Source organism: Haliotis rubra, unplaced genomic scaffold (assembly GCF_003918875.1).
Source record: "Haliotis rubra isolate DU_JTF1 unplaced genomic scaffold, ASM391887v1 Scf1142, whole genome shotgun sequence".
NCBI lineage: Eukaryota > Metazoa > Mollusca > Gastropoda > Lepetellida > Haliotidae > Haliotis > Haliotis rubra.
Window position 1 is genome coordinate 1 of NW_025765051.1, and position 119,881 is coordinate 119,881.

At 41.2% G+C, this 119,881-nt stretch overlaps 4 protein-coding genes across 7 annotated transcripts; all 4 read left to right on the forward strand.

Annotated features, from left to right (window-relative positions):
• Positions 1-742: 742 nt before the first annotated feature.
• On the forward strand, positions 743-5,652 carry LOC124253523 (hyphal wall protein 2-like; the record flags this gene model as incomplete). The annotated part of the gene is made up of 5 exons (XM_046687321.1): positions 743-850; positions 1,060-1,880; positions 2,089-2,198; positions 3,076-3,143; positions 5,550-5,652. Coding segments are annotated over 5 exons (1,210 nt in total), but the record flags the coding sequence as incomplete, so codon positions are not given.
• A 13,712-nt stretch (positions 5,653-19,364) lies between these two features.
• LOC124253453 lies at positions 19,365-48,297 on the forward strand. Of its 4 annotated transcripts, none has more exons than XM_046687232.1 (24): positions 19,365-19,490; positions 19,734-19,906; positions 20,657-20,795; positions 21,950-22,089; positions 22,657-22,774; positions 24,362-24,519; positions 24,719-24,836; positions 25,200-25,345; positions 25,878-25,995; positions 32,836-32,993; positions 33,208-33,325; positions 34,039-34,184; positions 35,043-35,160; positions 35,516-35,673; positions 36,346-36,463; positions 37,176-37,321; positions 39,434-39,557; positions 40,165-40,322; positions 41,266-41,386; positions 42,184-42,341; positions 43,993-44,126; positions 44,731-44,870; positions 46,002-46,113; positions 48,190-48,297. In XM_046687232.1, exons 1-21 carry the CDS (start codon positions 19,369-19,371, stop codon positions 44,058-44,060), a joined length of 2,823 nt encoding a protein of 940 aa, XP_046543188.1. In that variant the 5' UTR covers positions 19,365-19,368; the 3' UTR covers positions 44,061-44,126; positions 44,731-44,870; positions 46,002-46,113; positions 48,190-48,297. The 4 variants fall into 4 exon arrangements, with proteins under 4 accessions (XP_046543188.1, XP_046543195.1, XP_046543211.1 ...); XM_046687239.1 differs by having other exon boundaries at positions 22,660-22,774; XM_046687255.1 differs by lacking the exons at positions 35,043-35,160; positions 35,516-35,673; positions 36,346-36,463; positions 37,176-37,321.
• Positions 48,298-60,382: 12,085 nt separating this feature from the next.
• LOC124253532 (scavenger receptor cysteine-rich type 1 protein M160-like) lies at positions 60,383-98,086 on the forward strand. Its single transcript, XM_046687334.1, has 26 exons — positions 60,383-60,495; positions 62,187-62,329; positions 63,103-63,241; positions 63,919-64,058; positions 64,968-65,088; positions 65,963-66,111; positions 66,592-66,676; positions 66,994-67,127; positions 67,925-68,206; positions 69,273-69,629; positions 70,479-70,793; positions 73,558-73,863; positions 74,900-75,250; positions 75,913-76,236; positions 77,176-77,475; positions 78,059-78,394; positions 81,160-81,474; positions 82,968-83,291; positions 83,914-84,261; positions 85,573-85,890; positions 86,446-86,751; positions 87,454-87,795; positions 93,303-93,614; positions 96,094-96,396; positions 96,955-97,293; positions 97,776-98,086. The coding sequence occupies exons 1-26, from the start codon at positions 60,383-60,385 to the stop codon at positions 98,018-98,020; spliced, it is 6,747 nt and encodes a 2,248-aa protein (XP_046543290.1). The 3' UTR covers positions 98,021-98,086.
• A 1,073-nt stretch (positions 98,087-99,159) lies between these two features.
• On the forward strand, positions 99,160-110,874 carry LOC124253539. Its single transcript, XM_046687345.1, has 9 exons — positions 99,160-99,269; positions 100,336-100,493; positions 100,989-101,106; positions 102,378-102,517; positions 103,019-103,145; positions 105,563-105,717; positions 106,039-106,153; positions 107,686-107,828; positions 109,600-110,874. The coding sequence occupies exons 1-8, from the start codon at positions 99,160-99,162 to the stop codon at positions 107,825-107,827; spliced, it is 1,065 nt and encodes a 354-aa protein (XP_046543301.1). The 3' UTR covers position 107,828; positions 109,600-110,874.
• The last annotated feature ends 9,007 nt before the right edge of the window (positions 110,875-119,881 follow it).

The window sequence follows — 119,881 nt, forward strand, 5'->3', positions numbered from 1 at the left end:
TCCGTCATGTCATGACTGTTGACTTAGGACTTCCCAGGAAAGGAAATTTAACTGTTGTATATTTTAAAAATGTTATACAACAATACATTCATTCTTTCTGTTTTCGAAAAGTTGAAATTTAACTACTTGTTTTTATTAAATTCAACTCTTTGTTTCATATCTGGAAAGGTCCATTATTATCCATGGTTACAAAATGCCATTGAGTGGTCAAATGTAACATATGTTATATTTAGGATTACACTTTCTTTGTAAAGTACAGATTCTAGTACTTTTGTTGAGTTAAGTCCGTCCGATTCGAACCCACACCCTAAAATATAACATATGTTATCCAGTAATATTTTAACCTGTGAAGATCTAGGTTAGAATTGATCTTCAGTAATCCATGCTTGTGATTGGAGGCGGCCGGGGATCGAGGTGGTCAGCTCGCTGACTTGGTTGACACATGTCATCCGGTTCCTAACTTCATTAGATCGATTTTCATGATGTTGATCACTGGACTGTCTGGTCTTGACTTGATTGTTTACAGCCTGCCGTCATACAGCTGGAATATTGCTGAGTCGCGGAGTGAAACTAAACTCACTCACTCACTAGTAAATATTTCAATAGCCTTAGTGGTGCTGATGACTCGTAACTATATATCCAGGTCTGCTACAGCGCTGTTGCCATCACACACAGTTTACTGAAAACTATTTGTTAATATTATCATCATTACTATTATTTTCTTTGTCCCTGTATGTTACAGACCTGGGAGTGTGATAGCTCTGGTCCAAGTGTTCTTCATGCTAGAGACTGCGGAGACAAGTCCTGCGCTGAAACAGCTGGTAGCCAGCTATAAGTCCAACCCACAGACGTTCCAGACAATGGTGGTTGAAGCCTTTGTAGAGAGGGCCAAAGAAAGAGCAAGAAACAACATCAACACTGGTCCAACTTTTGACAGCTCAAATATAGAAACAGTTGTTGTCACTACAACTACAACCACTACAACAACAACCACTACAACCACAACCACACCAACTACAACATCAACTACAACCACACCAACTACAACAACCACACAAGCAGCAGTGGCAACAACAACACAAGCCGCAGCAACCACCACACAAGCAGCAGCAACCACCACACAAGCCGCAGCAACCACCACACAAGCCGCAGCAACCACCACACAAGCAGCAGCAACCACCACACAAGCAGCAGCAACCACCACACAAGCAGCAGCAACAACAACACAAGCCGCAGCAACCACCACACAAGCCGCAGCAACCACCACACAAGCCGCAGCAACCACCACACAAGCAGCAGCAACCACCACACAAGCAGCAGCAACCACCACACAAGCCGCAGCAACAACACAAGCCGCAGCAACCACCACACAAGCAGCAGCAACAACACAAGCAGCAGCAACCACCACACAAGCAGCAACAACGACACAAGCCGCAGCTTAACCACAACACAAGCAGCAGCAGCCACCACACAAGGAGCAGTGGCAACAACACAAGCGGCAGCAACCACCACACAAGCAGCAGCAACCACCACACAAGCCGCAGCAACCACCACACAAGCCGCAGCAACCACCACACAAGCCGCAGCAACCACCACACAAGCAGCAGCAACCACAACACAAGCAGCAGTGGCAACAACACAGGCCGCAGCAACCACACACACAAGCAGCAGCAACAACAACACAAGCTGCAGCAACAACAACACAAGCAGCCATGCGGCAACAACAACACAAGCAGCAACAGCAACGACCACCCAAGCAGCAACAACAACACAAGCAGCTGCGGCAACATCACAAGCAGCAGCAACAACTACAACAGCAGCTCCAACCACAACTACAACAGCAGCTCCAACTACAACCCCACCTCCTGAGCAGGAAGTCAGTGAGTATCATATGTACAAACTGCAATGAAATAAGCAGAGGTTGTCGCTTTCAAACTCTGTCCTGCTTCATATGACTGGGTTAGAATTTGATCTTCAGTAACCCATGCTTGTCGTAAGAGGCAACTAACAGACATGGTTGACACATGTCATCGTGTCCCAATTGTGTAGATCAGTGATCATGCTGACAATGTTTGAAATTTGTTACAGTACCTGATTACAATGCGTCACTGACAGTGGCCAACCAGGTGTGGAACAACGCACTGAGCGACAACACCAGTGAGGAATACCAGAACATGTCGGCTAAAGTTGTCGCCCAGGTCAGTGTCTTTGGTGAATAGTGCTGTTGTCATTACACCCTGCTGTCATATGGGTGGAATATTGTTGTTAACATTACACCCTGCTGTCATATGGGTGGAATATTGTTGTTAACATTACACTCTGCTGTCATATGGGTGGAATATTGTTAACATTTCACCCTGCTGTCATATTGGTGGAATATTGTTAACATTTCACCCTGCTGTCATATGGGTGGAATATTGTTGTTAACATTTCACCCTGCAGTCATATGGGTGGAATATTGTTGTTAACATTTCACCCTGCAGTCATATGAGTGGAATATTGTTGTTAACATTTCACCCTGCAGTCATATGGGTGGAATATTGTTGTTAACATTACACCCTGCTGTCATATGGGTGGAATATTGTTGTTAACATTTCACCCTGCAGTCATATGGGGTGGAATATTGTTAACATTTCACCCTGCAGTCATATGGGTGGAATATTGTTGTTAACATTTCACCCTGCAGTCATATGAGTGGAATATTGTTGTTAACATTTCACCCTGCAGTCATATGGGTGGAATATTGTTGTTAACATTACACCCTGCTGTCATATGGGTGGAATATTGTTGTTAACATTTCACCCTGCAGTCATATGGGTGGAATATTGTTGTTAACATTTCACCCTGCAGTCATATGGGTGGAATATTGTTGTTAACATTTCACCCTGCAGTCATATGGGTGGAATATTGTTAACATTACACCCTGCAGTAGTATGGGTGGAATATTGCTGTTGTCTTTGCACCCTGCAGCCATATGGACGTGAATATTTTCTTTTGATGTCATGTGAAGGTAGCTAAAATAGGTATAAACCATGATCGTCCATTTCAACGCTTATAACAAGATCTACATTTCAGGTTGATCAAGTCATGAAAAGCAGTAACATGAGCGAATATTACAACCGGACTGAAGTTTCATCTATGAGGTAAGATGACTTTCCTGTACCTCAAAACATCAACTATACCAGATAAATGGGCTTTGTATCGTCTTCCCTGTTTATTTGTTTCGAATATTTTAGGTGAAAATTTGAAACAAGTTTGTCAATCAGTTCACCTCCAAATGTGTGCACCCGTGTAGATCCAGGTTAGAATCAATCTTCAGTATTCCATGCTTGTCATAAGAGGTGACTAACAGGATCGGGTAGTCAGGCTCACTGACCTGGTTGACACATGTCATTGTATCCTAACTGCGTAGAATGATGCTTATGCTGGTGATCACTGGATTGTCTGATCCAGACTTGATTATTTACAGCCCGCCTCCATATAGCTGGAATATTGTTGAGTGCGAGAGTAAAAGTAAAACTAAACTCACTCACTGCAAAAAGTGTGCAAATTTGAATAAGAAATATATTTAAATATAAGCAAAATTGTTTCATGGGCATTTTAGAAGATGCTTTTGATGAACATACAGAATTTTCTGGGTATCATCTTCTTGTTATTGTTTGGTCCAATGTTTTCAGGGCTTGTTCTTGCCCATCATCAGGTAGAACTAAAGAACAGAAAATTCTCTATGTTCATAAGCAAAGTTGTCGTAAGAAATCTTTATGGTATGTCTAGAAGAAGATCCTATCACCTGGAGTACCGTTATGAAAGTATTTGTGGTATATGCATTTATAGCAACATGGTAGCGTTTCACGTGAAATGTGTTTTGAACTGGGTTACTTGTCAGTTGTAATATCACAAGTGAGCAAACACCTTGGTAAGTATTAGCGTCATGATGGAAACAGGCTCTGTGGAAGTTTGAGTCTTAGTGTCTACATATAATAGACTTTGCTCCACTTTTGTTTGAATTACACATTAATATTCTTGAAGTAGATTACTCTAAACTTTGAATTTAAACTAGTTTAGTTGGATTCTTTTGTAATCCGAGATGTAAACGGAGAATGCTTTGTAAATCGTCTTATTCTTAGGTATAGTTTGTCACTAAAGCCATAAACCCATGAAGATCCAGGTTAGAATTTGTCTTCAGTAACCCATGCTTGTCGTAGCGACAACTAATGGGATTGACTGGTCAGTCTCACTGACTTGGTTGACACATGCCATGGTATCCCAACTACGTAGATTGATGCTCATGCTGTTGATCACTGGATTGTCTGGACCAGACTCGATTATTTACAGAATGCCTCCATAGAGCTGGAATATTGCTGAGTGCAGCGTAAAACTAAACTCACTCCCTCATTCATGAAAAACTATCCATGAAAGACTCCAGTAGTTGAGACTTTTCTCATTTTCATAGATCGATCATTGCACTATGACAAAGTTGGTGTAATAGATATGTTTTTTGTATTTCTAGTTGACTCCTAACATGGATAGCACTTTGCTCTTTAATAGTTCTACTGTTATGACTAGTCTAACATTTTGTCTGTCCTAAGAGAGCATGCTACTTTACGTAAGTCTTGTTCCTCAATCAATGCTCAGTGCTATCACTATCAGAATTTGGATGGAGTGGATTGATTTTAGCTCTGTCAATCCTACAAACTGTCTCCTAAGTTCAGGTGCTTATGAACCTGTGAAGATCTGGGTTTGAAGTGATCTTCAACCCATGCTTGTCAAAGAGGCGACTAACAGGATCGGGTGGTCAGGGTGCTTGACTTGGTTGACCCATGTCTGCCAGTATGGTAGATCGTTGTTCATGATGTTGATTATTTACAAACCGCTGTACTATTGCTTGATGTTGCTGGAGTGTGGTGCTAAATAACAGACAAACAATGCACTGAATTTTAGTTTTAGGTTTTAGTGTCAGAGCAGGGTCATATTGAATATCAGTGCTGACAACTTCTCAGCGTCTTCTATTTTTTCAAACCATTGACATTTTTCACCTAAATATCTAAGATGGGCTACAGTGCCATTGCTCTATCTTATTTACAGGGGACCGGTGGGGGTAGCCTAGTAGTAAAAGGAAGGTTGATTCCCCACATGGATACAATGTGTGAGGCCCCTTTCTAGTGTCCCCTGCCGTGATATTGCTGGAATATTGCTAAAAGCGGTGTAAAACTAAACTCACACACATTTCTCGTCTTGTATTGAACCACTATGGGCATTTTATCTGTGTGCGATGGTGTGTTCATGATTCTAAGCTTGAATGTTTCGTAAAATCAGTTCAGATATCTGATATCTAATATTGGTATTATTAGGAACTTTACATTTCCTTTAAAGTCTTTAGATTATGTCATGATTTGGTCACAGACTGCTTCAGCTAAATCAAACACAACATTTTTAATATTTTTGTTTTCGTTTTGAAATCTTAGTCTGAGACCTTTCAATTTAAGACATAAACACTGTTGTATTGAAACTATTTGTATAATTATATAAATAAACTTTTATGTCAACAGTCAGGGAAGTATCAGGGTGATTTCGTCATCATCTTCAACCCGTACCCAGGATAAATTGGAACCAGATATCCTGAGTGCGTCATTCAACAACCATCAAGACTGATAGAGGTTTTCAAAGAGGGGTTCTGCGCATGAAGGAAAGAGATTAAGAATAGCAGACAAAGGAACCTGCAAGTGATTTAGAAATTGATGAAGAAAAACTTGATTTTGAACCAGTTTACAAGCCTACACCATGTGAATCGGCAGTTATGGATGTAGCGTCTCACTGTAGTGCCATTATGACAAGTTTGTGGAAATGGCAACCAAGGAATCCGACTATTGCAAGTAAGTTCTAAAGACCTGGAAAACAGAATGCTGATGACAATATAAGTTGTATGCTTCCCTTGGCGGTAATAGTGTCACCAGTGTCACCCGTAGGCGAGGGATGACACTGCTGTTTCGGCGGAGAGTTTGGCAGTTACGTGGCAGCGGGTAATACCTTTTCCAGTTGTCACCCTTCTGGTAGGGTTGACAAGGAAATTGTCAATGAAATTTTACATGTAATTTTACACATACACACACGCATGCGATGTCGTCATATGGCGAAATATTCTCAAGTCACGACGTAAAACCCAATTTTACCTCACCTCACCTCTAACACCTGGCTTTCCCTCTGCACTCCTCCCCTCGTAACAAATAGTGAACTGTGTCAAAATTTTAATGATAGTTTCTTAAAGAACTATTTTGGTGGAGTCGGAAAATTTTCAAATATAAAGAAGCTGTTAGGTATTAGTAATGCGATAAACATGTGTACTATTTATATTTATGTGGCAATTTTGTACAATGATAAAATTTGCAATTCATCGGTCCGTTTCTGACTCAAAGCGGACTGTAGGTAAGATAAATGTCTAAGAATCAGTTGTTTCTTTATTCTCCTTTGTCCATGGATACTTGTTGTGTTATGATGTGACAGATTCTGGCGTGTGGTAATTTGACTATTTTCAGAAACAGCATAAGTAAAAGCAGCCTTTTATTGACATGCATGTCTTGTTTCAGCCCTATGAGTTCTATGTGAGCTGCCTGAAGTTCATGGTGGACTTCTTCAGGAAGAACTGCCACCCATACCATGTGTCTAAAGCTCGAAAGTACTACATCTCTGAGGCGTGAAGCCCAGCATGGCAGCTCTCACATCAAATGTGCGGAGTACATCCTTGGTGACAATTTTGCTTTTCGTCATTTTCTTTCAAAATGTGATGAAATTGGGTACTAGTGAAGTTAATAGGGCCTGTACTGTACGTTGGTCACTGCACTTTGCGAGACCTTAGTACTTCGGTGACAAACAGCGTTTCATACCTTTTCCGAATGGTCTCATGGTTGTCAGTTGACAGTAAGGGAATTGATGCAAATTTCTGACCTAGCTCTCCCAAATTAGGTAACCATTCACGATGGTCAACATCAGCGAGAACTACTGGATTTTGTACACTTGGTTCGGTCTAGTAAAGGGATATTTGGCGGACGTGCAATTTGGAACCAGAACTAGTTCTTGAATATACACATGTCACTGGAAATCTGGTACCAGAAATAAGCGGGGCACCGTCTCACATATTTCAAGTTGAAGCACCTGAAGGGAACCTGGAACCAGTTTAGTACTGGAAGTAAGCCTTGTGGGACTTACAAGCCCTATACTAGTGTGGTGTAAAACTAAACTTGCTCAACTCATTCACTGACTTAGGTGTAGAAACATAGGGTCAATGAAGTGGTGTGAGTCATGATGTTTGGTTGTGGTTGGTTGGCTGGCTGTTTGGCACGCACTCAACCAATATTCCAGCTATATGGAGGCGGTTTTGTAAATAATCGAGTCTGGACCCAGACAATCCAGTGATCAACAGCATGAGCATCAATCTACACAATTAGGATATGATGACATGTAATCAACCAAGTCAAGCAGCCTGACCACCCGATCCGTTAGTTGCCTCTTCACGACAAGTATGGGTTACTGAAGACCAATTCTAACCAGGATCTTCAGATTAAGCGTTTGGTTGTGAGGAAGAGGGTAGCTGTAGGGGAATCAAAACATTCTGTTATTTGTGGCCGAAGTGTTTTGACATTGTTTTGTTCTTGGGTTTTATTGCAGATGACAATGGTCAGGTGAAAAATATCAACTTTGCACCCACCAGAGCAGATAAGATGTGCTTGGACGGCAATGCTGTCAACTACATTGCTCATTTTGACTGTCAGAATATCTGAAAAAAGTACAGTCTAATGAGACCACAAGGAGACTGCAAAGTAAGTTATCTTGTGGGAGAATGATTCTCAAGTCTTAAGCTTGTTGTGAAATCAATCAAAAGTCCCAAACAAATGGTTTCTACAATATCATGAAGGTGTGTGTTCAGGACAACCAAGTTAGGAACAGTGGGGTAGCCCAGTGGTTAAAGCATTCACTCATCAAAGCCCACAAGATGCGGGTTCGATTCCTCACATCGGTGGAAATGTGTGAAGCTGTTTCTGGTGTCCCCCCATCATGATATTGCTGGAATTTGGCTAAAAGCGGGTAAAAGCAAACTCACTCACTCCTCCAGCCAAGTTCTTGGTTGGTCAGTAAATTACATAAGTAAACACACTGTGAAAGTCGATATTTGAAATTACCATATACTGAAGATACCATACACGGTAAAATCTTAACTTAGGGTATCTGACCTGAAAGAAATGATATTAGGAAATGCCTTAAAATTGTGTAATGTTCCTAATTGTTATAGGAAATCCTGGAACTGGCCAGCGGTGACAAGAGAATTATTGTCATGTTTTCAGCATGCTGGATGGCCTCAGTAACTGTGTGTATCAAGGTGTGAAATCTTTTGTCACATCAATGGTGGGGACTTTGAGTGTGTCATACGGGATGTCAAGGACAAAGTCGTTACAGTACAAGAACAAGATTCTCCACGAAGACCAAGCTTCCTGAAAGAAATGCTTCAAAACAGGTTGGAGTTAACACTAGTGGTGGTCAATTAATTGAGAATAATCGAGAAGATTGGTCGTAGTGACTAAGCGACCAAGCAATCAATCATAATTTCTCATAATCAAACACAAACAATTTGGGAACACTTGTTTTAACAATATTTTTCACATGGTTGGTTTTGTCTGTTACATTTAAAGTAAAGCACTACAAGCTCGTTTATCTTAAAGATTCCAATAAATGTATGTTCCTAACATACTGGTCATCCTTTAAAGATGTGAAATTTTGCCAACATTTGTTACCAATTTTTGCTCTTGTGGGATGATGTATGTAACTTAATATAGATAAGAGAAGGCACTGCATACTTTTAAATCAGTTTTACAATAAATATTATTATTTAAATTCCAAATTTTCCAAGTGCACTCAATTCATATGAAACTTCAAATAAATCCTAGCATTATAGCTAAAAAACTAGTTAACCAGTATGTTTGTTTTATTAATAAAAGCTACTAAAGGAATATCCCTTGCATATTAAAATCAATTTTACAATAAATATATTTTATTTAAATTCCCAATTTGCCAAGAGCACTTAATTCATATGAAACTCCAGATAAAACCTAGCATTATAGTAAAACTTGTTAACCAATATGTTTGTTTATTGATAAAGAGGCTATTAAAAGGAATATCCCTTGCATATTAAGGATTTTCACTTAAATTAGGATGTGCACGTCTACAACCTTTGCTTACCTTTCTGTCCTTGTTCCATTGTGGGCTGGTGCTTTCGGCATTAATGGGTACATCAAGGACTGGTCATTCGAGGAGTCAGTATAATGTGTCTGAGTCGGGTATTCATAGCTTCACTGCGGCATGGTTTCTCAGCGGGCTAGCACTATAAAACCAGCTTCAGTCTGGGCTAGTACAAGCAGCCGCTTTATACACATCATGCGTCGTCGTCATATAAGTGAAATATTCTCAAACCTACGACGTTAAACCCCAATTTCACCTCACCTCCATTGTGGGAAGGTGGACTAGCCTTATGGTTAAAGTGTTTGCTCATCCGCAGCGGAAGATCTGGGTTCAATTCTCGCGCATGAGTACAATGTGGCGAAACACATTTCTGGTATACCCACCTTGATATTGCTGGAATATTGCTAATGAGTGGTGTAAAACTGAACTCACTCACTCATTTGTTCGATAGATAAAGGGAAGCAGCCTTGTCCAGCATTCACAGAGGTGGTTAGCGTTATTTCAGAACAATGTGCTGATGTCATAGCAACAATCTACATGGAAACCAGATGCTGATGCAGCTGCAAGTGAGTACACATCATAAGGTCAATAACTATAGACACTGATGAAGTGGTTCACCGGGGAATTATATGCAACATGACCTGTGGTGTTTTTTTTCTATTCAGATAACATTTGGTGTATTGTATTTGTATATGTTGGATTTCTCTTCATTAGTAAAATTACAGATTCTAGTATTTTTATGGCTGGAGTAAGCATCCAGGATTGAACATACAGAATGTCAGAGTCAGGCAGCTAATCACCAGCACATCCAACTCCCTCTACCACTGTGGCTGAGGGGAAAGCGTACTCCCAATAAAGGTTCCATTTGACCTCTTTTGAAAAGACATTGTGTATTCATATCTTTTACCCATGGGAATAATGCCAATTTACTTGTCATAGGGTACACAGAGTATGTGATCCCTAGACTACCAATTGTTGTGGTGGTTTAGTGGGTTGGGTCACTGCTGTTGCATACTGGCCATTAGGTGGATGACTCTGCAAATCTGTACTAAACTGAGAAAGTGTAATTTTTAAATATCGTTTGACCACTTTCTAAATGTCATTGTGAATTCAAAGTGCTGCATTAATCCGTTTCTGGTTCTGATGCAAAACACAACTTGATGAACATGCATATACAACCCATCAACCCCAAGACTAACCAAAGAATGCCCTTGTGAACAAAACATGGTGCCAAGCAAAAACTTAACACTGACCTATTCAGATGATTATTATAAAAGTAATATTTTAAACTTGGTGCTATTGTTTTATGCAAGATCCATGAAGATCTGTTTTGGAATTGGTCAGCAGCAGCAAATGCTCAATATAAGAGGCAACTACTTGAGGGATCAGGTGTTCAGGTTAAGCTGTCTTGGTTGATGCATGTAAACTAATCCCAATTTAAGTAGATGGATTCTTATGTCAATAACTGGATTGTCTGTGTCCAGACCAGGGCCCCGGATTTCACAAAGCTGTCATAAGCGCTATGACTATAAATGAAGTCTATGTTAAATTATGGGAGTTCACGATCATTTGCCATACGATCGTTTTGAGGAGCGGGCGCTGATTATTACTGAAAGCCTTCATACAGCTTGAATATTGCTGAGTGAAGCCTTAAGCTATAAACAAAAACCAACTTGTTTTGCAAGCGTCAGTTATATTTCACTAATAAATATATTTAAGTTGTTGTGCTTTAACAACTCACTGATTCTCACCCTTAATGAATACTGTCTTCATATATTTTTAATTACCACATATTGTCACATATAAAATGACCGCTAGCTTTTAACAAAGGCGACTCCTATTTCAAACCATCAAAATCACAGCACTAATTTATATACCCTATCTTGGGGAGTGCAACCCTGAACAAGGCACATCATCCTTAACTTGGTAAGCAATACATGTTTGTCAATGGTTAAAGTGATCACTTGTCACACCAAAGACCAGGGTTCGATTCCCCAAATGGGTACAATGTGTGAAGCCCATTTCTGGTGTCCCCTGCCGTGATATTAGTGGAATATTGCTAAAAGTGGCGTAAAACCATACCCACTCACTCATAATATTTTCTTATATGATGCTTGGCCATGTAGAACTCCAGAACATAGTGATTTTCGTGTGTGTTGTTATTGCTAGCTTTAACAACATTTTGGGGAACACACACTGAGGAGATCCAGTGGGACCCAACTCACTGACTCACTCTAAATAAATACTGCTTTATTGTCCAATTAATTGCTTGATGTAATCTCCTTGCAGGCACTACAGTACATGCTGGGTTGTGGAGTCCTTGTTCTCAGTAGAATGAACTACAACTGTAAAAGAGGCTCAGCTCAACACTATGGCTGTAGAAAACAGTGCATTCTTAGATTAACTCCAATATGAATGGCTTTAATGTAACCCAGTGCACAAGTAAGTTCTAATCAAGCCAACATTGTCATATTAAGCCTTTTGTAATCATGCATACATTGTCAAATTTGCTTTGTTTTCAAAGCAACATTGTCAGATTCACTATTTGTTATTGAGAAAACATTGTCAAATTCACTATTTGTTGTCAAGCAAACATTCAGATTCACAATTTGTTGTCAAGCAAACATTGTCAGATTCACTATTTGTTGTTTAGCAAACATTGTCAGATTCACTATTTGTTGTCAAAGCAAACATTGATCCAGATTCACCTTTTGTTATCAAGCAATCATCAGATTCAAGTTCACCTTTTGTCATCAAGCAAACATTGTTAGATATGCTCTATGTTGAATTTTTGAGTACTGTGTTTCTGTAACCCTGTTTATATTATTTCAGAAGGTGGAGAAATAGAACTATCCACTGTGTGGCCTTTCACATATTACCCATCATGCCTGAATGTTAGCTTGAGTACAGCTACATCTGGAGATACAAGTGCAAGGTCAAGGTGGTCGACAGAAAGTGGAAGGAACCGCATGCAGGTAAATATAGTCATGTTGACTGCTGTACAATTGGTATTCTAGAAGTTCTTCAGTAAATCATTAAACATAAAAAACTGGATAACAACTTCATCTTTATTGCATTTAGAGATGTTCAGATGTTGTCAAGCAGAGTGCCATGGTGTCGTCGAGTGATCTTAGCACTAGGGTGATCGTAACTCCCATACTATAACATTGGGTTACGACAGTCTTAGCACTAAGGTGATCGTAACTCTCATACTATAACATTGGGTTACGACAGTCGTTGAGCTAAGGTGATCGTAACTCCCATACTATAACATTGGGTTACGACAGTCTTAGCACTAAGGTGATCTTAACTCCCATACTATAACATAGATTTATGACAGTCTTAGCGCTAAGGTGATCGTAACTCCCATACCTTAACATTGGCTTACGGCAGTCTTAGCACTAAGGTGATCATGACTCTCATACCTTACATAGACTTACGGCAGTCTTAGCGCTAAGGTGATCGTAACTCCCATACCTGAACATAGATTTACGACAGTCTTAAGCTAAAATTGATCATAACTCCCATACTATAACATAGATTTACAACAGTCTTAGCGCTAAGGTGATCAGTAACTCCCATACTTTAACATGGAGGCTTATGACTGTGGTAGCTATCAGTTTGGACAACAACTTACCAAGTGATTACAACAAAGTAATGGGGCGTATGTATATGTGATATGTGAAAACAACAACAGATTATGATGACAATAGGGGTGGAGAAGTAGCCTAGTGGTTAAAGCGTTTGCTCATCAAGCTGAAGACCTGGGTTTGATTCCGACATGGATACAACGTGTGAAGCCCATTTTAGTGTCCCCACTGTGATATTGCTGGAATATTGATAAAAGTGGTGTAAAACTAAACTTACTTAATAATGATAATAATAGCAAGTACCATACAGGTAAAGAAAGCATCTTCATAACAGTGTAAGAATCTTCATCAAAATGCTGCTAAAATAAATATACAGGGAACTTGTGATCCAAGAAGCTGTATTATAGCGAAGGGTCAACGTCGAGCAAAGATTACCAACACTCTGCTGGGGTGTGAGGTCGTTTTTTTGGAGGAGGATGAGAGATTGTACTTTGATCGTTAAACGACACCCTGTAACAACAAATATAATAATATACTATACATCTCACACAATTCATACAAGATACATATAATTCCATACATGGGTTAATACATATGGATAATTACCAATAATATTGTAGGTACTTTAAAACATGAATAACTTTACTTATTACATATGGAATATATGGGAATTATGAAATTACATCATTACATATAGCGTAATGATAATACATGTACATGCATACAATGTATTACACACAGATAGATAATAACACACCATTACACATTAGTGCGTAATGATAACATACATGTTTCATCACCATGCATTCACGTGATGGTACTATATACAAACGACACTGGTTGCCAGTGCCACAGGGGATCATATACAAGATGCTTGTCTTCAAGTGTCTGCATATTCAAGCCCTCCGTATCTCTCCAGCATGATAACCAGATATCAACCTGTCAGGGTCTCTTTGATCCTCTCACCAGTTTCTCCTTCAGCCACCTGCACTAAAAACCAGTCAGCATCACCAGCCCGTTGTTTCCAAATTGCCGGATCAAACTTGTGGAATCAACTCCCACAACACCTGAGATCTAACCACAATCTGGACTCATTCAAATCACATCTAAAGACTCATTACTTCTGTGAAGCATACAACTAACTTTCCATCAGAGTCTCAAGCACTGCAGAGCAGTTTATTTCTGGATGTGAAAAGCTATATAAGTTTTCCATAGATATACAAATACATGGATATAAAAATAGACATACACATACCCTGTGGGTGGTACAAGGGTGCCGCGACAATCGCACAGCAACAGTCATAATGCGCGGGGACTTATCTGTTATGAATAATAATAAATACTATGCAAGATAATGTGGAGTAGATTTAGGGGGCTACATTCATGAACATAAAATTACTTCCACACACATTGATAATTACTTATAGTTATCACCAGTTAAAACATGGCAACTTGTATTAAAGAAACACATTCTCTCTTCTCACACATTCAGTGAAAGGATAGTAAAGATAAAAAAAGGATATATTAGCGATATTTATGTTTATAGCTTAGGATTGGTCGATTGGAAAGCTAACACAATTATATAGCACTTACATGCTATACAATGTGAGTACTGTTAAAGGGATAATAAATAGATATCGTTTATTATATAAAAAGATACTGCAAGGCTTAAATTACAATATTACTTTAGTTAGATAAATATTAACTGTAATGCTACACTTGTGTGTCTATCCACTCTCTCTCTTATCGTAACCCAAGAGGCGGGGCAAGAATGTGTCAGAGGTGTGCGTGAAGTGGGACCAATCGGCTGAGAAGTATCATGGCTTGGGCGAATTGGTCTGTGTGTGAAGCTCACAAAACTAAGCGGCAAAGTGCCTCATAATAATATAGTTAAAAGAGAGACTAATAAGAAGAAGGTCGTGTTGCGAGTATTTTCGGGTTGTTTTGAACTTGAACTCTGGATTCGGTTGTGTTTTCTTTAACTGTTTTTGTCAGCTGTTTCTGGTTTGAATTCTGCATTAAATGTTTCTAGTTTAGTATAGTGCAGGTTTGGTAAACGGTATTATGGGCTACGTTAACCGGCAAATTGACCACTTTATGGATGTTTTATGGGTAGATGTTCATCCTCGCAGAATTGCTTGGCGGCAGACTGGTTTTAAGGTGGTGAAGGTTGAGTGCTCAGGTCAGATCCACGAGGTTAATGCTGATTATCTCAATATCAGTGATGGGAGAAAGTAAGGTGATAAAGACAATAGATTGTCCGGAGACAATAAATTGATAGGGAAGACAATAAATTGTCGGGAGATAAATTGTCGGAGACAATAAGGTGAATGTCGAGGTAATGTAATTGTCCGGAAGACTCGTGTCGAGGAGATATCGTGATAGATCATCGTGGTGTCGGGAATAAAGTGATGGTCGGTAATAAATTGTCGAGGCTCGTTGAATGTGTCGAAAGATAAATGTCGATAAAGTAATGTGATGAGGCCTAATAAGTGAATGATTGGAAGAACAATGTGTCGGAACAATAAATTGATGTCCGGCGTCGTGGAATGGTCGGCTCGTGTCGAATAAATATGTCGGGCTCGGTAAGATATGTCGAAAATAAATTAATGTCGGAAGATCGTGATGTCGGAAATCGTGGAATGTCGAATATCGTGTCGTCCGGGCTCGTGTCGAAGATAAATTAGATAATTGAGCGTGTCGGAAGTAATCCGGGCGTCGGTAAAATGTCGGAAGTAATGTCGGTTTTCGTCGTCCGGACAAATCGAATAAATAATCGATGATTGTCGGCTCGTCGTAATCGGAAATCGTGGTTAATGATTGTCGGAATAAATGATTGTCGGGCTCGTGTCGGAAATTAATGTCGGGCGTGATGTCGGGCGTGTCGTCGGAAATGTCGAAATCGTGTCGAAGTGGAATCATCCGGAAAGTAATGTCGGAAAGATCGTGATCAGATGGAAATCGGAATCGTGGAATCGGAAGATAAATCGGAACTCGTGGAATCGATATCGTGAATCGGAAGATGGAAATGTCGTTAAGGCTCGTGTCGGAAGATCGGTGGAATCATGATTCGTGTCGAAGATAAGTGAAGATATGATTCGTCGTGATGATAATGGGGCTCGATGGAATCGGAACTCGTGATGTCGGAACATAAATGATGTCCGGTTTCAAATTAAAATCTGGATGGAAGTGATGTCGATAAAGTGATCGTCGATATCGATGAATCGAAGTAATGTCGGACAATAAATTAATCCGGACAAAGTGATCGGAAGTCGGAAATCGTGTCGGAAGATGTCGTCGGTGGTGTCGGAAGTGGTCGAAGATAAATTGGTTAATGGAAGATAAAGTGATTGTCGGAAGGTCATCGATGATTGTCGAATAAATGTCGTCGATGATGTCGATCGTGTCGTCGGATAAATTAATCGGAAGTGTCGTCGGTTAATAAAATTAATCAATCGAATAAATTAATGTCGGAAGTGATGTCGAGGAAACGATGATGATATGATCGGTCGGAAGTGATGTCGGACAATAAATTAATCGTCGGAAGATCGATGAATCATGATTAAAATTGATGTCCGGAACAATGATAATGTCGAGATCGTCGTCGGAAGATATGGCGGAATGTCGGAAGATAAATTAATCGTCGAGATCGTGTCGAATAAAATAAATTGTCGAACAATAAATTGTCGGAATATCGATGAATCTGTCGTGATGTCGGAACAATAAAGTGGATGTAGATCGGAACTCGTCGATTAAAGATGTCCGGTCGGTGAATCGTCGGAAGATAAATTGAATATGGTCGGAAGACTCGTGTCGAATCGTGTCGAACAATGTGATGGAACAATAAATTGGTCGATAATAAGTGTCGGAAGATAAATTGAATCGGCAATGTGATGATAAAGATAAGTGATATGTCGGAAATCGATGGAATCTGTCGGAAGGACTCAATAAATTAATGGTCGAATCGATTAAAGTCGAAGGCTCGATCGTATGAATCGTCGAAGATCGGAATCGTCCGGAAAACAATGATCGGAAAGATCGGAATTAATGTCGGAAGATCGTGAAGTGATCGAACAGATACAATGTCGGAAACGAATATGGTCGGAAAGAAAAATATTGTCGTCGGTAAAATCTTAATCGTCATCGTAATGTCGGAGAGATAATAAATTGATGTAATCGGAGATACAATGAATTAATCCGGAAATCGGCAATAAATGATGTAATGGGAGAGTCGAATCGGTAGAATCGATTAGAGAGATCGATTAAAGATGATGAAGATAAAGAGAACAATGAGTTAATGGCTCGTGTCGTCGGAATAAATTAATCTCCGGTGATGTGATGTCGGAGATTAATCGTTATTGATGTGATGTCGAAATTAATCGTCCGAGAGTGATGTGATGGGAGAGCCGTAATGTGATGTGATGAGGAGAACCAATGTGTGTGATGTGATCGAGAAGTGGGAGAGACAATGGGTGAGATGTGATTGGAGAGACAATGAAGTGATGTGATGGGAAGACAAATGGGTGAGAGATGTGATGGGAGACACAATGAGAGTGATATGATGGAGACACAATGAGTGATGTGATGGAGAGAGACAATGAGTGATGTGATGGGAGAGTGTCATGTGATGGAGAGAACAATGTGTCATGGATAGAATGGGAGAGACAATGGTGATTTGATGGGAGAGACAACAAGTGATGTGATGGGAGAGACAATGAGTGATAGATGGGAGAGACAATGGGTGATGTGATAGGGAGACAATGGGTGATGTGATGCAGGGAGAGACAATGAGTTAGTATGATGGAGAAGACAATGAGTGATGTGATTGGAGAGTGGGAGACAATGAGTGATGTGATGGGAGAACAATGATTGATGTGATGGGAGACAATGAGGTGAGATGTGATGGGAGAGACAATGAGTGATGTGATGGGAGAGACAATGAGTGAAATGTGATGGGAGAGACAATGAGTGATGTGATGGGAGAGACAATGGGAGTGATGTGATGGGAGAGACAATGAGTGATGGGAGAGACAACAAATTGGTGTGGTGGGAGGAGCAATAAGAGGTGAGATGGGAATGATGGGAGAGACAATAGACAAGATGTGATGGGAGAGACAATGGGTGATGGGAAGACAATGAGTGATGGGATGGGGAGACAATGAGTGATGGATGGGAGAGCCAATGAGTGATGGAGACAATGAGTGATGGGGAGAGACAATGAGTGATGGGAGAGAACAATGGATGATAATGGGAGGACAATGAGTGATGGGAGAGACAATGAGTGATAATGGGAGAACAATGAGTGATGGTGGAAGTCAATGAGTGATGGGAGAAGACAATAGTGATGGATGGGAGAACAATAGTGATGGGAGAGACAATGAAGTGATATGATGGGAGAGACAATGATTGATGTGATGGGAGAGACAATGGTCGAGATGTGATGGGAGAGACAATGAGTGATGGGAGAGACAATGAGTGGATGGGAGAGACAATGAGTGGTGTGGTGGGAGAGACAATAGGTGAGATGTGATGGGAGAGACAATAGGTGAGATGTGATGGGAGAGACAATGGGTGATGGGAGAGTCAATGAGTGATGGGAAAGACAATGAGTGATAATGGGAGAGACAATGAGTGATGGGAGAGCCAATGAGTGATGGGAGAGCCAATGAGTGATGGGAGAGACAATGAGTGATAATGGGAGAGACAATGGGTGATGGGAGAGTCAATGAGTGATGGGAGAGCCAATGAGTGATGGGAGAGACAATGAGTGATAATGGGAGAGACAATGGGTGAGATGTGATGGGAGAGACAATGTGTGATTGGAGAGACAGTGATGGGAGAGGGAGTGATGGGAGAGGGAATGAATGGCAGATGGGAGAGAGAATGATGAAAGAGAATGAGTGATGGAAGATGGGAGAGAGAATGGGAGATACGAGAGAGAATGAGTGATGGGGAGAGAATGGGAGATGGGAGAGAGAATGATGAAAGATAGAATGAGTGATGGGAGATATGAGAGAGAATGAGAGAGGTTTGATGCGCGGCTGTGTCATACCAATAGACATTAAAACATGGTACTTGTTGGTCCCTGTCTGGCACTCGGCATTAATGGGTACAACGACAACTGATTGGCTGAGAGTCAGTATAATGCGTCCGAGTGGGTATTCACACTTAACTGTGGCATGGTATCTCAGTGAGCTGACACTATAAAACCAGCCTAAGTCTGGGCTAGTACAAGTAGCCACAGATACATATGTCATCATTTGAACGAAATATTCTAAAGTGAGACGTTCAACCCCCATTTCACCTCACCTTCACCCTGACAAATGTTCAACACACCTAGTTAGCAGAAATTCGAGAAAATACAACTCTGTTATTTTGATACATACTGGTCAACCTAATGATATATACTGAATTTCATATCCCTGCCATTAAGCTGAAACTTTTGAAAAATTATCAAAGTTTTTAGGGTAGTGAAAGGCACTGAAGATTTTTAACCAATCATGTTGCTGCAGACATTTTATAAATATTTGCTCTTTCTGTTGTAGAATTTATGAAGCAAATTGATGACCGAGCATGCCTCAACTCCACACAGCCCCAACTGGAGGGTCTCACCAGGTGTTTGACCGCCCTTGTGGCTCTGTCCGACGACATGTCAGATGACCTCTCCTGCAGGTAGGCACTGAAAGAACAAATGAATGAAGAGTAGTACCATCAACAAATAAAAACAACTCTTTGATAGTTCACAGCATCCTTTTGAAGAGATGATGACAACTGGGTAGGGGGTTTGGTGACATTGGCTCTATTGATGTTAATAATCACTGGTTTGTCTGGCCTAGTCTTAATTATTACCAGGCAACCAATATATAGCATGAATATTGATGACTGAGACGTAAACACTTCGCTGTCTCATTCAAGGACATACTACCAGTCTGCACGCTGTATGGAGAATCTTCATGCTGATCCAAATTGTGACATTGAAGCCTTTGATAACGTTATTCCGGACTATGTCACAACTGCTTTGATGCGAACTCCAGATCTTCTAGCATCACTAAGCGTAACATCATTACCACCTGCACCGAAATGCTCAGGTGAGTTCCAGTTGATTATCCGTTGGCTCACCATACCTTGGATAATCACTACAATACTGTACTCAAGCCAACAGCCAACTTATTTTAATGAATACACAGGCCAGTTGTCCACCAATTACTCCTACTGGTTCCTTAACACCATTTTTGACCACTAGAGCTGATGGGGTAGCCTAGTGGTTAAAGTGTTAGCGCGTCATGCCGAAGACCCAGGTTTGACTCTCCACAATATGAGAAGCCCATTTCTGGTGTTCCCTGCTGACATATTGCTAAAAGCAGCATAAAACACTAAAACTCACTTGACCAACCTGATGTTGGTCAGACATGGAGGCATGCTTGTCGTAAGAGATGACTAACGGGATCGGGTGGTAAGACTTGCTGACTTGGTTGACACATGTCATTGGTTCCCAATTGCGTATATTGATGCTCATGCTGTTGATCACTGGATTATCTGGTCGAGACTCGATTATTTTCAGACTGCTGCCATATAGCTGGAATATTGCTGAGTGCAACGTAAAACTACACTCAACTACAGATGTGGAGGATATGGTGGAGTCATCAAGTTGCAAGAAATTCTGCCTAAATCGGTCATGTAAATTTATGAGGAATGTTGTCCCTGAAAAATTAGATTTGGTGATAAAAGATGTTTTTCATCAAAAGTTTCACAGTCAAGCTGATAGCGATTGACATATCTACTAATAATTTACTTGCACCATCTCATCCTGTATTCTGAGTGATGATGTGTTGGATCAGATTACATCAAGAAGGCTGTTGACATCAAGGCTCCATGCCTGGACAAGGAGTTTTTTGGGAAGTATGTTATTGGAAGAGTCTGCAGGAAGTATGTGGGCCACGTTCTGATTGAGGAGGTTCCCAAGTTCACTCGATGCCAGTAAGTCAATTTATTATCTATCATTTCATGCACATTTCTTCTGTGTGGACCTATTGATTACTCTAGAAGTGAAGTGATGATTGGGTGGTCACTTAGCTGTAGTCCTGTGTTTATTGTAGCCATTGATTGATCTACGAGCCAAGTGGTGATTGGGTATTGGCTGTTCTACAAGCCAAGTGGTGTTTGGGTATTGGCTGCTCTACGAGCCAAGTGGTGATTGGGTATTGGCTGCTCTACAAGCCAAGTGGTGTTTGGGTATTGGCTGCTCTACAAGCCAAGTGGTGTTTGGGTATTGGCTGTTCTACAAGCCAAGTGGTGTGGCTGTTCTCAGGTATTGTCTGCTCTACAAGCCAAGTGGTGATTGGGTATTGGCTACTCTACAAGCCAAGTGGTGTTTGGGTATTGGCTGCTCTACGAGCCAAGTGGTGATTGGGTATTGGCTGCTCTACAAGCCAAGTGGTATTTGGGTATTGGCTGCTCTACAAGCCAAGTGGTGTTTGGGTATTGGCTGTTCTACAAGCCAAGTGGTGTTCGGGTATTGTCTGCTCTACAAGCCAAGTGGTGATTGGGTATTGGCTGCTCTACAAGCCAAGTGGTGTTCGGGTATTGTCTACTCTACAAGCCAAGTGGTGATTGGGCATTGGCTGCTCTACAAGCCAAGTGGTGTTTGGGTATTGGCTACTCTACAGACCAAGTAGTGTTTGGGTATTGGCTACTCTACAGACCAAGTAGTGTTTGGGTATTGCCTGCTCTACAAGCCAAGTGGTGTTATGGTATTGGCTACTCTACAGACCAAGTAGTGTTTGGGTATTGGCTGCTCTACAAGCCAAGTAGTGTTTGGGTATTGGCTGTTCTACAAGCCAAGTAGTGTTTGGGTATTGGCTACTCTACAGACCAAGTAGTGTTTGGGTATTGGCTGCTCTACAAGCCAAGTGGTGTTATGGTATTGGCAACTATACAAGCCAACATGGGATTGGATGGTGGCTATGAATACGATGGTGGCTATGTTACGTTAACCCTTGATAATAGAGACTATGGCTGAAAATTCTGCTGAGCACCATTTCTCTGCTGAAGATGATCTCACCATTCTCAACAGCACCAATCCAATTGCATATTTTCAATTAAAACCATGTCAAAACTTCCCTTCATTTCAGATATATAGTTGAGTGTGGTCAGACCGCCATGTATGAAGTCTTCCATGCCAACTGCACTGTCGAGCAGGTCCAAGATGCCATTAATTCAACTTCATCTGAGCTTCAGACACTCTTGCCACTAGCTGCAGACAGTTGTGAAGGTATGGTTGGCCTCGCTTCTCATACTGTGTAATTGCCAGGATTTATGTCTGGTTTTTGAGTTAATTACATGGCCACTAAATCTTCAGTGTCAGGACATATCTCTTGGAACCGACAAAGGAAATATTTATAACATTGTAAAACGCTATAGCAGTCGGGTGCCCTAATGGTTACAGTGTTTTCTCGTCATGCTGAAGACCCAGGTTCGAATCTCATCAATGGGCACAATGTATGAAACATATTTCTGGTGACCCTGCCATGATATTGCTGGAATATAAAACTAAACTCACATACTCACTTACTCACCATTGAATGGTATAACTGCCATACTGGAAACATGATATATAAGAATCTATACCAAAATGTTTCATCATAACGGAATTCAGAAGTTATTATCCATAAAAGTATCTTGCAATTGTCTTTATTGAGAATCAAGCAGATTGCGGCACAGAAACTTTAAGAATCTATATAATTCTTGTCATATCTTTTGTATGCACACCAAATGTGGTTTTCTACCCAAAAGGTATATTTGGTGTCATGATTTCAATTTCGTTTTCAATCAGTTTCAGAAGAGGACTCATGTTCCCAGATACTGTCCAAGCCAGAGGGTCTTGCAGCCTCAACTAAGTGTTTCACCTACATGTATTTACAGAACACCAGCCTGCTGACTCTGGAGGAAAACTGCAAGTGAGTGGACCCCTGTGCTCACCTCCAAAGTGATTTCTGTTCTGGCACTCAATTCATTGAGGATAAGATGCCATTGTTTGATGGCTTTAGTTTTACCTGTGCTCACCTCCAAAGTGATTTCTGTTCTGGCACTCAATTCATTGAGGACCGCCTCCGTGGTGTAGTGGTTAGAGCGTCCGCCCGGAGAGCGGAAGATCGTGGGTTCGATCCCCGACCGCGTCATACCAAAAGACGTTAAAATATGGTACTTGTTGGTCCCTGCCTGGCGCTGGGCATTAATGGGTACAACAAGGACTGGTCGGCTCGGAGTCGGTATAATGTGTCTGAGTGGGGTATTCATGCTTCACTGCGGCATGGTATCTCAGTGAGCTAGCACTACAAAACCAGCTTAAGTATGGGTTAGTACAAGAAGCCGCACATTCACACGCATGCACGTCGTCATATGAGTGAAATATTCTCAAGCACAACGTTAAACCCAATTTCACCTCACCTCACCTCACCTCACTTCATTGAGGATAAGATGCCATCGTTTAATGGCTTCAGTTTTTCCTGTGTTCACCTCAAAGGTGATTTATGGGGGGGGTCATCTTTCCTTGAAAATAATTGAAATGAGAATGTTTGCTGAAACAAATATGTTTCGTGTCAAGAGTGGCAGCATTAGACTTGTGTAGTTGAAGAGTTTGTACATATCTCTTTTGGGTGGTGCCCAGACAAGAAGTGCACCCAAGTCACAATGAAGGTTATTCAATGTTGTTACAGTACCTGTATCTGACAAATTATGATTGGTTGCAGTGACCTGCTTCCATTGTACACTTGTTATTGACACTTTGAATTCCCCAAAGGGCGTAACATTTGGTTGTATACTGAATGGTCCCTTAAAGTCATGGACAAAATACTTGTAACTGATCTGGGCCTGGTTATGGATAAAGATCACAGAGATCGATAATCGTTAACTAAATAACAGTTGATCAATAATTGTTAACTAAATAAACATGTTGATTATCGATAAAAATCAGAGGTGTAACTTTGAGCAAAAATGCTAAAAATGTCTAAAAGGTCAATGAATATATGGTATATCACTGGTTAGAGGTGACATGTTTTGGAATGGATTATTAAAACAGCATCCTGAACATAATTTCGAAGCAGACCATGTATAAAGTCCTAACTTTGTATGTTGAGAAAATTAAAACTGTTATTTTAAGTTATTGTATGATATTATTGATAACACAATTTTCATATCGATAATCATTAATATTGTTTCTAATTAGCAATCATTTTAACCAGTCCTAAACTGATCAGATCCATGAAGATCCGGGTTAGAATTGGTCTTCTGTAACCCATGCTTGTCGTAAGAGGCAACTGATGGGATTGGGTGCTCAGGCTTGCTGACTTGATTGACGCATTTTTTTGTATCCCATTTGTGTAGATTGATGCTAATGCTGTTGATCACTGGATTGTCTGGTCCAGACTTCTTTACAGACCATCGCCATACAGATGGAATATTGCTGAGTGCGGCGTAATACTGAAAACAAACAAAAAAGCCTAAATTGATCAGGTGTGAATTGATTTGCCTTTTTCTCTTCACAGCTTCGTCCTGAGTGGTTTTGCTTGTCTGCGAGGAGAGTTGTGGAAATACAATGTTTCCTGTCCAATACGAGGACTAGCCCAGCATTACTTCAGCTATGTCCGCTACCTTGCTTCCCAGAACACAACCATATTCCCGTTTGATATTACACAGTGTGCAGGTAATTGTTGAGAACACAACTCTTGTCGTGCTAGATTCCTATTTGAATATGCGAAAATGTTACCTGCTGTAAAGCTAATTATTAAAAGGTTACTTTTGAACTCGTGATAAATGTCTTGTGTCAAGATGGTCTTGTGTTACTGCTTAATATTCACTATGAGAGTGGTCTGTCTTCTATGTTTTGTGTTGGATGTTTGCAGCTATAGTGGAAAAAGAAGGTGATGAGAAAATTGAAGATCTCTGCTCCAATGAAGACCTCATCCCACTCTTTGTCTCCACCAGTTACTGTGCACTTCATTCCTCTTCAAATGATTGCAGGTAATTTGTATGTCTTAACCTTTTCTAAGTCCTACAGTCAGATTATTGGTTTTTTTTAATTTTTTATATTTTTATTGTTTTTTATTATTATAAAGACAGAATAAAAGAAGTTGTCATCCATACATACTTGTTCTATCTGACTTCCAACTTCTAAAAGGCCACTCAAAGAAGTCACCCCTTATTGTGCTTTGGTACTATAATAATGGTAGAAAACCCAATATTCTCAAGTAAAATGTATTTGTTCAAAACAAATGTTCAGAGTATTCCTGATTGTGATGTATTCTGGAATGTGTTTTAAGTTTGAGAAAATGTTCAAATTGTTTCATGAACTGGCTCACCATGAATTTCCACCTTTCAATCCAGTGTGCTTAATGGGTTAGTCAGTTGTGTAAAGAGCAGCCTAAACTGTAGTGATGTAAGACCCATCTCCAACGCCCTCATCACAAGGAGTGATGTCCTTGTGAGTCGTCTGGGAAGGAACTACAGTGGATGTCCTGCAGATGGAGGAGGTGAGAAGGCATTAAACTAAAAACTACACCATATTTTAGAACAACTGGAACCCGCAAAGGTCAGGGTTAGAATGTGCTTTCAGTAACCAATGCTTGTCATAAGAGGCGACTAACGGGATCAGGTGGCCAGACTCGCTGACTTGGTTCACATATGTCATCAGTTCCCAATTGCGCAGATCGATGCTTATGCTGTTGATCACTGGATTGTCTGGTCCAGACTCGATTATTTACAGACCGCCGCCATATGGCTGGAATAATGCTGAGTGCGGCGTAAACCTAAACTCACTCACTCACTAAATAGAACTGGATGGAGGTCACACATTCATGCATGTTTCCATTTGAAATATTAACTGCATCAAATTTCAGAATAAATACGACAAATGTCAAATGTAATAATGATCACTGGATGAAAATCTTAAGTATTTTTGTCAAATGGAAATGTACGTTGTAACCTGGAATGGTTTCAAATGTTTATTCCCCCAAATGTTGGATAACTCTGATCTCACACAGGGCTGTGTTCCATCTGTTTCAGCTGAGGGCTCGTGTTCCACAATGCTCGCCAAGCCAGAGGGTACAGCAGCTGGGGCGAAGTGTTTTACCTACATGTTTGTACAGAACACAAGCCTGCTGACTCTGGAGGAAAACTGCAAGTGAGTGGACCCCTGTTCTGGCACTCACTTTGTTGAGGACAGGGTGCCGTTGTTTGATGGCTTCAGTTTTACCTGTGTTCACCTCAAAAGTGATCGAACCATTTACACAGAGATGCCAACAACTCCGACTTTCAAATACAAAATCCATTCTCCGATTTGTCTATTAAAAAAATACAAATATGTTGATAAATTCAGAATATTTGAAAGAATTTTAGTAAATAGCCATTTTAATATGTTCATTTGTGTTAAGTATTTTCTGGATAAGTATGTCCAGAATTTGCATATTTCCAGGCTTAATGTAAAGATTTTTATAGGGGAGGACCCCCACCGTCAAAAGGGGCCCGAGCCCCTTCTCACGCTCACCCCCAACTTGCACCTTCACCCCCAACTTGCACCTTCAGGACTCAGGAATTGCTTTTAGCAAGGGATTGACTCCGCTTTCATTTGATTCAGGGTTGGCATCTCTGTTTATATGTAATGTTCTGGTTGTCTTTCCCTGAAAATGTTATTTTTCCTTATCCTGACTCATGCTCTTTTTGCTTGTCTTCTTCTTCTTGCGAACATAGTGGAACACTTGTATCTCCTAATTGAAGCTCCTTCAATTTAAAATCACTAATTAGTATTCACCACGAGTTACCTCCTTTTCACAAGCGGCGGGAGCGAGAGCCACCCTCTACCCATGTGCCTCACTCTCTCCTTCTTAAGCCCAGTGAGCTGGGCGTGAGAGCGCCTGTGTCTCCGACACACTATATCCTTTGAAATATATTTAGTTAGTTACCTCGTATAGACATCTATAGAGGTTTAGCTAGTATCCTTCAGCGATTATATATTGATATTTAGTCGTTTTTCTACAGTTTATTCACGGGGCCGTGTTTGTTTCAGTGGATTACGTTGATGAAAATTCTGTACTATTGCAGATTCGTTTTTATGCTGCTGCTGATCCGCCTTTAATATGATGTGCGTAGCCATGTTTATTATATTCACATTGCAGTTCGCGGTACTAATTTATCAATTCTACCTTTTATTAATATTTACTTTGCGTTTGGCACGCACAGCAGATAGGTCGCGTATGCAGAGTCTAGTATGACTGATACACGGAACCCCTCGCCAGTCTACTGCTGTTGGCCGACTCCCCTCCCGTGTGGTGTTCCGCTAGAGTGGTGGAGAGGTGTGGGGCGTAGTCCGCCATCTCAAGAAGCATCCTGCTTCCCCAGACATCCCATCGTCGCAGCAGAAGACTAGAGGGTTTTCTACCAGTACATCAAAGATTGACCCGATGTCGGCTCAGATCAGCATGCAGCCTGATGTACCAGCGCAGATATCGCGATGATCGTCCTGAGGGTCCCATCATTACCAACACTCAACGCAGACGTCGCACACCCAGGGCAGCGTCGACCTCTGAGGGAAAATCAACGAAGTCTACTAGGACTTTCTCAACCGAGATTGTTCCAGCCGATGACCTGGACTCTCACGATGATCAGCTGATCATCATCCCGGCGTCGCATACAAGAAGCGACCGGTGACAGCTACAGCGACATCAGCAGAGATCACCATGCAGCCTGATGCCTCTACACTGATGTCGGACGATTTTCGGTGGACCCCTCCATTAACACCGCAGATAAAGCACCGGCGACCTGCGAAATTAGCAGACCATCCCAGAAGACATGATGCGACAAATTATGAACATCATGGAGGACCACTATATCTCGCGGTAGCAGGAGGTCGAACCAGCGAAGGCTCCAGCGTGAACAGCACCCAGAGGCACCCCGTCAGCGTAGCAGCCAGGGCGATGTCACCTTAGCGAAGGAAGTCGCGGACCACCTTGGCGAAGGACCTAGATGTACAGCCAGCGAAGGCCCGAAGGCGGCGGAAAGGACCTAGATGTACAGCCTTGGCGAAGGCGGAAAGAACCTAGATGTACAGCCCCGGCGAAGGACTTAGCGAAGGCAGGATAGATCATCACCTTATGCGGTTTCATCCCTAGATGTGGACTCGGACCATCAGACATCACGGAAGCCTTGGCGAAGGTCATATCGTCGTTCCCCGGACGGGGACGCAGAGGAAGCCAGCGAAGGCATCGCGAAGGACACCTGAATCAGATCATCATCATCTAGAAGGACATCGAGGGACTATACAAGAGCTTAGCGCGAAACTATCAGCGTTCCCCTCACAAGTCTCGAGAAGATCAACCCATAGACAAGTTGATCATCGATATCAAGTATAAGAACTACAATCGTATATTGGTTCTGTTGAATCCATGGCCGAGGCGTATGTTAAGCTGGCCTAAATAGATCTAGAGCGATCAATTAGACACTTATCACCAGACTTAAGTAACCACGACTTCTGAATATGATAAGATGATCCATGCGGCCCTACTTAGGCAAGCCGCCGATCCACATCCTGTTAAACACAGAGGCTGTTCCGCGAAGCAAGCTCATATATATATTTATATATATATATATATACTAATCGGGCTTTGACTTCGACACCTTAGCGATGGTCGCGAAGGCTAAGTAACTCAAGTCTACTTCACCCAGAAGATCTAGAAGGGATGCCGAGAACTTAGCGAAGTCTCGGCGTTCACGAGGAAGTCTCCTCCAAGGTTTCCATATACTAGCCACTTTCGTCATATATAGCTACTTTCGTCAGTCCGTTCAAGGCGTCGCATAAGTTGATTATCAACTGTATGCCAGATGCCGATCTATAAGCCTCTGGCGAAGATAATTGCTCAGGCTATTTACAACACAGAGCGTGGCTGTATTAATAGTCAGCGACATTTCATAGATCTTCACAGAAATCAACTATTCATTATAAATTGCTAATATACAATCCCGGACGGCGATACGATTATCTACATGCGTGACCATTGCGCATATCTGCGAACAATTCAATATCGAAATTGAACAGCAGCCTTGTTACAGCGAGTATAACTCTTAATCGTCAAAGTTTCTGAGAAGAAATATGTACAACAAGTTCAGCGTTAATTCTACAATTATGGCCGATACATTCATGTATACAGTCTACAAGCTCACAACTTGCAAGTTGTTTATACCCATATATATAAGGAAGTCGAATTATATTCAAAACTGAAATTACTTTCCACGACAACCAGGAAAATAACCTACCCAGCATAAAATTACAGAAGCGAGATATTTGGCGGAGGTTTTCAGCGATTACCATTAACCCTCGAAACCGTGGTCACTTTCGGATAACCGGGGAAGCTACGGTGAAGACCGGCGTTTATGCTAATATCAGCGGCGACAAGAATTTATTCAAGGTGGGTTTTCCGCTACACGGTGACATCTGGCGGGTATTATACAGAATCAAAATGCCTTGTTCTGATTGGACCCGCGAGGGACAACGACCTACACAGAGGTCGATCTCAATTCACAGTTCAAGACTTACGTCACAAGTGACAACTATATATCAGTGAGCGAGCAAGCCTCATTACAGTCCAGTTAACCTGAACATTCATGATTAGACTGCCTTTCTTCAAGTTAGAGACCTCCCTGTCAAGTTAAGGCGAGGGATCGGCAGTCAGGCGATTTTACATAAAGTTCAGCGAGGACAGACACACCTGGTTGTGCACCTACATCGTCAAGGACTTATGGCGAATTACCTAAGCGAAGATACAAGTGGATCTAAATCCACAGCGTTTCAGACTACAGCTGAATTTCATCAAGCGACTAACACAACTAGATGGTTAGTAAACCTACTAAACTTCTGTTTGGAGAATAAAGCGGAAATTTTCGCCCAACCTGGGGATATGAATATAGTGCTCCAACACCTCACAAGTGAGGTTTATGAACACGCCTGGATGACATACTTGGACCCCATGATACGATGATTCTATCAAGTTGGCCAGCAAGAGCACTGTAAATTTATCTCCACCAAACCAAACAGGAGGAAAAATGCAACAGATTATTTCCTCTATCATCAACTACGCAGAGTGAAGTCTCATGTACTATATCTCCATTTGGATCAGAACTGTCATACTACGTGCATATGCGGATGGACCTATTCCGACCCTCCATGAGCTTAATACTCATGATATTATAGCGCTAACTTCTACAATTGTTCTACACAAATGTGATTGAAATAATGGAGGGTTATTTCTGGAAATCCGATATGGTGGTTGCAAACCATTATCTGAGAGATATCACCACCGAGGACGTCTCAGGTATACACCAATTCGATCCCATGGTCCTCGCACAACAGCTGACAGTTCCTCGGAGAAGATAAGTCAATCTAACAGATTTTTACTTATCTTATAACAATACTAAATAGCTTCATGCTATGTATAATTTACTTAAGTTCCTTTTATCATCACAGTACTATGATTATTACATCATACAATATATAAGTTAACAACTCTACAGAGTTTGTTATTATATATATTTACCTTAAGTTATTCATATCTTAAGAGTAATACTATGGTTACATGATAAATGCATTAGCTAACAAACTCTACAGAGTTTTTGGCTATTTTATACATAGCTTAAGTTAATTAAGCTAACAAACTCTGACGGAGTTTTACTATTATATAGGTAACTTAAGCTAATTATACCTTAAGCATAGTACTATACTCATATTATTAAAATATATTGGCTAACAAACTCTAAGGAGTTTTGCTATTATATAGGTAGCTTAAGCTTATTCATATCTTAAGCTTAGTACTATGTTTATATCATATAAGTAGATTAGCTAACAAACTCTAAAGAGTTTTTTTTTTGCTATAAGTATCATCATATTTCTAAGCAATATGGTTATATTATAACATGTATTAGCTAACAAACTCTACAGAGTTTTAGCTATTATATATGTAACTTAAGCTTATTCATATCTTAAAGCAGTACTATGTTTATATCATATAGGTATATTAGCTATCAAAACTCTAAAAGAGGGTTTTGCTATTATATATTTAAGCTTAAGTTTCATCATATTTTAAGCTTTATGGTTACATTATAACATGTATTAGCTAACAAACTCACGGAGTTCTTGCTATTATATATGTAGCTTAAGTTTTCCTTCATAAGCTCAATACTAGGTTTATATCATAGCTAACAAACTCTAAAGGGTTGTTTTAAGCTATTATACAATTAGCTTAAGTTTCATCATATCTTAAGCAGTATGTTTACATTATAAAGGTATTAGCTAACAAAGGCTTCGCGGAGTTTTGTTATTATATATATATAGCTTAAGTTTCATCATAACTTAAGCTCAGTACTATGTTTTTAACATAAAAGTATATTAGTTAATAAACTCTAAGGAGTTTATTTTGCTATATACTTTTAGCTTAAATCTAATCTTATCTTAAGCTTAGTACTATGGTTACACTATAAACATATTAGCTAATAAACTCTACAGAGTTTTTGGCTATTATATATGTAGCTTAAGTTAATAATATCTTAAGCACAATACTATACTCATATTGTAAAATATATTAGCTAACAAACTCTCACGGGTTTTGCTATTATATATGTAGCTTAAGTTCATTATATCTTAAGCACACTACTATACTCATATTGTAAAATATATTAGCTAACAAACTCTCACGGGTTTTGCTATTATATATGTAGCTTAAGTTAATTATATCTTAAGCACACTACTATACTCATATTGTAAAAATATATTAGCTAACAAAACCCTACAGAGTTTTGCTATATATATGTAGCTTAAGTTAATTATATCTTAAGCTCAGTACTATACTAATATTATAAATATATATTAGCTAACAAACTCTACAGAGTTTGGCTATTATATATGTAGCTTAAGTTAATTATAGCTTAAGCACAGTACTATACTCATATTATAAAAATATATTAGCTAACAAACTCTACAGAGTTTGGCTATTATATATGTAGCTTAAGTTAATTATAGCTTAAGCACAGTACTATACTCATATTATAAAAATATATTAGCTAACAAACTCTACAGGTTTTGCTATTATATATGTAGCTAAAGCTTATTCATATCTTAAGCTCAGCATTATATCTATATCATATAAGTATATTAACTAACAAACTCTAAAGAGTTTGCTATTATATAATTAGCTTAAGTTTAATCATATCTTAAGCTTAGTACTATGTTATATCTTAAAGTATTTTAGCTAACAAACTCTAAGGAGTTTATACTAGCATATTAACAAGCTTAAGTCTATTAGTCTTAAGCATTGTATTAATGTTATATATACTTTATCATAATAAGTACATGATAATAACCTTTTATATGGCAGCTGATAAGTTAGCAGCAGGAATTCATCAGTTCAGTGCCTTTATGAAGTTCCCATGGGGTTATTACAATCATCACAGTTCAAATCACTAATTATTAAAATCCAAAGTATTAGATATTCCCACCTCCGTTCCGTAGGATGCTACAAACAAAAGAGCATGAGTCAGGATAAGGAAAAATATGTAATTTTTGGAGTAAAATTGATATTTTATACTTATCCTGACTCATGAGGTCAGCCCTCCCATCCTCCCAAATAACACTTTGGATTTCCCTGTAAATTCAAATGTTGGGCTCAGTATATGAGGAGAGAGTGAGGCACATGGGTAGAGGTGAAGCCCTCGTTCAGCTTGTGAAAGGAGGTAACTTCGTGGTGAATACTAATTAGTGATTTTAAATTGAAGGGAGCTTCAATTAGGGAGATACAAGTGTTCCACTATGTTAGCAAGAAGAAGAAGACAAGCAAAAGAGCATGAGTCAGGATAAGTATAAAATATCAATTTTACTCCAAAATTACATTCAAGCATGACATAGTCATAACAGGTTGATATATCATAAAGATCATTTTACCATTGCGGGGGATATTGATGACTTGTCTTCTTGTTTTAACAGCTTTGTCCTCAGTGGTCTTGCTTGTCTGAGAGAGGAGATGTACAAGTTAGGTCTTTCCTGTACCATACGAGGACTAGCCCAGGATTACTTCAACTATATACGACTGATGGCCTCACTGAACATAACCATATTTCCCTTTGATGTTACAAAGTGTGCAGGTAATTGTTGTGAACACAACTCTTGTAGAGGTGCTAAATTCCCATTTAAATTGGAGAAACTGTTATCTGCTGTAAAAACTAATTATTGAATGGTTACTTTTAACACGATAAGTGTGTGGGTAATTTGTTCATTGGGCAAGATGGTCTTGTGTTATTGCTGATTGTTCACCATGAGAGTCTTCTGTCTTCTATGTTTTGTGTTGGATGTTTGCAGCGATAGTGGCAAAAGAAGGTGATGGGAAAATTGAAGATCTCTGCTCCAATGAAGAACTCATCCCCCTCTTTGTCTCCACCAGTTACTGTGCTTTCCTGGCGTACTCCAATGATTGCGGGTATTTTATATTTCTTTACTTTTTTGAGAACTGTAGCTTAATGTTTTCTGATGAACAAGCAGATATGAAACTTGTTTGATAAAGTCATGGAACTTGAGATAAAACATCACAGGTCATGATGATGTTCTGTTTAAATGTTATGGCTCACTCTGCCCATGGAGAATAAGATTCCTGTGTCATTTTATTGTAAACTATAGCAGTGAACTACTGGGGCGGTGGGGTAGCCTAGTGGTTAAAGCGTTGGCTTGTCACACTGTAGACCCGGGTTCGAATCCCCACATGGGTACGATGTGTGAAGCCCATTTCTGGTGTCCCCCGCCGTGATGTTGCTGGAATATTGCTAAAAGCGGCGTAAAACCAAGCGCGCAGTCAGTCAGTGAACTACTGACTCATTTTCCACTCAACTATGATTCAGTTGAAGAAAATACCCATTTATACAATTTGTAAGAATTCTGATACTATATATGATGAGAAGAAGTTACAGCTGAAACTATTTTCTGCTTGGAGTAATATATTCCATTATGATGATATTTTAGTTGCAGCTTTTTTCCATTTATGTTACAGATAATAACAGCTGTAAGCACAATAACTGTAGCTGTGATAAGGACCCCCTGATCATTGGTGTGCCCGACATCACTCATACCTACGCCATCCATGCTTATGTTGTATTTTACCTTCATGGGATAAATCTTCACGTCCCGTTTGTGTTTCAGTGTCCTAAAAGGGGTCACAGAATGTGTTCAGAGCAGCATGAATTGTAGCGATGGAAGCCCCATCACCAACGCCCTCATTTCCAGAAGCGATGTTCTTGTTAAACGGCTTGGAAAGGACTACAGCAAATGCCCAAAAGAAGATAAAGGTAAGTGTATTGAGTGTTTGCAAATTGTTCACATCTTCGACTAAAGTTTATGTTGATATTAGTATCTGATTTGTTTACTTGCAAAGAGATTGAATAATTGAATTTAGTTTGAAGCCGCTTTTACAGAAAGCAGAAATGGGCATGGCACATTGTACCCATGTTGGGAATCGAGCCCAGATCTTCGGCGTGATGAGAGAATGCTTTTACCATAAGGCTATCCTACCACCCCCTTTTGATTGTGACCGCCTCCGTTGTGTAGTGGTTAGAGCGTCCGCCCGGAGAGCGGAAGGTCGCGGGTTCGATCCCCGGCCGCATCATACCAAAAGACGTTAAAATATGGTACTTGTTGGTCCCTGCCTGGCGCTGGGCATTAATGGGTACAACAAGGACTGGTCGGCTTCGGAGTCAGTATAATGTGTCTGAGTGGGGTATTCATGCTTCACTGCGGCATGGTATCTCAGTGGGCTAGCACTATAAAACCAGCTTCAGTCTGGGTAAGTACAAGCAGCCACACATACACATACACACACATGCACGTCGTCATATGAGCGAAATATTCTCAAATACGACGTTAAACCCAATTTCACCTCACCTCAGCCTTTTGATTGTGAAGACTACCATTATTTAGTATCATGATATCACTATCTGTAGGGCTTCTAGCTGTTCATGCTGGTGACACATTGGCGATTGAAAAGGTAGTCAATTGATCAAAATGAATGAGAAGTATTGGAATGGGTGTCACAGAATTGGGCAGACCTGTCTTCGGATTAGTCTTGATATTATTGCTTCAAATGTACAATTCCCCCATATGTTGCATAAATCTTATTCCTTAAAATGGGTGTGTTCAATCTGTTTCAGAAGAAGGCTCGTGTTCCACGATGCTTTCCAAGCCAGAGGGTCTTGCAGCCTCAACTAAGTGTTTCACCTACATGTTTGTACAGAACACCAGCCTGCTGACTCTGGAGGAAAACTGCAAGTGAGTGGACCCCTGTTCTGGCATTCACTTCATTGAGGACATGATGCCATTGTTTGATGGCTTCAGTTTTACATGTGTTCAAAAGTGTTCTCACAGTTTATTATGAAATGTTGCGGTCATATTATCCTGAAAATGTTCGTCGACTTTCTGAACAAATTCCTCTGCTGTTATTGATAGTCCTAATTGTCTGTTCCTCATGTGACTTTAGTGCAGTAATAATAATAATAATAGGTTGGTGTTATCCCTTCAAATCAAAATAAATTGATTAACAATATGTCGAGAAGTTGATTGAATGTATTTGTCTGTAGATTTTGTCATGGACTGTGTGAAATGACTTGTCTTCTTGTTTTAACAGCTTTGTCGTCAGTGGTTTTGCTTGTCTGAGAGAGGAGATGTACAAGTTAGGTCTCTCCTGTACCATACGAGGACTAGCCCAGGATTACTTCAACTATATACGACTGATGGCCTCACTGAACATAACCATATTTCCCTTTGATATTACACAGTGTGAAGGTAATTATTATGTACCTGACTGTTATAGAGTTGTTAAATTCCTATGAAAATGTGTGGTGGCGTGTGGTCCTGTGCACAAAGCGCAGGTCACGAATCAGTTGAAGTTATGAATTGTCGAGCTCGGACAGTCCTTGGATGGGTGACCGTGTTTGACAGCTTGACTCCTGAGAGTTTCTACGACTTCCGTCCTGCCCCACAATAAAGCACATGTGGTCTCACCTTAGGCAAGTGAGTTTGTTCAAAATTGCCTCTGTTCACCCAGCAGAAAATGGGTACCTGGTTGGATAAAGTCATGTGACTATAACCTTCTAGCGCCTAACAGGCAGCTTGGGTTATCCGGGGTAATAATAATCAGGGTGTTAGCGCTTGGAGCATGCTTTGTTGCGTGGAGATTAGCGCATTATAAGACTTATCATTATTATTATTAAAATATTATATGCTATTAAAGCTAATTATTGAATGGTTCCTTTTAAACACATGATAAGTATGTAGGCAATTTGTTCATTGGGCAAGATGGTCTTGTGTCATTGGACAAGATGGTCTTGTGTCATTGGACAAGATGGTCTTGTGTCATTGGACAAGATGGTCTTGTGTCATTGGACAAGATGGTCTTGTGTTATTGCTGATTGTTCACCATGAGAGTCTTCTATGTTTTGTGTTGGATGTTTGCAGCTATAGTGGCAAAAGAAGGTGATGGGAAAATTGAAGATCTCTGCTCCAATGAAGAACTCATCCCCCTCTTTGTCTCCACCAGTTACTGTGCTTTCCTGGCGTACTCCAATGATTGCGGGTATTTTATATTTCTTTACTTTTTTGAGAACTGTAGCTTAATGTTTTCTGATGAACAAGCAGATATGAAACTTGTTTGATAAAGTCATGGAACTTGAGATAAAACATCACAGGTCATGATGATGTTCTGTTTAAATGTTATGGCTCACTCTGCCCATGGAGAATAAGATTCCTGTGTCATTTTATTGTAAACTATAGCAGTGAACTACTGGGGCGGTGGGGTAGCCTAGTGGTTAAAGCGTTGGCTTGTCACACTGTAGACCCGGGTTCGAATCCCCACATGGGTACGATGTGTGAAGCCCATTTCTGGTGTTCCCCGCCGTGATGTTGCTGGAATATTGCTAAAAGCGGCGTAAAACCAAAACGCAGTCAGTCAGTGAACTACTGACTCATTTTCCACTCAACTATGATTCAGTTGAAGAAAATACCCATTTATACAATTTGTAAGAATTCTGATACTATATATGATGAGAAGAAGTTACAGCTGAAACTATTTTCTGCTTGGAGTAATATATTCCATTATGATGATATTTTAGTTGCAGCTTTTTTCCATTTATGTTACAGATAATAACAGCTGTAAGCACAATAACTGTAGCTGTGATAAGGACCCCCTGATCATTGGTGTGCCCGACATCACTCATACCTACGCCATCCATGCTTATGTTGTATTTTACCTTCATGGGATAAATCTTCACGTCCCGTTTGTGTTTCAGTGTCCTAAAAGGGGTCACAGAATGTGTTCAGAGCAGCATGAATTGTAGCGATGGAAGCCCCATCACCAACGCCCTCATTTCCAGAAGCGATGTTCTTGTTAAACGGCTTGGAAAGGACTACAGCAAATGTCCAAAAGAAGATGAGGGTAAGTGAATTGAGTGTTTGTTCACATCTTGGATGAAGTTTATGTTGATATTAGTATCTGATTTGTTTACTTGCAAAGAGAGTGAGTAAGTGAGTTTAGTTTAAAGCCGCTTTTAGCAATATTCCAGCACTATCATTGTGGGAGACATCAGAAATGGGCATGACACATTGTACCCTTGTGGGGAATCAAACCCGGTTCTTTGGCATGATGAGCGAATGCTTTAACCACTAGGCTATCCTACCACCCCCTTTTAATTGCAAAGACTATCATTACATATCATGATGTGACTGTCCTTAGGGCGTCCAGCTGTTCATGCTGGTGACACATTGGTGATTGAAAAGGTAGTCAACTGATCAAAATGAATGGCAATTATTGGAATGGGTGACACAGCATTAGGAATGCTAACACTTGATTGCCTTTTTCCCTTTAAAACATCTATTGAGTCGTGCTGTCCTTCATCCTAGCATTCTTCCGAAGGAGTTAGGGACCGTTCATAATTTATGGCTAGGCGGTTTGATGATGATTTTAAGGGGGTGTCACCTATTTTGTGTGTGGGGGGGTGTCCATCCCTTATGTACACATGTCGTAGGAGCGGTCAGCAATTGTGTGCATAGTAATATTTAAAAAATTGATTTTGTACATGACATGCAGGGCGGTGTCACTTACTTTGTGCATAAATTGGGGGTCATTAAGCATTGTACATTCTTCTCCATGAAAATCATCATATCACACACTCACTGCGCCTTGTGCGCGCACACACACACACACACACACACACACACACACACACACACACACACACACACACACACACACACACACACACACACTATAGCCATAAATTATGAATGGTCTCTTATCTCCTTCAGCAAAAATGTATTCAATCATCCTGTGAACTAGAAACAAGTTTCAGTGAAAAGGGAAATCGAGTGTTATGGGTAGTATTCTAAGAGTTATTATCTTTGTTGGTAATACTTCAAGTTTGTTGGAAAAAGCCAAACACAGAATATTTCCTGCTGTAAATTACCGAGTGTTAACTAGATAATCCAGTGATCAACGTCATGAGCATCAAGCTATGTAATTGGATTATGATGGCGTGTCAACCAAATCAGTGAGTCTCACCACCTGATCCCATTAGGCACCTTTTACCACAAGCATGGGTTGCCAAAGACTAATTCTAACCTCACCTGTCTTCAGAATTGTCTTGTTTTAAAGACTAGGGCTTCATTACAATGTCAATGAGATTTCTTTACATTTAGATCTATTTCACTTAACTTTCTCAGTCACAGATTTTACATCATAATTGACTGGTCATGGTTATGGGTCTTTTGTCTGAGCTGCCATTACTTGCAGTGCGACCCGTTAAGATCAGGGGTAGAATATGTCTTCAGCAACACATGCTTGCCACAAAAGGCGACTATGCTTGTCGTAAGAGGCGACTAATGGGATCGGGTGGTTAGGCTCGGTGACTTGGTTGCCACATGTCATCGGTTCCCAATTGCGAAGATCGATGCTCATGCTGTTGATCACGGGATTGTCTGGTCCAGATTCGATTATTTACAGACCGCTGCCATATAGCTTGAATATTGCTGAAAATTCTCTGATCATCCCCAATTTGCAGTTACTATGATTCTTGTGTTATGAGCACCTGTACTTGTAGGTTTCACCAAGGTAGTCAACTTCTGACTCCTTCGATTTTGGGGTTGTGGGGTAGCCTAGTGGTTAAAGCGTTTGCTCCTCACACTGAAGATCTGGGTTCGATTCCCAACATGGGTAAAATGTGTCATATTGCTAAAAGTGAGATAAAACCTGACTCACTCACTCTAAATCCTTCAATTTTGGTTTTCTTCCCTCATTGTTTTATCACACTTTGATATGTTTGAAACCATGGTATTTAACCCAACCTCACTCTGACGCCCCCATTTTTTTTAAGGGTGGTGAGATAGCCCAGTGTTTAAAGCGTTTGTTGTCAGACGAAAACCTGGGTTCAATTACCGACATGGGTAGAGTGTCTGAATGTCCCTTGATGTGATTTTGCTTGATTATTGCTGAAAGCTGAGACTATACTGGATTCAAACAACATTCACTTACTGTTTCACTGTTATATTTCAGGTGGCAAGAAATGCCCAGAGCAAAGCGATGTGGACTACAGCATAGCAATGGATGTTGTTGCAGAATGTGGAGCTATTCTTGGAAAGTTTAATGCTTCTATCATCCCAGAAGAGCATGCATGCAGGTTTGTAGACTGACAAGGGTGCCTAGTCTGTCATACAGACCCTGAACAAATATACTACGTACAGCTCAGGCAGGTCAAGAACATGTTTCAAGTCTAGATAGCCAAGGTTTCTGACAATGAAGACAGACAAGGGGCTATTTATATTATCTTTTATGAACATAATTAAAAAATATTTTCATTAGTATTGACGTCCATGATAATGAAAGAACTTGCCTTTTTTCTATTGTCTTTAATGTTCTTCACTAATTGTTATTCTGAGTTGGGAATACAGGTCTCAAAATGAGTGACTTCAGTTTTACGCTGCACTCAGTGATACTTCAGCTAATGGCTGCAGTCTGTAAATAATCGAATCTGGACCAGACAATCCAGTGATCAACAGCATGAGCATCAATCTACATAATTGGGTTATGATGACATGTGTCAACCAAGTCAGCGAGCCTGACCAACCAATCCAGTTTGTTGCCTTTTACGACAAGCATGGGTTACTGAAGATCAATTCTAACCTGGATCTTCACGGGTCCAGGGTCTTAAAGAGTGCCCAGATGTACCTCTGTAGACTTGATGAGTGAGTAGCACAACTTTGACAAACTGTGTCCATTCTGTACAGGATATTTTGGGGCGTGGTCAACTGTACTCTAGAGGAACTGTCCAAGAAGGGCTATGACAAGTGTGAGAAGGAGATTGTTGAGTATGTAGGCAACTACCTGGACACCAAGAACAAGACACTGAAGGATGTGGTTCCCTACAACTACAAGAACTGTCACTGTACGTAATCTCTAACATTAGTCAGTACACAAAGAATATCCAATGAACTCTTTCGTGTTCATGGAAGCTGATTCTCCAACCATTCCATCAAAATGTTGAAGACAATCCATTCCTCTGTCTGCTATTGTTAATCTTCAAGGTATATGGCATGTGTGCAATAACAGTACTAACATAGAGATAATTCAGGGTTATTTCTTTGGAAAAAAATGCCTCTCGGTATCTTAACATTGGTGCAAAATTTTGATTGTGTTAGTTCTTTGCAAAAACTATTTTGTCTGTTTAAAAGTAATAAAATATATTGTGAAATTTAAGCTTTTATTGAAACACACTCAACATTTCATGTGATTAATGGACATGTCGATATAATGCAGGTGTATAAGCTGTTCATATTTGTACAATAGAAATCAGAAGAGTAAAACATTTCTCTAAGTCAATAAGTTTCACCTGAATTTTTGAGTCGCCTCACTACTGGATATGTTAAAAGTTATCTTAGGATGTTGCGTACACTTTAAAGGGGCCATAAGAGGCTTCCATATATACGAGACATGCTGGTAACCTCGACTCATTGACACACTGAGCTGATGATGATGCATGAGTGTATTTTTACGCTGCTTTTAGGGATATTTTAGCAATATTCTGTATAATGACTGCCCACATCATTTGGTTACCTTCCCACAATACACTAACACTCTGTCATGTAACAGACATACTTCAACATTACAACTCACTTCAATCACTCCTACATCAACAGCAAACCCAGCAGAAAATGGGTACCTGGTGGGATAAGTCATATGACCATTAACATTCTAGCTTCTCACAGGGATTCTTGGCTTGTCTGGGGTAATAAAGTCTATTATGTTATATGTGGTATGAATTTTGGCGTTATGTAAGTGGCCTTATTATTATTTGTCGCGCTACTCACACTCTGTATTTGTGGTTTCAGTCAACAAACCAACTGGTGATGTGTGTTCCAACAGTGGCACTTTGTCTTACTTCGCTGCCTCCTCTCTGGAATGTGCCCCCAACACAGCGGTCCTCATCAGAAAGAACAACTACACTTGTGGGTGAGTACCTTCTGTGACCCGTGAAGATCCGGGTCAGAATTAATAATCAGTAACCCATACTTGTCGTAAGTGGCGACAAACGGGATCGGTTGATGGCTGATTTGGTTGACACATGTCATCGTATCCCATTTGCGTAGATTGATGGTCATGCTGTTGATGACTGGATTGTCTGGTCGAGACTCGATTATTTACAGACCGCCACCATATAGCTGGAATATTGCTGAGTGCGATGTAAAACTAAACTCACTCACTCAGTACCTTCTTTATTTCCTGTATTCTATTTTGTTTTTTGTTTAACGCCACGCTCTGCAATATCCCAGCTCTTTGGCAGCGGTCTGTAAATAATCATCACTGGACCAATCCAGTGATCAGCAACATGAGCATCTATCTATGCAGTTGGGATATGGTGACATGTGAGCCTGTATACAGAAGCCTAATATAGAAAGCTGATCATCCCCATGGCCAGGTCTTCACAAGGGAAGGTTAAAGTTTTCTGAACTTTCCCCTTATGTACAGTTTAGGTGAAATCCACAGTTTGAAGTATCTGGTCTAGGTTTGGGGGTGAAGACAGACCATGCTGACTTTGACCTCGTAAAATTTACATCAGGGCGTGGCTACTAATCACTTCTACCATCAGTAACCATGGTAACTTGGTATGATGCTTCCCTGTGGTACAGGGTTTAAAGTCCATTCTTGGATTTTAGAGTCCCTGTGATGTGGCTGAATTATTACTTACAGACTAAGCTTGGAACAAAATGTATTCATTTACTTAAATATGTTTTTCTGTCCTTCTGCAGGTCATTGACATTCTTGGTGGAGTGTGTGAAAGAGGTGCTTGGAAAGTCTGAGATGAAGTGTCGTGCATCAACACTCCACAACAACTTCTACTACAACTCCTACATCCTGCAGAAATACAATAAAACACTCAACTTTGATAACTGTGAAAGCTATGCAGGTATGTCATTGTAAGCCAAGCAAACATTTAGATCATAGGAAGATTCTGGGGATGTCACTAACGTTCAACTGTTGGTCATTCAGGAAAACTTATAGTCATTTTAGAATTTTAGTGATGCCAGACACTCAGTCATTCAGCTCTTGGGTGAAATCTTGGGACACTCATGGATGATTGGGGATACTCAGTCATTCAGCTCTTGGTTGATCAGGGACACTCAGTCATTCAGCTCATGGATGATTAGGGACACTCAGTCATGCAGCCCTTGGATTTTGTGTCACCCAGCACTGATTGCAACAATTGTGTGTCACCCAGCACTGATGGCAGCAATTGTGTGTCACCCAGCACTGATGGCAACAATTGTGTGTCACCCAGCACTGATGGCAACAATTGTGTGTCACCCAGCACTGATGGCAACAATTGTGTGTCACCCAGCACTGATGGCAACAATTGTGTGTCACCCAGCTCTGACTGAGTATTATCTGAAGTGATATGACTGGAATGTATCTCCATGGAACCATTACTTCTACTAGTCATAGCCATACTCTTTGTCATGGAGCTAGAGGCCATGCTCATCATTTATGTGTAGTAGCTGTGCTTGTGGTTTCACTTCAAACTTTTCTTCCCAATCATGCTGACAATGATGATGAATGTTACTGTAATACAGTCGAGCCCCGTTTACACGGACTACATATTTCCGGAAATGCCGCCTTCCTTCCGCACAAGTTTCTAGTGGAACAAAACTTTTCTTCTTTAATTGTACTCACATACTCGGACTCCGCGCTTCCGGACCCGTACAATGATTTTTCAATCCATTCCCTATTACTTCCTTTGAGAGTTGACCCGATTACCCAGACAACTGATTATTATGTTCACTGCTATTTCTCAGCAGTCGTTTGATGTGTGTCTTTGTTCATTACTTGTCAGCACATAACCCACTCGGTACGATTTGGCATTGAGGAAATGCAATTAAGAGTCTTGTTAGTAATGAATACATCTGACAGATATAATATGCGTTATCATGATTCCGTGGTCAGGACTTCAGCATGGCTAGCAACCTGCAAAACACAAACGTCTCTGTGTGACTGCAGCCAAGAAGCATGAGATTACATGTTTATGTGTACCAATCCCATTACAGAATATGTTGTTGTTTATCACCTGTTTTTTATGACCCGTGAAGATCCGGGGTAGAATAGGTCTTCAGCAACCCATGCTTGCCACAATAGGCAACTATGATTGTCGTAAGAGGCGACTAACGGGATCGGGTGGTCAGGCTCGCTGACTTGGTTGCCACATGTCATCGGTTCCAAATTGCGCAGATCGATGCTCATGCTGTTGATTACTGGATTGTCTGGTCCAGACTCGATTATTTACAGACCGCCGCCATATAGCTGGAAGATTGGTGAGTGCGGCGTAAAACTAAACTCACTCACTCACCTGTTTTTTTATTATGTGTGTGCTAAATGTGTAAATCTGAAAGAATAAATTTTCATTGTGCAACACCAGAACGTGTTTCTTGGTAAATTCAGATAGCTGGACAACTCGCTCTTTGGACGATTTTCAGACGTAACCAAAACGTCCGTGTAAACGGCGCTTGACTGTTCATTAAACTGAAAACACTCTGTAGCTGTGTTTGCCACTGTTTGCTTTACAGGGAATATAACCTCCCCTGACTACTACCGACCCTGCCCGGGACTACACATCTCTTCGATACAGTGCTGAAATATACTGCCTGCCACTGGTGCTGAAACTGAACAACACCAGGGGAAACAACTCTGAAAGATGCAGGTAAGATTTGGACTTTGTATTCTGAAAAGGGAAGATCAGATCTCCCTTCAGTTCTTATAGTTTACATAAGCCAATAGCTTGTATATATTTTGAATGTTTTGATAATTCATTTCACTATGTGGTGTTGTAGTAGTGCAGATGTTAAAGTAAATGTTCTGGTGTAAGAGTTACCTGGGTAGATGTTTAGGCTCACTGCATGTAATCATACCGAGAAAATGTGTTGATCTGGTCCAGTGGGGCAGATGGGTAGCCCTGTGGTTAAAGTGCTCGCCGCAGACCTGGGTTTGATTCCCCATATGGGTACAATGTGTGAAGCCCATTTCTGGTGTCCCCTGCCATGATATTGCTGGAATTTTGCTAAAAGTGACATAAAACTAAACTTACTCTCTGACCTATGTGCCTTTGTACAAAGCAACCCCAAGCGCTTTGCCAGTCATAAGACTATGTGAAGGTATTGGAGTTACGATCACCTTGCTTGTACAACAGCACCCTAGTCCAGAACAGGCTGCAATGATATGGTTGCAATGTAGAGTTAACGACACTCATTTCCTTCTGTTTTATTTAACTTGACAATGTGGTGCATATTCATCCCTCTATGTTTCAGTGCGTACTTTGACCTTGTGCAGTGCCTCACCTATGCCCTGCACTCATACCGCTGCAATGCCACAGAGATACACGACATTGCGATCCAGAATTCCAAGATTATGAGGGATGAACTGTCAGAATTCAATCCTTCCACTTGTGGTGAGTTCATGTTTGATGGATAACAGTCGGCCTTGGTTGAACATGCTGCAGTTTGAATGAGCCTCCCGCAACTTGACTCTCAATCACGTTGTCAGGTTCAGTTTCTTGATTCACAGCACATCATTCACTAAAAGGGACATGGACATTAACATACAATACCTGCTTGAAAAGTGGTCCCACGTGACAATTCTTATATTTGGGATTTCACTTTATCATCCAAAACTGTGTTCCACAGGAGATATTGCTGTGTAATATCTTGATGACGTCACAATGCTATGACATTGCTGCACTGCAAGTTTAATGGTAGTACAGTGTTCAGTACAACTCATGTTCATATAATTGATATCAGTGGAAACTTGGGTGAGATTCTCTATTTGTCAATTAAGTACAGATTCTAGTACTTTTGTTGGGTTGTCCTCACACCATTGACAACTCGTTTGTCAAGACCAGGCTAAATCATATAATTCCCATTTAGGCAGATTCCTCCAGTATTTTGTATTACTCACCCGTAGATGATACTGCAGTGTAATATTTTTACGGCAATATTACACCAGTGTAGTATCACTAGACGTATGATGTTTGTTACAAGGGCGCATTGGCAACTAAAGGAACAGCGCGAAAAGCGAGATGCACGTGCATTAGTGACGTCAGAGACATGTGATTACTGCTGATTGACAAAGTGAGAGAAAATGAAAGTCTATAATTTACAAAGTCTATGATTTCTTCAAGGATGAATATTAGAGGGTTTGACCCAAGTATGCAATTACTATGTACATTCAGCGCACTGCCTGTGCAGCTGGGGTACGTGTCATGTCGCCAGCTCAAAAGTTTGTTGAGAACCTGTTAACGCACGTGCATCTCGCTTTTCGCGCTGTTCCTTTAGTTGCCAATGCGCCCTTGTAACAAACTGGGAAAACGCACAAATAAATGATGACAGTTTCTTAAACAACTTTATTATTTTTGTGGCACAAAGTATGCAATTTGTTGTTTTTATTGCAGTCCGTGTTGGTTTGATTCTGTTATGTTGATTTGTTTTTGTGTTAGATTGCAATTAGTCGGTATCATTTTGTCTCAAACGGACTGTACACGGAAGGTCTTTTAGCATCCTCAATATATTTGATTCATTTGCAGTTGCACCTACCTTTACCACAAAGTCGCCATGTTTGGAGGACACGTACTATGGGTTTGTGCTCCGCACGATGTGTCAGGCCGACAAACTGAAGCAGTCTGAGGACAATTGCAGGTAAGTTTTTAAGACATTACCCACAACTGAAAGGTGTGTCCAGTGGAGCATACCTGTGCCTGCTGTCACAAACAGTAGCTTCACATTTGGAAGATTGAGTAAACTGATGTGACTGATTGTTTTACTGACTTTCTTGGTTGCTTGACTAACTTCCTTTCACAAAGTGCTAAGCTGACCTTAATGCAATGTTAAATAATTGGTTAAGGTTAAACTTAATAAAGGTTGCATCGTGAGAGGAGCCTGTAAATGTTTGACTCTTCTGTCCTGGTTGTTTGACTGGCTGTCTTGGTTGTTTGACTGGCTGTCTTGGTTGTTTGACTGGCTGTCTTGGTTGTTTGACTGGCTGTCCTGGTTGTTTGACTGGCTGTCCTGGTTGTTTGACTGGCTGTCTTGGTTGTTTGACTGGCTGTCCTGGTTGTTTGACTGGCTGTCCTGGTTGTTTGACTTGCTGTCCTGGTTGTTTGACTGGCTGTCTTGGTTGTTTGACTGGCTGTCTTGGTTGTTTGACTGGCTGTCCTGGTTGTTTGACTGGCTGTCCTGGTTTTTTGACTGGCTGTCCTGGTTGTTTGACTGGCTGCCTGTTTGTTTTGCTGGCTGTCCTGGATGTTGACTATCTGGTGTGGTTAAAAAAATGAAACATACAACTTTATGGATGACTTTCTTGGTTGCTTGACTAACTTCCTTTGGCTAAGCTGTAATGCAATGACTGGCTGTCTTGGTGTCCTGGGTTGTTTGACTGGCTGTCCTGGTTGTTTGACTGGCTGTCTGGTTGTTTTGACTGACTTGCTGTCCTGGTTGTGTTTGACTGGCTGTCCTGGTTGTTTGACTGGCTGTCCTGGTTGTTTGACTGGCTGTCCTGGTTGTTTGACTGGCTGTCTTGGTTGTTTGACTGGCTGTCCTGGTTGTTTGACTGGCTGTCCTGGTTGTTTGACTGGCTGTCCTGGTTGTTTGACTGGCTGCTTGGTTGTTTGACTGTTTGACTGGCTGGCTCCTGGTTGTTTGACTGGCTGTCCTGGTTGTTTGACTGGCTGGCTTGGTTGTTTGACTGGCTGTCTTGGTTGTTTGACTGGCTGTCCTGGTTGTTTGACTGGCTGTCTTGGTTGTTTGACTGGCTGTGGTTGTTTGACTGGCTGTCCTGGTTGTTTGACTGGCTGTCCTGGTTGTTTGACTGGCTGTCTTGGTTGTTTGACTGGCTGTCTTGGTTGTTTGACTGGCTGTCCTGGTTGTTTGACTGGCTGTCCTGGTTTTTTGACTGGCTGTCCTGGTTGTTTGACTGGCTGTCCTGTTTGTTTTGCTGGCTGTCCTGGATGTTGACTATCTGGTGTGGTTAAAAAAATGAAACATACAACTTTATGGATGACAACTTCTTATTTATTGCATAGAGCAACGTTTTGATGTAGATTCTTACATCGTTATCAAGCTGCTTTTTGGAGGGTAGGTCGCGGCCATTGGCTTGGAGGATGGTCCTGAGGGTTGCAGAGCCAGTGAAGATGCATCCCTCAGGACTATCCTCCAAGCCACTGGCTTGGCCAATGACTATATGTTGTTGTTGTTTGACTGACTGTCCTCGTTGTTTCGCTGGCTGTCCTGGTTGTTGTTGTTTGACTGTCTGACCCTCGTTGTTTTGCCCTGGTTGTCCTGGATGTTGACTATCTATTGTGGTTGTTTGACTGTCTGCCCTGGTTGTTTCGCTGGCTGTCCTGGATGTTGACTATCTGTTGTGGTTGTTTGACTGTCTGCCCTGGTTGTTTCGCTGGCTGTCCTGGATGTTGACTATCTGTTGTGGTTGTTTGACTGTCTGCCCTGGTTGTTTCGCTGGCTGTCCTGGATGTTGACTATCTGTTGTGGTTGTTTGACTGTCTGCCCTGGTTGTTTCGCTGGCTGTCCTGGATGTTGACTATCTGTTGTGGTTGTTTGACTGTCTGCCCAGGCCCACATGACACATTGCAGACCACCGAATTTGTATACAGCACCATAAAAAATGTTGAACAAAACTGATGCATTTCTGTGAACTGACAGCGGGACATTACGAAAAACATCATGAATCCTGACTTATGACTCATGTCTACGTTGCAGCATTCCGTATCAGATGACCATGTGTGCAATGAACGTCTCTGGAAGCCTAAACACAGCATGTACCATGTCAAACTTTTCTGCCTACCTCCAGAGAAACAAGGACGGCTTCCCTCCCCAGTTCAGACCCTGTCTAGGTGAGCATAGAAATGGATAGTTGGACTTGAACAACATCCTGTACATCTAATTGCCTTATACTTACATTTCAGCAAATGCTTGTCCGAGGTAATCTGGTTTGGGTTTGGTTGTTGTTTAACGCCTCACTCAGTATAGTTCCAGCTATATGGCGGTGGTCCGTAATTAATCGAATCTGGACCAGGCATTCCAGTGATCAACAGCCTGAGCATCGATCTACACAATTGGGATACAATGGCATCTGTCAACCAAGTCAGCTAGCCTGACCATCCAATCCCGTTAGTAGGGGTGACTATTGAGGTGGAAACAACTATTGTGATAGCGATAGTCTATTGCAACATACTATGGCGATAGCAATAGTCTACTGCGACCAACTATTGCAATACTATGACAATAGTTCTTTTCTCCTTGAATTGTCTCATTTGAAGTCATTTCCCAAATGAATGTATACTTTATATGAAATAAAAACAAGTTGAAGTAGTTTCAGATTCTTTTAATAACTGATGAGAAACTTGAAACCTACATCAAGGAAACAGTTAAAACATATACTTATTGTTATTCACAATTTCAAACTCCGAGTCGCATGCCGTGTCTGCCCCCATGTTTGTTTAAGCAGTCACAGGGGCGGTTAACTCTAAATCAAAGTGAACAAATCTGGTACTTACTGTATTTTGCTCTGCGCATTTATCAACAGAAGTCTGTTACTAAACTATCGATAGTCACACATACTATCGATGCATCAGTAGTTTTTCATTCCTACCATCGATTAATTGCTATCAGAGCCTCAACAATTGCAATCCATCGATAGTTCAATGCATCGTTATAGCACTACAAATTAGTCACCTCATGGGACAAGCATGGGTTACTGAAGACCAATTCTACTCAGATTCTTCATGGGTTCGAAGCTAAACTGACAATATAAGCCACATGAACTAGAAAGCAACCAGTGACAACTTAGGTTGAAGTCCCTTTTTGGATCACAGGAAATATGAAGGGTGCGGATAGCACTAACTCAGTAGCATGCAATTATCAGATGCTCAGAAGGCTGACCTCAAGCCACAATTATTTCATGAACTTGTTGTAGACTTTTAACTTGATGTAATTACATTTGGCTAAAATAACACTGATTGACTGATGCTTGAAACTTAAAGAGAAAACCTTAGTTTGAACAAGTTCTTGACCAAAGGTAATTTGTGTACCCTACGTCTTTTGGTTTTTGTCTACATCTACTGGAAAAGCAAACCTGAAGAAGTGTATGGTCTCAGCTTATCGGTCACAAATAAAACAGCAAATTCATTTTTTCCCATTTAAACAAGTTGTCAAAGCTAGCAAAATATAATTGCTGGCCAATACCTTAAAGTTTTGTTGATTTCTTAAAGTATGCAGATCCTGTGGGTTGACAAGGGGTTGAAAAACATGTCTGTTGATGTACTTGCAGATAACATACAGTCTATGATTGCCAACGAATGTCTGCCGCTCGTCACTCCTGCTGCTGTAAATGTGTCGACTTGTCTTGCATTTGCTGCATATGGGATCTTTGGCACTAGTACTTGCGAGTGAGCAGAGTTTACTGATTTTATTATGTTTGCTTTGGTAATGTAAATCTCACTTTTTTACTGATTTTGATATGCATTAAATTGTTATGTATTTACTTTGGTAATGTAAATCTCAAATATTTCAACACTCACACATTTTTAGCAATTTTGATATGATATAGAAACTTGTTTTGTTTTTAAATACAGGTTTTATTTCATATTGATTTGGCCAAACTTTTGCATTTGCCTGTACAAGATCCACGTAAATTTGGGAGCTACATGCCATCTAACTAGCTTTACTATTCAGGCATGTATAATATACTACATGGAAGCTATGTTTTAGCCATATTTCCTTGGAACTCCTTTGCCTGATGAAGCCTATTCATGGTCTCCCCTGCCTTGATATTGCTGGAATATTGCTTAATGCAGCATAAAACTTAACAGAATCACCCTATATTTCACAACCAGGCTAGCTATTCTCCAAATGTTTGTAGCCCTACAAACTTCTTAAGCCCATTCTTAAAACATTGGCTACGATCAAAGTTGAGAATTCTTAAGGCTACAATCGTTTCAAGAATAAGGGCCCAGATGATTTCCTGTTTAGATGTTCACCGAATATTAATGACATGTATTTTTTTTTCTGTTCATTGTAAAAAAACACAAATTACCAACTGCTTTTGTAATGTGATGTATGATATTTTGATTACATTTTTCTGTGATAATTCTTCCAACAGTGACAGCAACATGCTGCTGTATGCCACGAGTTTGAGGTGCATCAAGAGGCAGCTTCAGAACAACTGCACAATCCTGGACATCAACAGATCGATGAAGAGCTACTTTAACTTGATCTCAGTGGGTGCCCCCCAACACCTTGGCGGCTCAAACACTACCTGTGATAACCTGTGCTGGTAAGTTGTCAGATTTACAGGGCAGTGGGGTAGCCTAGTGGTTAAAGGGTTCGCTCATCACACCTAAGATCTCGGTTTGATTCCCCACATGGGTACAATATATGAAGCCCATTTTTGGTGTCCTCTGTTGTGAATTGAATATTGCTAAAAGCTGCGCGTAAAACTAAACTCACTCACTCACTCTCAGATTTACTCACATGATAGAATAATCCATGAGGAATAATGGAAATATCTGTTCCTGACTAATTTAGTAGTTGTATTTCCTGTTCTCTCCATCAGAAAATGAAGAAAATGATGGAGACATCGATTCTGTCCATATATCATTTGATGTCTCATATAAATGACTGATGTCATGAATGATGTATGACATCTTTTAGTAGTTGCATTGTGCATTTTTATGACATCAAGTGTGGGTTCTAAATCCGGATGGGCCTCAACGCCCCAATATTACTAGAATCTGTACTTTTCCTAAGAAGGTGTAATCCCAAATGTAACATATGTAAAATCACCATCCTGTTGACAAATCCTCTTGATGTTGGCCCAAACCCACAGGCACCCTTCATTGTAGACTAATGATGTTTGTTGTGTTGACTCCTGACACATTTGCCACAGTCAGCTTTAGGGCTGAGGGGTACAGAGTGTGAAGCCCATTTCTGGTCGTGATACTGCTGGAATATTGCTAACAGCGGCGTAAAACTAAACTCAGTCAGTCAGTTCTAGGGCTGTGTATTGGCAAGTTTAATTGTATTGCAATAAAATATGATTCTGGTAACTGGACCTATAGTTGTATTGCACTAATTTGGAGCTTCAGTGTTTGACAGTCAGTGACATTGATTGTGCATGCAGAGCTTACTTTCTAATACTAAAGCCCTAAAAATAAATATGATGGTTGTGATAACAGAAATCTAGAATTTATGTTTGATTTTGAGGGAATTTGTTTTCTATTTTTTTATCAAATTTATTATGTGTAAAGTATGTTACACTCCAGTATTCATGTTCCTTCTCTGTTTTTGTTCTGTATACAATGTACCTGTGAAGATCCAGGTTAGAATCATCAGTAGCCCATTCTTGTCATAAGAGGCTTCTAACGGAATCGGGTGGTCAGGCTTGCTGACTTGGTTGACACGTCATTGTATCCCAATTGCATAGATCAATGCTCATGTTGTTGATCACTGGATTGTCTGGTCCAGAATCGATTAGATACAGACCGCCGCCATATAGCTTGAATATTGCTGAGTGCGGCTTAAAACCACTCACTCACTCACTCTGTGTAAAAATGGTAATGTTTTACTCTGGTTAACTGTGGATGGTGGAAAGAGGAGGGCTTTACCAGTGCTACTTTATACAAGAACGTTTTGTTGTCTATGACCTTAACACATTAACTTGTTGTTTCAGACCCAATTGTGACAACAAATCTAAGTGCATTGCCTGACTTCTGTGACAATGTTGGAGCTATCATGAGGATCCTCACGACTTTTGGCGGCAACAATGTTTCTGGAATATTCAATGGAAATAGTGGAGTCTATTCAAGTTGCTAGTAAGTCAGACAATTTAGGCAATATAATTGTTCATTATTTAGACTTTTAAATCTGTTAATATGTGTAGGAAAAGACAGTTAACCTACAGTATCCGTGCAGTACCCGGCAGTAGCCGTACCATTGCCTGAAGTAGCCCATCAGTTGCCGTACCATTGCCTGAAGTAGCCCATCAGTAACCCTACCATTGCCTGAAGTAACCCATCAGTTGCCCTACCATTGCCTGAAGTAGCCCATCAGTAGCCCTACCATTGCCTGAAGTAGCCCATCAGTAGCCCTACTATTGTCTGAAGTAGCCCATCAGTTGCCCTACCATTGCCTGAAGTAGCCCATCAGTTGCCCTACCATTGCCTGAAGTAGCCCATCAGTAGCCCTACTATTGTCTGAAGTAGCCCATCAGTTGCCCTACCATTGCCTGAAGTAGCCCATCAGTAGCCATACCATTGCCTGAAGTAGCCCATCAGTAGCCATACCATTGCCTGAAGTAGCCCATCAGTTGCCCTACCATTGCCTGAAGTAGCCCATCAGTTGCCCTACCATTGCCTGAAGTAGCCCATCAGTTGCCCTACCATTGCCTGAAGTAGCCCATCAGTTGCCCTGCCATTGCCTGCAGTAGCCCTACCATTGCCTGAAGTAGCCATACCATTGCCTGAAGTAGCCTGCAGTAGCCCTACCATTGCCAACTGTAATCCTATCCCAGGTTTTATCCCCAAGTTGAGGTATTTAAATCTCAATAACAACTTTAAGGGAAGTGTCTTATAGGTATAACATTACCCTTGTTTGAATAGGCCCCAAGAAACAATTCTGGTGGTCACATTTGGTTACATGCTTCATTTTCATCGCATTCTTAAACCATGAGACATAACTGATATCAATCACTCGATTGTCTAGTTTAGCCTTCATCATCTACCTCTTGTTGGAATATTCCTGACTGTGGGTAAAAGAACAAACCAAACAATTGTTGTTACCTCCTCTCCTCAAATCGCCAAACAAGGAGCTCTCTTATTCAAACTCCTCAGTCCCCTCTCACAGAGGAATGTTGTTTGAGTATGAACAACCTACTCTATTACTTGTATTTAGGTGAAAAACACAAATATCAATTTTAGAGAAATTAGTTGTCAAAAGTAAAGACTAAATGCCAGTGTGACCTGTATTTGTCATGCTGTTGTTCACTAGATTGTGTGCGGTCCAAACTCTGTTATATACAGACTGCTTTCATGTAGCTGGAATATTGCTGAGTGTGGGGTTCCACAACAAACAGGTCTTTGAATGGCATTTAGAAGTGATACATATAACGAAGGGAGTTTTTTATGGATGTCAACTTGTTTATTATAAGGAACACAATGTTTCAGAGTATATCCTTACTCCTTCATCAGGTGAATGAATGGTACGAGGCAGAGAGCATGTATATGTACATGTAAGAACAACAAAAGTATTAAGACGACAACGATGCAGGCTAAACAATGGAGGTTAAGTGGCGTTGATGTGTGATTGGCAAAGGACAAATGGAAGTCAGCATGTAACAGTTAATTAGCATTGAATGGACGCCAAAACTTAACAGTTAACAAACAAACCAACCTGTATTTGAGTAAACTGTACATGGAATGGCCTGTGATGATGTTTCAGTGTTGTGCTGCCTGCCATACAGTCAACGCTGGAGACGATGATGTCCTATGTGGGTTTGGACTGTGATATGGGCAGGATGATGCAGTTGGTGGTCAATAACAGTGATATCATAAAGAAGAAGTTCCCGAACATAGACTTGTCAGGCTGTAGTGGTATGTCTGAGGGTTAATATTCTGTTGCTTCTATATGCATGACATATTCCGTCGTGTAGTGGTTAGAGCGTCCGCCTGGAGAGCGGAAGGTCGCGGCTTCGATCCCTGACCGCGTCATGCCAAAAGATGTTAAAATATGGTACTTGTTGGTGCCTGGCGCTCGGCATTACTGGGTACAAGAAGGACTGGTCGGCTCGGTGTCAGTATAATGTGTCTGAGTGGGGTGTTCATGCTTCACTGCGGCATGGTATCTCAGTGGGCTAGCACTATAAAACCAGCTTAAGTCTGGGCTAGTACAAGCAGCTGCACATACACATACACACACATGCACGTCGTCATATGAGCGAAATATTCTTAAGTACGACGTTAAACCCAATTTCACCTCACCTCATCTTATATGCATGTTAAGATATGGTAAGGTGCTCAGTGATAATCTTAGCAAGTTTGTGCTTACTTTTCTTTTATCTGCCTAAATATCATTTTGAATGAGACTATATGTAGCTACATATTTTTTCTAGTTTTGTCCTTTTTGCATGTTAATTTTTCAGTCTCAGCAAAGGGCTTTTCATACAGTGGAAATAGTTTAATGACATGAAAATTATTATAGACATTGAATATCTCAATCACTCAGTCACCTATCTTTAATATCTTTCCAGGTAAATACTGCCCAACGCTCCTCGGCAGAGGCACGGACCCTGATGCACCGTATCCTGCTTACAGCTCCTCCAATTCAACATTCGTGACCTCTACCTCCACCAATAGCGCTTACTATCCTTTTATAAACCAAGGCAAGACATCGTACATCCCCAGCGTCTTCAGCTGCACCTCCTTCCTCTACACTGTTGTCCGGACCTCTGTTCCCCAGGAGACTCTATGCAGGTAAGTACACCGTCACCATGACAACTATTGTGGAGACCCTTGAGATCATGTGTTAGTACAGCATTGCCCTGACAGATGTTCCTTGAGATACTGTGTACTGGTGGTAGTACACCATTGCCTTGCCATACTATGTAGTACACCATCTAATATCTGTTTGTGTACTCAGTTTTGAACAATTCCCACCTTCACCCAGATGGCCCACTTGCCAAACGTGTTGCAATAGGATGTGCAATTAGACTTCTGCTAAGTCCAGTCCTTTGGTAACTTGAGCAAACTCCCTGACAGTAACCCATGTCCCAAGTAACACATTTGCCAGGAAGGCAAAGACAAGGTGATCACATCCGTTGTTAGCGGCTGATTATGTGTCTGCATAGATTGTGGTTCACGATATCAACCTCTGGCCCTGAGTCAGTTTGAATAATCTGGAATAATACTGTTAACTGCAGTGTAAGATAACATGCAGTCACTAAAAGGCTACTTCCTTTTGCATTTTGTTGCACTTTTCATTACATTTGCCGTACCATAATTTTCATCTGCATATGGAACCCCAGGTTAACCCTGTATGCTTTGGACGCATGAAAATCTGAATAGAATTGATCTTCAGCAACCCAGGCTTGTCGTAAGAGGTGACTTAATGGAAGGGTCGTTAACATGTCATTGTTTCCCATTTGGATAGATCAATGCTCATGCTCTCGATCTCTGGATTGTCTTGTCCAGACTTGATATCTTACAGACCGCTCCCATATATATATGGAATATTGCTGAGTACAGCGTTAAACAATAACAAACAAAATGAAACTGTATGCTTGGTGTAAAGTTAAATGTGCATTTTTACACTGGTACATGGGGCGTGGGTAGCCTAATGGTTAAAGCGTTGGCTCGTCTCGCCGAAGACCCGGGTTCGAATCCCCACATGGGTACAATGTGTGAACCCTATTTCTGGTGTCCCCCCGCCGTGATGTTGCTGGAATATTGCTAAAAGCGGCGTAAAACCAAACTCGGTCAGTCAGTACACTGGTACATCCTTGCTTTTCTTTACTTCAGACTGTACGTTGAAGGCTTGCGATGTATGGAAGTGAAAGGGAGTATATACGGAGACAAGTGCTTGATTGAAGATTTCCATGTTGCCCTTGAGAGCTACCTAAAGTTGGCAAATGCCACCTCCATGTTTAAAACAGATCAGTGCTCAGGTATTTATTTGTGATATGGCTTTCATGTATTCTGTAGAATTTAAGATTAATCTTTTGGTTTGTTGCTAGTGGGGTAGCCTAGTGGTTAAAGTGTTCACTTGTCGTGCTGAGACCTGGGTTTGATTCCCCACATGGGTACAATGTGTGAAGCCCATTTCTAGGGTTTCCCATTGTGATAAAGCTGAAATATTGCTGCACATACTCTACTCACTCCTGTCTAGCTTAGTTGAAGATCAACATCACATGATTCATTTTCGGTGTTTGTGGAGCCACTTACAAAAATTAATAATGATAGTTTGAATTTAGTTTAGCTATGTAAATGCTCTATGTTTGATAGCTTGGGAAACATGAAATATACATCTGAAACAAAATCTTGTTGCTTCTGGCCACTGCCAACATCTAATGAAGATGACAAAGTTCTAGTCTGTCTCACAGTCCCTGAACCACATTAATTTCCCTACTGCCAAGCCCTCTCTGCAGTGCTAAAGCCCTAAATAAAGCAAGTCTAGATTTCCTCAGGTCTCCCTAGGGCTCCTTTTCAATATAAATGGGCTTGTTTGTTACCATCAAAATTATATATATTCAGAGACTAAGCCTTAGTCTAACAAAGTTCCTGTTACTGTCAAACACTGTACACAGATATAGAATTGTAGTGCTTGACACTGGTTTCATTATGTTCACAGACAGCATAAAGAACTACACATCACAACCCCGACTGTGTGAGAACCCTGAGCTACTGGCCACCCTGGCTAATGTATCCTGCATGCACTACTACACCAGTTTCGGGGGAGGCTGCAGGTGGGTGTGTCAGCAAACAGGAGTCGGCAGATTTATTGTTGCAGTATTGTGGATGTGTGTAGCTGTTATATTGTTGCAGTATTGTGGATGTGTGTAGCTGTTATATTGTTGCAGTATTGTGGATGTGTGTAGCTGTTATATTGTTGCAGTATTGTGGATGTGTGTAGGTGTAGCTGTTATATTGTTGCAGTATTGTGGATGTGTGTAGCTGTTATATTGTTGCAGTATTGTGGATGTGTGTAGGTGTAGCTGTTATATTGTTGCAGTATTGTGGATGTGTGTAGCTGTTATATTGTTGCAGTATTGTGGATGTGTGTAGCTGTTATATTGTTGCAGTATTGTGGATGTGTGTAGCTGTTATATTGTTGCAGTATTGTGGATGTGTGTTGATGTTATATTGTTGCAGTATTGTGGATGTGTGTAGGTGTTATATTGTTGCAGTATTGTGGATGTGTGTAGCTGTTATATTGTTGCAGTATTGTGGATGTGTGTAGCTGTTATATTGTTGCAGTATTGTGGATGTGTGTAGCTGTTATATTGTTGCAGTATTGTGGATGTGTGTTGATGTTATATTGTTGCAGTATTGTGGATGTGTGTAGGTGTAGCTGTTATATTGTTGCAGTATTGTGGATGTGTGTTGATGTTATATTGTTGCAGTATTGTGGATGTGTGTAGCTGTTATATTGTTGCAGTATTGTGGATGTGTGTAGCTGTTATATTGTTGCAGTATTGTGGATGTGTGTAGCTGTTATATTGTTGCAGTATTGTGGATGTGTGTTGATGTTATATTGTTGCAGTATTGTGGATGTGTGTTGATGTTATATTGTTGCAGTATTGTGGATGTGTGTAGGTGTAGCTGTTATATTGTTGCAGTATTGTGGATGTGTGTAGCTGTTATATTGTTGCAGTATTGTGGATGTGTGTTGATGTTATATTGTTGCAGTATTGTGGATGTGTGTAGCTGTTATATTGTTGCAGTATTGTGGATGTGTGTAGGTGTTATATTGTTGCAGTATTGTGGATGTGTGTAGCTGTTATATTGTTGCAGTATTGTGGATGTTTGTAGCTGTTATATTGTTGCAGTATTGTGGATGTGTGTAGCTGTTATATTGTTGCAGTATTGTGGATGTGTGTTGATGTTATATTGTTGCAGTATTGTGGATGTGTGTAGCTGTTATATTGTTGCAGTATTGTGGATGTGTGTAGGTGTTATATTGTTGCAGTATTGTGGATGTTTGTAGCTGTTATATTGTTGCAGTATTGTGGATGTGTGTAGCTGTTATATTGTTGCAGTATTGTGGATGTGTGTTGATGTTATATTGTTGCAGTATTGTGGATGTGTGTAGCTGTTATATTGTTGCAGTATTTGTGGATGTGTAGCTGTTATATTGTTGCAGCATTGTGGATGTTTGTAGCTGTTATATTGTTGCAGTATTGTGGATGTGTGTAGCTGTTATATTGTTGCAGTATTGTGGATGTGTGTAGTTGTTATATTGTTGCAGTATTGTGGATGTGTGTAGCTGTTATATTGTTGCAGTATTGTGGATGTGTGTAGCTGTTATATTGTTGCAGTATTGTGGATGTGTGTAGCTGTTATATTTTGGAGTATTGTGGATGTGTGTAGCTGTTATATTGTTGCAGTATCCTGGATGTGTGTAGCTGTTATATTGTTGCAGTATTGTGGATGTGTGTAGCTGTTATATTGTTGCAGTATTGTGGATGTGTGTAGCTGTTATATTGTTGCAGTATTGTGGATGTTTGTAGCTGTTATATTGTTGCAGTATTGTGGATGTGTGTAGCTGTTATATTGTTGCAGTATTGTGGATGTGTGTTGATGTTATATTGTTGCAGTATTGTGGATGTGTGTAGCTGTTATATTGTTGCAGTATTGTGGATGTGTGTAGCTGTTATATTGTTGCAGCATTGTGGATGTTTGTAGCTGTTATATTGTTGCAGTATTGTGGATGTGTGTAGCTGTTATATTGTTGCAGTATTGTGGATGTGTGTAGTTGTTATATTGTTGCAGTATTGTGGATGTGTGTAGGTGTTATATTGTTGCAGTATTGTGGATGTGTGTAGCTGTTATATTGTTGCAGTATTGTGGATGTGTGTAGCTGTTATATTTTTTGAGTATTGTGGATGTGTGTAGGTGTTATATTGTTGCAGTATCCTGGATGTGTGTAGCTGTTATATTGTTGCAGTATTGTGGATGTGTGTAGCTGTTATATTGTTGCAGTATTGTGGATGTGTGTAGCTGTTATATTGTTGCAGTATTGTGGATGTGTGTAGATGTTATATTGTTGCAGTATTGTGGATGTGTGTAGCTGTTATATTGTTGCAGTATTGTGGATGTGTGTAGCTGTTATATTGTTGCAGTATTGTGGATGTGTGTAGCTGTTATATTGTTGCAGTTTTTTTGACAGTGCACTGTATTGATTGTTTTATTGTTGCAGTATTTTGGACAATGTGGCAGATTGTGTATTGAGTCTTCTGAACACCTCCAGCATCCATTGTTGCCGTGATGTAATCAAGAAGGCTCTCATCACCAGAGCTGACATCACTGCCCATGCTAACACCAATTTCTCCAACTGTCCTTACAGTCCTGAAGGTGATAGTCAGTGACCATTCTCAATGAACTCAAACTGTATAGGAAATCTCATTACACATATCACTTTGTTGTTGCTGTTAGTGTACCACATACATTTGTGTCGGCAAATTTAAATGAAATATAGTTTTGGAGATGTGAAATTACTTGTTTGATTTATTCTTTCAAGTTTATTTGAATATTTATTTTTCTGATGACAATAAAAGTGGTGCAGTGAGAGTCAAAGAAACATAAAAGCCATTTAAAATAAATTGTTAATTAAATTAAAACACTAAGTGGATAAACATGGAACACATGGCAATATATCCAGAGAAAAGTTTGAAGAAGATATAGCTGTAACACACCTGATGATTGGTTAATTACTTTCTGTTTGATGACTTATAACTTTCTTTCCACAGTCACTACTGGAATGCCATCTGGATATCCACATGGCGGTTCAACAACAATGTATCCTCCACACAGTGGGTCTACCTCCTCCACACAGTGGGTCAACCTCAATGTATCCTCCACACAGTGGGTCAACCTCAATGTATCCTCCACACAGTGGGTCAACCTCAATGTATCCTCCACACAGTGGGTCAACCTCAATGTATCCTCCACACAGTGGGTCAACCTCAATGTATCCTCCACACAGTGGGTCAACCTCAATGTATCCTCCACACAGTGGGTCAACCTCAATGAATCCTCCACAGAGTGGGTCAACCTCAATGTATCCTCCACACAGTGGGTCAACCTCAATGTATCCTCCACACAGTGGGTCAACCTCAATGTATCCAAAGGGTGGTTCAACAACGGATTATCCCTGGATGACCACACCCTCGTACCCACAGCCCATGCAGCCATGCCCCACCGCGGACCCGGTATCCACCCTGTACAGATGGGCTCCCTACTGCTATCACAGCGGCTTCCAGCTGGCCAAACACCAGGCTGACAACATGACGTGCAGGTAATTTGGTAGTCTGTCATACAGGCCCACTTGTTTAGAACTGATCTTCAGCAACCCATGCTTGTCGTAAGAGGCGACTAACTTGATCGGGTGGTCAGGCTCACTGACTTGGTTGACACATGTCATCATATCCTAGTTGCATAGATCTATGCTAATGCTGTTGTTCACTAGATTGTTTGGTCCAAACTTGATTATTTACAGACTGCCGCCATATAGCTGGAATATTGCTGATTGTGGTGTTAAGCAACAAACGAAAGTAAAATATCACATGTATTAGAATCATGACCTAACTGTTGTGTATCGGATTGTGTCACAACCTTTAATACAACCGACATGTTTAACCCATGGTGGCAAAGAATATGTGAAAGGCCCTGATGAATATTTTGTGAGTGCCATTTTTGAAGTTGTAACATACAATATTGTACAAACTTTATGGATAACAACTTCTTTTATATCATGAGTACGACATTTCAATTAGATTCTTGTAGCATTGTCAAGCAGAAATGTAACATGAAGTGGACGGATGTATATATACTGAATGTAACTAAGAAAACATCATAATTAAAATAATTGGATAGGCAATAAGCTGATAAAGTGTACTGAAGATTATGGGGAGGTGGTGAGTGAGCTGGCTAAGGCACCAGGCTAGTGATCCAGCGAGCATGAGGTGCCGGGATAGAGCCCACCTGTGACCGGGTGTAAAAACCTTGGAGTCCAGAATCTTTCAGTGTTGTCACAACCCCTAGTGTATAGTACACATATTCCTGTGCACTTAAAAGAACCAGATGGTTGCCACATGAATACGTGCAAACGCCTAGTTGTGGGTACAGCAACGTACAGTAAACTTGGACAAAGTACTGTGACTATATGTCCCAGTCCACCCAGCTGCGAATGGGTACCTCGTAAGGATGGGAAAGCAGCAATAACTCTGTGCACCTTGTGGCAGCAAGAGTTGTATGCTCTCCAGAGAAGGAGGTTGATAATAAGAAGTGCAGTTGAGATTGACATCCAATGACCGAGGGAAAAAATACCAGCGCCTTGAGCATGCACTAGTGTGTGAATATGTGCGCTATATAAATATCCAATAATAATAATGATAATAATAATAAAGCCAGTGAGTTGACAAATGTCTTCTAGGCCTTTCCCTTTGTCAACCTCACTCTCTGTTTTTGTAGGCAGTGGGGTAGGATAGTGATTCAAGTGTTTGCTCACCATGGGTTTAAGACGCTATATGAATACAGTGTGTGGAACCCATTTCTGGTTTAGTGTTGGGAATCTGAAACCAAATCCACTATCGATTATCGGAGGACTTGTGAACGATTATCGATTATAATTGAAATATATACATTTTTAATGTAATCACCAATTTTAAGGGTTTTCCCCCAGTTTTTTTTCTAATTAATGTTTTTTTATAACTAATACTGTCATGCAATGAAATGCACGCATGCAAGTAAGACACTGGAATTGTAATTAAACAATAAAAGTGGTTAAAATGTTACAATATTCGTGAATATTCATCAAATTAAATGGTTAGTATGCTTAATATTGTTGCAGTATTCAAATTAATCAAAAATAATTTTTTTACAATCGATAATCCTTTTTTATCCTTCTTTCAATCGATTTTCGATTTTTCCGATCCTCAGAACACCACTAATTGCTAAGATGTTATTTAGTGTCTGTTTCCTCCCCAGCTTCTACACTGATCTTGTCAACTGCATCACTCTGGTGACCAACTACAACGGCTTCAACTGCAGTGTCGATGACATCATCATGATGTATCAGCAGAATACTAGCATGTTTGACCTCACCGACTTGAACCATACAGCTTGTACAGGTAAATTATATACCTGCTGTCTAGATGGAGCTTTCATAGGGGTTTCAATATAAGTCAGTCTTGTTGGGTACTGGGTAAGGGTGTAACTGCTGTCCAGAGTGTTGGTTTGGGTGTTGTTACTGTGTTGTTACTGTGTTGTTGCGTAGTGGGTACACTTTCTCAGCAAAGTACAGATTCTGGTACATTTTGGGGGTTGGGTCCCATTCAGAATTCAAACCTGGTTGGTTAATTCACTGACTTTGTGTGCTGGAGACCGCCTCCGTGGTGTAGTGGTTCGAGCATCCTCCTGTAGAGGGAAGGTCGTGGGTTTGATCCCCGGCTGTTTCATACCAAAAGACATTAAATATGGTACTTAATGGCGCTCGGAATTAATGGGAACAACAAGAACTGGTCGGCTCGGAGTCAGTATAATGTGTCCGAGTGTGGTATTCATGCTGAACTGCGGCATGGTATCTCGGTGAGCTAGCACTATAAAACCAGTTTAAGCCTGGGCTAGTACAAACAGCCACACATACACACGCATGCACGTCATCATATGAGCGAAATAGTCATAAGTGCGACGTTAAACCCCGTTTACCTCACCTCACCTTGTGTGCTGGCGATTGGCATGGGTACCTGACACTGAAGTCTGGGTTCGAATCTCTGTTGGCACTAAGTCCACAAAAGTACTAGAAAGTGAAATCTCAAACGTAACTATTGATAATCATGTCTGTGCTCTAAATTTACTGACTGGAGTCTGAAATCCAGTGGCTTACTGACTCTATTGTTTTTAGTGCCTCCTCTGGAGCTCCGCGATACCATGAAGCATTCAGTGTGTGCTGATGAAGTGGTGAGAGACTACGTCTTCAAGTATGGCTGCAGGAACTTCAGCAAGGAAAACATCAAATACGTCACAACGACCAACTTCTGCAGGTCAGTTGCAGCCAGCTCACAGTCTCCAACAACTCTATATAGAAGGGCAATCCCACTCATATCCCACAACAAGTTCTTAAAAATATTCATGATTAACATAATTATTTACATGTTTTTAATAAACTGTGTTATATATATATATATATATATATATTAGGTTAATGTCAAAACAGACATTTACTTTTCTTTCAAAATGCATCTTCTAAAGAACAGAACCATACCAAGTTAAACTTTATTTTTTTAATCATTAAGTTCTTATGGGGGTCCATCTCATGACAATTCCCATGTAAGTGCTCAGTCATAGAGGTTCTTGTATTAGTCTATTCTTCATTATGACAGCTTCATATGCTGTAAGGGGCAATAGCGTAGCCTAGTGTTTAAAGCATTTGCTCATCAGGCCCAAAACTCGGATTAGATTCCACACATGGGTACAATGCGTGAAGCCCATTTCTGATGTCACCGTGATATTGCTGGAATATTGCTAAGAGCAATGTAAAACATAAACTCACTCATTCATATGATCTAAAGCAACGATGAAAGCTCTATGGCTACAAATAAATGATCCATAGCTACAATAAATGACCTTTAGCTGTGATAAGTGATCTATAACTATGATAAATGTCTATAGCTGTGATATATGCTCTATAGCTACATGTCCTACCTCTCCTTGTGTACAGGAAGGTGGCTTCAACCACAGACTGCATACAGACCATGATGGCCTCGTTCGGGGCTACCTGTTCCAGAGAGGAGGCTGGACGTATGCTGAAAAGGATCCCACGTCTCGAGTACCTCGGATGTGTGGACGAGTGCCACAAAAGTAGGATAACTTTCCTAAAAATTCATCTTTCTTTCTATATATGTAAAACAAACCACTGAATCTCATTATCAGTGTGACAGGCACTGGTGGACTTGTCATATAGATATCACACTTTACTAAACAGGGTAGCAAGAAACCTATTTTCATAGTTTCAGTTTCTGTGTGTGTTCTGTGTGTGTGTGTGTGTGTGTGTCTACTACCACCTGTGTGTGTGTGTTTCCTAACCTAGCTGTGTGTGTGTGTTCTAGCTGTGTGTGTGTTCTAGCTGTGTGTGTGTTCTACCTGTGTGTGTGTGTGTGTGTGTCTACCTGTGTGTGTGTGTGTTCTACCTGTGTGTGTGTGTGTGTTCTACCTGTGTGTGTGTGTGTGTGTTCTACCTGTGTACCTGTGTGTGTGTTCTACCTGTGTGTGTGTGTGTCTGTGTGTGTTCTCTGTACCTGTGTGTGTGTGTTCTGGCTGTGTGTGTGTGTTCCCACCTGTGTGTTCTGTGTGTGTGTGTGTGGTTCTAGCCTGTGTGTGTCTCTACCTGTGTGTGTGTGTTCTACCTGTGTGTGTGTGTGTGTGTTCTGGCTGTGTCAGCTCCCTAACCAAGGGTGTCAGCACAGTGGCATCATGTTGAACTTCCACACTGGAATGCTGTGTTGTATTCACAACAAACTCACTGCTAATCAATGTGTGACCCATGAAGATCCGGCTTAGAATTTGTCTTCTTTAATCCATGCTTGTCGTAAGAGGCGACTAACGGGATTGGGTGGTCAAACTTGCTGGCTTGGTTGACACATGTCATCGGTTCCCAATTGCGTAGATGGATGATCATGCTGTTGATCGCTGGATTGTCTGGTCCAGACTCGATTATTTACAGATCACCGCCATATAGCTGGAATATACTTATGCTGATCTTGTTTGCAGACTATAAGCCAGACTACAAGAGCTCCTGCTCTGCCTATTCTCCCTTGACCCAGGAGCTGTCCTTGTGTTCAGACAAGGCCGACATGATCCGTGGGTCCTCCTCCCAATATGACCAGTGCAGGTGAGTGGTGAAGGGTGACAGTAGGGTAGTATAGTGGTTAAAGCATTTGCTTGTCATGCTGAAGATCGGGGTTCGATCCCACGACCTTCCGCTCTCAGGGCGGACGCTCTAACCACTACACCACGGAGGCGGTTAGGTGAGTGGTGAAGGGTGACGGTAGGATAGTATTGTGGTTAAAGCATTTGCTTGTCATGCTGACAATCTGGGTTCGATCTCCACATGGGTTCAAAGTGGGAAGCCTATTTCTGGTGTCCCCTGCCATGATATTGCTGAAATATTTTAAAAGCGGCATTGTACATATTTCGAACTTCTTTAAATTGTCATTACCCTGTGTATAAAGAAAACATTTTCACAATGGTTTATATTCATCAACCTGGAAAGGTAACAAAGGAAAATAGTTTCATACATTTAAGAAAGGCTAGGTATGTTATTTAGAATTACTGCCCTATTTACTTTTCTAAACAACAGGGCCCCGTTTCACAAAGCTCTCGTAAGCCTAATAACTTTTATTGTAACATTCATACTTCCTATGTTACAGTATAGGAGGTACAAATGTTACGAGAACATTTACGAGATCTTAGGCTTACGAGAGCTTTGTGAAACAGGGCCCAGGGGCGGTAGGGTAGCCTAGTGGTTAAAGCAATCGCTTGTCACGCCAAAAAACCCGAGTTCTATTCCCCATATGGGTACATAGTGTGAAGCCCATTTCTGGTGTCCCCTGCCGTGATATTGCTGGAATATTGCTTAAAGTGGCATAAAACTCATTCACTCTCTAGTTGACAAATTACCATATTTAATTTAAAGATGTTGTATTGTAGTAATGACAGGATGCCTAGCCAACCAGATGTTGTCATGTTGTGTGTATGTTGTTCAGCACCTACTGGCCGATGCTGGTCCGTTGTATACAGAAGAGGCTGTATGAGGGTGGGGCTGTCTGCGACGGTTACGGCATTGTGGGAAGACTCCGCAACGACTCGAAACTTCTGACAGAAAAGAGACTTGAGAGCCTGTACAATTGTCATGGTAAGCTGCTCGCTTGAGTATACGATGGACCATTGTCATTATTCTGTTTGCTTTTCAGGACTTTGGGGTAGCCTAGTGGTTAAAGTGTTCGCTCGTCATGCCGAAGACCTGGGTTCCATTCCCCACATGGGTACAATGTGTGAAGTCCATTTCTGGTGTCAGCCACCGTGATATTGCTGGAATATTGCTAAAAGCTGTGTAAAAGCAAATGCACTCACTGTCGCCTTTTCGAGATCAGTACACATGGCACTGAATCAAGCAGGCACCATCATAAAACTGGAACAGCTCAAAGTGGACCATTTATTCCCCTCACTTCTGGAGTGGAGGGTAGCCTTGTGGTTAAAGTGTTCATTCGTCATACCAAAGCCCCGAGCTGATGCGTGAAGCTCATTTCTGATGTTCCCTGCTGTGATTTGGCTGGAGTATGGCTAAAAGTGACAAAAAACTAAACTCACTCACTCTCTTCTGAATCTTTTGCAGAGTTGAAGTTCCCCTCAGTGTGTGAAGAAAAGGATGTAATCACCATGGCAGTAGATGCTTGCAATGTTGACATGAAGAAGTGTGGGTAGGTCCAGTCATATAGTAATACAAACCGAATCCTGACAACAGATTCATCCAGTCACATCACATCCTTTATCACTTGATCACTTAGTGGGTCGGTCAATAACTATAGAAAAAGGTTTTAAACGTAAAAATTGTTAGTGAATCCCTTACATTTTAGTTAGTTATTTAAGGGTGATTAGAGAGTAAGTTTATCAGGCGTGATCAGATTAATACAGCAACCCCTTCTATTCTATGCTCGCTCGCTTGCTTGCCCACCCACTCTCACTCACTCACTCACTCACTCACTCACTCACTCTGTACAATGTTTGACTGTTTCAGACAAGAAGAGATGGTGACTCAGTGCGTACAGTCCCAGCTCGGCAACAAGACTTACCCTGTCTACTGTTCATGGTCACAACTCCGCAGCAATGTGCTCTTTGTGCTGGGCGAGAGGGGACACAGACAGTGCTCAGGTCTGGCTTTAGATGTTGCTTCAACCCAGACAGGGTTTGCATAGGAGAATTGTCCTGATCGGTGCCAAAACAGTTCCATGAAATATATTGATGCTTCATCTTCATGAAAATGTTAGGTGTTTGATTTATCCTGTCATTTAACCATTTGTCTTTCGCTTGATCGTGTTCATCATACCAGCTTCACTTAAAGAGGTTATGGACCGCCTCCGTGGTGTAGTGGATAGAGCGTCTGCCCGGAGAGCCGAAGGTCGTGGGTTCAATCCCCGACCGCGTCATACCAAAAGACGTTAAAATATGGTACTTGTTGGTCCCTGCTTGGCGCTCGGCATTAGTGGGTACAACAAGGACTGGTCGGCTCGGAGTCAGTATAATGTGTCTGAGTGGGGTATTCATGCTTCACTGCGGCATGGTATCTCAGTGAGCTAGCACTATAAAACCAGCTTCAGTCTGGGCTAGTACAAGCAGCCGCACATACACAAACACACGCATGCACGTCGTCATATGAGCGAAATATTCTCAAGCACGACGTTAAACCCAATTTCACCTCACCTAAAGAAGTTATACTTAATTTGTGTGCATGAATATCATCATCATCATCATCATCATCATCATCATCATCATCATCATCATTTGTTCCATATAGATGTCCATGAGGTCAACAGTACAACATTTGTAAAATATGAGTGAACATACATATTGTGCCACAAGCAAAATTCATTTGAATTTAATATATTGCATTTACATTATTTCTTAGTTTAAGCATCTTATTAATGTTCATTAATATTTGACCATTGTAGAAGGTGACCTGAGACTGAATGGCAGTCGATTCGAAATACTGAAGGATGGTAGATGGGAAGGCTTCTGCTATGGACAGAATTGGACGGACTCTGCTGCAGGAGTTGTGTGTCGACAGCTGGGCTACAAGTATGGTCTTGCTGATAGAGGCTACAGGAGTGACAGTGTACCAATCAGTATGAGTGTCACCTGCAAGGGTGATGAGGAGAGGTTTTCTGAGTGTCATGTTGAGAAGATCAAGGCATACTGTGAAGGAGAAGCTCATGTCAGATGCCTCGAGGAAAGTAAGGACACTCATGACAACTAACATGTCTCTTCTTCATATTGCAGACCGCCTCCGTGGTGTAGTGGTTAGAGCGTCCATCGAGAGCGGAAGGTCGCAGGTTCGATCCCCGACCGCGTCATACCAAAAGACGTTAAAATATGGTACTTGTTGGTCCCTGCCTGGCGCTCGGCATTAATGGATACAATAAGGACTGGTCGGCTCGGAGTCAGTATAATGTGTCTGAGTGGGGTATTCATGCTTCACTGCGGCATGGTATCTCAGTGGGCTAGCACTATAAAACCAGCTTAAGTCTGGGCTAGTACAAGCAGCCGCACTTACACATACACACGCATGCACGTCGCCATATGAGCGAAATATTCTCAAGCACGACGTTAAACCCAATTTCACCTCACCTCTTCATATTGCATAAACAGTTTGAAATGCAAGGTTGTTTCTACCTGCACTTCATTTTTAATTATGTATTCATGTAAATACTTATGTCTGTGATGTATTCTTGAGTGCCCTGCCGTGAGAGTGTTGGAATATTGCTAAAAGCAGCGTAAAACTGTACTCACTCTGTGACGTAAAACTGTGAATTGTAACTGATTGCTTTTTAAACCAGGGAAGTTGACTGTTTATTAAACATCTGATTTTCCCACCTCTGTCCTCCATGAACTGACTTGCTTCTATTCTGATTATTCCTTCAGCATGATGGAAGGATATTTAGTATGTGGATGAGTTTTTTTCATCCATATTTTGTCATCCTTTCTTACTACTCAAACTTCTAAATGCTTCTCCGGCAGTGGGGTAGCCTAGTGGTTAAAACATTCGCTCGTCGCACCAAAACCCCGGTTCAATTCCCAATATGGGTACAATGTGTGAAGCCCATTTGTGGTGTTCCCTGCCGTGATATTGCTGAAATATTGCTAAAAGTGGTGTGAAACTGAACTCACTCACACTCTAAATGCCTCTCAAAGAAGTTATATCAGCATGGTGTTGAAACATCTTGATAGTTTAATACTTTTCACCATACCTTGCCTCACCTTACGTGACCTCATCCCTCCATAACTCACTGTTTTTTCCAGGAACCCATTTAGAGATTACAGGCAATAGGTCTGGCTGGGTCGTGGCTGTGCGTGGAGGAAAGGTTGGCTTGATCTGTGACCAGTACGGTTGGGGGGACTCCGAAGCCTCTGTGGCATGCAGAAGTCTGGGTTTTGCCAGCGGGGAGATATTCCAGGATGGGGCACCCCGGCCTCTGCCTCATGCATCTGCCTTCCAGGCCAGCTTAAATTGCAAAGGCAATGAGAACAGCCTGGACTCCTGCTTACAAAGTGCTACGTGGCAAGGGGACCTGGTGGACGTTTCTGGACTCAACCAGAACTACTATTACGGACCATGTTACATGTACAATATGGCCACTGCGTACTGTCATGATAAACGTAAGTGCTGCTAGCTCTTGCTGAGAAGTTGATGATGGTGTAACATTGCATGGATGTATCTGATGATGTCCTTACATTGTCAGTTAACTAATGGGTAACAACCTATTTGGTCATCAGACTTAGAAATTCCATGGTTCAAGCACAATGACAATATCTGACCCTTCTATGTAAGAGATGGTGTGACATTGTTTCCCCAGTTAAATGTAATGTTAGGGCGGTGGGGTAGGCTAGTGGTTATTAAAGCGTTAGATCGTCACGCTGAAGGCTCAGGTTCGATTCCCCACATGGGTACAGTGTATGAAGCCCATTTCTGGTGTCCCCCGCTGTAATATTGTTGGAATATTGCTAAAAGTGGCGTAAAACCCAACTCACTCACTCGCTAAATGTAATATTTATAATGGCTGCAAAAAAGGACTTTGAGTTTGCATACTTTTTAGGTCAGTACTGACATTGGCTGAAAACTGTAATATTTTTACTGGTTTGTATGATATGTAGGGCATTGTGGGGTAGCCTATAGGGCATTTGCCCGCCAAGTCGAAGACCCAGGTTTGATTCCCTACATGAGTACAATGTGTGAAGCCCATTTCTTGTGTCCCCTCCTTCATATTGCAGGAATATTGTTATGGCAACATAAAACTAAATGCACTCACTCTTTCTTGTGTGAAACATTTGGGAACATTGTAAGCCATGAATTTATTGAAGGAGAATTTAGGGGAAACTTTCTTTTTTTTTAGCATTGTGTTGTTTCTTTATGTAATACTGGAGTGATTATTCCTTGAATGCAACCCACAATGATTGTAATTTCATTTTCATAACTGACATTTACTCTGTCTTTGTTCACTGTTTCAGTGAGACTTCACAGGAAATATGGCAACTCTACTGGAATTGTGTTGATGAAAAATGCAACTTCAACATACGCCATCTCCAATGATGGATTTGATGACAAGGCTGCCAGTGTTGTGTGCAGACAGTTAGGGTTCGAGAAAGGTGGTATCTCCCTTGGCTTCAATCCTTTTTCAAGTTACTACACCATTCACAGTTTAGCTAACTTGACATGCAACGGAGATGAGGCTGATCTGATGGAGTGTGAGCACAACGGGACATACTACAGTTATTCATCAACACCGCCTGCGGTAGTCAAGTGTACAACAGACCAGGAGGAAGGTGAGATGAAAATGCTGCTTGACCTTGTAGGTCAGGGTGACGGGAACATGTTCCTTGACCTTGTGAATCACGGTGAGGGAAACTTGTTGCTTGACCTTGAAGGTCAAGGTGAGGGGAACATGTTGCTTGATTTTGTAGGTCGAGATGAGGGGAACGTGCTGCTTGACCTTGTAGGTCGAGGCGAGGGGAACATGTTGCTTGACCTTGTAGGTCGAGGTGAGGGAAACATGTTGCTTGACCTTGAACGTCAAGGTGAGGGAAACATGCTGCTTGACCTTGTAGGTCGAGGTGAGGGGACCATGTTGCTTGACCTTGTAGGTCGAGGTGAGGGGACCATGTAGCTTGACCTTGTAGGTCAAGGTCATGGACTGGAATAAGTGTCATCTGTATTTTAGAGTGTCAGATGGTGATGTTTATATTTCCAGACCATGTTCCTTGACCTTGTGAATCACGGTGAGGGAAACTTGTTGCTTGACCTTGAAGGTCAAGGTGAGGGAAACATGTTGCATGGACTGGAATAAGTGTCATCTGTATTTTAGAGTGTAGGATGGTGATGTTTATATTTCCAACAAATCAATAGTAATGTCAGCATATATGTAAATCCTGTTATTACAGATTCCCTAAGTGTCTCATTCTCTTCCCACAGAAGTTAGTTGTCATATCTTCCTACGAACCTCTGATCTAATACGGCCCTTTCATGGTGTTCATGAGTGTTCAGGATTCGTGATTAGTTGCAATCAGATTTAGTTGTGCAATCAGCGATGTTGTTTCAAAAGTGATCATTCGCAAGGCCTCAGTAATTTCCGTATGCTTTGGGAAAACCAGAACCTCTTCCCCTGCACGATGCGCAAACGATTCTTCTTGACAGAACTCAGTCATGTAATGGCGGATCAGTGGCGTCTTCATTGCCCTCGTTCACAACGGACAAGCTAGCCATTAGATGTCTTGTGTGTCACATCAACACAAGTCCCCAGCAGAGGTGGGATATTTGTGGCCCCACATTTGCTTGTGTTAGTCGAGGTGGATCTAAGTCGATGTAACACGTGTTCTGATTAGATGGAAAGAAGGGAGATAATTTGTGTTGTGATTTTTTTTGCCGCTAGAGGATTTTATGAGAACTGGGAAATTTGGCTGTATTAGAACAGATGTTCGTAGGAAGATAAGACAAGTTACCTCTGTGGGAAGAGAATGTAAGTGACTTAGAGTCGAAATTAAAGTTGATAATTCTTGAATAAGAAATATTCCTCACAGTAATACAACCAAACAAGAAATATTCTCATCTGATGTAGAAATTATGCAAATAATGGGTATTGAATAGTCATTTTTAGTCCACTACAATTGTCACTTACTCTTGGACCCATTTGGACCCTCAAAAACACCAAACCCTGTATCAGCTAAGTTCTGTAATATTTTTAAAATGGTTTCATCCCTGTTGCAATTGCATCTTGAACAAATCAAGGGTAATCCTCTAAGGTCATCTACACATTTACCACCCTAAAATATAACCGGTATTCTAATTCAACTTAGTATGTAACACGAGTTCTGATTGGTCAATGCTATAAATTTCCGACCGTATATGCTGATTATACGGTCGGAATTTGAAAACCTATTTACCAAAACCTTTGAATGTATCTATACACTATTGGGGTAAAGCTGTTTTTCAGGGCATTGTCATTTGCAGAAGCCCTAGGTCAGTTTAACTCCCATATCCTGCTAAAATGGATGGAATTTGTGTTTAAAAAAACAAAACAGTATCATAAATTTTATTGTAAGTTCAAACAACTTGCCGGTACTCGCAACAGGCTGTTGACCCAACACTGTTAGATCATGAAACAAGATTTATGACGTCATTATGGAACGTGACATCACCTGTTGTGACGCCATTTGACAACAGAACAGAGAGTGGCCCGTAGTTGAGGAATCACCGGGCCATTATCATTTTCAGCGGCCCGCTTATTTCTGATAACTAGAGGGCGGTTTCATGACAATTCCGTCCAATTTAGGTATAACACAATAATTTATTCATCATTGTCAGATTTAGTCGGTGTGCACATAATAAACGTGTTGAAGTTTGAAAGGGAACTACTTTTTCTGGCGATGGTGTAAGTTCAAGGAGTGATATGATTTACCTTTGACCTAGAAACACTTTGGCTTAAATAATGAATTTCCTTCACGAAAAAAACAGTGTAAAAACGAGTTGAATTAGAATGGGGATTCGTCAATTCGTCAAACACAGTACAGTTATCCCCTTACTGACATACAGTGCTCCACACTGCTCATGGCAGCAAATTGCATGACATCTTTTAAGGCTAAAATCTGTTTTGCTACATTATTGATAAATTACTGATTGTTTGGATTTTCTAAATAATTTTAAAATGAAAACTAATGAGATTCATTACTTGTAAGTAAATGTTGGTGCTATGCTCTGTGTACTGTAGTCTAAACATTGTGATACCATGATTATAGAGAGGCACTTCAATCTCCAGATCAAACAAGGCAGTCCGGATTGCCATGCTCGTATCGCATGACTAACAAATAAATGCCACATTATGGCAGAAACATCAGTCAACTGAAAAGATATATACAGTGTCGCTAAGAAAGTTTGGATATCATATTTCTTACGAAACCGTGTTTTACAATTTGATGAAGAATAATGTTTTGTTTGGATCATAGCAACCACCAAGGCAGTCAAATAACTTGATGCTATCTTTGATGGTCATAAAAAGACTTTCAGTATGACATATTTCTTTGCCTTGCCCTGCAGTGCCAGACATGGAGATGAAGGTCAGCAATGACGGTCGTGTCATGGTTTCACGTTACGGAATATTTGGAACAATCTGCAATGATGGATGGACCAACAAGGAAGCTGAGACAGTCTGCTCCACCATGGGCTATGATGCTGGTTATGCTAAGAGACTGTATGGCCAAGGGTCCGAGGTTCCGAAATGGCTGTACAATGTGACATGTGCTGATGGAGATAAGTCTCTCCTTGAATGTAACTCTTCCAAGATGACAGGTAGCTACAGCTGCTACTACGATGCTGGAGTCTATTGCTTTAACAGATCAGAAGGTGAGTTGTGACCATCAATAATACCAAAATAAAGTGATCATGCTGTTTAGTGTTCAGGTGTTTATAGCCTACTGGTTGAAGCGTCCTTTTGCCATGCCAAAGATTCGGCTTGATTTTCCCACATGGGTACAATGTGTGAAACTCATTCCTGGTGCCCACCGTCTTGATACTGCTGGAATATTACTAAAAGCGGTATAAAACCATACTCACTCACTCAAGCAAAAATATTAATGTCAGCATGTAGCATCAATGTAAAGCATGCCAGGAGAGTGATCTCCCCTTTGAAACCAAAGTCATCGTTTCATTACAAGTCCTAAGACTATCTACATAATGTGCCTGGGCCGGCAGTCCTGCAGACACAGTATTTCTAGAATGTTTATAAGCAGTGATGAAGGGAAATGAGGGATAAAGTATGGACAACAGTCTGTCTGTCAATATGCAGGTAGGCGGAGACAGGGGCATAGTGGTCTGTGGCATTGCTTTCATAATGTTGACTTTTGTCTCTTAACCAGAATTTGATTTTGATTGGTTTGAACCCTGGACATATGATCCTTTATCTTCCAGTGCCATACGTGAGTGAATGAGTTTAGTTTAATATCATCTGAACATCTGAACTGGGCTTCACACACGGTACCCATGTGAGGAATCGAAACCTGAGTCTTCGGCTTGACGAGCGAACGTTTTAACCACTAGCCACTAACCTGTGCCATACCCAATTGGATATGTTAGTGTTGGTTAGCAGTGTTTCATTAAGCTTTTCTCATAAATTATTTACCAGTAATTGAGGTAACCGAAATACTGTGTAAGCTGTTTCTGATGTTATCGATCAGTAAGGTAGCCTGCTGGTTAAGGTGTTCACTCATCACGCTGAAGACCCGTGTTTGATTCCCCACATGGACAAAATGTGTGACGCCCATACCTGGTGTCCCCCATTACTGGAATATTTCTAAAAGCGACGTAAAACTAAACTCACTCATTCTAAACCCATCCATTCTACAAACAGACTATGACATCTACTGGGTTGTTTTTCCTTCAGTTCCAACCTACTCTCTGACAAATGGACACTATGGCTATGTGATGGCAACTCTCAAGAATGAGAAGGGCATTGCCTGCAGCAACTACTTGAGCAGCTCCAAAGCTCTTGTCATATGCCGCAGCCTCGGCTACTACACCGGAGAGCCCTACACTGACCCCTTAGCTATTCCTGAGACCACCACTGCTTGGTATGCCAGTTCGATGTACTGTTCAGGAGACGAGGCTTCTCTGGATGTCTGTATGCAGGCTAACTGGACAAAGCAGGACATCAGTGGGAAACAGAACTCGTCGGACATGTATTATACGTCAAATTGCCGGAATAATCTGTTCAGAGTATTCTGTTATGGAAGGGGTAAGTAATAGTAATTGAATAAATGATTTCTTTATCAATATTTCACAGTGAATGGGTAGTGTCCTGGTAAAGAACCTTGGCTAAGGTCAAGCTCTTGTAATCAGTGTCTGAAACAGTGTCATAATGTCAAAGAATCTGAAACAGTGTTATAGTGTCATTGTATCGGAAACAGTGTCAGTATTCCTCTGAAACAGTGTCATAATGTCAAAGTATCTGAAACAGTGTCATTGTTTTTGAAACAGTGTCATAGTATCATTGTATCTCAAACAGTGTCATAGTATCATTGTATCTCAAACAGTGTCATAGTATCATTGTATTTGAAACAGTGTCGTAGTATCTTTGTATCTGAAACTGTCATTGTATCTGAAACAGTGTCATAGTGTCGTATCTGAAACAGTGTCATGATATTATTGTATCTGAAACAGTGTCGTAGTGTCCAAAACAGTGTCATAATGTCAAAGTATCTCAAACAGTGTCATAATGTCAGAAACAGTGTCATAGTGTCCAAGTAGCATTCAAGTTTAGAAGTTTTGTGCATTTAAATTTAGTTTCCTTGAACCTTGTCCACCTTTCAAACTAAGCCCGCTTATGGCACTCAAGAATTAGACATTAATCATTCAACAAATGATTGCAAATTGTTACCCAACTTATACAACTTTCAGTGAGGCTTCACACAAAGTTCTTCAACAAGACAGGGGTCCTGCAAGTTGCGTCCAGTGAAGTTAAAGAATCCTACAGAACTTTCTGTGCCGACAACTTCACAGATGCTGCTGCTCAAGTTGCATGCCAGGAACTGGGTCTGGCCAAGAGCGGCATTGTACTTCCTGCAGGGACTTATGGGAACATGTATGCAAGCATCGGGTGGGACAATGTCACCTGTGATGGAACTGAATCCTCCATTCTTAACTGCAGCAAACCTTCTTCATCGTATTCTTGTTATACGAGCTATGCATCAATCCTGTGTGATGACAAGCCAGATACAGAGGGTGAGAGATACCATAGATGCAATTTTTGGCAGAAATATCCTTACACAAATTCTGACAGTACTATTAATATGAATTTTGTAAATGTGCATTAGACTCGATATTGATCTTGCCACCACATTTCCAACAATTCAATAATCACCAGAATTTTACGTGATGCAGAAATGTGCACCCAGTTCGCGATAATGTATAGTACTGATGCAGGGTGAGCCCTCAATGATATTCACACAACCAAATTCTGGACATTCTTGAAATACTCAGGTCCTGTATTTGAAGTGTTTATTAGATGTTACAGTACACGACACCATTTCATTACTTCACAGGACCTAAATATTACCAGTAAGGACCCTTGAAATTAGTATTTGGGGTTCCTCTTGACCCTTAGCACCTGTGAATATCCGTGTTAGAATTGATCTCCGGTAACCCATGTCGTAAGAGGCGACTAACAGGATGGGGTGGTCAGGCTCGCTGACTTGGTTGACACATATCATTGGTTCCCAATTGCATAGATGGATACTGATGCTGTTGATCACTGGATTGTCTGGTTCAGACTTGTTTACAGACCGCCACCATATAGCTGTAATATTGCTGAGTGCAGCGTAAACTAAACTCGCTCACTCTTGACCCTTAGTAGGGTGTCCCCCTTTTCCCATTGTGATATTGCTGAAATATTGCTAAAGGAGACATTTTGAAACCTTCGTAGCATCAGGTAGCTGGTTTCTACCTCATACTTTGTGAAATGTGTACATTTAGGTTTTAGCTGCAGGAATATTGCTTGATAAAAAGTCATCCCTCTTATATTGCATAGATCAATGCTCATGCTGTTGATCACTGGATTGTCCGGTCCAGACTCGATTATTTACAAACCACTGCCATATACCTGGAAACAACAAATGAACAAACATCCCTCTTCCAATACAATACTGGTTGATTATATTTCAGCACCTATCACAGAAATCAAGGTTTCGGAAGATGGTCGAGTCCTTGTGAAGAGACACGGCTACTGGGGAACAGTGTGCGGCAGTGGATGGACTGAAACAGATGCCAATGTTGTCTGCCAGGCTCTGGGTTATGATGCAGGCTTTAACCAGACAAAATACAGGTCGCAGTCAGACCCTCAGTGGCTTGGCCAAGTCAACTGTACAGGGTCGGAGAAGTCGCTGACGGACTGTAAGGCTGGTGATGGGAAATGCTGGAGTAGCAGCAAAGTTGCGGCTGTGAAGTGTTACAACACCAGCGACTGTAAGTAGTGTATATTCCTTGTTTTTGTATGTGCTTAAGTGTCATTAATATGATGATTAAACTGCCCTTGTAGCAGACTTGTGCCACCACAGTTTATTGAAGAAAACCCTTTTTACCAAATGTTACCAATCTGGCATAATCAAAATGATTTGCATTTTTGTTGCAAGACTTTTTAGTTTACAGTTTAGCAATAATTCAAAGATTATTTTGTAAAATAACCTCAAATGAAGGGGACAACAACAGGGGTGGAAATAACCCATTGCCCGACGTCCGAGTCCAGTGTGTTTTTCTGTCGGGCAAGCAATTTTGTATATCACGCTGTACCGGTGTCCAGTTGACTTTCCAATATTAATAATGTTGTTTATTTAAAAACAACAACAAGAAAACGTCCGGTATAGTGGAAAAATGATTGGACAAGTGATTTTGCATGTGCCACTGTACCGGAGTACACTAGCAATTTTAAAGTTATTTCCATGCACCATTCTTGGGAGACATCCTTCATTTCTGTATAATCCTTTGTTACTTATGTCATACTCCACACAAGTGAAGATTAATAGTATTTTATTTCAAATATTTATTTCAGTGGCTAAGTATACTTTCCACCCCCAAGCCGGCTCCCCGAACACTGGTTTTGTGATGGTGAACTTCATGGGTCTGTCGTACCCGTTGTGTGACTGGCAGTACGTGTCCGAACAGGATGTCAACACTTTGTGTCGATATTTCGGTTTCCCTGCTGGAAAGAAAGTGGATGCCCAGCATCACAACCAGTCCAGCTATGACTATGCATGGGCGACAGACTTTGACTGCAGCAGTGAAGATCAGGACCCTAATGCATGCTCCGGGAACTGGACAGTCTCAAGTACAGACTATTACAGACGTTGTTACAGCAACCTTGTCAAATTGTCCTGTGCAAAAGAAGGTAAGAATGTAGTACCAAGGATGACAATTATAACAATATTGGTTAATGATTATGATACTTAGAGCTAGTGAGTGAGCTGGTTTTACATTGCTTTTAGCTAATTCTAGTAATATCACGACAGAGGACATCAGAAATGGGCTTTATACACTGTACCTATATGGGAAATAAACTGGGTCTTCAGCGTGACGAGCAGACAGTTTAACCACTAGAGTACCCCCACTGCACCTGCACCTATAATACTTAGAAAGAAATAATTCCACTTAAAATGAAAGTGAAATACCTTAAAAAAATAGTCACTTACAGGATATTGGACTGACTACTGTCATAGTCACATGGTTTACTGGATGTCTCCCCGATCACCCATCACTAGTTTACTGGGATGTCTTCTCAATCACCCATCACTAGTTTACTGGATGTCTTCTCAATCACTCATCACTAGCTTGATGCATGTCTCCCCGTTCACTCATCACTAGTTTACTGGATGTCTTTCCGATCACCCATAGTTAGTTTACTGGTATGTCTCCCCGATCACTCATCACTAGTTTACTGGTATGTCTCCCCGATCACCCATCACTAGTTTACTGGTATGTCTCTCGATCACCCATCACTAGTTTACTGGTATGTCTCCCGATCACTCATCACTAGTTTACTGGTATGTCTCCCGATCACCATCAGTTAGTTTACTGGTATGTCTCCCGATCACCCATCACTAGTTTACTGGTATGTCTTATCGTATGTTCACCCATCACTAGTTTACTGGTATGTCTCCCGATCACCCATCACTAGTTTACTGGTATGTCTCCCGATCTCATCACTCATCACTAGTTTACTGTATGTATGTCTCCCGATCACCCATCACTAGTTTACTGGATGTCTCCCGATCACTCATCACTAGTTTACTGGTATGTTTTCCCGATCACCCATCACTAGTTTACTGGTATGTCTCCCCGATCACCCATCACTAGTTTACTGGTATGTCTCCCCGATCACCCATCACTAGTTTACTGGTATGTCTCCCCGATCACCCATCACTAGTTTACTGGTATGTCTCCCGATCACCCATCACTAGTTTACTGGTATGTCTCCCGATCACCCATCACTAGTTTACTGGTATGTCCCGATCCCCGATCACCCATCACTAGTTTACTGGTATGTCTCCCCGATCACCCATCACTAGTTTACTGGTATGTCTCCCGATCACCCATCACTAGTTTACTGGTATGTCTCCCCGATCACCCATCACTAGTTTACTGGTATGTCTCCCCGATCACCCATCACTAGTTTACTGGTATGTCTCCCTGATCACCCATCACTAGTTTACTGGTATGTCTCCGATCACCCATCACCCATCACTAGTTTACTGTATATGTCACCCATTGTCCCCGATCACCCATCACTAGTTTACTGGTATGTCTCCCGATCACCCATCACTAGTTTACTGGTATGTCTCCCCATCACCCATCACTAGTTTACTGGTATGTCTCCCCGATCACCCATCACTAGTTTACTGGTATGTCTCCCCGATCACCCATCACTAGTTTACTGGTATGTCTCCCGATCACCCATCACTAGTTTACTGGTATGTCTCTCCCGATCACCCATCACTAGTTTACTGGTATGTCTCCCTGGATCACCCATCACATAGTTTACTGGTATGTCTCCCCATCACTAGTTTACGATCACCCATCACTAGTTTACTGGTATGTCTCCCCGATCACCCATCACTAGTTTACTGGTATGTCTCCCTGATCATTACTGGTTTACTGGTATGTTTCCTGGATCACCCATCACTAGTTTACTGGTATGTCTCTCCACCGATCACTAGTTTACATCACTAGTTTACTGGTATGTCTCCCCGATCACCCATCACTAGTTTACTGGTATGTCTCCCCGATCACCCATCACTAGTTTACTGGTATGTCTCCCCGATCACCCATCACTAGTTTACTGGTATGTCTCCCCGATCACCCATCACTAGTTTACTGGTATGTCTGCATCACCATTGCTAGTTTACTGGATCCGATCACCCATCACTAGTTTACTGGTATGTCTCCCCATCACCCATCACTAATTTACTGGTATGTCTCCCGATCACCCATCACTAGTTTACTGGTATGTTTTCCGATCACCCGCCAGTTTACAACTGATGTTGCTGAAATTTTGATCACCCATAGTTAATTTACTGGTAAACCCATCACTAACTGGATTGACATGGTCAGGCTCACTGACTTTCGCGGTATTTTGAAATATTGTTTTAAAAAACGTTGTACTCATTCACTACTTATTTAAAAGGGTGGTGGGGCAGCCTAATGGTTAAAGCATTTGTTCATCACACTGAAGATCTGGGTTCGATTCCACACATGAGTACAATGTGTGAAGCCCATTTCTGGTGTCCACCGCCATTATGTTGTTGTAATATCTCCCGCTCATCACCTGCATAAAACCAGGGCGGATACCTCACTCAATCACTCACTCAATTGTCCATCTCCCACCATCTCTTCTTCTCCCCAAACCCTAAATATCCCCTATATGTCAACCCTTCCCCCATCTCCCATCTCCCATCTCCCCAAAATCTCACTCCGGTCTCACTCCCCTCTCACATCTCCTGGCCAGTATAAGATGACTAGTTCCCACATTTGCAATTTCGATGCTCACTCACTCACTCTTGTTTGTGTCACGATATGGCTGAAATATTGCCGATGTAACGTTAAATAATAACTCACTCACTCACTCACTCACTCCTGTTTGCCTCCTCGCCTCCTCAGTCTCCCTCTACCCAGACTCTAGCAGTAGCGGGCCACTGGTTGTGTATTTCGGCAAGAGCAGCTACAAGGTGTGTGCCGAGAACTTCACCAACATCGCTGCTGATGTTGCTTGTCGGGAAATGGGCTTCAAGGGTGGTTCCATGATATCGTCAGTGGCGTACAAACATCCAAGCTACTCCTATGGCATGACAGACGTGAACTGTACAGGCACTGAGAGGTCCATCAAGGAGTGTAGCAGTCGGACGCATCCCGAGTATATCTACTGCAGCAGTCAGCAATTTGTTTCTTTGAAGTGTTACCATGGTGATGGCCCAGGTAATAGTCTCTTTTTTTTCTAGTCTATTACATTGTGTGATTTATTCTGTCATGGTTCAATGTAAGGCTTCTGTGAAGATCCGGGTTAGAATTGGTCTTCAGTAACTCATGCTTGTCGTAAGAGGCGACTAGCGAGATCGAGTGGACAGATTTGTCATCGTATCCCAATTGCGTAGATCAATGCTGTTGATCACTGGATTGTCAGGTCCAGACTGGATTATTTACAGACTGCTGCCATCTAGCTGGAATATTGCTAAGTGCAGCATTAAACAACAAACAAATGAAGGTGCCCCACTGCTCTTTTCAGTGTGGGTCAGGTTAAGGCCAAGGTCGTCAATGGTGAACGGGCACAACATAATTTTGTTTGCTAGCGATGAATAAATATACGTAAACTCATTATGACAGTGAGATGTAAGTGTCTCCGAAAGAATGGCGACTTGTGTGCTGACAGGTGCCATCAGTTCAACATGTTTTGGTGAATGTTGTGTGTATTTTCTTTGAAATAAACAAGAAAATGGGTGAGTTACCGCTACAAATTCTGAGCAGGGATTTTGGCTTGGAATCGAGAAATCACGATTTTTCGAGCTTCCGAAGACCCTAGCTTCCAAAGTACTGCTTCGATTTTTATGCTGTATGTCTCATTTTGTAGGTAAATCTATTGGTTTGAAATGTGTGCATACTTTAAATGGGATAAATACAGTGAGCATTGTTGAATTTGCCCTGAAACGAACTTAGTGTGTTGACCTCGTTACATCGCTTTCCTTTTATATAGTACTAAGACCCCGTCAGTGACAGTATATACCTTGATGGCAGTTTTTAGCGTTACAAACCCCTGTGACCCAGGCTAGCTATTCTCGAAACGTAAATAGCCCTACGAACTTCTTAAGCCCATTCTTAACACATTGGCTACGATCAAAGTTAAGAATTATTATGGCTACGAACGTTTTGAGAATAAGGGCCAAGAGCCTTAAGCTTCTTTGAATGTGGTAATAAGAAGGGGTGGTTGGAGTAGCCTAGTGGTTAAAGTTTTGGCCTAACACGACGAAGCGTGGGGTTTCATTCTGCACAAGGGTAAATTGTCACTAACCAGAATGTGTCATAGTGCTGGTAATATTGTACCCTCATAATTTTGGCTCATTCAGTGATGCAGACTCGGATTACTACAGACCATTCTGAAATTGCTGGAATATTGCTCTTGCAAAAATCTCATTAACTCACTCCCAAAAGCATTTGACATAGCCTAGTGGTCAAACATTCATGTATGCTGAAAATCAGGGTTAGATTCCACACTTGAGTACAATGTATGAAGCCCATTCCATTCATTTTCCGACACAATATTGTTGGAATATTTCTAAAAACTACATTGTTCAAGTGGATTGTTGAAGCCCATTCATTTGGTTGTCTAACAGAATGATGCTGGAGTATTCTAAAAGCAGCGTAAAAGCCACACTCACTCACTTACAAAAGCAAAGACACTGTGTTATCCCTTGCAGATGGAAGCAACGGCACAACAGGAGGTGATATGGCTGTGAAACTGAGGGGCATAAACAACGTGGTTGTCATCCAGAAAGACAACATCTGGTTCAGCCTCTGCGGTAACAACTGGAGCGACAAGGAGGCATCGGTCGTGTGCCGAAACATGGGCTACAAAGAGGGCCTGGCAAGCCAGTCCCACGCCAGCTCCGACATGCCCATCTCGAAGTACAGGTTCAACTGCACAGGATCAGAGTCGAGTCTTTCCGGCTGTTCCTACTGGACCAGTCCTCCGGATCAAAGGATTTGCTACCAATCTGCTGTAGCTACATGTCTCAATAAACGTAAGCAGTGAACCTTCATGAGAAATCAGACTGATTTTGAGACATATACAGAACCTCCTAATCCCAGTGAACACCCTGCCTGTGTTAGTTGAGACTGTTTGTCACTGGATTGTCTGGTCCAGACTGGATTATTTACAGACCTCTGCCGTATAGCTGGAATATTGCTGAGTGGGGCGTTATACAACAAGCAAAACAATTCAAACTGTCAGATAAATGCCCTAATCCTGTTTCTTAAATGTCATCTCTTTATAAAAGATTCTTCACCGTCAGACATTTAGAAAAGTCTTTTTTTTCTGACCAGTAATTCTGCATCTGTACACTGTGATATACCACACTACTATAGTCTTAATGCTTAGTCACCTTTCTGTGTAGCTCTGATATGACATCACTGCTATGTGTGTGGTTTTGATATGACATCACTGCTATGTGTGTGACATCACTGCTATGTATGTGACATCACTGCTATGTGTGTGACATCACTGCTATGTGTGTGGTTTTGATATGACATCACTGCTATGTGTGTGGTTTTGATATGACATCACTGTTATTCTGTGTACTACTGATGTGATGTCACTGATATTATTGCTGCTACAATTTGATGTATTTTTCTCTTCTTGTCCAGGAATTGGATTTTCAATCCAAGGAGGCATCGATGCCAAATCTGGCTGGGTATTGGCTGTTGATGGGGACCAATCTGGCCTCATCTGTGACTATGATGGATGGAGCGATGAAGACGCAGCTAAAGTGTGTCAGTCTCAGGGATACACATCGGGAGAGAAACTACCAGCACCACCGGAGAAGAAACCTACAGACAGCATTCTGATGGCCACGTTTCAGTGCAGTGGCTCCGAGACCGATATCAACGCCTGCAGCAGAAAGCAACCAAATCAGACCTATTTCTTCTTCAGATCGGAAAATTACACTGCTTGCAATTCTTGGACTGTTGCAACAGCCAGTTGTTACGGACGAGGTACAGTAGTACTGGAGTTTATGTGTTCATGGAATGAATTTTCAGGACATGCAATAAATGGATGAAGAACATTGAACAGAATCTGAAATTCTGAAAATGTTCCAGAAGTGGTCATTATTCACTAGGCTGTATGGCTGTGTAATGGCAAAAAAGTTCTGTGTTGTTTTATGACTGTAACAAATTGGGAACTAATGGGTTTAGAGTTAGTACCATTCGGGATTCGAACCCACACTTTCAGAGTCAGGCACACAAAGTCAGCTTGACATGGAAATTTGACAACTGGTAATCTCGACCACGTGTTTGTGTACCCCTCTGACAAATATAAAAGAATACAACACACTTGATGTGGATGTGCAACTTCTTTATTATTTACACACGACGTTTCTGGGCTAATGACTTGCCCTTCATCATTCACCTGATGAAGGGCAAGTATTAGCCCAGAAACGACGTATGTAAATAATAAAGAAGTTGCACATCCATATCAAGTGTGTTGTATTACCCTACCAACTTCTAAATGCCTATCAAAAATACTAATGAATCTTGTTATACTTGTATTATGAAATAAACCCAAACACCAAAAATTGTAATATGTATCGTTTGAACACTTTGTTGCTGTGTACTGATCTACCTGTACTGCTGTCCAGTCCTATGTTATCAAATTCAGGCACTCAGTATGCAAGAACAATATTATCAGTACGAAAGATTTATGTTAAATAAAAACAGCCTCCTGAAATCTTCACATAATTGTTTGATATTGTTTGTCAGACGTTTCAAGTGCACTTTGACATAAATATAAAGGAGATATTTGGCTTTTCTTGTGAAGTACATGTTTGTTTATACTAACAACTTGACTGATATGTCATTTTTACAAGTAGCATAAGACCCCATTGAAATTCAAATCCCTATTCAACCCCCCGGCATATAATTCAGGGGTATAAAGTCGACGCCTCGTCCGTCTGTCTATAATAATTTTGTTTCCAGAGCATAACTAAAAAAAATGTTCAATTTCCTTCAACAAAACTTGGTATATATATCAAACAAATCTTGAAGTGGTGTCTTTTGCTATTTGCAGATTTTTGTCATTTACATTTTTCATGATTTCCATAGAAACGATTTGGACTTAGTCTAAATAAATAGAATTGGACTTTAAGTAACTGTCAAGTTCTTTTAAGTATGTGGGGGTCGGGGGATTTGTCATCTTCTGATGACTCTGTCACAAGTAGTATAAGACCTCACTTAGGTTCAAATCCCTTTCTGGATATATGTGTCCCACGATTTTCTGCAAGACTGATAAAAGACTTTTGTTTTCAGTTCGACTGCAACCATTCTTCAACTCGTCCCTCGGCGTGGTCCTCATTAGTGACAACAAGGAGAGCTACAGCATATGCACCGAAGGCTTCGATGACAAAGCTGCTAATGTTGTGTGTCAGGAAGTTGGGTTTCCAAACGGTGGCAGCACCCTGGGCTACAACCCCTTCATCCACAGCTCCTACAGCATGGGCTTTGGCAGTGTCACGTGTTCAGGAAGTGAGAAAGCTCTAGAATCTTGTGTCATGTCAGAGAAGTACAATTACAAATGTCCATCGGGTGTACCTGCTGTTGTGAAGTGCGACACTGGCAAAGATGAAGGTGAGATGCTTGTTCGGTAATTCAGACTCATTTGGAGATGTTCTGTTGCACCATTCTTGCTCTGTTTTCAAATTGCATTTAAAAACTTACCAAGATTTATAGTAACTTAATTCATAGAAATCTGCCTTCACTAATCCATTGCTTGTCCCATGAGATGACTAATGATATCGGGTAGTCAGGCTTGCTAACTTGGTTGACACATGGCATCATATACCAATTGCATAGATTGATGCTCATGCTTTTGATCACTGGATTGTCAGGTCCAGGCTTAATTATTTACAGACCGCCATCATATAGCTGGAATATTGATGAGTGTGTCATTAAACAACAAACTCACGAAAAACAGGATGTAATAACATCAGTGATTTATTCTTTATGAATGCTACAATTGAACCTGACAATGGTCATATCGTATAGTTGATTCAAGTTTTCTGCAACCAGTGAAGCATGCCCCTATGTCCTATTTTACTGATGTGGAAAAATGTTTTCATCATATTGACTTGAGTCTGTTGTTTTCTTCAAAAGGATGATTTTTTTTATATTTCTACCTTCTAGTAACAGACTGGAAAATACGTACTGAGGAAAACAAGGTGCTGGTGTCAAGGTTTGGAGTGTTTGGTGAAGTCTGCTCTGATGGATTCAATGATGTCGCTGCAGTATTAGTGTGCAAATCACTTGGCTTCGACTCTGGTGCACCAAGGAAGGTTTACAGCAGTGCAGCTCATTTACCCGTGTGGATGTTTAATGTGTCTTGTTCCGAAACCGACACAGACTTGAAGTCCTGCAGCCATGATGACAGGGTGCATTCTGGGAGCTACTGTAACAATGTTGCTGGCGTCTTCTGCCACAACAAAGGAGACCGTAAGTCTTTTATCACTACCTCCAAGATTTTGGGTAGCCCTGTAATTAAAGCGTTTGCTCATAACCCATACATTCTTGGTTCAAACCCCCACCCTGGTGTCATCCCAAATAACAGTTTTGGACTTTTTAGGTGAGCGAGTGAGTTATAGTGTTACATTGCTTTTAAAAGCATTCTTGTAATATCATGGTTTGGGACACCAGAAATGGGCTGCATACATTGTACCCATGTGGAGAATCAAACCCAGGTCTTCGGCATTACGAGCAAATGCTTCAACTGCTCGGCTACCCTTCCACTTTGAGGAGCCAAATCTGTTGCCAGTATGGGACAAAATACAGATGTCATTAGTCAGTTTAGTGAAGAACGCCATAAATGGTTTAGGTTTGAAATGATTAACTGCTTTGTCATGTGAACACGAAGTGTTTGGCTAACATAACAGGCAGTGTCCACATCAACAAAAATATTTCTTGAATAATTAGTTCAGCTTGTAAATGAAGCTTTCAGGTTCGCCACCTTTTTACCTGGAAGTTTATGCAAGCATGCATCAAACTCTCAAATCAAGTGTTTTAAGCTTCATACTCGCTCGCTCACTTTTATTTTCATACATATTTAGTACCAGATTTTTCATTATGTCTGTCACATAAAACTCAACAGCAATTATTGATGCTTCAACCAAATCATCAGTTACAATGTGTTTCTTTCAGTGACAACGTACTCCATTGAAGGCGGAAAAACAAAGAATTATGGCTACCTGATCGGAGAATACAAAGGTTTGAAAGCCACAGTGTGCTCCCCTATATGGTCATCTACCAGTGCCAACGTTGTATGTAAGGAGCTGGGGTTTGCCGCTGGGCAGGCCTACTATGGAGAGACCGACAAACCAGGGATCCAGGATGTTATCGCTGGCCACATCGACTGTGACAGACGAGCAACACTTCTGGACATGTGTCGTACTAAAGACTGGGAGATTTTCAAGGTTGGTGACAACTCATCGGCAAACTACTCCTGCTCACAAGGACCAGTCAAGGTCTTCTGTTACCCTGAATGTGAGTATTTATTGATAGAGGCCTTAATATACTGAGAAAAACAAATTAAGGAACACAGGAAAATTCAAGCGTTCCTTTAATATTTTCCAGTTTTCTTCACCTGCTTTGAATAGCGATGTGGGAGGAAATCTGAGAATAAATAAAGAAACACTGCCACGAAGTGGTGTTCCCTTATTTGTTTCCCTCAGTATATTTGCCATGTTGGGCTTGTAACTTAACGTTTTCAGTTGTGAAATGTGCCCATCATAGTTTGAGCAGAATGTGGGTTAATGTTATGCTTGTACCTATGAAATGTTGAGTATCTGAGGACCCATGACAGTCCAGGTTAGAATTGATCTACAGCAATCCTTGCTTGTCGCAAAAAGAAGATTAACAGGATCGGGTGGTCAGACTCGCTGACTTGGTTGACACGTCATAGCATCCCAGTTGCGTAGATCGATGCTCATGCTCACTGGATTGTCTGGTCCAGACTCGATTAATCACAGAGAGCTGCCATATTGCTGGAATATTGCTAATTTCTTCTTATCCTGACTCAAGATCTTTAATTTATCTCCCTTTCCCTTGCGAATGGTAGTGGAACACTTGAATCCCTTGAAGTTCCCCAAGCGGACGTAAAAATACACTCACCCACGAGTTACCTCCCTTTTGCCCTTTCCCACGCAAACAGTCATGTGACCAGCCTTACTTGCCACTCTCTCCCTTTTCGCCCAAGTGGATGGTTGGGCGAGCACGGAGTCCCATATACGGCATTATATCCTTTTTATTTAGATCCTATTCTTCAAAATTGCGCTGTGTATGGATTTGGCAATAACTACTTTGTATTATATGTAAAAAAAAATTAAACATTATTTGTATTTGTGTCATAATTTCATCGTTATGTAACTTTGTTTACATTTCATGAAATCTTGCAGTGTTTGCAGACACAGGTTATCCGTGGCTGATCCTCACCCCCAATGCCCCTTGTGCATAAAACCATGTTCTTCCAGCTTGCGCTGTACTTATTGTGTTGATTTATCAAATCTACAATTTAATCAATATTTGTCTTATATCTATAGACGTGCCATGGATTGGGTGAGGAAGTCATCTCAAGTTACGGCTGATAAAACAGGAGATCAGCCTGCAAACCGTATGTTGCTTGCTACTGCGGAAATTCATAATACTGGTGCTATGTTTAGTACGTTTAGTACGGGCTAAGAAGAGATCGGCTACAACGCAGTTGACTCCGACTCAAGCTAAGAAAAAGACATCATCCTCTTCTACATCGCAGAAGAAAGCATCTGTTACCAGATCGGAGGGTAAATCTACGCTAGCTAGTAAGTCAACACATCAGAAATCCTTCAGCAAAGAGATATTACCTCCACATGAAGTAGACGTTTTTGATGATCCCCCACTACTTCTACCCGAAGTGCCTATGAGATCAGCGACTCAATCGACGTCTACAACTACTAGATCGTCTCCTGCAACGGTCACAGCAGGACAGCTGTTTGATGAACTACCACCTACCTCTCAACGCAGTGAAGTTGAGGCACACAACTCATCAGTGTTCGCAAACGCTTCTTCTACACCGCAGCAGCTTCAACCAATGCAGAACTTTGACCCGGGTGAATATATGAGACAATTCACCAACCAGATGATGACCATGATGGAACGCAGGTTCGAGGAAGAAGCAAAGGCTCGGCGAAGCCTCTCATCTACCGACACCGTGCGCAGACCTACAGATCCGCGCGAACCATACTGACCCGAGCGAACCTACTCCTCAGAGAACTACATCTCAAGACTACGTTGGCGAACGTACACCTTTACGAAGGTCTCCACTGTCGGACGACTCTGTCATCTTGGAGGAGGATAGAAGACATGAGATGCCTACTCATCATTCTACATCTGCGAACCCTGAACGTTCGAGAACATTGAAGGATCCATCTCCTACACCTAGCCGCTCTAGATCAAGATCTCACAGACGTTTGTGAAGTCACTCATCACGAGACAGACGTTCGCGAAAAGAAGGCTCACATCACAGACATTCGCGAAGGGATACATCTAGAGACAGATGTTCACAAAGAGAAAGCTCACGTTCGCGAAGAGAAAGCTCACATCACAGAGGTTCGCGAAGAGATGAATCTACAGATAGAGGTTTGCGAAGAGATGAATCTACAGATAGAGGTTTGCGAAGAGAGGACTCTCAAGATAGACGTTTGCGTAGGGACGAATCTTCAGACAGAGGGTTTGCGAAAGGATGATGAAGGTTCGACAAGGGATACAGGTTCGTAGATGGATGATACGCGGAGGCCTTGCTCTAATAATCAGGAGACATTGGATGAGCAAGCGGACTTCGTCTTCCCAGACGCAGGGGTTACAGCTTGGATTGTCAACGGGTTGAACTTGGAGTCTCCTTCTAAGGATAAAGATGAAGTCTACACTTATATGATGCGTAACGACGACTTTGACTCCGTCACTATCCCTCCAATTGAACCTATATCCAGGGTACCCTCCAACTTTTGCACAGCTTTCGTGAAAGCATCCAAGTACCAGAGTCAGCATCTGCCATCATTTAATGTGAAGAGATTCCATCTACATCATATGGATCCATTTACAAAAGCGCCAGAATGGGATGATAACATAAAGTTAGTCAACGACTCACGGAACAAGGTGTATAAAGTAGAAGATAAAAAGTTCTCTCACCTTGTTACTGCTACAAGGAGATCCTCCTTCGGGTTGGCCAGATCCAGAGCTATCAATGAAGCATTGATCAATAAATTCCAGAACTTAAGTTCGGAAGAGGACAGAATGATATATTCAGCGCTCATAACTTAGAAGAAGGACCAATACTTTTTATCAGACCATCTGGCATCTATATCTGCAGGTCTCACTTTACTACGCAGACAAGGGCTACTTGCATCCTGTTCATGGAGTGACAGATTCACCCAACCGCTACTGAGAGCTCCATGGAAGGCGCCCTACTTTCTTTGGAGGACAAATAGAGGATGCAGCTAAGGAAGCTGCGCACGACTCTAGAGAAGTTATGATGATAAAATCCATAGATACTTTGGCAAACGTCATCCGTCATACTTCGCAAAAGTGTAACAGCAAGTCCAAATATTCCGGCATACAGAAGGCAAAGGAGAACAAGTACTCCAGCTTCAGAGGCTTACTCGTTTCCAGCCCCGATATTACTAACGAAAGTTCTGCTGAAGATCAAACATACACAGGCGCTACAACTGACTTTGGTCGCGCCATACTGGCCACCAAGAGTATGGTTCCTAGACCTAATAGAAGATCTGGGAAGTCCAACAATCAAGTTACCAGACTGGCTGAACCTACTCATACATCCGCACACCAAGCAAGTCCGAGGGAACCCGACACTGTTCCAGCTACACGTGTGGACCGTATCAAAACATGTTTGAAGAAAAGAGGATACTCCGCCAGGGCAGCCAAGGCAGTAATGCTAGCGTTACGCAGATCTATTCGTAACATGTATGATGACAAGTGGCTGAAGTTTGAGACTTATGCAAGGCGGAAAGGCTTCATTGCAATGAAAGCTACTCATCCTCAAGTGGTAAATACCTGTGTCATCTGAGACAGACCAGACATCTGAAAGGTTCGACATTATCTACATACCTCGCTGCCATCAGTACAGTCATTACCATGAAAACAGGCATCAAGTTGACGAAAGTACCAGAATTACTTGCTCTGCTGAGATCTTTTAAACTGGAGGACCAGCAAAAGAAGTTCAGAGCTCCAGCCTGGGATCTGAATGTAATTCTACGTCAACTTACAAGTGATGCCTACGAACCTCTAGACCAGTTTACCTTCAGACTCTGTTCCTGCTTGGCTAGCCACGGCAGCTCGAATATCAGAGATACATGCGCTGGACTTTGGTCGAACCAGATTCGATATGGGGCAACATGCTGCAGTACATCTAGGACTTAGATGGGACTTCATTGCCAAGAACCAACTACCTGGGCAGCCAGATAGACAGTTTCACGTACCAGCGCTATCTACAATCCTCGGCCCAGAGGATATAGAAGACTTATCCTTGTGTCCGGTCAGAGCCCTGAAGATATATCTTCAAAAGACTGAGACAAGGAGATGAAAATTCAAGCGCCTGTTCATCCCATTATCAACAGAGACATCAGCAGAAGTCTCAAGAACGACGATATCGTTCTGGATGAGAGCCATCATATTGAGAGCCTATAAAGCAGCAGGACTAGAACCTCCAAGAGCTTCCAACCCACACAAAGTAGAGCACTGGCGTCAACTCTGGCTCTGCACGGAAATTGCTCTATATCAGCAATTATGGAGGGCTGCTTTTGGAAGTTGGAGACGGTCTGTGCCAACCACTACCTCCGAGACATAACCACTGAAGACGTCTCAGGCATTCACCAATTTGGGCCTCTCGTTGTAGCACAGCAACTAACGGTTCCTCAAAGGCGCTGAGTTGGAAAATCTCACCCTTTATCACGTTGACTTGTTGATAACATTTACTAAGGAAAAGTATTAGTTTGAAAGTCCATGCGCACAGTCTCGGACAGGCTAGCATGAGTGATTAAAGATCCTGTACGGGTAAAGATCTTACCTGTACGTGAAGGGGTCGCAACTAATTTATGATAAAGATCTTATCATAATCTATGGGTTGTTATAAGATATCTAGTAATAAGAAGATACTAGTTTATCTGAAGCCACATGAATCAACATGATTCAACTTGTCTGAGACTGAAGTAAGACAAGAGAGTGGTCCCCCCGAATTATAACAGAAGTTGGAAGAATAGGATCAAGGCAATGCCGTTTCGCAGTTCCCATGGGGGGGATACAGGGCTTATCGAAGGACAGCTGATGAATCCAGGAAGTGGCCTGACCCACCACCAATCCGCAGGATTCTATAAGCAAAAGATCATGAGTCAGGATAAGAAAAAATATGTAATTTTTCAAGTAAAATTGATATTTTTATACTTATCCTGACTCATGAGGTCATCCCCTCCCAACCTCCCCACTGGAAACACTTAGGATTTCACAGCAGATCCAAGTGCATGGGCAGACAAACAGGAGAGAGTGACAAGTAAGGCTGGTCACATGACTGTTTGCGTGGGAAAGGGCAAAAGGGAGGTAACTCATGGGTGAGTGTATTTTTACGTCCGCTTCGGGAACTTCAAGGGATTCAAGTGTTCCACTACCATTCACAAGGGAAAGGGAGATAAATTAAAGATCATGAGTCAGGATTAGTATAAAAATATCAATTTTACTTGAAAAATTACATTTTGAAAAAACTGCAGAGAATTATGAACCCACTGAAGCCCCCCTCTGGATCTGCCAATGTTCTCAGTTTATTTTTTCCTGAGAATTTTAATATGTGATTAATCTTAAGCTGAAGAGAACCAGATGAGCAGAGTCATGTCCCTAATTGCTGTGGTACATCCAGAAGTATATGTGGTTGTTAGCATATTGAAAGATCTTGGTAACTGTCTGTGTTTAACTAGGATCACTCGGTATTAATCCATATCATCTTGTTTCAGTACGCTTGCATACAGGCTTCTTCAACAAGACTGGTATCGTACAAGTCCCAGTTGATAATGAATGGTCAGCTGTTTGTTCGGATGGGTTTGATGACAAGGCAGCCAGCGTCGTGTGTCGGCAGCTAGGACTGTCATCTAGTGGAGTAGCCGAACAGCTGGCTTTCAATGGCTACTATGCTGGCATGTTCTCTCGGGGAAATGTGTCGTGCACAGGGACCGAGTCGTCACTTCTCATCTGCAGTAAAGAAATATCCCGATATGCCTGCGCATCTGGCAGACCAGCAACTGTGGTGTGTACGGACTCCACTGATGGTAAGTCATAGTTATCAGTTTGGTGATGGTAACATACAGTGGTTGGAAGCCATGATGATGCTATTTGACCGAAGATGTTGATGAATTACGGTGGTAAGCCATGAAGATAGTATGCTATGTTTGTAAGGATACAATGGTAAGATACAGTGGTACCCTACTTACATGATGTAGGGTAAACTACAGTGGTACTTGATCATGATGAAGGTAAGCTACAGTGGTAGTCGTTCATGATGAGGGTAAGCTACAGTGGTACTTGATCATGATGAGGGTAAGCTACAGTGGTAGTTGATCATGATGTGGGTTAGCTACAGTGGTACTTGATCATGATGAGGGTAAGCTACAGTGGTACTTAACCAGGATGAGGGTAAGCTACAGTGGTAGTTGATCATGATGAGGGTAAGCTACAGTGGTACTTGATCATGATGTGGGTAAGCTTCAGTGGTACTTAGCCATAATGAGGGTAAGCTACAGTGGTAGTTGATCATGATGTGGGTAAGCTACAGTGGTAGTTGATCATGATGAAGGTTAGCTACAGTGGTAGTTGATCATGATGAGGGTAAGCTACAGTGGTAGTCGGTCATGATGAGGATAAGCTACAGTGGTGGTCGGCCATGATGTGGGTAAGCTACAGTGGTAGTTGATCATGATGAAGGTAAGCTACAGTGGTAGCTGATCATGATGAAGGTAAGCTACAGTGGTAGTCGGTCATGATGATCGTAAGCTACAGTGGTAGTTGATCATAATGAAGGTAAGCTACAGTGGTAGTTGGTCATGATGAAGGTAAGCTACAGTGGTAATCGTTCATGATGAAGGTAAGCTACAGTGGTAGTTGGTCATGATGAGGGTAAGCTACAGTGGTAGTCGGTCATGATGAAGGTAAGCTACAGTGGTAGTTGGTCATGATGAGGGTAAGCTACAGTGGTAACTGATCATAATGAAGGTAAGCTACAGTGGTAGTCGGTCATGATGAGGGTATGCTACAGTGGTAGTTGATCATAATGAAGGTAAGCTACAGTGGTAGTTGGTCATGATGAAGGTAAGCTACACTGGTAGTCGGTCATGATGAAGGTAGGCTACAGTGGTAGTTGATCATGATGAGGGTAAGCTACAGTGGTAGTTGGTCATGATGAGGGTTAGCTACAGTGGTAGTTGGTCATGATGAGGGTTAGCTACAGTGGTAGTTGGTCATGATGAGGGTAAGCTACAGTGGTAGTCGGTCATGATGTGGGTGAGCTACAGTGGTAGTTGATCATGATGAAGGTAAGCTACAGTGGTAGTCGGTCATGATGTGGGTAAGCTACAGTGGTAGTTGATCATGATGAAGGTAACCTACAGTGGTAGTTGGTCATGATGTGGGTAAGCTACAATGGTACTTAGCCATAATGAGGGTAAGCTACATTGGCACTTAGCCATGATGAAGGTAAGCTACAGTGGTAGTGAGTCATGATGAGGGTAAGCTACAGTGGTAGTTGGTCATGATGAGGGTAAGCTACAGTGGTAGTTGATCATGATGAAGGTAAGCTACAGTGGTAGTTGGTCATGATGAGGGTAAGCTACAGTGGTAGTTGGTCATGATGAGGGTTAGCTACAGTAGTAGTTGGTCATGATGAGGGTAAGCTACAGTGGTAGTTGGTCATGATGTGGGTGAGCTACAGTGGTAGTTGATCATGATGAAGGTAAGCTACAGTGGTAGTCGGTCATGATGTGGGTAAGCTACAGTGGTAGTTGATCATGATGAAGGTAAGCTACAGTGGTAGTTGATCATGATGAGGGTAAGCTACAGTGGCACTTAGCCATGATGAAGGTAAGCTACAGTGGTAGTCGGTCATGATGTGGGTAAGCTACAGTGGTAGTTGGTCATGATGAGGGTAAGCTACAGTGGTAGTTGATCATGATGAAGGTAAGCTACAGTGGTAGTTGATCATGATGAAGGTAAGCTACAGTGGTAGTCGGTCATGATGAAGGTAAGCTACAGTGGTAGTATGTCATGATGAAGGTAAGCTACAGTGGTAGTTGATGGTGGTAAGCCATTAAAATAGTAAAGCTCTATTTTGTGAAGAAAGTATTGCTTTCATGATACACTGAAGGATAGCCACTTGACTTTATAGATCTAACTAATGTTTATTCAGATTTAATTTAAAGTATGTTGGCTTGTGATTGAGGTTTAGTCATTTTAGATGAATTGAGTAATTGAATAATAATAATGATAATAATGCTAAGTTTTGCGCCTTACATTATTACCCTGACGGAATTGTACTTTCAAAGCTGCTACTAAGTGCTTCGCGCGACCATATAGGTCTGTACATCCGCTTTCTCAGGTACCCATTTTTAATATGACAGAAGAGTCTAAAACCCTGTACCTCCTGAAAATTATATAAAATTATGTTGGTGACATTTTGACCCTGGCTAAAATATAAGTAAAATAACATGGGTTTGTTTTTGATCTTCAATAATGTGTTTATATATTATCCCTTTCCAGCATCAATAAAGGTCATTGGTCATGATAAAAGAGGTCTGGTAAAAGTCACCAAGTATGGCATTAATGGAACCGTCTGTTCCTCCGGCTGGGATGACGTGGATGCCAGTGTGTACTGCACGGAGCAGGGGTACGAGGCCGGGTTCAACAACAGCCAGTATTCTTATGGGGACCAGCCCCAGTGGATCTCTAGTGTCGAGTGTACTGGGTCCGAGAAGTCCCTGCTGGATTGTCCCTTCGCCACAAATGTTTACACAGACAATTGCGAGAGGGATGCCACTGTTTTCTGCTACAATAAAGGAGACCGTAAGTTTCAGATTTAGTGCAGAAAGTTATATCATTCCTCTGATTTAGCTAAGGGTGGTGGGGTAGCTGTTTGGTTATACTCACTCACTCACTCACTCTTAAATTTGCTTTTGAAGAGTTAAAATGTGGAGATGATGTTGTTAGCAATGACGCAAGGGATGCAGGCAGCTGTGAAATACTGAAACTGAAATACTGGTCGAAGTGGTCGCAAACCTGACACATACTAGCTCAGCTCATTAATGTGCCTTTGCATTGTACATGATTAAAAACTCATTTATAACCCGTTTTGTATCTATTTGTGTGGTTGGATAGACTATTTTAATTTTCACCAGTTTGCACTTATGAAGTCTATTCACTTTGATCATGTTTTGGAAATACCTTGGGTTAATGTAACAAGAATATCATCCGAAAGTGATATATGAAAATATATCATGTTACCTTACTTTGATAACTGCTGTAATTTCATCCATACAGCGATATTATAAACATTGGTTAAATGGTCCATGAAACTTTGTTTTTAATCAAATGTTTTGTGCATATGTATATTTTACTTTTCAGTTGCCCAATACACACTGACCAAGCAGCCAGAAGGACAGGCCCAAGTTGGACAGGTCGAGGCCACTAGAAATGGAGCTACCTATCCCGTATGTGCCCCGGGTTATTTTGCCAACACTGATGCCTCCATTATGTGCAGGAGTTTAGATGAAGGGTTTGTTGGTGGACAGAGATACGATGGGAACATGACAATGTCTGGCAGTGCTGACACCTACTGGTCAGTCTCCATGACCTGTAGCGGGCAGGAGAAGCTAGCCGACATCTGCATCACTGATTGGAGCATCATATCATCAAAGGAAAACAGATCTTGTCAACCCGCCCAGGTTGAATGTTACCGTGAGGGTGAGTAATCATATGTTGATGTTGTTGAAAATTAGACGAGTTTGCCACTTGAAGGCTGAGATTGTTAGTTGTGATAGTTCCTCTGGAGGTTATATCAGGTGTGTTGACCCATGCAAATATATACATGTCTATGTTTTCTTACTAGTTATCTGTCTTAGACAATTATTCCTGGCTGAGGGGCAGTTGGATAGCCTAGTGGTTAAAGTGTTCACTCATCATGCCAAAGACCGAGTTTGATTCCCCACTTGGGTACAATGTGTGAAGCCTTTCCTGGTGTTTCCTGATGTGATATTGCTGGAATATTGCTAAAAGCAGCTTAAAACTAAACTTACTCACTCCTTGTTGACATGACAATCCATGATTTTATATGGTAAGATTTACAATGGCTTCGGGGACCCACTTTGTCTATGTATTGATGATGTTGGTTTACATTTTAACTGTTGTGGAGGCAGGTATTTGATGCTAAACAATTTTGTTTCCAGTGCGCCTGTACCCCAACAGCTTGGATTCTGTTGGCACCCTGGTGGTCAGGAATGACAATGGCTGGAGCGCTGTCTGCATGGATGGGTTTACAGAAACCTCAGCCATGGTTGCATGTATTGAGATGGGATACGCTGGCGGGACAGTACTAACATCAAGCTACCCTGCGGCAGGATACTCCAAGTCATTAAAAAATGTCAGGTGCACCGGGTCAGAGAAGTCCTTGAAACACTGCCCCGAGAAGTGACAGATTCCTCATGCAAGGATAACAGAGAGGCGGCAGTGTCTTGTTACAGGAAAGGCAGTGAACCAGGTGAGTGATGATGATGATGATGATAACTTCAGGGTATGATACTATTTCCTGTCTTCTCTTTACCTATATCGTTTTGGTACAGTCTGTGTTGTGGACTCACCCACATGGTCTTCTTGTCAACCTCCTGTGTGTAGATATTGTGGAACAGCCTTCTCATGATTCTGTTTGTAGCCATATTGTGACTAATCTTTTGTTCAATGGCCAATTCATCACAGACTACCGCTTTGAATGCCATTCTTGGTATTATTGTCAACCATGTCAAGTACAACTCAAACATTTTGTTAATTACAGACACTCAGAATTACAGACAATTACACTCAGCTAATTACAGACAATTACACTCAGCTAATTACAGACAATTACACTCAGCTAATTACAGACAATTACACTCGGCTAATTGCAGACACTCAGAAATCTTGATTTTTCACCTAAATAAAAAATATAGTTATCAATTGACTTGGTGAAATAGTGATGAAACTAAGAAGAGGAAAGAGCACCATAAATGATATCGATATATTGTGTAGGACCTGTTTTTCCTTAGAAGATGAGAGTCAGATAATGTACGACTGCACCATATTTGCGGACATGAGAAAAGAACTCGTTCAAAGAAAACCATGGACATCTATTTATTCACTCTTGCTAAATATATTTTACATGTGTTTAATCGAGAAGAACTGTAAACTCTACCTTACTGTTAAATTGCTTTGAATGTTGAATGTATATGTACAGTGGGACATATGGCCTTTAACACAAATAAACATACTCAACGACTTGGTGAAATGGTGTTTAATGGGTACATTGTTCAGCTTGGTCAATAAAATGTGGATCAATTTTCTATCAAGATATGGATAAGTTCATGCCACTTTGCCATTTTCCACTGACACATTGAGAATGAGCCTGAGACACAGTCTTGGGATTCAAACCAGGTCCTTGTCTAGACAAGCCAAAGTGTTATCCTTAGTGCCATACTGCCATGTCTTTGTCTGGAAATGTATTTAACTGACAGTAGGCAAGAAAAGTCATTGTAGTAGAATTAGTTACCCATTGTTTTGATATTGTCAGAAACTACCAGCATGGCCCCAGCCACCAGCTGCCCCCCGACCTTCCAGTCTCTAAGAAACATGGCATCTTCATGTGATGCTGAAGTAAGCAAGATGCAAAAGGAGGACAAGAAAACATGCCTGTAAGTTTTCTGTCAGAGGTCGATAAGATATACTCTTAAAAAATGTAGGGGAAAGGGAACTTCATTTTTGATTTATGATTGAACAAATTGGGAGATATATCGGAGTAAATCAATGTTGATATGATAATAATGAATGTTTTGAGAGTACATCACCACTTGCACTTCTTATAAAAACCATAGTTGTTTGTCAGTAATTGCTCTTGAAAGATGACTGGTGTATGATGTGAAATTTGCATGAGTGTGATTTTCATTTTCAAACAGAATTGCTAGAAACAAACTTTAACAACTGTGTGATGCAAGATGATTTATCTACCTTCTTGAAAACGGTCAAAGTCAAGAATGACAGCCCATGCACATATACGGGGCTACTGCGTTGTGCATATTGTGTTTAGGGGTGGTACTTTCATAAGTATCTGTCTTTGGAAAGTTTGTTATCGCTTATACTTCCTATCCAAATTGAAAGTCCATGTTACCATACCTGAGTTACTACACATTTATTGATAGGGATATTTATACATGCGATTCATGTGAACAATATCAGACATGTTCCATTTTTTTACAGCAAGACCTGAGATATATTCTTCTGTAATTAAGTCAGTATGACAAATTTGAGTGTAACAAACAATGTTTTTGTAAACTTCAGGTATAACCCAATCGGATACTTTTATTGCAGTGTTTTTATCTTCATAAGTTTTGGAAATTTAACTTTGGTGAAACGCTAAATACCAAGAACTAAAAAAAACACCTAAAACCCCAAGAATGATCCATGTTATTACATGAATATGGTGACACATGTGGTCTCACCTTAGGTAAGTAAGTTTGTTCAAAATTGCCTCTATTCACCCAGCAGAAAATGGGTACCCAGTGGGATAAGTCTTGTGACTGTTAACATTCTAACGTCTCACAAATCTAATGCTGTATGCGCATTTAGAGCATGACAATTTGTCGTGGAGTTCAATACCATATAAGTAGCCTGATATTGCATGCCTTTGGTGTGTTTAGTATTGTGTAGCATGAAAAATTTGGTGTATGGATGCTGACATCATGGTGATGTCTTGATAAACAGCCATCTCCTGGAGGTAGCCGAGTGCCTGGCCAGCAGACAGTGTTCCCTGACTGGATCCTACAAGTGTTCTGCTACAGACTTCATGATGACGTTCAGAAATAACTCTGAAGCCACTAGAGACTGGCTCGGCCTGCAAAATGCAACCCAAGCCTGTGATGGTACGTTCTTGTAGCTCATCTACGCAACATCAGTGTGAACTCATAATAAATGTATCAAACTGTACAAGTTTTAGACAGTCTTCAGTGGAAATATATAAATTGTTGTGAAAATTCAATCACCCTATGATGCTGACAACCATCTCAGTGTCTGTCAGTGGATCGAAATACAAATTATAACAAACCCCCCAAAAGAACCTTTGAAGATCCAGATACAAGTGGTCTTAAGCAACCCATGGTTGTCCTTGGTTGTCACATAGCATTGTATCCCAATTGCGTAGATCAATGCTCATACTGTTGATCACTGGATTGTCTGGTCCAGACTCAATTATTTACAGATAGTTGGAAGACTGCTTGATGGGGTGTTAAATGAGAAACAAACATTCGGAATTGTTGCTTTGGGTTGTTTGTCTAAGTGCTTCGTGTAATCAAATAGCTGGAATAATAGTGTGGCGCTAAATGGTTAATCAACTGAAAAAACTAAACTGTGTTCATCAGGTATGTCAGCCCCCCACAGTATGTGTGAAGATGTAAGTGCCGCCTTCTGCTTCCTGGAGAAATGTGCCTCTGGATCTCTGGAGGAATTCTTCAAGCTGGACGAGCCCGCTAAGTGCAAGTAGGTGGACTGGTCACCCTCAGATCAAGCACATGCCCACAACAATATATATCCCATGCTTCTTATTTTTTAACTTGATGATTCAGAAAACCAGATTTATTATGCTATTTACAGAGTGTCATGTTACAAAGGATTGTCAATGTAAATCAACAAAGTATTGACAGGTACGGCTGGCTATTTATATCGATATCAATAGCATTTCACACAGTGAGTGGTGATACATTTATGCATGCGCTACCGACAAAACAGCGTTTTGAACATAATTTAGAAGCAGCCTATCATTAAAAACCTTGCTTTGTTATTGAGTAAATTAAAATTTTATTCTATCATAAAATATATGTACGATATTATCAATGACATTATTTTCATAGCTAGTGTTTCCCCCAGGGTTATGAAAGGGCAGGGTAGACTCAGAGAAAAAGTTTAAAATTCAAAAGGGCATTCAGCAAACAAAAAAGGCACAACAATTAAGGGTTCAGTAATTTACTGTGGCTGACATCATTTGGGTCTGTTTGGCATGCTTTGATGCAAGTTCATAAAATTATTTGTTCATATTCTCCTCTTCTTTCGTGCCAAGAACTTGGCCACACACTTCCTCAAGTCAATGTCAGTAGAAGACTTAGCATTCATGCTGACCATAAGTAGCTTGGTGCAGTGAAGCAGAATGAAAATGATCAAAGCCGAAATCGCCATGACTTAAATAGGTAGTTTTATTGCACAACAAAAACATCCGGGAAGGGAGCTAACTCCTGCCTTTGTTAAAATCCGGAAAATATTGGATTTTTCAAAGGGCAGATAACGCGGTTATTCAAAAGGGCACAGCACTAAATAAAAAGGGCAGGACGTTGAATAAAAAGGGCAGGGCGCTGCGCCCTGCCAAATATGCCTGGGGGAAACACTAATAGCAGTAATCATTAATAATTTTTCCTAGTGACAATATTTTGATTATAGATCTTTTCACCTAGCCCTATTGACTGGGCCATAATGTAATTGCTGGACGAGTTGCAGCCTTGTATAAATGAGGGGCGGTGGGGTAGTCTAGTGGTTGAAGCATTTGCTTGTCACGGGGAAGACCCGGGTTCGATTCCCCACATGGGTACAATGTGTGAAGCCCATTTCTGGTGTCCCCCCACTGTGATATTGCTGAAAGCGGCGTAAAACCAAACTCACTCACTCACTAGTATAAATGTGGTGATGCTTGTTATGGTCGTCCAAATCTTGAGTTTTATTTGATTCATACGCAGGTGCTGATATTGAATTCCTTATTTCAGTTACCTGTTCAGTATGAGACCATGCCTTCAGACCATGATGATGAACGCCGGACAGAGCTGCAAAATGGAGGAAGTTGTATTTATCATGACCCAGGTGTCGATAAAAAGCTTGGGCTTCGATCCAAAACAATGCCCAATAGGTCAGTTTTCCCACAAGAGTCTAAAACCTGAAATACAATAAATCTTAAATCATCATAATTGAATTAATTGCTGAAATGTTGTAACATTTTGTGGTTCAGCTGACTTTCTACTTGTGAAAGGAGTGGGGTCGGTGTGCAATATTTCTGTAAAAGCATCCAAGGCTTTGCTTTTTTAGGACCTGGTTCATTATATATATATATGTGTGTGTCTATTATTAATATTATGGGCCTCTAATATGGGGTGGTGGTGGGGTAGCCTAGTGGTTAAAGCAATCACTCGGCATGCCGAAGACCCGGGTTTAATTCCCCACATGTGCAATGTGTGAAGTCCATTTCTGGTGTCCCACGCCACGATATTGCTGGAATATTGCTAACAGCGGAGAAATAACATACTCACTCACTCACTCACTCACTCTAATATGGACCTGTTTCATGTGACCCTACTATATTATTTGTCCTTGTATTTTGTATTATTGTAATATATGTCAACAAATTTGGCAGGGGGAAACACAACTGCACCAACAACTCCCAGTACTGTTGATTACTGCTCTGATGTTAGAAACTTCAGGAACTTTGAACAGAACTGTAGTGATGAGATCACAGCGATTCAGAAATCACCAGACTGCAAGTAAGTATACCCTGGCCGTGCACATTGTCTCCTTGGATTTCAGTAACGTGGTACACATCTAATATGTTCATCACTTGAGTTGTTCCTCAGGGTGGTGGGTAGCCTAGTGGTACACATCTAATATGTTCATCACCTCAGATGTTCCTCAGGGTGGTGGGTAGCCTAGTGGTACACATCTAATATGTTCATCACCTCAGATGTTCCTCAGGGTGGTGGGTAGCCTAGTGGTACACATCTAATATGTTCATCACTTCAGGTGTTCCTCAGGGTGGTGGGTAGCCTAGTGGTACACATCTAATATGTTCATCACTTGAGGTGTTCCTCAGGGTCGTGGGTAGCCTAGTGGTACACATCTAATATGTTCATCACCTCAGGTGTTCCTCAGGGTGGTGGGTAGCCTAGTGGTACACATCTAATATGTTCATCACCTCAGGTGTTCCTCAGGGTGGTGGGTAGCCTAGTGGTACACATCTAATATGTTCATCACTTGAGGTGTACTTCAGGGTGGTGGGTAGCCTAGTGGTACACATCTAATATGTTCATCACCTCAGGTGTTCCTCAGAGTGGATGGTAGCCTAGTGGTACACATCTAATATGTTCATCACTTCAGGTACTCCTCAGGGTGGTGGGTAGCCTAGTGGTACACATCTAATATGTTCATCACTTCAGGTGTTCCTCAGGATGGTGGGTAGCCTAGTGGTACACATCTAATATGTTCATCACTTCAGGTGTTCCTCAGGATGGTGGGTAGCCTAGTGGTACACATCTAATATGTTCATCACCTCAGGTGTTCCTCAGGGTGGTGGGTAGCCTAGTGGTACACATCTAATATGTTCATCACTTCAGGTGTTCCTCAGGGTGGTGGGTAGCCTAGTGGTACACATCTAATATGTTCATCACTTCAGGTGTTCCTCAGGATGGTGGGTAGCCTAGTGGTACACATCTAATATGTTCATCACCTCAGATGTTCCTCAGGGTGGTGGGTAGCCTAGTGGTACACATCTAATATGTTCATCACTTCAGGTGTTCCTCAGGGTGGTGGGTAGCCTAGTGGTACACATCTAATATGTTCATCACTTGAGGTGTTCCTCAGGGTGGTGGGTAGCCTAGTGGTACACATCTAATATGTTCATCACTTCAGGTGTTCTTCAGGGTGGTGGGTAGCCTAGTGGTACACATCTAATATGTTCATCACTTCAGGTGTTAAAAGCTTTGCTCATCATGCCGAAGACCCGGTTTTGAGTCCCCACATGGGTACAATGTGATGTTTGACATAATATTGAAGTAAGCTCTGTCTTTGATTGACAGGTATCTTTGACATATGGTTGAAGTAAGCTCTGTCTTTGATTGACAAATATCTATCACATATGATTGAAGTTAGCTCAATCTTTGATTGACAGGTATCTTTGACATAATATTGAAGTAAGCTCTGTCTTTGATAAAAAGGCACTTTGTCTATGACATTATTGAAGTAAGTTCTCCAAGCACCTGGTGAGATTGTTCGAAAAGTCCTGTCACATTGGTCAAAACAAGGAATTATCCTCAAGGCGTTATATTAGTCTGTGTGCACAAGGCCCTTCACAATCCAGCTCCAGAATACCTGACTGAACTAGTGTCATAGTATCAGCCATCACGATCAGTCCCTGCAAAACAAGCAGCAGTGCCCTCTACACGCAGAGCGAGTTATGGTGATAGAGCATTTGGCAAATCAGCTCCTCTGTTATGGAATTTGAAAAACTTGTCAGACATCATTCCATTAAAAAAAGAACTAAAAACAGTTCTCTTCAACAGAGCATTTGACCAATTGCCTTAGAGCAAACCTTGGACTCAGGCGCTATACAAATTTTAACATTATTTTTAATAGGCCAGACCAATTTTATTTATTGTTTTATGGATATTTGTCCTCAGAAAACCTAAAGGCAGGAGGGGAAAAAAAAAAAATCACCAGTCAAAGTAATATTCCTTTCAAATACTAAAAGTATATTTACTTTTGGCAATTTATGAAGTGTATATGGGGCAAAAAATAATGTAAAAACATTTTCTTGCAAATTTTCAGTTTTGGCTGATAAAAATATTAAAATTTTATTTTTTGAGCAGGGAAAAATTAATCTTTATATTTTTTCTTATTCTTGAAAAATACCACATGCGGACCCGTAAAACAAGAAATACAATTGGTCTGGTCTTATAAAAAAAGATTTCAAGATATGTAAGGCTTATAGCATAGCATAGTCTGACTCCCAGGACCTTGTTGCGTTTAGTTGCTGCATACTGCCACGTGACTGAGGTGGTATTCGTGGCCTGTTGTTTCACTCAAACAAGGATGTGTAATTTCCATTGTTATATGATTGATAAATATTCCATATAAGGTAATGGTGTCTAACTTGAAGCAATACAGTAGAAATATTTTCTCTTTGCAGTGAACTGTTGAAAGTGACGAAATGTCTGTCCATTGCGATGTGTAATAATGGAACCCATCTCTGCGGCAATGATGAAATCATGGTGGCTCTCCGCAATGACGAAGACTTCACTAAGAACTGGCTTGGACTTGAAAATTCAAAAGAGAAATGTGATGGTAGGTTGGATTGTGAAATGTGATGAAGATTAATCCAAGGGCCCTGAAACACACATGCCTGGTCGCAGCTGAAATAAGAAAATGTCAGAAGAGCCACATTTTGAAAAATATATCTCAAACAAACTAAACCAAATATGTCACAAATATTTTGGATGGAAAGTAAATAACACTTTCGATATTTTTCCAAATTTGAACATTGGTTATAAATATTCATGATCAATGGCCAGTGCCAAAGCTACAAGAGGGTGGATCTGCACTCTCTCCAAATTCCTTACCTGCAGTACCTATTCATATGTCATGTGTGCATTTCTGTTTCTTTAGGCATGGTTCTCAGTGGTGTCTGTGAAGATGCTGACATTCTCACCTGCCAACTGATGTCCTGCTCACCTGGAACACCTGAACAGTTTGCCGCTTTACCATCAGATCAAAAGTGCAGGTAATTGTCCATATACAGTCCATTTAGTTTCCGACCTGTGAAGATGCAGGGTAGAATAGGTCTTCAGCAACCCATTCTTGTCATAAAAGGCGACTATGCTTGTCGTGAAAGGCGACTAACGGGATCGGGTGGTCAGGCTTCCTGACTTGGTTGACACATGTCATCGGTTCCTAATTGCGCAGATCGATGCTCATGCTGTTGATCACTGGATTGTCTGGTCCAGACTCAATTATTGACAGACCACCACCATATAGCTCGAATATTGCTGAGTGCGGTGTAAAACTAAACTCACTCACTCACTCCCATTTAGTTTCTATGGCTCCTTCCTGTCTAACAAGGCGGTGTGGTAGCTTTGTGGTTAAGGCGTTTGCTCGTCACGCCGAAGACCTGGGTTTGATTCCCCACATGAGGACAATATGTGATGCCCATTTCTGGTGTCCCCCCTCCATGATATTGCTGGAATATTGTTAAAAGCCGTGTAAAACCATATTCACACTGACTCGCTCACTCCCTCCATCCTGTCTTCACAAACTCATTGTGAATGCTTTCTGGTTCACGACAATAATTTGCAACACATCAGGATCAATAACACATTCATCACATGCAAGTTAACTCTCTGATAGAGCCCGAGAAGAATCCAGATTAGAATTGGTGTTCAGTGACCCATTGCTTGTTGTAAGAGGCGACTAACAGGATCGGGTGCTCAGGCTCACTGACATGGTTGACACATGTGATTGTATCCTGAATGCATAGTTTGATGCTCATGCTGTTGATCACTGGATTGTCTGGTCCGGAATTGATTATGTACACAGACGGCTGTCATATAGCTGGAATATTGCTTACTGCAGCGTTAAAACAACAAACACTCTCCAATAGTGTGAGAGATCATAAACTCATACCTTTATAGAATCGTTACCATTTGGATTTGTTGACTGTGGGTGCCAAATACCATAGCTATATGTTGAATCTTGGTCTGTCAGCACCCAAGTATAACACAGATTTCTCTATCTGTAAGTCTAGACTTACTTGGTCATCAATATTCACTAATGGCAGTAGCTACATGATTGAAGGTCAAGGCTGAAATGAAAAAACATGGTCCAAATGACATCATTGAAGCCTATTTCTGGTTCCCGGTCATGACATTGCTGGAATATTGTTAAAAACAGCTTAAAACTAAGACCCGTGAAGATCTGGGGTAGAATAGGTCTTCAGCAACCCATGCTTGCCACAAAAGGCGACTATGCTTGTCATAAGAGGCGACTAACAGGATCGGGTGGTCAGGCTCCCTGACTTGGTTGACACTTGTCATCGGTTCCCAATTGCGCAGATTGATGCCCATGCTGTTGATCACTGGATTGTCTGGTCCAGACTCGATTATTTACAGACCGCCGCCATATAGCTGGAATATTGCTGAGTGACTCACTCACTCACCCACTCGTAAAACTAAACTCACTCATTCACTTGCGAATGCTTTAACTAGTTGAGATGAATTTCACGGAATCCCTTCGATTACTACCACTGATTTGTTCCAGCTCATGGGGTTCCATCACCAGCTGCACACTGTCGGCACTGTCTGCTAAAGGGAAGAAATGCAATGAAGACGGAGTCAGAAAAGTGACTGGTGACATTGCTCTGAAGGGCGTCGGACTGGACGTGACAAAATGTCCCAAATAAAGTAAGACTTTTGCACACTTAAGGATCACAGTCCCGTTTCCCAAAGCTATCATAGAGCTACGACTGCCATACCTCCTACAGTGAAACATACGTAGGACAGTCGTAGCACTACGATAGCTTTCTAAAATAGGGCCCTGACCGCAAGCAGTGATGATGAAATGGAGATCTAACGTACGCTTTTCAACATAATACATATTTCGCACGTGCCAGGCTGGGTGCAAGCTGTCGTTGCATCGTTAAGGACATATCTTGAGAAACAATGGTCAATATTTCTAAGGATACTTGATCTGCAAGGATAAGTATCTGTATGGACTTGAGATGATAAGTGATGTCCAGGCCGTGATTTTCAAAATAAACTCGGTTTGAGAATTTCGAACAGCTTCTAACTCTGTTACATTTCTGAAAACAAAACATAACAAAACAAACCAACTAAAGTGACCTGTCTTCCAAATTTAAATTGTCTGCTAATAGAGTATTGATTTGGGAATATTTCGGGAAATACATATGCTGAGATGTCTCAAATTTGAGGGGCGGTGGGGTAGCCTAGTGGATAAGGCGTTCGCTTGTCACGCCAAAGACATTTGATTCCCCATATGAGTACAATGTGTGAAACCTAATTCTGGTGTCCCCCACCGTGATTTTGCTAGAATGTTGCTAAAAGCCTTGTTAAACCAAACTCACTCATTCTCAAATTAAGTTTTTTGTTTTGAGAAATGAGGGGCAGTATCTATAAAGGCATGTTATGAAAAGCAACGGTTAGTATCAGGATACATTGTTTATTTATATAAGCAGTGGTAGGTATATTTAAAGGTATTTAATGAATAGTAATGTTTAACAACTATATGAAGTACACAATGCCATTTTAGAAAGTGGTCAAATGTAACATATTGGTCTAGAACCCTCAGAAAAATGGGGTAGCCTTGTGGTTAAATCGTTTGCAATTCGTCACGACCGGAGACAAAAAGTACTAGGTTCGATTCCCCACATGGGCACAATGTGTAAAGCCCATTTTGTGGTGTCCCCTATCCGTGATATTACTGGAATATTGTGAAAAGAATGTTGCAGAGCTGTTGTGAACAAACCAAACTCACTTACTCACTGGCCTAGAAGTTGGTCAGGGTGTGCCTGCTATATACTGTAAATACTCCTGCTGAATGCAGTGTTCCACAGAGCCACTGAACAAATTCTATTGAAAAAAACAACCAATGAACCATTTAAAAGATTTAAAGTATAGAATACTATGCTTATATTGAACTCAAAGGGACAACTGTTTTTGTTTGTTATCATTTTTCGTTACGATGTGCATTTCAACTAAATATGGAGCAATTGACGTCAGATCAACAATACATTCCATTATATCTGTCAGTCTGCGTTCACCATCAACTAACACTGTTATCAAGGAGTTGGATTGGAATGTTGCTTGATAACAGTGTAAGTAGCTACATCAAAACTTGCTCATATTATTAATAAAGAGCTTGTATATCCATAGAACTCTTACCTTGTTCATCACATCAACCTCTATATACATGTACCACTCAAAGAAGTTGCTTTCAGCTTGTATATCCATAGAACTCTCACCTTGTTCATCACATCAACCTCTATATACATGTACCACTCAAACAAGTTGCTTTCAGCTTGTATATCCATAGAACTCTGACCTTGTTCATCACACCAACCTCTATATACATGTACCACTCAAAGAAGTTGCTTTCAGCATGTTCATTATTTACATAGTTTACTGTTAATTCTCACACATGTTGTTTCTGTTCCAGGAGAATCCCACCTCAAGAGGAATTTTAAAGAAGAAAGAAAAACAGTTGAAAGTGATATTTACATAATTGTATAGACTAGCATTATCATTGTATATACAGAAAGTACATGTCGGCAGGTACACTTGAGGTACCTGTGTTAAAACAGCATTCCAATCCAGTTGTCCATTACCCAGCAGCCTCTTGATGACTGAATCTCATGATGTATTTCTGAGTCTCAGTTGCTGTCATGACAATGATAATATTAACAAACAGTTGCTTTACAATAATGATACAATGATTCTTAGTGTTACCATGGCAATACAGCGATTTATGTGTTACCATGGCAATGCTGTGATTATGTGTTACCATGGCAATACAGTGAATTATGCATTACCATGGTGATACAGTGATTGTGTTACCATGGCAATACAGTGATTTATGTGTTACCATGGCGATACAATGGTAAGTTACAATGATGATGCAGTGATTTATGTGTTACCATGGCAATAGAGTGATTTATGCGTTAATATTGTGATAATGATTTCATATGAGGTGGGTTTGTTGTTTTGTACATGTGGTCAGAGGATTGGACACAGGTGTAATTGTAAAAGATGGCCTTGTGCTTGTTTGTCCTTGTGTCCTGTTCAAGTTTACATTTTCTGAATATTTTATAGATGTTTCATGTTTTCAGGTCATGAATGAGGAAGCACTTTCCTCAATTTTTACCCATTTGAAATCCATTAATTTCACCTGTGTATAGTTTGTATCATGTTAGTGCTGTTGAAATGAGAACATTGACAATCCTGAAGTTTTACACCAACTACACAGATGCAAAATTGTGTCTTTTACCTCGGTAGGTTGTGCCTGTTTCATCAATGTGATGGTTTCGATCTGAATTATTTTCATTTCAGTAAGGTCAAAGCTGACAAACTTTCAATAGTTGGTCTAGTATTATTTTTGGTTGGGTTTGTGTTTTACCCTTGTTGCTGGTCAACTGATGGGTCAATACAGGCAGCTTTCTGCAGTTCAGAGATATACAGCAATTTATCCAGAAAGTTGTAAAGTGTCTTAAAGTACTTTTATACATTCAAGTTTCTAATGTTGTTGCATAACATGATAAATTTATTGTACATATATTGATGCAGATTTTAGTTCCTATTTGGATGACGTAATACCCGGATATCAAAAGAAAAATATATGTGATCAGTGAATCTATTCTTTGAGGAAGTATTGTACAATTCAGATCAAAGTTTTATGAATATATTTTTATACAATAAACAATAGTTTTACGCACAACTCTGTGTTATTTCATGTTTGCCTTATGATCTCAATGATATTATGTTGAACATGTGACAATATCCATTAAAGTGTCACTATAAGGTGAATATGGAACCATGAAGATCCAGGTTAGGTTGATCATCAGAAACCCATTCTTGTTGCAAGAGGTGACATGGGATCGGGTGGTCAGGCTTGCTGAATTGGTTGACACATGTCATCGTATGCGTAGATCGATGCTCATGCTGTTGATCACTGGATTGTCTGGTCCAGACTCACCGCTGCCATATAGCTGGAATATTGCTGTGTAAAACTAAACTCACTAAGGTGAATAGGTGCTGGAGATACTTCTTGCTATAATAAAATGACACCTTCCAAATTGTGGAAATGACTTGAGTGAATGGTATTTTACGATAGTGAAGTCTTACAGATATTAGTGAAACAGTTTGATGTGATTGTAGGGTAATCTCCCTTAGCTGTCACAGGAACCTGTGTCAATGCTATTTTGTTTTTTCACCGTTAGGGCTGGTTATCGCTATAGATAAGATCATAGACATCGATAATCATTCAGTTGATATTGATTGTTAATCGATAAGTTTCGGAAAAGTAACTTTGATAGTTCCGATTATCTATCTATATTTGGCCAGCCCTAGTTGCCACCAAATGTAACAACTCGGGAGTTGACATCAAAGTTGTACAGATGTTTGAGTAAACTGTGTATATGTCAAGTTGAGTAAAATGTTCAGCGCAAGCATAAAAGAGACGCTCACATAACACGACACGGGGAACAGAGTGGCAGTCAATACATCGGCAACAGCAACATTAATTATTTCAGTTGACTTTCGCCTCATACACAACTGGACCTGTGATTTTCAGTTCTCTCAAATTGTTGGACTGCTTCGCCAGGGACACCATCTTAGCCCTAGTCCTTCTAGAACCGAGCAAACAATATTACACGGGGCGGTGGGGTAGTCTAAATTTAATGGCTGAGAACCCGGGTTCGATTCCCCACATGGGTGCAATGTGTGACGCCCGTTTCTGATGGAATTTTACCAAAGCGGCGTAAAACTATACTCACAATATTACACTTTAGGCTAGTGATTTTCCCGCAACTTAGAATTTTTCCGTCCACAATAATTTGTTTTTTACATTTTGTCCTATGTCAACAGTTAAAATGTCACTACCCATAACCACCAACCCATGATTTTCTACAACCCATGGTGGTCACTCGGACTCTGATCCATTAAAGAATGGGTGGAATATGTGAAGAACCGCGAACACAACAGAACGAAAGTGTTGTAGTTTTTCAAGTGTAAACGTGATTGGAGTTTTCAGTAGTCGGTTTACATGCTGATCTAATATGCATAGCTTCACAGCTACAGTTGTGTGGGTTTGCTCCCCTGTTAACATGTCATACAGATTTTCCGAACAAACATCTGTTAACCCACTGGACCAGTATCGAGTTTTGACAAATATGTCACCAGCTGCAGCTAAACACCTTGCCGCGGCATTAACAACCATTAACAGTATATGTACCTGTGCCAGGTTTTATAAACACCCACGCAGTGAGATGTATGCCTCATGAACCGTCACGCAAGGCTAGCACCAGGTGTTGATATAATCAGAGTTATGTGAACAGGTTCCTAAAACTATTGTTTCCAGACGCACCTGATTGCCTCGATGATATGGCCTTGTGAAACTTTCTTGTGGTTAAAAAGATCCCGGAAAGGCCTTGGTCAAAAGACGCCTATTGCGAATAACAAGAAACGTGTACATTCCTGGAAAGATTAGATCTACTTTATTGTGTTTCTGAGAACCTACCACTATCGATCATCAAGCAACGGTGGCCATTGGGTATCCATATTCAAAAGCGCCGATCCGTAAATCATTTCAGAAATAATGCTGGTACATAAGTTTAGTCTTAAATCACTCAAGACATCCTCGTAAAGTGAGATCGGCTTTAAAAGTAAAATCAAGATTTAATTTAAGGTGAAAGCATTTTGTGAGACCAAATTTATGGTTCTGACACGTTTTGCCGGTTACAAATACAACTGACCCGTATAAGCCATCGGGTTAGAATTCGTCTTCAGCAACCCATGCTTGTCGCAAAAGGTCACTAACGGGATCGGATGGTCAGACTCGCTGACTTGGTTAACACATGTCATCGTATCCCAATTGCATAGATCGATGCTCATGCGGCTGACCACTGGGTTGTCTGGTCCAGGTTAGATTATTTACAGGCCGCCGCCATATAGCTGGAATATTGCTGAGTGCGGCGTAAAACAACAAACCAACCAACAACCTTGAAGTGTTGAACACGTATCCCTCACCCTGTGCAACGTGTCATTCCGTTTCTGTAGTCCCACGCAGATAGAAAGGACGCGATCTTGTTCAAAAAGGAAGTACAGTAATAGCCTATAGGAGACGGGCACATACTTCTATCAATGATGGTAATGTTTACAGAAATTGTTCATCCCTTGGAGGTAAATAACGATGACGCCAAATGACGTCTTCATGGACCAGGATAAAGAACCAGCATAATCTTGAACAAAGACTTTGACTACACTTGCGTTTGCTGTCGCGTCAAACTGAACTGAAATTCTTTCTTTTACAACACAAGGGTGATGAGGTAGCCTAGTGGTTAAAGAGTTCGTTCACCATGCCGCAGATCCGGGTTCGATTCCCTACATGAGTACAACGTGTGACGTCAATTTCTAGTGCCCCACGCCATGATATTGCTGGAATATTGCTAAAAGTGGCGTAAAACTAAACTCACTTAATTACTTACAGACCAAGGTTCCTAATTGCTATGGATATGAGAGGCGCACGTAACATGTGAAGATCCTTGATCGATTCTGGAACTTACATAATCATAATCCTCTCAATGAAGGTTATCTTTCAGTAACCCATGCTTGTCGTAAGAGGCGAATAACGGGATCGGGTGCTCAGGCTCGCTGACTTGACTGATACATGTCATCGTACCCAATTGCGTAGATCATTGCTGATGATGTCAGTCACTGGATTGTCTGGTCCAGACTTGATTATTTACAGACCACCGCCATATAGTTCCCCGACCGCGTCATACCAAAGACGTTAAAATATGGTACTTGTTGGTCCCTGCCTGGCGCTCGGCATTAATGGGTACAACAAGGACTGGTCGCCTCGGAGTGAGTATACTGTGTCTGAGTGGGGCATTCATGCTTCACTGCGGCATGGTATGTCAGTGGGCTAGCACTATAAAACCAGCTTAAGTCTGGGCTAGTACAAGCAGCCGCGCATACACATACACACGCAAGCACGTCATCATATGAGCGAAATATTCTCAAGCACGACGTTAAAGTCAATTTCACCTCACCTCACCTCACCTCACCTCACCTCACCTCGCCTCACCTCACCTCACCGCCATATAGCTGGAATATTGCTGAGTGCTGCGTTAAGCAACAAATGAAGATCATATATGCCCTTTGTTAACCGTTGTGTGACACCTGCTTTATAGGGTGCGGTGGGGTAGCCAAGTGGTTAAAGCATTCGTCAAGCCGAAGATCCGGGTAAGCCTTAGTCTAGGGGCGGTGGGGTAGCCTAAATTTAATGGCAGAAGACCCGGTGTGATTCCGCACATGGGTACAATGTATTAAGCCCATTTCTGTGTCCTTCGTCGAGATATTGCTGGAATATTGCTAAAAGCAGTGTAAAACCATATTCACACTCACTCACTCATTCACTCCTGTCTTCACAAACAAAGCTGCGTAAAACTAAACTCACTCACTTGGTTTTGCAAGTCTCAAACACCTTCAGTAATACATGTTTATACCTGCTGCAGATGTCGTTGTCTCATACCACGGAGGGAGCGTCGCCACTCCACCTCCTCGAACACGCTGTGATATATGGTTCTGATGTTGATTACACTGAAACCTGTTTGAATGTAAATACAGGTGTAGCAAGCAAGGTGCGTGGCCACTTAAAATGTCACAAATGTGGATTTGTGTTCTTGTATTTTCCACGCCGTATATGGGGCAGGTTCTGCTGAACTAAGTCCCCATTAATCCATGCTTCTCGCATGTGGCAGATAAGAGACCATATAATAGATTATCTGGGCAGATGTATATATGGAAAGCTATCTGCTGTAGGAAGATGAACGTGGATAGTTAACTGATGTAGTATGATGAACGTGGACAGTTAACTGATGTAGGAAGATGAACGTGGACAGTTAACTGATGTAGGAAGATGAACGTGGATAGTTAACTGATGTAGGAAGATGAACGTGGATAGTTAACTGATGTAGTATGATGAACGTGGACAGTTAACTGGACAGTTAACTGATGTAGGATGATGAATGTGGACAGTTAACTGATGTAGGAAGATGAACGTGGACAGTTAACTGATGTAGGAAGATGAACGTGGACAGTTAACTGATGTAGTATGATGAACGTGGACAGTTAACTGATGTAGGAAGATGAACGTGGACAGTTAACTGATGTAGGATGATGAACGTGGACAGTTAACTGATGTAGGAAGATGAACGTGGACAGTTAACTGATGTAGGATGATGAACGTGGACAGTTAACTGATGTAGGAAGATGAACGTGGACAGTTAACTGATGTAGGAAGATGAACGTGGACAGTTAACTGATGTAGGAAGATGAACGTGGACAGTTAACTGATGTAGGAAGATGAACGTGGACAGTTAACTGATGTAGGATGATGAACGTGGACAGTTAACTGATGTAGGAAGATGTCCGTGGACAGTTAACTGATGTAGGAAGATGAACGTGGACAGTTAACTGATGTAGGATGATGAACGTGGACAGTTTACTGATGTAGGAAGATAACGTGGACAGTTAACTGATGTAGGAAGATGTCCGTGGACAGTTAACTGATGTAGGAAGATGAACGTGGACAGTTAACTGATGTAGGATGATGAACGTGGACAGTTAACTGATGTAGTATGATGAACGTGGACAGTTAACTGATGTAGGAAGATGAACGTGGACAGTTAACTGATGTAGGATGATGAACGTGGACAGTTAACTAATTTAGGATGATGAGCGGGGACAGTTAACCGATGTAGGAAGATGTCCGTGGACAGTTAACTGATGTAGGATGATGAACGTGGACAGTTAACTGATGTAGGATGATGAACGTGGACAGTTAACTGATGTAGGATGATGTCCGTGGACAGTTGACTGATGTAGCATGATGAACGTGGACAGTTAACTGATGTAGGAAGATGCCCGTGGACAGTTAACTGATGTAGGAAGATGTCCGTGGACAGTTAACTGATGTAGGAAGATGTCCGTGGACAGTTAACTGATGTAGGATGATGAATGTGGACAGTTAACTGAGGTAGGAAGATGAACGTGGACAGTTAACTGATGTAGGAAGATGAACGTGGACAGTTAACTGATGTAGGAAGATGTCCGTGGACAGTTAACTGATGTAGGAAGATGAACGTGGACAGTTAACTGATGTAGGAAGATGAACGTGGACAGTTAACTGATGTAGGAAGATGTCCGTGGACAGTTAACTGATGTAGGATGATGTCCGTGGACAGTTAACTGGTGCAGGATGATGAACGTGGACAGTTAACTGGTGCAGGATGATGAACGTGGACAGTTAACTGATGTAGGAAGATGTCCGTGGACAGTTAACTGATGTAGGATGATGAACGTGGACAGTTTACTGATGTAAGAAGATGAACGTGGACAGTTAACTAGCAAACTATTTTATTGTTTGTGTCTGCTGAATTATCAATTCATCATTTGTTCTATTGTTAACGGGCGGTCGTCACGCCGAAGGCCCGGGTTCGATTCCCCACATGGGCACAATGTGTTAAGTCCATTTCTGGTGACCCCCGCCGTGATATTGCTGGAATATTGCTAAAAGCGGCGTAAAACTAAACTCAGTCAGTCTGTTGTTAACAATTGTTAAGAATTGTTAACATCTGTTGCAGTAATTCTTTTCGTCGACATCTGAACTCATACCAGATTACGTAATTCAATACGATAGTGACATCGATGCACTGGTTACCCCTTTCCTGTTTGTACGTGACGACTGACATCCTTCTGATGTCGGCTCGAATGAGAAACTTGACACTGATTTCAAGCTGCGGGGAGATCTGATAACAATAGCGACACTATGAATTGCTGTAACCCAAACCATCCAACTCACATGCGACGTTCCTAGATAGTTCCTAGAACAAGACGGAACAATCCCTACAACGCACCTGTATTTCATGGGTGTGACAAGTCCAACATGATTCTTCGTTCGTTCGAGAGATTTTGTTTGTACATGTATGTATGTGATTTGTGTGTGTATGTTGTTTAATGCCGCCCCCTAGTTAACGACAACGGGCCAGTGGGGTAGCCTAGTGGTTAAAAGTGTTAGCTCGTCACGCCAAAGGCCTGGGTTCGAATCCCCACATGGGTACAATATGTGAAGGCGGCGGAAGCCCATTACTGGAGTCCCCCGCCGTGATATTGCTGGAATATTGCTAAAGGCGGCGTCAAACCATACCAACTCAGTCAATTAATAATAACGACCAGTAACTGTTGGACCAGACAATACAGTGATTGATGCTGTGCACAATGAACCATGCCGTTGACCCCGGGGTACGATGATCTGTCAACAGATCATCAGATAATTCACAGTCTGACCACCCGATCCGCTAAATCGCCTCGGACGGCCAGTATCGATTACTGGGGAACAATCCTGACCCGCAATACAAACATTTTACAACTGACAGAATATTCTGTACCAGGCAGTGTTTTGTAAGACGAGATGCAAATACATTTGACATTGGGATGTTTGAGGACAATATGTGCACCGAAAAAGTGTGTGTGTGTGTGTGTGTGTGTGAGAGAGAGAGAGAGAGAGAGAGAGAGAGAGAGAGAGAGAGAGAGAGAGAGAGAGAGAGAGAGAGATTTGAAGGGGGGATCAGAGTGTTAGCCTCGAGGTTAAAGCGTTCGCTCGTCACACCCGTGTTCGATTCCCCACTTGGGCACAATGTGTGAAGCTCATTTCTGGTGTCCAACGCCGTGATATTGGTGGATTATTGCTTAAAGCGGCGTAAAACCCAAATCACTCACTCTCACCAGCAGAACACAAGTTGTAACTCAAGTAATAAACTGTCATACAGACCCTGAAGCAAATATATATATCCAAGAAAGCGCAAGTCTAGAAAATGTGGCAAGTCTATGGGCTCCTTTTCATAATATTGTATTTTTATTACTATGAACTTTGTTTTTTGTAGAATATGTTCATTTCAGAGACTAGTGGTTAGTCTACTCAAGTAACACAACAGCGTTCCTTCAGCATAACGTATTTCCGCAAGTAACCCATCCTCAGCCAACTCCAACAATTCACTAAACTCAGGCATTTTGGAGAATAAAAAGAATGAGAATAAAGAGCCTCTACAATCATTCAAAGGATAGGTTAACAAGCGCGACGCGTTTCAAGCTCCAGATATTTCTCTCCGGCTGATGGTTTGTTCCTGTTCTCTGTAACAGATGGTAGGCGAGTATCTGTAGGCGACAGGTGAAGACAAGGGACCGTGTCATTTTTGTAAAAGCTTTACATTAACGAACGAATTACTAAGTCGAGCCAGGCAGGTGTTGCATAAAAAGCAGTCGAGGAAGAGACTAACTAACCTCTTCATGATGGCGTTGTGTACTATGCTGAACGGTGGGTGTCAATTTTTTAAGGGCCGGTTGGGTAGTCTAGCGGTTAAATGTAAGCTCGTAATGCCGAAGGCCTGGGTTCGATTCCCAGAGGGGAACATTGTGTGAAGGTATTTTCTGGTGTCCCCACCGTGTTATTTTTGGAATATTGCTTAAATATTTTTTATTTATTTATTTGTTAACTTATCTATTTTTTTAATTTTTTAATTGTTTATTTTTGGGGGTCGGGGGGGGGGGTGTTTTCTGAAGATGCAGAGGCGATTATCCAGATTAGAATACGTTTCCTGTACCTCTTGCATATATCTGAGTGAGCGAGTTGAGACGGAAAGATTGTCACTCTGGGTAGTACTTCAACTATATCGTACCCGTGAAGGTCCGGGTTAGAATGAACCTTCAGTAACCAATGCTTGTCGTAAGAGGCGACTAACGGGATCGGGTGGTCAGGCTCGCTGGCTTGGTTGACACATGTCATCGGTTCCCAATTGCGTTGATCGATGCTCATGTTGTTGATCACTGGATTGTCTGGTCCAGACTCGATTATTTACAGACAACCGCCATATAGCTGGAATATTGCTTTGTGCGGCGTAAAACTAAATTCACTCACTCAACTATATCGTGGCGTGCCTGGTTCATATGGGAGGGAAACCCGAAATACTGTCATGGCACGACAAATTATCAATAGCATTATGAAGACATTAGTGATACTACTCGAGACAAATTAACAACCATCCAGTGAACCACTCACGCGATAGCATCCCACAGTATTGTGTATCCTAAAATATGTTATTGTTTAAAAAATCTTAAAATAAATTTTCTGAGTAAATAGTTTTATGCAATGGCCACACCACGTGATATTATGTGTCACGAATTCAAATTGCGTGGCGTTCGCTCGTCACGCTGAAGACCCGGGTTCGATACACCACATGGGCACAATGTTGTGAAGCCCATTTCTGGCGTCCACTGCTGTGATATTGCTGGAATATTGCTAAAAGCGGCGTAAAACCAAACTCACTCACTCACTCATTCAAATAACATGGGTACATATTTCTGAGGTTACTGACTACTGCCAGCAGATATGATAATATAGTCTTTTTCATGTACATTCTAATCACTACGAATTAGAGCCCAGTGGCTATTTACCTATAGGGGGCGGTGGGTTAAGCTAGTGGTTAAAGCGTTTGCTCGTTACGCCTCAGAACCGGGTTCGATTCCCCATATGGGTACAATATATGAAGCCCATTTCTGGTGTTCACCGCCGTGATATTGTTGGAATATTGGTAAAAGCGGCGTAAGACTAAACTAACTCACTCACTCTGACCAGTAGTACACAAGTTGTAACTCACGTAACACAG

Excerpts from the sequence above, each read along its gene's own strand:
- LOC124253453 (XM_046687232.1), top strand. The coding sequence starts at position 19,369 with ATGAAGCAAATTGATGACCGAGCATGCCTCAACTCCACACAGCCCCAA. Across the intron at positions 22,775-24,361 it reads ACTCTGGAGGAAAACTGCAA|CTTCGTCCTGAGTGGTTTTG; the intron begins GTGAGTGGACCC and ends TTCTCTTCACAG. Across the intron at positions 25,996-32,835 it reads ACTCTGGAGGAAAACTGCAA|CTTTGTCCTCAGTGGTCTTG; the intron begins GTGAGTGGACCC and ends TTGTTTTAACAG.
- LOC124253532 (XM_046687334.1), top strand. The coding sequence starts at position 60,383 with ATGCAGCCATGCCCCACCGCGGACCCGGTATCCACCCTGTACAGATGG. Across the intron at positions 66,677-66,993 it reads GTTGACATGAAGAAGTGTGG|ACAAGAAGAGATGGTGACTC; the intron begins GTAGGTCCAGTC and ends TGACTGTTTCAG. Across the intron at positions 67,128-67,924 it reads GGGACACAGACAGTGCTCAG|AAGGTGACCTGAGACTGAAT; the intron begins GTCTGGCTTTAG and ends TGACCATTGTAG.
- LOC124253539 (XM_046687345.1), top strand. The coding sequence starts at position 99,160 with ATGGCCCCAGCCACCAGCTGCCCCCCGACCTTCCAGTCTCTAAGAAAC. Across the intron at positions 101,107-102,377 it reads GACGAGCCCGCTAAGTGCAA|TTACCTGTTCAGTATGAGAC; the intron begins GTAGGTGGACTG and ends TCCTTATTTCAG. Across the intron at positions 102,518-103,018 it reads TCCAAAACAATGCCCAATAG|GGGGAAACACAACTGCACCA; the intron begins GTCAGTTTTCCC and ends CAAATTTGGCAG.